The sequence below is a fragment of the Balaenoptera musculus genome, chromosome 20 (assembly GCF_009873245.2).
Source record: "Balaenoptera musculus isolate JJ_BM4_2016_0621 chromosome 20, mBalMus1.pri.v3, whole genome shotgun sequence".
NCBI lineage: Eukaryota > Metazoa > Chordata > Mammalia > Artiodactyla > Balaenopteridae > Balaenoptera > Balaenoptera musculus.
In genome coordinates, this window is record NC_045804.1 from 34,162,642 (window position 1) to 34,278,029 (window position 115,388).

The following is a 115,388-nucleotide window of genomic DNA, read 5'->3' on the forward strand; positions in this document are numbered from 1 at the left end:
GAAATAAAGACAAAAAAGAAGGAAACCCAGAAGATAAAATAATGGACACAAGGTTTTGCAAATATAAGTTAAAAGGCATTTCTGCTCTTTCGGGTTTTAGTGTCTGTAAATGCCACAAAGCCAGAATAAAGTGATCCTGTGCTATAGTTCTGATTTATTGCTGTCTTAAATCTGCTACCCTGGCAAGAACTCTGTCCATTTTATGCATAGTTTTTCTTCAGCCCTTACAAATTTAAATTCAGTAGCTCTTTTCTAAACTGTGCCTGTACCAAGCTTTTAGATTAGGTGATGTCAGAGGTCTGGAATCTGTTATTTTCTTCTCACATCCCTGGGAGGTGAAATATACTATGGATCAGACCTGGGCCTTCAATGTGAGACTGCAAGTCAGTCTATATCATAAATACAAACAAAGGGGGAAAATATATATGCTTAATGAGAATATAGGCAAAAAGAAAACTAATTTTTGGTTAATTACCACACTCATGAACAATAACCCTTCTAGTAACACTTTCTTTAGAAATAATGCAGAAGTTTCTAATATATGTTTCTAAAATTTGAATTTTCAAGTCGACCAGATTATATCTGACTGTGCCCAGACATTTAATTTTGACCTGCTGCCAATAGTCTTTCCAAACTGTACAAATGAACAATGATGTGGATATGGTTAACACTGCACTTGATAATGGTTAAGATTTATGTTACATGCTTATTGTGGTAAAAAGCACATAACAAAATTTAAAACAATTTTTAGTTTGTACAAAAGAATTGTACAAATTGATCACTTGTAAAATGTGGAGAATAATAATTGCATTGTAGGTTTGTTGTAAAGATTAAAGGACATAAAGCCTCTGAAGGCAAAAAGTATGAGTGACCTAGTCACCTTGAGAATTTCATCCCTAAAGAGGGTCTACAGCCCAATTCGAAAAGATACATGTACCCCAATGTTCACAGCAGCACTATTTACAATAGCCAAGACATGAAAGCAACCTAAACATGCATCGACAGATGAATGGATAAAGAACATGTGGTACATATATACAATTGAATATCACTCAGCCATAAAAAGGAATGAGGGACTTCCCTGGTGGTCCAGTGGTTAAGACTCCACGTTCCCAATGCAGGGGGCCTAGGTTCAATCCCTGGTCAGGGATCTAGATCCCACATGTTGCAACTAAGACCTGGCACAGCCAAATAAATAAATATTTTTTAAAAATGAAATAATGCCATTTGCAGCAACATGGATAGACCTAGAGATTATCATACTAAGTGAAGAAAGTCAGAGATAGAAAAATATCATATGATATCACTTATATGTGGAATCTAAAATATGACACAAATGAACTTATTTATGAAACAGAAAGACTCACAGACATCGAAAACAAACTTATGGATACCAAAGGGGAAAGTGGGTGGCGGAGGAATAAATTAGGAGTATGGGATTAACAGAGACATACTACTATGTGTAAAATAGATAAACAACAAGGACCTACTGCATAGCACAGGAACTATATTCAGTATCTTGTAATAAACTATAATGGAAAAGAATCTGAAAAAAATATATATGTATCTGTATATCTGAATCACTTTGTTGTACACTAAAACTAATACAGCATTGTAATTCAGCTATACTTCAGTTTAAAAAAATTAATAAAAAAAATTTTAAAGAGGGTTTATGGGGATAGTTTTGGCATTTTAGGCCTAATAACACCTAGAGCAGAGAGAGAAATTCTAAAGTAAATTCTTAATTTAGCACTTTTTCTTTATTGGTTGGACCTTAAGAACATAATGCAAGTATAGACCTTTTATAGCTCCTTTCCTAAAGAATAGGAGTAGCTCTAATTCTTCTGGAGAGAATTTTTTAAAGTTCTGCTGAGGTTTTACATTTATTTAAAATTATTTATTTATTTATTTGTCTATTTATTGGCTGCATCGGGTCTTAGTTGTGGCATGCGGGATCTTTCTTTGCAGCGTGCAGTCTCTTCGTTGCAGTGCACAGGCTTCTCTCTAGTTGTGGCGCCCGGGCTCCAGAGCGCGTGGGCTCTCTAGTTGTGGTGTGAGCGCTCAGTAGTTGCTGCACGCAGGCTTAGTTTCCTGGCAGCACATGGGATCTTAGTTCCCCGACTAGGGATTGAACCAGCGTCCCCTGCATTGCAAGACGGATTCTTTTTTTTTTTTAATTAAAGATTTGTTTTTAATGAATTTATTTATTTTATTTATTTTTGGCTGCATCGGGTCTTAGTTGCAGCATGCGGGATCTTTGTTGAGGCATGTGGGATCTTCATTGTGGTGCACAGGCTCCCCTCTAGTTGTGGCACGCAGGCTCCAGGGTACATGGGCTCTGTAGTTGTGGCGCTCAGGTTCCAGAGTGCGTAGGCTCTGTAGTTTGGGGCAGGCGGGCTCTAGTTGAGGTGCACGAGCTCAGTAGTTGTGGCACACGGGCTTAGTTGCCCCGCGGCATGTGGGATCTTAGTTCCCTGACCAGGGATCGAACCCATGTCCCCTGCATTACAAGGTGGATTCTTTACCACTGGACCACCAGGGAAGTCCCAGCAAGACGGATTCTTAACCACTAGACCACCAGGGAAGTCCCTGGTTTTACATTTTTATTTTATGTACGCCATGTAAAAGTATAGCATAAAATGTCTAAAATATACATTATTATATATCTGATATATGTAAAAATATCTTTAATGTTAAACTAAACAAAAAGTAACCTACTAATTGACTTTGCCTCACCTATTCCTGCTTGAAACTTGCAAAGGAATTAAGACACACAAACCTAAGACTTAATACAGATACTTAGTTGAAAGGAAAAGAATACAGATGTGGTTGCCCTCTCTTGAGGAAACTCTGAGATCTGAGCATGACGATAATAGGTGTCATGAGTCTGGGTACCTTGAGCTACTTAGGATCAAACCAAACAGCTCTATATAGCTTAATTCACTGACATATTGTGTTTATTTACACAGTATTGACAAGCAAAGTCACCAGAATTAATAAGCAAGAGAAATTATTCTCTGGCTTCAAAGTTTTGGCATTATCCCTCAGGGATTGACAGACCACAACTACCACAGAGATGTCATAAAGATGCCATCACTATGGTAATGAATCGCCCATCTCACTGACACCTACTACCTAACTTTACACGAGACAGATCACACTTCAGGATCTACTTTCACACCTGCATTGACTAAAGTTACTGAAGACCTTGATCCTTTTCCAAAAAACTAGGTTTCTATAAACATGTCCAAGAATTGTCCTTATCCTTAATGGCATTTTAAGGATTCAATCTCTATTCAAGTGTAAATGAAAAAAACTCAGGATATTTTTTAAAAAGTCAGATTCTTTGGAAAACAGAGCACATTTTCTTCTGAACTTCACTATTATGATTAATAGTTATAATGACTGAGGTTTCTATTGATCACCAAACAGTAAAAACAAACAAGACAACAAGTCTAGTTGAAACACTTTATTGTTGACTGACTGAAATTTATCATGCTTAAGGTGCTGAAATACTGAGGCACTAGTCAGGAACCTTGTTAGCATGTGTCAGACCCTACCAACTAATTCACACAAAGATTTTATTTTATCTTTTGCCACTTTGTCCGAGACAGTAATGATAGCTTTAGCTGATAGGTAGCAGGCATGTGAGTATAGCAGTAGGTCCAGCTCCTTGGTCTGTTGTATTCATATATAAAAAAAAGTTTGGAAAGCTGATAAAGGCATTTCATTAATTAAGCCTTAAAACAATTGAAACCAAATCCATGCCAAGGTTCCTGCTTGACACATGTTCCTCAAAAGATATTATCTCTTTCAACATATACAAAGCCAAGAAAGGCATATTTAAGGGAAGGAATATCACCTACATAGTATATCAGCTTTTCAACCTGACAGAGAAAAGGCAAAGTTCCTTCATTTAGAAACTGGGTCTCCTCTTCACATACTCTGCCAAAATACACAGTCTGACCAAAAGATGTAGGAGTCTTGATAATCTGTTCTTCTTTTAAACCTTGCTAATAAAGATGAATAAATGTTCATCACATGGACATCGTCTAGTCTAATCAGATGGACCAAACAGGTCACTTTTCAGAACCTATTTTCATATCTAAACTGAGTCACTGCAGACCAATATAGAGCTCATCCTTTTCCAAAAAACTACTATCTCTGTAATACTTCTGGGGAAGTACATCATTGGGAAGGCACAATGCAATTTAAGAAATGAATTGCTACATCCACCATGGCTTGAATAGTACTTATATCACTAAGGGCCTTTCCTTTTTCACTAGTTTCATATTCCTAGGCTTTCCTTTTGTTTCTGCAGTGCTTATTAGGAAAACTGAGGCAGAATCCAATAAGAAAGTTCTAGTCAATTTAAAAGACTTTAAATCAGAAATTTTCTGCTGTCATTGGATGAGCAAGTGAAGAATCAACCACAGAAAGTGGACATCCAAGATACCTCTCCTAAAAACCAGTCCCATAATCCTACTATTTGAATTTAGGATCCTAAAGAGGGGATAAGATAAAAATATTATAGTCTATCCCACTATCCAAACTTCTCTCAGAAGCTTAAACCATACATAAACTATTAAAAATATCAGAGGTATAGCTTCTGTTAGGTGACTACTAATCAGTTTCTCCCAAACTTTGCACACAGTATCTTTTATAGATGAGAATTTATACTTACTGAATGTAAAAATCTAAAATCAGAAAACACTGTGTTAAATCTCTTAATGGTTTTGTTCACATTGTACATTCCCATTTCAAAATAAAAATATTATATATGCATCCTTTATCCCTCTATCCCTCAATATTAATAAAAATATAAAGCTTTAAAACTTTAAAATCTACCAGCATTTATAAATACAATTATATTCAACAAGCTAAATACTTTTCTTTAGAAGATATATTAAGTAAGTGATATATTAACAAAACCTTCTTACCATTTATGATAATGTATCATTAAAATTAAAGAAAGATATGAAAATAGAAGAATGCTCCCATAAATATAAAAGAATCAGGGGCTGTTAAGTGTGATGGATGGTCCAAGTCCGGATGCCTTGCTTTTGAAACAGAATGCTGGGTTAGGAAGTAAGAGCATTTCCTGGTTAATCACTTAGAAAATTAACTCTTTCCCAGAGTTTCTCCCTGGAATTCCTGACCCATTTAGACCTGTGATCTTGGTTACCTCACATGCCTTTGTTTCTCACACAATTTTCTCTAAAAGGATCACACTGCGACTTGAAACAGATAGACTGAACTCCCCATTGGAGTTGTGCTGACTACTTTTGAGAGTGGCAAGACGACAAATCAGCACACCCACACAGATTATTCTCCGGTACCAAAGATGCAGCTGTTTTTAGATGCTTTTTGACTGTAACAGAAGACCAGGAACTTTCATTCGAAAGGGATCTGGGCAGCAAAAAAAAAAAAAAAGGCTTCTAGATGTTTGGTAGTGTGTCAAGGTAAACAATCTGAACTGAACAGCTGTAGTAAATACCAAATTCCCAATTCTCAATTAACAAAATTCTCAATTAACAAAACAAAAATACTTTTTTTCCTTAAAGAACTGAAAGGGCCCCAACAGTGTGTCATGTGCAAGGCTAGTCTGCCTCCAGCTACAGCCAGTGCACAATGTCACGTTTGTCATCCATTCTCACTCTTTTAATTCTTCCTCCTGTGGAAAGTGCTCCTGCTTGCAGGCCACATCCACCAGCAGATGAAGATCTAGAAAGAAAAAAGATTTGTTTACTCACTCTTAGCTTCTCGAACTGGAGAGTTTGATAGACAAGTCTTTAGACAAGAAGAACAAGTTGCTATGTTTCACCTGTAGAATGGGCTCTAAAATCACATTATCTCATCAGATTCTCAATTTGGGGGGCATTCCCGTACCTCTAAAGCACACAGATGCAGCCCAGTTGTTAACCCAAAGAGACTAACAAAGTTTAAAGTTTCTCTCCTTTTAGTGATGTGGATAAGCCTCTTTTCAACTGACTTTTATTATAAGTGAAAAATTAAGGAAAAGTGTCAAAAAGATCAAAGTGAAATAAACACACACAAATGAAAATTCATTTCTTCGATGCTATAAAAATAGATAGGTGGGTTTTGGGAATATGAAAAAGTAATGCCTTCAGAAATACAATGTTAAAGTAAGTAATCACTACCTTTCCAACGTTGATTGCCTCCAAAAAATTTCCACTTATTGACTAACACAGCTGATCCTCTTATAAAAATGTCTACCTGAATTGTCTGTAAAAAATAAAGTATACGGGGCTTCGCTGGTGGCGCAGTGATTGAGAGTCTGCCTGCCAATGTGGGGGACACGGGTTCGAGCCCTGGTCCCGGAGGATCCCACATGCCGCGGAGCAGCTGGGCCCGTGAGCCACAATTACTGAGCCTGAGCGTCTGGAGCCTGTGCTCCGCAACAGGAGAGGCCGCGATGGTGAGAGGCCCGTGCACTGCGATGAAGAGTGGCCCCCACTTGCCACAACTGGAGAAAGCCCTTGCACAGAAACGAAGACCCAACACAGCCATAAATAAACAAATAAATAAAATTTAAAAGAGATAAGCAAAACATTCTCTCTATAAATTTGATCTTTAAAAAAATAAAATAAAATAAAGTATACCCTTCAAGGAGGTCAAGAAACAAAGAGTGGTCATTAAGAATGGAAAGAAGTAAAAAAGTGAGCTCTCAGCTCAGGCACTAGGTTCTTTAACATAAAAAGCTAAGACCATGTACAGAAATAGAGTTAAGTGTTGTATGAAAGGAGAGAGAAGGTTAGCACTCCCCTTGACAAGGATGGAAAAGGCCTTCAGGCCTGACAACATGCATATGGTTAAGGCATTGCCACCTACTTCATGGCATCTAACCACCGTTTTTAGCAACCGAAGTGTCCATCGACAGACGAATGGGTAAAGAAGATGTGGCACATATATACAACGGACTATTACTCAGCCATAAAAAGAAACGAAATTGAGTTATTTGTAGTGAGGTGGATGGACTTAGAGTCTGTCATACAGAGTGAAGTAAGTCAGAAAGAGAAAAACAAATACCGTATGCTAACACATATATATGGAATCTAAAAAAAAAAAAGTGGTCATGAAGAACCTAGGGGCAAGATGGGAATAAAGACACAGACCTACTAGAGAATGGACTTGAGGATATGGGGAGGGGGAAGGGTAAGCTGGGACAAAGTGAGAGAGTGGCATGGACATATATACATTATCAAATGTAAAATAGATAGCTAGTGGGAAGCAGCTGCATAGCACAGGGAGATCAGCTCGGTGCTTTGTGACCACCTAGAGGGGTGGGATAGGGAGGGTGGGAGGGAGGGAGACGTAAGAGGGAAGAGATATGGGGATATATGTATATGTATAACTGATTCACTTTGTTATAAAGCAGATACTGACACACCATTGTAAAGCAGTTATACTCCAATAAAGATGTTAAAAAAAAAAAGATGTGGTACATATATACAATGGAATATTACTCAGCCATAAAAAGAAACGAAATTGAGTTATTTGTAGTGAGGTGGATGGACCTAGAGTCTGTCATACAGAGTGAAGTAAGTCAGAAAGAGAAAAACAAACACCGTATGCTAACCCATATATATGGAATCTAAAACAAAAAACAAAAAAAAATGGTTCTGAAGAACCTAGGGGCAGGACAGGAATAAAGACCCAGATGTAGAGAATGGACTTGAGGACACAGGGAGGGGGAAAGGTAAGCTGGGACAAAGTGAGAGAGTGGCACTGACATATATACACTACCACATGTAAAATAGATAGCTAGTGGGAAGCAGCTGCATAGCACAGGGAGATCAGCTCGGTGCTTTGTGACCACCTAGAGGGGTGGGATAGGGAGGTTGGGAGGGGAGGAGATATGGGGATATAGGTATATGTATACCTGATTCACTTTGTTATAAAGCAGAAACTAACACACCATTGTAAAGCAATTATACTCCAATAAAGATGTTAAAAAAAAAAAAAGAAATAGAGTTAAATGGCCTATCTGAATAACATAGGCAGAAATGAAGGAATCCTAATGTGGCTTCTAGATTCAGTCTAATTAGTTTACAATTTCTAGAGCAACATGACCAGGGAGCCTTTTTCAGGTTGATTTTTAGGCTTACAATTTTGTCCTAGTAGCATTTTGGAGTTAAACTAAATTATACAGAATGAGTCCTTTATTTCCTACTAGACATAGAGACTTTTGTTACTATATTTGTAGAACACAGCCTCTGTAGGATTGATCAACAGCCTGGGCAAGACAGCTGATACAATAAAATAATTCTACTACCATCTATGAGTAAATCTAGAGGGCATTTGGAACAATATCTACTTTTTGCCATATTTTGTGAAAGGAAGACCAATCACTAGGAGAAGGTACTAGCTCATCTGGTGAACAACACTACAACCTATCCATAAAGAACAAGCAATTTCAGAATTCCCTGGCAGTCCAGTGGTTAGGGCTCCAAGCTTCCACTGCAGGGGGAAGGGGTCAGTCCCTGGTTGGGGAACTAAGATCCTGCATGCTGTGCTGTGAGGCCAAAAAAATTTAAAAAAAAAAAAGAACAAGCGATCTATCCAGATAAGCATCTTGTAGAGGGAGAACAGACATCAGTTTATCACTTAAAACTGGCTTCTTGTACATCCATGATCATGGCAGCATTATTTACAATAGCCAAAAAGTGAAAGCAATCCAAGTATCCATCGATGGATGAATGGAAAAACAAAATGGTAGCTACATATAAGGGAATATTATTTAGCGTTAAAAAGGAAGGAAATTCTGACAAATGCTACAACATGAATGAGCCTTGAAGATATCACGCTAATTGAAATAAGTTAGTCACAAAAGGATAAATACTGTATGATTCTACTCATTCATATGAGGTAGCTAGGGTTATCAAATTCATAGAGACAGAAAGTAGAATGGTGGTTGCCAGGGGCTGCAGGGAAGGATGGAATGGATATGGAGTTTCATTTTGGGAAGATGAGAAAAGTTCTGGAGATGGATGGTGGTGATGGTAGTACATAATGTGAATGTACTTAATGCCACTGAATTGTACACTTAAAAACGGTTAAAAAGGTAAATTTTATGTTATGTATATTTTACCACAAAAATGGCTTCTTTACAGTCTAAAGAACAGTGACAATGATTACAGTAATATCATAATTTATATAACATCTTTTTTTCAAGTAACTAAAATGCATTATTAGAAGGTCATCTAATTAATCCTGAGGAGTGAAGAGATGACTGAAAGAACCTCTACACTATATGACTAATAAGCAAAGCCAATGGTTTCTAAATCTTGCTGCACATTGGAATCACCTGGGGAGCTTTAAAAAAATACTGAGATCGAGGGCTTCTACCCACATACATTCTGATTTAATTGGTATAGAGTACAACCTAGGCATCAGGATTTTTAAAAGCTGACCAAAGGATACAGAATGAGTAATACCTAATTATGATCTTTCTCTAAACACTTCAACTCCATATCAGAATAAGAAGGAGAGGCCATATGGTGATAGAAAATACTAAAATAAGAATTTGGAATATGAATAGACCCAACTGCAACCCTACTTTGAAAGCAGAGTAGGAATTCTTGATAATGACAAAGGTAAAGACTATAAAGCAACTACAGATCTCTTATGGGGAGGCAGACTGAAGAACAACAACAACAAATCCTCTTTTTTTCAGTGAACAAATGTCATTTATTTAATTGAGACTTTATTGTATTGATAGATTCAAATAATGGACAACAGCACATCACAAATAGGCATGTTTAAAGAAACAATAGTCTGTATGGCTCTATAATAGTCTCAGAATGAGTTATGTAGTGTGAGCAACAAACCCTCTTAGCCTTAATGATTGGGCTTTAAAAAAGCATTTGTTGGTACTTCCCTGGTGGTCCAGTGGTTAAGACTCTGCACTCCCAATGCAAGGGGCCCGGGTTCAATCCCTGCTCAGGGAGCTAGACCCCGCAGGCTGCAACAAAGATCCTGTGTGCCACAACTAAGAACCAGTGCAGCCAAATAAATAAACATGTTTTTAAAAAAAGCATTTGGCACACAGCTTCTAATAACAAGCATCTAAACACAATAATTTTATTAAAGTGAGCTTTCTTCATTAACAAAGCTGCCAATCAAGGAATTCAAGTATAGAAACCAATAAAAATGCAAAAAGACAGACTAGCCTGATGTTACTAGAGGTTTATAGGACTTCATTCAGAAGAGAACCATGATCCACCAGAGGGCAGACAGCAGAAGCAAGAAGAACTACAATCCTGCAGCCTGTGGAATGAAAGCCACAACCACAGAAAGATAGACAAAATGAAAAAGCAGAAGACTACATCCCAGATGAAGGAACAAGATAAAATCCCAGAAAAACAACTAAATGAAGTGGAGATAGGCAACTTTCCAGAAAAAGAATTCAGAATAATGATAGTGAAGATGACCCAGGACCTCGGAAAAAGAATGGAAGCAAAGATGGAGAAGATGCAAGAAATGTTTAACAAAGACCTAGAAGAATTAAAGAACAAACACCTAGAAGAATTAAAGAACAAACAAACAGAGATGAACTATACAATAACTGAAATGAAAAATACACTAGAAGGAATCAATAGCAGAATAACTGAGGCAGAAGAACGGTTAAGTGACCTGGAAGACAGAATGGTGGAAATCACTGCTGCAGAACAGAATAAAGAAAAAAGAATGAAAAGAAATGAAGACAGCCTAAGAGACCTCAGGGACAACATTAAACGCACCAACATTCACATTATAGGGGTCCCAGAAGGAGAAGAGAGAGAGAAAGGACACAAGAAAGTATTTGAAGAGATTATAGTTGAAAACTTCCCTAACATGGGAAAGGAAAGAGCCTCCCAAGTCCAGGAAGTGCAGACAGTCCCAGGCAGGATAAACCCAAGGAGAAACACACCGAGACACACAGTAATCAAACAGACAAAAATTAAAGACAAAGAAAAATTATTAGAAGCAACAAGGGAAAAATGACAAATAATATACAAAGGAATCTCCACAAGGTTAACAGCTGATTTCTCAGCAGAAACTCTGCAAGCCAGAAGGGAGTGGCATGATACATTTTAAGTGATGAAAGGGAAGAACCTACAACCAAGAATACTCTACCCCGCAAGGATCTAATTCAGATTCAACGGAGAAATCAAAAGCTTTACAAACAAGCAAAAGCTAAGAGAATTCAGCACCACCAAACCAGCTCTACAACAAATGCTAAAGGAACTCCTCTAAGTGAGAAACACAAGAGAAGAAAAGGACCTACAAAAACAAACCCGTAACAATTAAGAAAATGGTAATAGGAACATACATATCAATAATTACCTTAAACGTGAATGGATTAAATGCTCCAACCAAAAGACACAGGCTCGCTGAATGGATACAAAAACAAGACCCATACATATGCTGTCTACAAGAGACCCACTTCAGACCTAGGGACGCATACAGACTGAAAGTGAGGGGATGGAAAAAGATATTCCATGCAAATGGAAGTCAAAAGAAAGCTGGAGTAGCAATACTCATAACAGATAAAACAGACTTTAAAATAATGTTACAAGAGACAAGGAAGGATACTACATAATGATCAAGGGATCAATCCAAGAAGAAGATATAACAATTTTAAATATATATGCACGCAACATAGGAGCACCTCAATACATAAGGCAAATGCACCCAACATAGGAGCACCTCAATACATAAGGTAAATGCTAACATCTATAAAAGAGGAAATCGACAGTAACACAATAATAGCGAGGGACTTTAACACCCCACTTACAACAATGGACAGATCAGCCAGACAGAAAATTAATAAGGAAACACAAGCTTTAAATGACACAATAGACCAGATAGATTTAATTGATATTTATAGGACATTCCATCCAAAAACAGCAGATTACACTTTCTTCTCAAGTGCTCACGGAACATTCTCCAGGATAGATCACATCTTGGGTCACAAAACAAGCCACAGCAAATTTAAGAAAATTGAAATTGTATCAAGCACCTTTTCTGACCACAATGCTATGAGATTAGAAATAAATTACAGGAAAAAAACGTAAAAAACACAAACACATGGAGGCTAAACAATACACTACTAAATAACCAAGAGATCACTGAAGAAATCAAAGAGGAAATCAAAAAATACCTAGAGACAAATGACAATGAAAACACGATGATCCAAAACGTATGGGATGCAGCAAAAGCAGTTCTAAGAGGGAAGTTTATAGCAATACAATCCTACCTCAAGAAACAAGAAAAATCTCAAACAATCTAACCTTACACCTAAAGGAACTAGAGAAAGAACAAACAAAACCTGAAGTTAGGAGAAGGAAAGAAATCATAAAGATCAGAGCAGAAATAAATGAAATAGAAACAAAGAAAACAATAGCAAAGATCAGTAAAACTGAAAGCTGGTTCTTTGAGAAGATAAACAAAATTGATAAACCATTAGCCAGACTCATCAAGAAAAAGAGGGAGAGGACTCAAATCAATAAAATTAGAAATGAAAAAGGAGAAGTTACAACAGACACCGCAGAAATACAAAGCATCATAAGAGACTACTACAAGCAACTCTATGCCAATAAAATGGACAACCTGGAAGAAATGAACAAATTCTTAGAAAGGTATAACCTTCCAAGACTGAACCAGGAAGAAATAGAAAATATGAACAGACCAATCACAAGTAATGAAATTGGAACTGTGATTAAAAATCTTCCAACAAACAAAAGTCCAGGACCAGATGGCTTCACAGGTGAATTCTACCAAACATTTAGAGAAGAGCTAACAACCATCCTTCTCAAACTCTTCCAAAAAACTGCAGAGGAAGGAACACTCCCAAACTCATTCTATGAGGTCACCATCACCCTGATACCAAAACCAGACAAAGATACTACAAAAAAAGAAAATTACAGACCAATATCACTGATGAATATAGATGCAAAATCCTCAACAAAATACTAGCAAACAGAATCCAACAACACATTAATAGGATCATATACCATGATCAACTGGGATTTATCCCAAGGATGTAAGGATTCTACAGTATATGCAAATCAATCAATGTGATACACCATATTAACAAATTGAAGGATAAAAACCATATGATCATCTCAATAGATGCAGAAAGAGCTTTTGACAAAATTCAACACCCATTTATGATAAAAACTCTCCAGAAAGTAGGCATAGAGGAACCTCCCTCAACATAATAAAGGCCATATACGACAAACCCACAGCAAACATCATTCTCAATGATGAAAGACTGAAAGCATTTCCTCTAAGATAAGGAAAAAGACAAGGATGACCACTCTCACCACTATTATTCAACATAGTTTTGGAAGTCTTAGCCATGGCAATCAGAGAAGAAAAAGAAATAAAAGGAATACAAATTGGAAAAGAAGAAGTAAAACTGTCACTGTTTGCAGATGACATGATACTATACATAGAGAATCCTAAAGATGCTACCAGAAAACTACTAGAGCTATTCAATGAATTTGGTAAAGCTGCAAGATACAAAATTAATGCACAGAAATCTCTTGCATTCCTATACACTAACAATGAATGATCAAAAGAAGAAACTAAGGAAACAGTCCCATTCACCACTGCAACAAAAAGAATAAAATACCTAGGAATAAACCTACCTAAGGAGACAAAAGACCTGTACTCAGAAAACTGTAAGACACTGATGAAAGAAATCAAAGATGACACAAACAGATGGAGAGATATACCATGTTCTTGGATTGGAAGAATCAACATTGTAAAAATGACTATACTACCCAAAGCAATCTACAGATTCAGTGCAATCCCTATCAAACTACCAATGGCATTTTTCACAGAACCAGAACAAAAAATTTCACAATTTGTACAGAGACACAAAAGACCCCAAATAGCCAAAGCAATATTGAGGGAAAAACACGGAGTTGGAGGAATCAGACTCCCTGACTTCAGACTATACTACAAAGCTACAGTAATCAAGACAATATGGTACTGGCACAAAAACAGAAATATAGATCAATGGAACAGGATAGAAAGCCCAGAGATAAACCCACGCACCTGTGGTCAACTAATCTATGACAAAGGAGTCAAGGATATACAATGGAGAAAAGACAGTCTCTTCAATAAGTGGTGCTGGGAAAACTGGACAGCTACATGTAAAAGAATGAAATTAGAACACTCCCTAACACCATACACAAAAATAAACTCAAAATGGATTCGAGACCTAAAGGTAAGACTGAACACTATATAACTCTTAGAGGAAAACATAGGAAGAACACTCTCTGACATAAACCCCAGCAAGATCTTTTTTGACCCACCTCCTAGAGTAATGGATATAAAAACAAAAATAAACAAATGGGACCTAATGAAACTTAAAAGCTTTTGCACAGCAAAGGAAACTATAAACAAAACAAAAAGACAAGTCTCAGAATGGGAGAAAATATTTGCAAACGAAGCAACAGACAAAGGATTAATCTCCAAAATATATAAAGAGCTCATGCAGCTCAATATCAAAAAAACAAACAACCCAATCCAAAAATGGGCAGAAGACCTAAATAGACATTTCTCCAAAGAAGACATACATATGGCCAAGAAGCACATGAAAAGCTGCTCAACGTCACTAATTATTAGAGAAATGCAAATCAAACCTACAATGAGGTATCACCTCACACCAGTTAGAATGGGCATCATCAGAAAATCTACAAACAACAAATGCTGGAGAGGGTGTGGAGAAAAGGGAACCCTCTTGCATTGTTGGTGGGAATGTAAATTGATACAGCCACTATGGAGAACAGTGTGGCGGTTCCTTAAAAACCTAAAAATAGAATTACCATATGACCCAGCAATCCCACTACTGGGCATATACCCAGAGAACACCATAACTCAAAAAGACACATGCACCCCAATGTTCATTGCAGCACTATTTACAATAGCCAGGTCATGGAAGCAACCTAAATGTCCATCGACCGATGAATGGATAAAGCAGATGTGATACATATTCACAATGGAATATTGCTCAGCCATAAAAAGGAATGAAACTGGGTCATTTGTAGAGACGTGGAGGGATCTAGAGACTGTCATACAGAGTGAAGTCAGAAAGAGAAAAACAAATATTGTATATTAACGCATATATGTGGAGTCTAGAAAAATGGTACAGATGAACTGGTTTGCTAGGCAGAAACAAGAGACACAGATGTAAAGAACAAATGTATGGACACCAAGGGGGGGAAGTGGAGGGGGGTAGAATTAGGAGATTGGGGTTGACATAGATACACTAATATGTATAAAATAGATAGCTAATAAGAAGCTGCTGTATAGCACAGGGAACTCCACTTTGCTGTACAGTAGAAACTAACACAACATTGTAAAACAACTACACCCCAATAAAAAAATAAAATAAAATACATAGAGAGAGAAAAAAAAATTAAAAAAAGAAGAGAACCTTGTATACTCATCAGAGAAGACAAGTGTTTGAGAATCAGTGGCTGAGTTGATTTGAGAGCTGAAAGGCCTACAGGGACAGAAGCATTGCATCTACTCATTTGGGATTTTTTTTTTTTTTTGGCCGCACCATGCAGCTTGTGGGATTTTTTTTTTTTCATCAGTTTTATACAAATCAGTGTATACATGTCAATCCCAATTGCCTAATTCAGCACACCACCATCCCCACCCCACCGCAGTTTTACCCCCTTGGTGTCCATATGTCTGTTCTCTACATCTGTGTCTCAACTTCTGCCCTGCAAACCGGCTCATCTGTACCATTTTTCTAGGTTCCACATACATGCGTTAATATACGATATTTGTTTTTCTCTTTCTGACTTACTTCACTCTGTATGACAGTCTCTAGATCCCTCCACGTCTCAACAAATGACTCAATTTCGTTCCTTTTTATGGCTGAGTAATATTCCATTGTATATATGTACCACATCTTCTTTATCCATTCATCCGTTGATGGGCATTTAGGTTGCTTCCATGACCTGGCTATTGTAAATAGTGCTGCAATGAACATTGGGGTGCATGCGTCTTTTTGAATTATGGTTTTCTCTGGGTATATGCCCAGTAGTGGGATTGCTGGGTCATAAGGTAATTCTATTTTTAGTTCTTTAAGGAACCTCCATAATGTTCTCCATAGTGGCTATATCAATTTACATTCCCACCAACAGTGCAAGAGCGTTCCCTTTTCTCCACACCCTCTCCAGCATTTGTTGTTTGTAGATTTTCTGATGATGCCCATTCTAACTGGTGTGAGGTGATACCTCATTGTAGTTTTGATTTGCATTTCTCTAATAATTAGTGATGTTGAGCATCTTTTCATGTGCTTCTTGGTCATCTGTATGTCTTCTTTGGAGAAATGTCTATTTAGGTCTTCTGCCCATTTTTGGATTGGGGTGTTTGTTTCTTTAATATTGAGCTGCATGAGCTGTTTATATATTTTGGAGATTAATCCTTTGTCCGTTGAATCATTTGCAAATATTTTCTCCCATTCTGAGGGTTGTCTTTTTGTCTTGTTTATGGTTTCCTTTGCTGTGCAAAAGCTTTGAAGTTTCATTAGGTCCCATTTGCTTATTTTTGTTTTTATTTCCATTACTCTAGGAGGTGGATCAAAAAAGATCTTGCTGTGATTTATGTCAAAGAGTGTTCTTCCTATGTTTTCCTCTAAGAGTTTTATAGTGTCCGGTCTTACATTTAGGTCTCGAATCCATTTTGAGTTTATTTTTGTGTATGGTGTTAGGGAGTATTCTAATTTCATTCTTTTACATGTAGCTGTCCAGTTTTCCCAGCACCACTTATTGAAGAGACTGTCTTTTCTCCATTGTATATCTTTGCCTCCTTTGTCATAGATTAGTTGACCATAGGTGCGTGGGTTTATCTCTGGGCTTTCTATCTTGTTCCAGCTTGTGGGATTTTAGTTCCCCGCCCACGGATCGAACCCAGGCCCTTGGCAATGAGAGCTCGGAGACCTAACCACTGGATGGCCAGGAAATTCCTTGGGAATGTTAACTCCTACTAAGAGCACTCTCTAGGATTTGGAGGCTATTGCCTTAATGAAATCTCATCCATAATCCAATAGCTACAAAATGAGAAGTCCTTTCTTCAGGAATGGATTGAACTTTGTTCTTAAACATTCAGTTTCCCTTAACTATAAAGTAACCTATCAGAACATAAGAGAGTGTAGCTTGCACAATAAGACTGATATCTGGGTGTTATTAGGGTGATTAATATCTGGCTGATATTACCCTATCTCGGTTTAGGGTAATATCATTGTAGAAATTGGAGCAGCATTATTGAGTCTAATTTTCTGCACCTCTTGATGTTTTTTTATCCAAAAGGTATTTTCTTAAATCAACACATGTTCAAAAGGCCTACACATAGCATGGCAATGACTGATTAACAACCTCCTTCTAACAAAACGCACATCTATTGAAATCAGTACAATCTGGATACCTAACCAACTTGAAGTCTCCTACTTGAAAAAAAATTCAAAGAAAGCTTAAAGTGTAAGAAGATGCCCTAGGGAAGACAAATTTTCAAAATAATTCAGTTACAGAAGGGCACTGATAAGTTCTGGGATACAGGAAACCCCTGTTCAATGGGATATTGAGCAACATAATGACATTCCAACAGTTAACGGTAGAATCATAGTACTTCAGAATTTGGGGCCAAAGGAGTCTTTAGAGGTGATTTCAAGAAATTCTCTTATTTTTACCATAAATAACGTGAGAGTTGGAACTTTATTGAGGGGAGGTACTCCTAATGATAGTGACAGTTGAAATTTAAGTGATACTTTAGAAATTTTACATTTAGTTCCTATCTTTAATACTTTAAACTTGGATTTAGTATACATCAAAATAAAAAATATTTAGTCATCTACAAAAACTAAACTGAATACTAGTTCATTTTGAGTCCTCCCACAAGTATCCACTGACTCTTTTTTTTTTTTTTTTTTTTTAGTGCTGAAACCCGGGAACAAACCAGGGACCCCTCCTGACTCTTAATGGCTTCTCTGGCCATCAATGATCAGGACTGTGAAAAATTAGAAGCTAAGAATGAGTACTTTCTAATACAGGGTGCAACAGACTGAATGTTTATATCTCCTCAAAATTCATGTATTAAAACCGAACCCCCAATGTGATGGTGTTAGAAAGTGGGACTCTGGGGAGGTGATTTAGGTCCTGAGGGTGGAGCTCTTATGAATGAGATTAGTGTCCTTATAATAGAGACCCCAGAGAGCTCCTCTGTCCCTTCTGCCATTTGAGGACACAGCAAGAAGACGGCAGTCTATGAGCCAGGAAACAGGCTCTCACCAGACATTGAATCTGTTGGCACCCTGATCCTGGATTTCCCAGCCTCAAGAACTGTGAGAAAAAAAATTCTGTTATTTATAAGCCACCTAGTCTATGGTATTTTTGTCATAGCAGCAGAATGAAGTAAGACACAGAGTAGGCAAACTTTTTCTGTAAGGAGCCAGATAGCAAATACTTTAGGCTTTATGGGCCAGATGGCCTCTATTGCAACTACTCAACTCTGCTGATGCAGTATGAAACCACAGATAATACGTAAATGTATGGTATGGTCGTGTGTTCCAATTCAACTTTATTTATGGACACTGAAATTTGAATCATTTTCATGTGTCATGAAATCTTCTTCTTTTGATCCCCCCCAACCATTTAAAATGTAAAAAAATTTACTTAGCTTAGCTACATGCTTAGCTTGCAGGCCATATAAAAACAACCAGTGAGTTAGATTTGGCCCATAGGCCATAGTTTACCAACTCCTGCTCTAATAGCACACACCACAGCTTTAACCAAGAGAAACTTAACCAAAATAGGAGAATATTTCATCAAATCGAATATTATTATACAGTTGTCCAAAAAATTATCTTTTCTCCAAAGAAGATCTACAAATGTCCAACAAGCACATGAAAAGATGCTTAACATCATTAGTCATGAGGGAAATGCAATCAAACCCACAATAAGATAGATACCACTTCACACCTACTTAGGATGACTATAGTAATAATAATAAGCGGAAAATAACAAGTGCTAGGGAGGGGGGGAGTCTTGTACATTGCTGGTGGGAATGTAAAACGGTTCAGCCATTATGGAAAATAGCTTGGCAGTTCCTCAGTAGTTAAACATAGAATTACCAAATGATCCAGCAATTCCACTCCTAGGTATATCCCCAAAAGAATTGATATCAGATACTCAAATACATGTACAATGTTTATAGCAGCACTATTCACCATAGCCAAAAGGTAGAAACAGCCCAAATGCCCATCAGCAGATGAGTGGATAAAAAATTGTCATATATACATACAACGTAATACTATTTAGCCATAAGAAGGAATGAAGTTCTGATAAACATGTTACCTTGTGGATGAACTTTGAAAACATCATGCCAAGTGAAATAAACCAGATACAAAAGGTCACACATTGCATGATTTCATTTATACAAAATATCCAGAATAGGTAAATCCATAGAGACGGAACACAGATTGGTGGTTGCCAAGGGCTTGGGGGAGGACAGAACGAACAGCAACTGCTTAATGAATATGGGGTTTTCTTTTGGAGTGATGCAAATGTTTTGGAACTAGATAGAGGTTGCACGAACATTGTGAATGTCCTAAATGCCATGGAACTTTTCACTTTAAAGTGGTTAATTTTCTGTTATGTGAATTTCCCCTAAAAATGTATACTTTCCTATCAGTTTGAAATGATGGGACAAAAAGAAGGGGAAAGTAGAAAATGGCCATAAGAAAATAAAACTCATAACCAAACATATCTCAGTTTTCAATGTCAGAGCATAGTAACGAGACATAGGATGGTTATCTTTAGTAAGACATATGCAATTCTTAGTTCCAGCAGAATAGAACTGTACAGGACACTACTTTTGTATCCCTAGTGTACCTAGCACTGTAGCAACCCCAGAGTAGTTGTTAATAAGCACTCATTAAAAGCAACCTATGGGTTGAATTTGACTCCCCAGATGTTCAAAACTTATCTTTCACTGGCTAATTAAAGATTGTTGATTGAGACAGAAAGTAAAATAGGTTTTCCAGGGTCTGGGGGGAGGAGAGGAATAGGAATTGTTTAGTGAGTACAGAGTTTCAGTTTTGCAAGATGAAAAGAGTTCTGGAGATGGATGGTGGTGATGGTAGCAGAACAATGTTGATGTACTTAATGCCACTGAACTATACACTTAAAAATGGTTAAGATGGTAAACTTTATGTTATGTGTATTTTACTACAATTTTTTTTAAGATTGCTTTTTTCCAAGGATCTTTTTAAAAAAGTATATTAGTAAGATAACAGTGTATAAACATTGAGTGCCACAGGTAATACTCCAGGTGCTGGAGATACAGCAATGAACAAAACAAAATCCTTGCCCTCATGGATCTAACCTTCTAGAGGGGGAGAAAAATAATAAATATAAAATGTCAAGTAGTGATGAACATTATAGAAGAAAACCAAGGAAAAAAGAATAGGGACTGAAGGAGGGCAGGACATGGAGAATAGGGTGCTATTACAGACAGTAGGATCAGGAAGGTTCCTATAATGAGCTGGCATTTGAGTAGAGAACTGAATGAAATGAAGGAGCAAGCCATGTGAATACCTGGGTGAAGAACATTTCGGGCAGAAGGAACAGCAAGTGTGAAGGCAGGACCATGCTTGGTGCGTTCAAACAATAGTGAAGACGCTGCTATGGCTGGAATAGATGAAAGAGATAGAAGGTGGTAGGAGATAAAGTCAGAGCGGTTGCCAGGAGCCAAATCATAGTAACGATTTTTAGATTTTATTCTAAATGTGATGGAAAACCACTGGAAAAATTTAAACAGGGAAATAATTTTAAAGTATCACTCTGATTGCTGTGTGGAGAAAAAACTGTAGGGGCACACAGTGGAAGCAGAAAGATCTAGGCAAGAGATGTAGTGGCTTGGACCATGGTGATAGCATGTAAAGGTGATAAGAAATGGTCAGATTCTGGATCTACACTGAGATAGAGCTGACAGAATTTGCTGATGGGTTGGATGTGGGATGTGAGAGAAGAGAGTCAAGGAAGATTCTAAGACTTTTGGTTGACTAGAGGTGACTAGAAGTATTATTTCCTGAAATAAGTAAAACTGGGGAAAGGGTGGCATTATAATGTATTTGGGACACTACTGGACATCCAAACAAAGAAGTGGCAAGGGAAAAAAGGTATGCACATCTGGAGTTCAGAGAAGACAGAGGCTTAGATATAAATTTAGGAGTCATCACTATGAAGCAATGAGACTTGTTGATATAACCTAGGAATTGAATAGAGAGAGAAGGAAAGGGGTCCAAGAATTGCGCTCTGGGACTCATCAATATTTAGAAGTCAGGGAAGATAAAGAAGATTCAGTAAAAGAAACTACGGAGTGGCCAGTGAGGTTGAAGGAAAACCAGGAAAGGGTGATGTTCCAGAAGCCAAGTGAAGAAAGTATTTCAGGAAGGTTGAGGTAGTCTGTTCAAATGCTGCTGAGGTACAGTCAAGGGGGACTGAGAATGGACCACTGGATTTGGCAACATGGCGGTAATTGGAAACCTTGACAAGAGCAGTTTCAGCTGAGTAGCCAGAATGAAAACCTGATTGGAAAACCTGGTTGAGATAAGGATAGGCTTTCAAAGAGCTTTTCTCTAAGAGGGAGAGAAAAAAGGAGGAGTAGCTGGATGAAAATATGAATGAAGGGAAGGTGAGAGGAATTTCTTTTAACATAGAACCTATGATGGCATGTTTGTATGCTGATGGGAATTATCTAACATAAAAGGTCAGATGTAATTATTGAAGAGTAAGGGGGGATAACTGTTCAGGGCTAAGTCTGTGAGCACACAAAAGGGGACTGTGTACACATATGGGAGGACTGGCTTTCTTCCATTATAATAGGAAGAAAGGCAGAGTGTAGAGTTACACAAGCGGTAGACTGATAAATTTGTTGGTGGAAAGATATGAAAGTTCTCTTCTAGCTGCTTCTATTTTCTCAGTAAGAAACAAGGTCATAGCTGAGAATGAAAAGAGAGGAGTTGTGTTGGAAGTTGGAGCAGAGAGAAGATATGATAAAGTGGCTTTGGAAAATGGGGAGTGTACTGACTAGGGAAATATTATAGAACTGCTGGCAACACTAAGAGCCCACATGAATTTAAAGTGAGACCAGTCATTTGAAAAGCATTTGACAGTAATAAACATCAAAATAGTACATATTATGAAAATAATAATTTTGCTAAAATTCTGTTGCTACCATGTACTTACTATGTGCCAGGCACCATACTAAGCCAGTTACATGTTTTATATAAACATATGTTTTATTATTATCTTCATTTTACAGATGAAGAAACTGAGGCTCAGTGAAGTTAAGTAAGTAGCAGAATCCAGATTTTAATTTAGTTTTTTCTAATACCAGAAGCTTTCTTCCTATTGACTGTGCTGTACAGCCTCTAATAGATAGTATATAAATTTTATACTGGTTAAAATATAACCAGTATATATTTTATATATATTTATATTTATAAAATATAAATTTTGATTAAAATCTTTTAATGCCACAGGACCTTATATGTAGCCATGTTTTCATAGACCAACTGTTTGTTAGGCTAAGTTCTATCAAGGAAGAATAATTTGCAACTTCATGAATTGTACTTCTCCTTACACTTTCATTACAAAAGCTAACTTTTTAGCAAACAGGTTCTAGTTTAAGCATAAGTTATTTGCTCCCTGCCCCTAATAAAATGAAAATGTGATTTGATGTCATAATAATGCCAACATTTCACAACTCCTCTGTTTCACAGCAGGAAGCCAAGGTCAATTAAGACTCACCTGTCAACACCACTGACCAAAGGATTAGGCTTAATTAGCAAAAAAAAAAAAAAAAAAGGAAGAGTTAAAAAAGATAATTAATGTGCTAACTACTTTATCAGTTACACTTACAACCATAAGAGAGGAAATTATTTTAACAGCAGGCACCAGAGTTCCTCTTGGGGAGGTAACTGTCTGTTGAGGAAAATATCTTGACAGGTTGTTTTGGTTGGGCAAGATGAGGTCCCAAGGCCTCATTAGGAAACAGAAGAGATTCCTAACCTTCTCTGCCTAAGACACAAAATACAGGGCCTGGTTAAAGAACATGAAAAAAAAAAAAAAGATATCAGAGAAGAGAAGGTATGGTTCTAGTACAAGGAAAGAGGACAACATGACAGGAGGCCACACTGACTACTGACAAGGAAAGGTGAGAAAGCGGTAAACTGACTGAAGGCCTTTTAAAAAGAACAATAGCTAACATTCCATTTTAAATTATTTGCAATATTTTAAATGCAAACACTTTCTACCTCACCAAATCTTCAGAAAAGTGTGCTACACATACAAATACCTAATGTAAATGCTCAGGGGAGGGGAGAAATCAAAGTAAGGGGGCTGAGCTCTGCATCTGGTCTGGCAAGGAGCAGACAGAACACCTACAGGAGGTGAGAAATGGATGAATCTAGAATTAAGCAAAAGCAGAAACTCCAAAATAAAAGCCACTGTAAGCCCTAGAAATTCTCAGAAATCTTAGAAAAGCATTTTTGGTGTGAGATAAGGTTAGCTTGAGTCAATCATATCTAAATCTCAAAAGTAGGTTAGTATCTGGGATATAAATTTTTTTTCAAAACATTAAATTGCTCATTCCTATTATTTTGAGGCTTTTATATTCATACTATGGAAACTCTTTACAGTATTTAAACTATTTTAAAATTTTTTTCTATTTTAAAAATCTAGAAAAATACAAAAAGGGAGATTTCCCCATAATCCCACCATTGTGTACACTCATACACAAATTTACAAGTAAAAAAAATACCTCTCTACACCTCCAATTCTACTTTCCCGGAGGTGACCACTGTTATATGTATCAGTTTTATTTACTTCCAGACTTTTTCTATAATTTTACAGTATATATATATTTTTTGTTCTAGAAAGGGGGTTGTACTACACAGTATGCTGCAACTTGCTTCATTCACTTAACATATTACGAACACTTTCTATCTTTCCAAGTAACAACATATCAAGCTACTTTATTTTGTTAAATGGTTGCACAGTGTTTCATTACATGAATTTATCATAGTTTGTCTAATACTCCACTGTCAGGCGTTTATGCTTTTTTCCAAATGTTTGCTATTATAAATAACACACTACACTGAACTCTGTAGGAGAGATTCCTGGGAATGGGATTTCTGAGTCAAAGCACAGAAGCATTTTAGTTATTTACAGATCATGCCAAATTGCCCTCCAAATGGCTCTACAAATTTACATTCCAATTACAGTGTATAGAAGGTTCCTTTTTCGCTACGCCTTTATCAACCTGGATATTACCAGTAATTTAAGTTTTGTCAGATTGGCCAAAAAAAATTTTTTTTGGTTGATTTATAACTTGCATTTCTCTGATTACTGATTTATCTGAGTGGTTCAACATCTTTCTATACACTTATTGGTCATGTGTATTTCTTCAGTTGAACTACACATTATTTTATTTCTTTTTCTTGGATTGCTTTATTTCTTAATGATTTGTAGAAGCTTTTATGTATTATGAATACAATGCTTTATATTTTGTGCTGTAAATATTTTCTCTTAGTCCATGTAACAGAGACTGCTAGTTGTCTCCTAATATTTATTCTTCTTTTAAATCATTGTATTGCTTACACAGGCAAATGGACACAGCTACAGACCACATTTCCCAGTTCCCCTGCAGCCTGTTCCCGTGACTAAGTTCTAGTCAAACTGATGTGAGCATAAGCAATGATCATGCTCATAAAAGGAAGGGATATTTATAGCATCCTGCTGGCTGACATGAGGACAGAGTGGTGGGCCATCTTTAACCATGTGACACCTGAGGGCTAGCAGAGAAAAGCGAAGCTGCCACATCAGCTCTGGACTGTGTCATGAGGAAAAAATAAACTTCTAAATTGTTTAAGACACTGGTTTTTTTGTTTTGTTTTTTACAGTAGCCTAACTTATATGTGGACTAATATGGAATTTGGAATCTATAAGTGAGGTGCTGCTGTAATTCAAATTAAAGTATGTTGTACTGGTTTAGCAGTCAGACAACAGGTGGTTAAGACACATCAGGCTAGAACATTGGCGATCTTTGAAATCTATGTCAAAACATTTGGTAAAATCATTGCCTGTGATACCCTGGAAAGCAGACCACATGCCAAGAGAGCATGTAACCATACGAGGAAAGGCTGACAAAATTCACAATGTGTTGGCTGTTTTCTTGACACATTCAGCAAAGCCCTAAAATAAGAGATGAACTCAGGCTAGAGGTAGCCAGTGTGCAAGCAGAGACGGAAGGGAATATTCCTCTGTCTGTGGTTGAAAACCAACTGATTAGCTTTCAGTAATTTGGGGTGTGCATCGAAGTACTTTACTATCCCAACTTGAAACGGTAGTAAGAGGTACCTCTAAAGAGGGCCTCAAGCTTTTCTCAAGTATCTCTGATAGACTATGGCAAAGGTGAGATTAAGGGTGTTATCTTCCCAATCAAACCCTCTTTTTCAGATGATCTCAATATAGGTGCCATTAGGTTGAGAGAAGAGGATGGGCAAAGTTTAACCTGATTTTATATATTTAACTTAATTTTTAAGAAACTGCCAAACTGTTTCCAAAAGTGGTTATGCTATTTTAAATTCCCACTAGCAGTGTATCAGAGTTCCAGTGCCCTATCAACACCTGGTATGGTCATGTTTTTTTTCCTTTTTAAAAAATTTTAGCCATTCTAATTGGTGTGCACTGATATCTCATTGCAGTTTTAACCTGACTTCTCTGATGATTAAACATCTATTCATGTGCTTACTGGCCATTTGTGTATCTTTTGTGAAATGTCTGTTTATATTATACCCCACTTTTGAACTGCACTGTAAGAGTTTTTATATTCTAGATATGTCTTTGTTTTGATATATGTGCTGTCAATATTTTCTCCTAGCCTTTGGCTTGCCTTTTCATTTTCTGAATGATATCTATCAAAGAGCAGAAGTTTTAAATTTTGATGAAATCCAATTTATCATTTTTTTCTTGATTGATCATACTTTTTGTGTTCTAAGAAATCTTTGCCCGAAGTAGCAAAGCTTGTCTCTTATTTTTTTTCAAAAAGTTTTATAGTTTTAGGTTTTATATTTAGGTCTGTGATTCATTTCAGTTAATTTTTTTTCTTTTTTGTAATTCCTTTTTTAGTTAATTTTTATGTATGATGCGAGGTATGGGTCAATTTTTTTTTTAATTTTAGAATTTCATTTATTTTTTTATACAGCAGGTTCTTATTAGTTATCCATTTTATACATATCAGTGTGTACATGTCAATCCCAATTGCCCAGTTCATCCCCCACCCCCCCTTTCCCCCCTTGGTGTCCATATGTTTGTCCTCTACATCTGTGTCTCTATTTCTGCCCTGCAAACCGGTTCATATGTACCATTTTTCTAGGTTCCACATATACGCGTTAATATATGATATTTGTTTTTCTCTTTCTGACTTACTTCACTCAGTATGACAGTCTCTAGATCCATCCACGTCTCTGCAAATGACCCAATTTTGTTCCTTTTTATGGTTGAGTAATAGTCCACTGTATATATTTACACATCTTCTTTATCCATTCGTCTGTGGGTGGGCATTTAGGTTGCTTCCATGACCTGGCTATTGTAAATAGTGCTGCAATGAACATTGGGGTGCATGCGTCTTTTTGAATTATGGTTTTCTATGGGTATATGCCCAGTAGTGGGATTGCTGGGTCATATGGTAATTCTATTTTTAGTTTTTTAAGGAACCTCCATACTGTTCTCCATAGTGGCTATATCAATTTACATTCCCACCAACAATGCAAGAGGGTTCCCTTTTCTTCACACCCTCACCAGCATTTGTTGTTTGTAGATTTTCTGATGATGCCCATTCTAACTGGTGTGAGGTGATAACTCATTGTAGTTTTGATTTGCATTTCTCTAATAATTAGTGATGTTGAGCAGCTTTTCATGTGCTTCTTGGCCATCTGTATGTCTTCTTTGGAGAAATGTCTATTTAGGTCTTCTGCCCATTTTCTGATTGGGTTGTTTGTTTTTTTAATATCGAGCTGCATGAGCTGTTTATATATTTTGGAGATTAATCCTTTGTCCACTGATTTGTTTGCAAATATTTTCTCCCATTCTGAGGGCTGTCTTTTCGTCTTGTTTGTAGTTTCCTTTGTTTTGCAAAAGTTTTTAAGTTTCATTAGGTCCCATTTGTTTATTTTTGTTTTTATATCCATTACTCTAGGAGGTGGATCAAAAAAAGATCTTGCTGGGATTTATGTCAGAGAGTGTTCTTCCTATGTTCTCCTCTAAGAGTTTTATAGTGTCCGGTCTTACATTTAGGTCTCTAATCCATTTTGAGTTTATTTTTGTGTATGGTGTTAGGGAGTGTTCTAATTTCATTCTTTTACATGTAGCTGTTCAGTTTTCCCAGCACCACTTATTGAAGAGACTGTCTTTTCTCCATTGTATATTCTTGACTCTTTTGTCATAGATTAGTTGACCACAGGTATGTGGGTTTATCTCTGGGTTTTCTATCCTGTTCCATTGATCTATATTTCTGTTTTTGTGCCAGTACCAGATTGTCTTGATTACTGTAGCTCTGTAGTATAGTCTGATGTCAGGGAGTCTGATTCCTCCAGCTCCGTTTTTTTCCCTCAAGACTGCTTTGGCTATTTCGGGTCTTTTGTGTCTCCATACAAATTTTAAGATTTTTTGTTCTAGTTCTGTAAAAATGCCATTGGTAGTTTGATAGGGATTGCATTGGATCTGTAGATTGCTTTGGGTAATATAGTCATTTTCACAATGTTGATTCTTCCAATCCAAGAACATGGTATATCTCTCCATCTGTTGGTATCATCTTTAATTGCTTTCAGCAGGGTCTTATAGTTTTCTGCATACAGGTCTTTTATCTCTCTAGGTAGGTTTATTCCTAGGTACTTTATTCATTTTGTTGCAATGGTAAATGGGAGTGTTTCCTTAATTTCTCTTTCAGATTTTTCATCATTAGTGTATACGAATGCAAGAGATTTCTGTGCATTAATTTTGTATCCTGCAACTTTACCAAATTCACTGATTAGCTCTAGTAGTTTTCTGGTGGCATTGTTAGGATTCTCTATGTATAGTATCATGTCATCTGCAAACAGTGACAGTTTTACTTCTTCTTTTCCAATTTGTATTCCTTTTATTTCTTTTTCTTCTCTGATTGCCATGGCTAGGACTTCCAAAACTATGTTGAATAATAGGGGCGAGAGTGGACCTCCTTGTCTTGTTCCTGAACTTAGAGGAAACGCTTTCAGTTTTTCACCATTGAGAATGATGTTTGCTGTGGGTTTGTCGTATATGGCCTTTATTATGTTGAGGTAGGTTCCCTCTGTGCCCACTTTCTGGAGAGTTTTTATCATAAATGGGTGTCGAATTTTGTCAAAAGATCATCATTTCTTTTCATTCTTTTTTCTTTATTCTGTTCTGTGGCAGTGAATTCCACCATTCTGTCTCCCAGGTCACTTATCTGTTCTTCTGCCTCAGTTATTCTGCTATTGATTCCTTCTATTGTATTTTTCATTTCAGTTATTGTATTGTTCATCTCCATTTGTTTGTTCTTTAATTCTTCTAGGTCTTTGTTAAACATTTCTTGCATCTTCTCGATCTTTACCTCCATTCTTCTTCCGAGGTCCTGGATCATCTTCACTATCATTATTCTGAATTCTTTTTCTGGAAGGTTGCCTATCTCCACTTCATTTAGTTGTTCTTCTGGGGTTTTATCTTGTTCCTTCATCTGGCACATAGGCCTCTGTCTTTTCATCTTGTCTATCTTTCTGTGAATGTGGTTTTTGTTCCACAGGCTGCAGGACTGTAGTTCTTCTTGCTTGTGCTGTCTGCCCTCTGGTGGATGAGGCTATCTAAGAGGCTTGTGCAAGTTTCCTGATGGGAGGGACTGGTGGTGGGCAGAGCTCAGTAAAACTTTAATCTGCTTGTCTGCTGATGGGTGGGGCTGGGTTCCCTCCCTGTTGGTTGTTTGGCCTGAGGCGACCCAACACTGGAGCCTACCTGGCTCTTTGGTGGGGCTAATGGCGGACTCCGGTAGGGCTCATGCCAAGGAGTACTTCCCAGAACTTCTGCTGTCAGTGTCCTTGTCCTCACGTTGAGCCACAGCCACCCCCTGCCTCTGCAGGAGACCCTCCAACACTAGCAGGTAGGTCTGGTTCAGTCTCCTATGGCGGTCACTGCTCCTTCCCCTGGGTCCTGATGCACATACTACTTTGTGTGTGCCCTCCAAGAATGGAGTCTCTGTTTCCCCCAGTCCTGTCAAAGTCCTGCAATCAAATCCCTCTAGCCTTCAAAGTCTGATTCTCTAGGAATTCCTCCTCCCGTTGCCAGACCCCCAGGTTGGGAAGCCTGAGGTGGGGCTCAGAACCTTCACTCCAGTGGGTGGACTTCTGTGGTATAAGTGTTCTCCAGTCTGTGAGTCACCCACCCAGCAGTTATGGGATTTGATTTCATTGTGATTGCGCCCCTCCTACCGTCTCACTGTGGCTTCTCCTTTGTCTTTGGATGTGGGGTATCTTTTTTGGTGAGTTCCAGCATCTTCCTGTCGATGACTGTTCAGCAGTTAGTTGTGATTCTAGTGCTCTTGCAAGGGGGAGTGAGCGCATGTCCTTCTACTCCGCCATCTTGCTCCTTCGGGCCGAGGTATGGCTCAATGTTAATTTTTGTTGAAAACACTTTCCTTTCCCCATTGCACCTGTTGAAAATCAATTGACCACATATGTGCGGATCTATTTCTGGACTCTCTATTTTGTTTCATTCATCTATAGGTCCCTCTTTTCACCAATACCAAACTATTTTGATTATTTTAGCTTTATGGTAAGTCTTGAAATCTGGTAAAGTCTCCTCCAATTTTTTATTTTTAAAAATTGCTTTGGTTAATCTCTGTCCTTTGCATTTTCTTTTAAATTTTAGAATCAGCTTGTCATTAAAGAAAAAAAAAAGTCTACTAGAATTTTGATTAGGATTGCATTGAATTTATACATCAACTTGGGGAGAACTGTCACTGTAACAATATTGGGTATTCTTATCCATGAACATGGCACATCTTTCCATTTATTTGTCTTCTTTAATTTCTTTCAGCAAAATTTGTAGTTTTCAGTGTACAGGCCTTAGACATCTTTTGTTCAACTTATTCCTAGGTATCTTATGATTTTGGGCCTACCATAAATGTTTGACTTTTTTTTAAATTTCATTTTCCAATTGTGTGCTTTCCAATCTTTACGCCTTTTACTTCTTTTTCTTGCCTATTGCAATGGCTAGGTCCACCAGTACAATACTGAATACAAGTGGTAAAGTGGGCATCCTTGCCTTGCTCCCAATCTCTGGAGTAAACAGTTTAGTTTTTCACTATTAATCATGATCCTCACTATACATATTTTATAGATACTCTTTATCAGTTTGAGAAATGTTCTACTATTCTTACTTTGCTGAGAGTTTTTATTACGAATAAGTGCTGAAGTTTGTCAAGTGCTCTCCTTGAATCTATGGAAATCATCATAGAGTTTTTTCTCCTTTACTCTGTTAATATGGTGAATAATATTAGCATTTGAAATTCAATCAAGGCTTGCATTCTTGAGACAAACTCTACTTGGTTCGTCTATCATCCTTTTTACATATTGTTGCATTCAATGTACTTATATTTTGTTAATTATTTTTGCATCTATATTCATGAGGATTATTAGTCTGTAGTTTTCTTTCTTCTTTTGAGGAAAATGTTTGATAACCCACTTCTTTAATCTATATAGGGCTATTCATTGGTTCTTCTTGTGTGAATTTTGACAAGGTGTATTTTTTAAGCACTGTGGCTATTCCATTTACATGGTTGTGTTCATTAACATAAGACTGTTCATAGTATTCTCTTACTACCCTTTTACTATTCACAGATTCTGAGGTGTTAATCTCTTTTCATTCTTGGTAGTTATGATTTGTGTTCTCTTTTTCCTGATCAGTGTAGCTAGGAGTTTGTCAATTTTGTTGATCTTTTCAAAAAGCCAGTTTTATATTTGTTAGTCTTCTCAATTGTCTGTTTTCCGTATCACTGATTTCTATTTTTATTTTTATATTTACTTTGGGTTTACTTTCCTCTTCTTTTTCTAGTTTCGTATGGTAAAACCTCAGGTCATTGATTTTAGATCTTACTTCTTTTCTAATATTAGCATTTAAAGCTACACATTTCATTCTAACACTGCTTTAGCTGCATCCCACAAACTGTGATGTTGTATTTTCATTGTCAAAATATTTTCTAATTTTCCTTGTGATTTTGTCTTTGATTCACAAATTATTTAGAAGTATGTCACTTTATTTCCAGATATTTGAGGTTCTCCTAATTACTCTGTTACTGATTTCTAATTTAATCCTGTTATATTCAGAGAGTACACTTTGTATGACTTCAGTTCTTTTAAATGTATTAAGACTTGTTTTATGGCCCAATGAATGACCTATCCTGGTAAATGTACTATATGCACTTGAGAACAATGTATATTCTGCAGTTGTTGGATGCTCAGTGTACTATAAATGCCAATTAGATCAAGGTGTTTATGTTGTTCAGATCTTCTATGTCGTTACTGATATTTTGTCTAGTTATTTTATCAATTGCTTAGACAGAAGTGTTAAAATATCCTAGTACATTGAGGAATTGTGTTTCCCCCTTTAATTTTTGTCAGTTTTTGCTTCATGTATTTTGAAGCTCTATTACTACAAAAAACACATTTACAGTTGGTACACCTCCCTGATGAATTGTTCATCATTATGAAGTGGCCCTCTTTATAACACTCTTTGTCTTAAAGTCTATTTTTTCTGATATTTAAAAATAACCATACCAGCCTTCTCATTCTTCCTGTTTGCATGTTGTATCTTTTTCTATCTACTTACTTTCAACCTACATGTCTCCTGTAGCCAGCCTATAGTAGGAGTTTGCCCTTTTATCTACTCTAGCAATCTCTGTCTTTGAGATTTTAAGACCATTTACATATAATAGTTGTATTGGCTAAATTTGGGTCAACCATTTTTTGTTTTCTCTTTGTCTTCCTTATTTTTAATTCCTTGCTTCCTCCTTTCCTGCCTTTTTTTGGATTATTTCTATACCAATTTTGGTGATTACCCTAGAAGCTACAGTATGTCTCCTTGTTTCCTGCTGCCTGAAGACCACCCTGTAGAATTTCCTTTACTGTTTATCTGCTGTGGCACATGCTCTCTATTTGGTGTTTATCTGAAAATGTCTTCATTTTTGCCATCATTATTGAAGGATCTTTTGGCTGGGTAGAGATTTCCAAGACTGCAGATTTCTTTTAATATATTAAAAATATGATCCTACTCCTTTCTGGCTTCCACTGTTGCTTTTCAGAAATAAACTGTTAGTCTAACTCAGGGGTTGGCAAATTATGACCTTTGGGTCAAATTGAGCCCAGCAACTGTTTTTGTAAATAGTTTTACTGGAGCATAGCCACAACCATTCATTTATGTATTATCTATGACTGCTTTTGTGCTACAATGGCAGAATTGATTGGTTAAACAGAGATCATATGGTACTGGCATAACGACAGAAAAATAGACCAGTGGACTGGAATAGAGACCAGAAATAAACCCTCACATATATGGTCAGATGACTTTCAACAAGGATGCCAAGGCCATTCAATGGCGAAAGGTCTCTTCAACAAATGGTGCTCGGAAAACTGGATGTCCACATGCAAAAGAATAAAGTTGGACCCTTATCTTACACTGTCTACAAATATTAACTCAAAATGGACTAAAGACCTAAAACTATAAAACTCCTGGAAGAAAACATAGTGGAAAAACTTCATGACACTGGACTTGGCAATGCTTTCTTGGATACGACACCAAAAGCACAGGCAACAAAAGGAAAAGTAGACAAATGGGACTACATAAAACTTAAAACTTTTGTGCATCAAAGGACACAGTCAACAGAAGGACTGTGAGTAGAATATTAGCTAAATTAATGTGATCTTGAACAAGTTACTTATCCTCTCCAAGACTGAGTTTCCCGATCTTTAAGACGATAATACCAGTTTCATCAAGTTTGCTGTATGTCATAAAAGTGAGTGTGTAGTAAATATTTGCTACTGTCCTTTTCTAAATTGCCTTCAAAGTCTATGCCATTGCTTTGAACATCTTCAGTGGTAAGAAATCTTAATCTTTGATCGTAGATTGGATCATATACTCAACTAAAAGCAACTGTGCAAGCTAAGTTTAACAAATAAGATGAGTGATCAAGATAGCTTTTAGTCTAAAAGGCATTTTGCAGAAAGAACCCAATGAGTCTAAACAACATCTCGATCATATTACTATTAGTGTACTTTTTGGAGAAATTCTCACAGAAGTTCCCAAGATTTTTCCAATTTTTATAGGTTAAAATGATTGTTTAACCTGATTCATTAATTCACCGAATTGCATGCCTCTGACATGCATATAATTTGAGAATATTCAAGTTGTCCACTGAAGACTTTGATGACTTGGTTTTGGATCATACAAGAAACATGTTTTATTGGATGTCACCATTTTCTTAAAAAAAATGATTCTTTCCAATTTCCCTAGAAAGAGTAGCGGCAACTGTACTAAAACAATCACTCGGGCTCCTACAAACCACAAGAAAAATCCCATTGATACAGAGTCATACTTTAGAGTATCTTTATAATATGCTCAGGATAATGTCTTTAATGTCCATCTAATTTTTTCCTGCCACAATTTAAGCACATTCCCTCTTGTACTATACTCTGCTAATAAGAGAACAAGTACTTCTGTAATTACAAAGTCTTTGGCATCTGAAGCAGTTATTGAATCACCCTTCATCCTTGCATTCTCCAAGTTAAATAATCCAAATTCCTTTGCTTTTACTTACCATGTTCTCTTTTCAAAAGCTCATATTCTTACATGCAATACTGGAATATAACTTTTACATACTTTAAAAGGATGATTAAGAAAAAAATAAAGAGTTAAAATTGCAGTTGTATGAAACAGCAATGTGATTAGTATATTACAATTATGAATAATAAATGAAGACCAGAAAAATTATCACTCATATATTAATTCTACACTATGATTCTACTGCTAGCATTCTAGAGCACAATAATCCTTACCAGGGGACTTTCCTTGCTGTGAGTTGCTTCTTCGCTCTCTGTATCTGGTTGGAGTGGATAAACCTGCGTCTGTACTAGGCTTGCTAGCAGGCCCCATTTCTGAAATAAGGAATCCCATCTGTTCTGAAGGCAAGATATTCTCAGGTGTTTTGATCTGGCATTTTATACTGGCATCCACCTAAAATATTAAACCCACTCATTATTCCAAATTTCCCCCAAATATCTACTAAAAGTTAAGATATTTTATCAGAGGAGTTCTACTATAGAAACATGATCCAACAAATAAGATTGTAAGGCTTTTCATCCTTAAGAATGATACCACCCAATTTTGTTAAGCTAATCTGAATATTCGGTAGTAAGGTGTATATTTCCCCATACACAAACTACTGAAATGTCTATGGAGCTAAAATATTTACTTATGATCAGAGGAAGATTCACCGTGAAGTTTCATTTTTTTTGGTAAAATTCACATCACACAAATTCACAATTGCTTAATACCACTATCTTTTCCCACTCTAACATCCCTTCCATCAGATTGCCTGCCTCTCTTGGTGATACTGGAATGGCCATAGGCATGATCCTGTTGGATGATGTCAGAGGGGTTGTAAACACTTTATTCTATTAATTTTGTATTCTTTGGCTTAATGAGGACCTCAAATTTGTATAAGCTTCACCCCCTATAAAATCTAGATCTGCCCTGCTTATGACATATGAATTTCTCTCTTGGAGTTCCTATGTTTTCTTTGGGATATCAAATCCCTTTGTCAAGCTGACCAACTTCTCAAATACTCTATTTGTTTATGAATTTATTTTAAAATAAAACAATATAATGAAGTAGAGCTAGGAGTTCAAAATATAGCTTTCAAAAGCTGTGATATCCAAATTTTTTTGAAGAAAAAATAACTGTGTGAATGCAGTTTTAAGGTACGAAATCTAATCTTTTGGATGTGACTATGAAGGAATAAAGGCAAATTTCATGTTCTTTTCATAGGCGTATTTGAAACATAATGGGACTATCTTTGGTCTATTGAATTTATAATATTAATACATAGTATACCGGGTCTCAACAGTTGGGCTCAAAAAGGACAATGAGTTGATAAAAACCATAAGATAGGGCTTCCCTGGTGGTGCAGTGGTTAAGAATCCGCCTGCCAATGCAGGGGACCGGGTTCGAGCCCTGGTCCAGGAAGATTCCACATGCCGCGGAGCAACTAAGCCCATGCGCCACAACTACTGAGCCTGCGCTCTAGAGCCCGCGGGCCACAGCTACTGAAGCCCGCGTGCCTAGAGCCGGTGCTCCACAACAAGAGAAGCCACCGCGATGAGAAGCCCGCGCACCGCAGTGAAGAGTATCCCTCACTTGCCGCAACCAGAGAAAGCCCATGCGCAGCAACGAAGACGCAACACAGCCAAAAATAAATTAAATAAATAAATAAACCCAAAAAACCCGTAATACATTTGGATCTAAAGTTAGAGCTAGAAAAGAATGCATTTTAAAAACTGCCAGAAATTCCCTGGTGGTCCTTGGTTAGGACTCTGCGCTCTCACTGCTGAGGGCCTGGGTTTGACCACTGGTCGGGAAACTAAAAATCCCACAAACCATGCGGTGCGGCCAGAACCCGCCCCCCCCACCCCACCCCCCACACACACGCAAACTGCCAAAAAGTTATCTTGGGAATCTCTAACAATGAAGACATTTTCAGTTCCATTAAAGAAAAAAAATCCAAAATGAAATACATATGCATCAGGCTAAGATCAAGAAAAAAAATTAGTAGGAAAAAAAATACTTAATCACAAAAGTGATTTTAATTTGGATGTCCTTTTATTTTTTAGAATCAAAGTTTATTCATTTCCTGGTCATAAGCTAGCAGCAATAAAGGAATTAGTCTCTACCTTCAGAATATATCTCTCAAACTAGAGTCATAATTCTGCTTTAGGAATGAGAATATTAGTAGGGAAATTCAAACACAGTATGCTGTCAAGTCATATTAGAATTCTGTAGGGACTTCCCTGGTGGTCCAGTGGTAAAGAATCCACCTTACAATGCAGGGGATGCGGGTTCAATCCCTGGTCAGGGAACTAAGATCCCACGTGCCATGGGGCAACTAAACCCTCACGCCACAACTACTGAGCCCGCGCGCCTCAATGAAAGAGCCGGCGTGCCACAAACTACAGAGCCCACACGCCTTGGAGCCTGAGCACCACAACTAGAGAGAGGAAACCTGCACGCCACAACGCAAGATACCCCATGCCTCAACGAAAGATCCTGCATGCCTCAACGAAAGATCCCATATGCCTCAACGAAGATCCAGCCTGCTGCAGCTAAGACCCAACACAGCCAAAAATAAATTAAATAAATAAATAAATCTTTTTTAAAAATTTAGAATTCAATGATGCTGTAAGAAAGTATGAAAACATCTCCAACCATCTCCTTACCTCCATGCTACAAATGGCCAGGAAAGTCCTGATATTATATATGAGATAAACCATCCCTTCTGAGGAGTGGAATTTAATCAGCCAAGCACACCTAGTCCATCCAAACTAAGTTAGGAAGCAAAACTCAAGGGATGCTTTTAACATGAAAATAAGTCATACCACAATGCTCATTCAGACTGCCTCTCTAGAGGCTGACTTCAGACCACAATGTAGTGAGAGGATGCCTGAGGGTTAAGGTTACTTCTTTCTGAATCCTTTGTGCAGAACCACTGGGGCACGATCCTTCTGGAGAACATAATGAACTGGTATTAAACCCAAATAAAACCTGGACAAAGTCTCCACTAGAACAGTCTTCAGCAAGAAGCACTAGGTACCTTTGAGCTCTATTAGGATTTTTTCTTTGCCTCTTACCTGGTGTGTGCTGAACGGTAGCCCTTCCTGCACAAATACTACTGAAGACGGAGATGGATTATGACTTAGCTGCTCCTTCAGTTTGACATGAGCTTGCTGGTTGGCTTCAGACTCCTGCATTGTAGTATTTTCAACAGGCTGAGCTGTGTGGATGGCATAGATGTACTCAGGTGACTGTGGTAGAGAGCAAGTAATTGCTTGTTCTGTGCCGACCACAAAAGACGTAATATCTGAGCCTACAGCAGTAAGTGGCTCCAGCTGGCTAGCCTGACTTGTGGAAGATGGATTGCTGTTGTTTGAATTAGCTAGGATATGTTGGCTTCTGTTAGACTGAGATGTTGAACACTGATTCTCAACAGGCTCCACCTTTACCATCTCCAATTTAGGGGAGGAATGCAACTCATCTACTATCTGAAAAACAGCCTCTAGGTTTACTTCTGTCTTTTTATTTTCATCAGTAGCACTGCAAGGCCAATTAGAAGGCAGAAATTCAACTGGATAGGAAGATTGCACTGGAGGATTCTGGGAAAAGAGAAAATAGGACTGTTTGGATAGAAAACCAAATATGAGATTAAGGAGGAAAGCAACAACATTCAGGCTGATGAACGCTAAATATAAACAAATTAAACTTAAAGCTCACTAAGAAAACTTGAATGCCAATCAGCTTTTCAGCAGTGGTAGCTTCGACTCTATTGTTAACACTTACACAGGAACTATTATATGTCAACCACTATATTAAGTTTAATACTGGAATGGACTAATAATTCTCAGGGTTAAAGTACACAAAATCAAAAAAGCCATAGTACCCAAATACCTATTTGTTGATAAAATGTCTATATACCAAATTCTTCCATAAAGGTTGACAGACAAAAACATCACTTGTATCTATAATATACTGTTTTAGGAATGTAGTAAGGAAATGTTAAACACAGGATGCTCACAAGTCCACCAGTGCTTCTATAGATTCAGGGGGGAGGTACTGATATTCTGTTCCAAATGATCTGGGAAAAAATGGATGGAATATCAAATGTCCTTTGGTCCTGAGATTATTTATTTTAATAATAAAACAATAGATTAAAATAGCTGTCACTTTTAGACTGATATCTTCAAGATGTATTCTCTTATACATAGTACTTTGCACAGAGCAGGCATTCAATAAACGTTTGCTGAATATCTCAGGTTATAAACATAAGATATGGAAGCATTACTATTAAATAAAACATGTAGTGAGTCAATATTGCCAAACACATTGACAAAGATCGCGTTAATGATTTGAAGGCCACTAATGCCAAATAATGTAAATCTAAGTGGTTTAAGCATCAAGCTACTTTACTATAGCTGATAGCCCAACTTATCGAGTTCTTACTATGTGCCAAGCACATACAAAGTGCTTTACATACATTATTTCATTTAATCCTCACAAGAGGCCTATGAAATGTGATAATCTCCATTTCCAAAGGACGGAACTGAAGTTCAGAGAAACTTCATAATTTATACAAAGTCACAAAGAAGTAACTGACAGAGTCAGGTTTCAAACCTAGGTGTGCCTGACTCCAGAGTTCTTGCTCTTAACCACTGCAATATACTGACCATTCATGCACACTCTCACCATATCTACAGGCCAACAAAACTAACTGCATTTATTTCCAGAATATCTGAAATACTTCCCTTTTTTCCATTTAAAAATTTTGTGTCTACTTATCTCTATTTTCCTACAGTGGACATGTATTGTCTTTGTACTAATCAAAGGTCTTCAAAGATGTTTTAAATGATTTATTTAAAACATAAATATAATCAAGATATAATACCAACAGAGTATCTCCAGTATGATCCAGGGGAGAGAATGCCTGGATCTACAGACAAGAGCATCTAATTTGTGAGATAGATATGTCCTTCCAGTGAAGATGAAATCGGCTAGACTAACATGCTTGATGACAGCTGCCATTAAAAATGTCCAGCTAAGTCCCCTTGATCTGATTCTATACTCCTCAAAAAAAGAAAAGACAAAAAAGAAGAAAGGAATGTTCTTTTGAGTACTGGAATGCCAATAGTAAGATATTCTCTAAAGAACAGAAGCTATCGTGACTACATGATATCAAAGGAAAACAATTCCAATCTTTAAGCAACTATAGCATAAAAATATAAACATGGGATTTAATCTTATCCTAGAAGTAGTAGTCTACAACATTTAAATCAAAGCAATTGCTTCCTAACAAATATGAGAAAAAAATTGAAGTGCAGTGTTTACAACATGGGGGCTTTCTCGTTTTTGGCATCATTTTCCTTTCTCCTTTAAAAAAAAAGTAATTGTATCATCTTGGAAGGATCTGGCATTTGGTGATTTATATACTTTTAGAGTTTATCTGGCATTCATTTTACCATGGTATTCAATTTTACCACTGCTGACAATTAGTTGAACAACACTGTTCCAACTAACTGTCAGCAATGACGAAAATGTTCTCTATCTGTACTATACAATTTGGTAACCACTAGCCATACGAAACTATTAAGCACCTGAAATGTGGCTAGTGTGACTGAGGAATGATTTTTTTTGTTTTAACATCTTTATTGGAGTATAATTGGTTACAATGGTGTGTTAGTTTCTGCTTCATAACAAAGTGAATCAGCTATACATATACATATATCCCCATACCTCTTCCCTCTTGTGTCTCCCTCCCTCCCACCCTCCCCACTGAGGAATGATTTTTAAATTTTATTTAACTTTAATTCATTTAAATTTAAATAGCTACATGTGGCTAGTGCCTAAGAGTAGGCCAAGAAGACAGTGTAGGCCTAGAAGAATCCTCAGACGTCATTTACATCAACTCTTTTTTTTTTAGAATTGAGAAAAACTAAGGCCATAATCCACAGCTTACCTCTGGCTACTCATTAAGATAAAATTACACTTTGGAATTGTGCAAGGCCAATCGTATTGTACCTGACACAGGGTATGTCCATTGTTCCCAGCATCTTACCTGGAAGTAATTGCAATGTGCATAGGAAGGGGCAGTGGGAGTCACACAACTACTGAGCGCGTCCATGTGGGTAGAAGGAGAGCAGCACTGCAGCACAGCTGGAACAAATCCAAACACAGAAAAGCCGTCAACCCAAATAAACCTCTACAGCATTCAAGGCACTCCTCTCTTTCAACTTGGAACAAAAAATTCCAAAAGTTTTCCTTTATGGGTGCAATAAAATATATTTAGTCCAATTAGGTGCCCTTATTTGTTGAAAACAAATGGTAATAAGGCAATTTTAAAAGTCATTGAAAAGGGTCATGTCTACTTTCATAAATGATTTCTTTAGCACCTAAACATTTTGTTGCCCTTCTAACCAAACATTTATTCTTACTGAAAGTAGTAATTTCCTTTTTTTTTTTTTTTTTAGTAATTTCCTTTTATTGAAAATATCAGAACATATTCAGAATTCTAAAATAATTATTTCAATCATTTTAATAGTAACAAACATTTGGAGGAAGGTTTTTAAGGATAAAATAAGTATAAGTACTCTCCAAACACTCCTACTGTTATACCATGCATCCAGTGAAATCTATGAAAAAAATGTTTTAACCATTTAGACAAGTGGTTAGGAATTCAGATTCTAGAGCCAGACTGCCTGGCTTTGGAGCCCAGCTCCAAAATTGTAATAGCTGTATAAACTTGAGCAACGTTAATCCCTTTGGGCCTCAGTTTCTGCATTCTGTTAGAATAGGGATAATAATAGTACCTACCTAACGTGTTTGTTGTGAGGAGTGAATGAGTTAATATGCACAAAGCACTAAGAACAGTACTGGCATACAGTAAGCAATCAATAAACAAATAGCTAACAATGCTATTATTTTAGCTAAGGAAATACATTTTCCAAACTTTCTCTTTATAGTTAGGATACCATGAAAAGGCTGAACTCTTTCTACTGGTAGAGTCATACTTACAGATGTAGCCTTAATAAGAGGTTGAGTCTCCTCTTTTCCAGAGACAGACCCTCCAGAACGACTGAGAATCAGTTATAACATCACATCTTTGGATTAAACAGAGGATGACATTTGTTGAACACCTACCATATTCCAGGCACAGTCCTAGGTCCTTTACATATATGGCCTCATTTAATCCAAACAACAATTGAATGAGGTATTAACATTACTTTACAGAAATAAGGAAACTAAAGCTCAGGGATGTTAAAAAATGTGCCGAAAGTCACAACGCCGAGAGTGACAGAGGCAAACTCCAAAGTACATGCTCTTTAATATGTCACAATACTTCCCTAATCTTTCCTTCTTCCTAAATGTAATATTTTAATTTTACTAGAACTCCACTTGCTGAATATTTTTAAGGTATCTTTTTTATAAGGTGGCAACTTTCTCTTTTTTAGTCCACATTTTTCATATTTTGAGTGTGCTAATAAAATTACTAAATAATCTTATTTGGTAACCTTTGAAGTAAATTAGCCTAAGGATTGTAAAAATTCATTAAAATGCTTCCCTATTTCTCCATTACTCATTACTGATTTTTTAAATGTCAGAAGTTCATAAAGGTATACAAGAAATAAATATTTTATTTTATCATGTGCATTTTAAGGCATTACATTTTGCACACAGAAGTAAAAAATTAAAATAATGGATAGAATTCTAGTTCAAGTACAAACATAAGGGCTGAGGTTTTCTGAATTACATAATTTTAACAAGTCCAGTGGTTAAAAAAGCCAGCTATTACTAGAATGGCCACATAAAATTCAAGCTGTTGTCATTTCCAATATCCTTGGAGATTATTCAAATACACAATTAAAATGTTTTGGATTTGAATTTGGTTTCCCAGAATATTTAAAGGCACAAATATCCTGGGACATAAGTTAAATCCAAAAAGCAATACAGCAAGGAGGGGTCTGCGGGGTTCGCCAAAACTGAAAAAAACTGGGATCTTTAGTTTTAACAGCTAAGGAAAACTTAGCCCCCTAGTGGCAGTAAAGGACTCAGTCAGGGGCTGCAGGTTTTCACCCATCAGGGCACCATTAAAGTGTTTTGTTACAAATAAATCAGTGAAAGGTATTAGCTTTATTTTTCTGATATTGCTATGATCTGACTCCATTGTTTACACATTTTGAATAGTTGTTAAAGTGTACTTTAAAATAAATTTCTTGGAGAAATAGAATATATAACAGAGAATATATTAATAGATAGTTGATAGCTGATTTGGTATCTAAGGAAACAGCAAAATAGTGAATGTCCTTTAAAGTGTCCAGTTACAAATGGAAAGTAGAAAGGTACCTGCATGAAGAAAGGGAGGACTTGAACAGATAATCCAAAAAGATTCCTCAATGGCTATTTCCTTACCAGTGCAGTGCTACTTCGTATAATCAACAAAATAGAACAAAACAAAGTATTAATAAGTTTACTGAATATGAAAACCTAGCTATAAAAATGCAACTGTGTGCTTAATACATGACAAATTCATCTAGCGTGTATTAAGAAAGCACTGTGAAAGCACTAACATTTATAAAACTGAGTTTATCGCTATGTCCTAAGACACGTTCATCTGCATAAAGATCTTCCAGTATTTTCCTGAAGGCAGTGTTCACTTAAGGCATTAAATTGCATATAGAATAAAAAACTGGAAATAATGAACAATTTCTATTTCATATATAAATATCAGAGGTGATGACATTTAAAAAAACAATTCTAGTAATGAAATAAAGCCAGGATTACTAAAAATTTATCTAAAGGTAAAAATTTTCGCATCCACTATAGGTTAGGAAAACAGGTTCACATACTTTATCCTATGGAGGTAATTCAAATCTATAATTAAAATGTTTTGGACGTGAATCTACTCTCAAACGGTACAGTGTCAACAGTAAGGAAATACCCAATATAAATACTCAAAAGCAAAAACATCCTAATAAATAGTAAATTTAATTTCAAGATAAGTTACTACAGCAACTAGAACCCCAACATCTCCTCATCTACAGTGAGGTAAAGAAATGGCTTTCTAGGGACTTCCCTGGCGGCTCAGTGGTTAAGAATCTGCCTGCCAATGCAGGGGACACGGGTTCGAGTCCTGGTCCGGAAGATCAAACATGCCACGGAGCGACTGAGCCCGTGCGCCACAACTTCTGAGCCTGTGCTCTAGAGCCCGCGAGCCACAACTGCTCAGCCCGCGTGACACAGCTACTGAAGCCCACACGCCTAGAGCCCCGTGCTCCACAACAAGAGAAGCCACCGCAATGAGAAGCCCACGCACTGCAACGAAGAGTAGCCGCTGCTCACCACAACTAGAGAAAGCCCGCGCACCACAACCAAGACCCAACGCAGCCAAATTAATTAATTAATTAATTAAATTAAAAAAGAAATGGTGCTCTAGCCTATACCCAAAAGAAGTGAGAGCAGAACAGATTATTGTACAACCAAGTTCATAGCAGCATTATTCACAGTAGCCAAAAGGTGGAAGCAACCCAGTGTCTATCAACAGGTGAACAGATAAACAAAATGTGGTCCATACCTATGGAAATTTATAGAAAATTATTCAGCATTAAAAAGGAAGGAGGGACTTCCCTGTTGGCACAGTGGTTAAGAATCCACCTGCCAATGCAGGGGACAGGGGTTCGATCCCTGGTCCAGGAAGATCCCACATGCCACACAGCAACTAAGCCCATGAGCCACAACTACTGAGCCTGTGCTCTAGAGCCCGCGTGCCACAACTACTGAAGCCCGCGTGCCTGGAGCCTGTGCTCCGCAACAAGAGAAGCCTCCGCAATGAGAAGCCCACGCACCGCAACGAAGAGTAGCCCCCGCTCACCGCAACTAGAGAAAGCCCACGCACAGCAACGAAGAACCAATGCAGCAGGGAGGGAGATGCAAGAGGGAAGAGATATGGGGACATACGTATAACTGATTTACTTTGTTATAAAGCAGAAACTAACACACCATTGTAAAGCAATTATACTCCAATAAAGATGTTAAAAAAAAGAACCAATGTAGCCAAAAATAAATAAATAAATAAATATATAAAAAATAAAAAAATAAAAAGGAAGGAAATGTTGACTCATGCCACAGTATCAAGGACTCTTGAAATAAGTGAAATAAGCCAATCACAAAAGGACAAATATATGTTTGCTCTTATACGAAGTCCCTAGAGTTATCAAATTCTTCAAGACAGAAAGTAGAATGGTGGTTGCCAAAAGATGGCGAGAGGGGAATGTGAAGTTAGTGTTTAATGGATACAGATTTCAGCTGGGGGAAGACGAAAAAGTTCTGGAAATGGATGGTGGTGATGCTACTACAATAATGTGAACGTATTTAATGCCACAGAGCTATACACTTAAAAATGGTTAAAATGGTAAATTCTATGTTACATATATTTTACCTCAATAAAGAGAAAGGAAAATATAATTGTGCTTTTGCTTAGTTTCTTCTGGCAGCTAAAGAAAACCTCCTGGTGTATCTATGCCAAGTCCCTCTTTCCATAAGAACAAAATCAGCCCTTTTCAGAGAAACTGACAATACAGGCTACCTGAGCATCAGAAAGCTCCTATAACTTGAGATTCCATACTTGTTTATGTACGTTATGTAGGCTTAGAAGCCTAAAGATCAAATCTTTAAAATTAATTAATTAATGTACTTTAAAACAATAATAAGCAAACTTCTTTGCCCAAGAGTCAATTCAGAAAAACTTTTAAATAATGATACAAAATATGTTTTTCAATAAACATATGTACATTCAGGGGAAGGCTATGTTCTTACAAATCACTTTAGTTAGGCTTTAAAGTATTAGTATCTAGGCTCACTTGAAATACAGTTTTTAAAATGTTATCCTGTATATGTAAATAGTGTTTTAAGTTTTATAGTCTATTCACATACATTAATTCATTTAATCCCTGACCCAAAATATTATTGCCACTTTACAGAAAGGGAAATTGAGGCTGAGTGACATGAAATAATCCACAGAATGTCACAATGTCCATCAGATGATTCACTGCAAAGCTGAGACTAGAATTATTTCATTCATTCAATAAATTATTTACTAAGGGCCCATTATGGCCAAGCACTATGCTAGGTGCAGGGGGACACAGAAATGAATTAGACACAGCCCCACTCCTCAGAGGCCCCAAACCGGACCCCCAACTCCAGCAGCTGGAGTGTGTTCTCTCTGCTTGAGCAGGGTGAGTCAATAGCCCAGGGTCAGTCCCGCTGCCACCGGCAGCACAGAAGGGGACGTCCCCCCACCAACCTCTGTCATCTACCCTATCTGGAAGTAACTAACTCTGGGGAAGAGATATACCAGGAAACAGTCTCTCGCAAAAGAAAAACAAAACAAAGGTCCCTCTTTGTATGACAGGCAGGCAGGCAGCAGAGCACAGTGGCCAAAATAATGAACCCTTGAGTCAGTTTGCCCAGATTTGTTCTCCAGCCCTGCCTGTGCCTGGCTGTGCTTCAGTTTCTAATCTATAAAATGAGGATAACTACATTCCCTATCTTATAAGGTTGTTGTGAGGATTAAATGAATTAATATTTGGAAAGTGCTCAGAATAGTACCTGGTCACAGTGATTGTTATACAAGTATTTGTTAATTAAAATATGAGATAAAGGGCAGCTACAAATTGCTAATCACTGCTGTGAGCTTAAAACTTAATGCGGAAAAAAAATCGAAGTTGATTTTGAGTCAATTCAGCATTACAACATGAGTCAAAGGAAAACAGTTCCTCAATACAGGACTCTATATTTAAATATGAATATATTAATATTCTTATGTATGTTCAAATATAGAGAGAATGAGTAAAATAAAAAGGTCTAAAATGAAGTATTTTATAAAAAAGGGACATTATAGTAGCACATTGTGAAAATAGTATTAGAGGAAAAAAACTGAATTCAAGATAGGGTAAGACTAAAAAGAGTCAACTAGCACTGGATCTACAACATTTTGTCTTTGAAGAAGTGATAAGACTGGAAAACACATAAACGAGCTAGGCAAAGAAAACAAATGCTTCGGGACTCCCTTGGTGGTCCAGTGGTAAAGAATCTGCCTTCCAATGCAGGGGACACGGGTTCAATCCCTGGTCGCTAGAACTAAGATCCCACATACCGCAGGGCAATTAAGCCTGCGCGCCACAACTAGAGAGAGAAAACCTGTACGCCACACCTAGACAGAAGCCCGCGCACCACAATGAAGAGCCCACGCCGCAATGAAGACACCGCGTGCCACAACTAAGACCCTACGCAGCCCAAAAAATTAAATAAATAAATAATTGATTAATTAAAAAAGAAAACAGATGCTTCAAGAGAGGAATGACAAATGTAAGAAATAATTCAGGTGAGCCAATTTATGAGTCAGTCTGATAGCAGTTTTTTAGTCTCAATGTTTCGCTTTACTAGAAAAATTAATAATTTATGAAATATTACAAAATTCAAACTTTACTGGGTATACCATTTGAAGACCAGGTCCAAGTTTATTTTCAATATAACTAATTTTTAAATGAAGTTGAGTATTGTTTTTTACTAAAATTTGATCCGAACTTCAAGTCATATAGTTCACTTTGAAAGGATTCAAGTATGACCATTATTCCAAGATTAGTTACTTTATTAGGATTTGGAGAGCTGGATTTGGGAGTGATTATCATCCTGCCTCTGAGAATAGTATTTTACTTAACTCTGGGAAAGTCATTTGTAAAGCCCTTCATAAACAGGTACTCACTAAATAATGGTTAAATTGCTCACTACTTTTTGCTTCTTTCACCTAAAATTTGGAGGAATTAAGTACTTGTACAGTATTTCTCTAGCACTTTCTTTTCCATAGCAGGTCTTTTGCATTTAACAATACAACTTTTTATTTTTTTATTTATATAGTACTTCAGAATGTTCAAAGCAATTTTGCCTACATTGTATCATAGAACTACTCCATATATTCGAAGTCATCATGAAATCATGAGATTTCTCTTTCTCATAACCTCAGAACCTTCATAGTCATTTCAATTATCCATATCAAAGAAGACAAAACAAAAATTCAGATAACCCCAGATTCTATTTCATATGCACTCTACATTATCAAAACATCAGCAGCACTTACTTGTTCTTTTAATGTGTCTCTTTCCTAGTCCTTACCTTGGACCCTTGGAGACAATTTTCAGTGTAATTATCAAATTAATAAATTTATTTATAAATTTAAATCCAAGCTAACATAAAACATTTAAAAATAACATATATCCTTAAATCACAATAATTTAACAAATAGTATTTCCATAATGAGGAATCATATTAACTATTTATAGTGTTTTCTAGTAAATACTATATAACTAGTTCTCATAAAATTTAGAACTAGGAGTTTCCAAGAGGATTGTCTGGAACTTGGAATACATTTTCCCATAGAAACATCATCATATAGGCTAGTCTGGCTCCTAAGCCAGACTATAACCATCTGTACCTTAACAGAAGGACCAACAGTAATATAGAACCTAACCACTATGTCTAATATATCCATAGGAAAATTTCTCCAAAATTCCAAATTAGAAGGCCAAGAACATTTCCACATCTCTCTGTTGCAGTCCTTCTAAATTTCAACTCCCCAGAAGCTTTCTGAGTCTTTAGTAGTGTGAGGAGGGGGGTTTGGAGGGAGGTTCGGGAAAGAAAGAGCAACATTTATTGGTAAAAGGAGGGGAAGTAGGGGTATTGTCCAGTTGACGGGCTACAGAACATAAAGCAAGTGTAAGAAAGGCACAGACTGTCTCTCTGTGTATACATATATATATTCTATGCATATATGGAATGCAGCCAAAATTATAATTTAGATAGAAATGCCTAATTTGTTTATTAAAATATTGGATTAAACTCCTCAATAAAAATCTGATACTATTTGTTGCTATACATAAGATATACAACTTATAACATGAAATTAGTCATCTTCTGTTTTTAAAGATCACCCAGATATTTCTGTTCTTCAAAGAAGTAGCTGCAAATCTGGAAAAAAGAACTAGGCCTCAACTTTTTTTTATATAATAAGGTAAAACAAATTTTTTTTATCTCTAATAGGTAAATGATTAGAAGTGCCATATCATCTTACTCCATATAATTCCTTCCCCTTTTCCTTCTCAACTCCATCCTCCAAAACAGTAGCAGCTCCAAACATCTATACAAGCCAATTTAATTTAAACTCTGGTTTTATTATTTTAATATTACTAAACTTAAGTGCTTTGAGAAGATAAAGCAATCCCTTTTACTGGCCATATTTAGGTAGAACGCAATGAGTCAATAATAAAACAATATGGTTGGATGCTACCAGTTAGAAAATAGTGAGTACTATTACAAATGGAACAGTTCCCAAATTTACAACTTTTAAAAGGCAACAAATTATTTACCCCCTTATCTAATTTACATGCCTTCCACTTATTTTAGCTTTTGATTTCGTCCTGCCTGGGAAAAATGGTCTAACAAAATACCTCTAGAAATTGCTTCCAGATGTACTTAATTAATATGCCTAGAGCCTTAATTCATAGGGCAAAGGATTGCCCCCTTTCTTCTCTTCCGGGTCTTTTCTGAAAGCCTTGACCCTTGACTTGTTTCTATTGCCCCATTTCATCACTCTGTGTAAACACTACATGAAAACACAGATCACCTCTGTGGTGCTTCTGCAAAACAATGAAATTGTTCTGAATTAAATGGTAATGCTATTATTTTGCAAAAATGTACCACCCCCCCAAAAAAAAGACACTCCCTAGCCCCAAGAAGCTAAATAGAGGGTCACTATCTTAAGGATTCCCAATGAGTGGCTTGAGATCTACTAGCAGGCCTTGCATGCCCTCGGCTGAGCTCTGGGTCAGTTGCCATTGTCAGGCTCTTCTCTCTGCTACTCCCAGTTCTTCACTGGCTGGGATTAACACTGCAGGGACTGCACTGCCAAACCACACCATCACATTTTTACTATAAGAATATAATTTAGTCTTAAGAGATGGTGAGTTGCTCTTTTAGTAAACTTCGTTACTGAGATACTAACATGATTTCGTTATGAGGTAGTCTCACCTACATAACTAAAAAATAAACAATGTAATATGTATATAAGCATGTTTTCTAAAAGAAAAGAAACCCACAAAAAACAAAAAACGACTACACCAAGAGCAGGAGTTATACCAAGGTCTGATGTACTAAGTCTTAATTTTATTACTAGGACATATTTTGAGGATATAAAAGTTTCACTAAAAACATACACCTTTATGCACGAACAGAATTTTCACAACCTTTAAGAATCAATGAAATTTTAAATATCGCTAAATCATGTGTACTCATGAGAAATCTTTGACATTTCTTAAGTGCATATTCCTATTTTTGTTTAGGCATACAGAAACACATTAAAAAAATATAAATTCTCATTAAAAGTACCTTAAGAGAAGCCACTGAACTTGAATTTCTCATACCTGTTGGATAGTAGGCTTGGGAGTACTGCGCTGAGGGTGTGTAGTTACTATATTTTTGGGAGGAGCTGACCATTGTTTGAGGACCTTGCTGAACATGTACGGATGTGGCACTGGGCTGCAGGGTATATGTAACCTCAGTTGGAAACCTCTGTAGTACAGGAAATGGAACCCCTTTATCTGAAAAAGTGGGAGACGTTTCCACTTGTCCTGGGTGCATTCCAAGAGAGTTCTGCCAAGTTCTAGGAGGAATCGGGGTCCGATCTAAACCTTTCACAGGGAAAGTACCGTGGTTGTGGGATGAAGCTGATACGTAGGAGTAAGGAGACAAACTATCTCGCTGGAACGACCGGTGGAATTGTCCTACAGTCACTGGTCCTGCATAAAAGAGGAGGAGCACATTTACTAATCTTACACCACCAGACGTAGTAAACCAAAAGTCACAAAATATGCACTACTCTTCACTTGTGGGTATGTTGAGTTCTCAGCCATTTTTAACACAACAGAAATTTATTGGTAAAAACAAGTTGTTCAGAATCCAGAATATGAGATTACACATATAATGCTGAAAAAATAATCAAATAACTTTTGTCTGGTTCTCAATATGACTGTCATAAAGAGACAAAGTAGCCAAACTCTAACATTAAATCAAATGTTAAATGTCATCTTACCTTTCACCTCAAGTGACTGACCCAGATTTTTCCAATCTGTAAACTACTTCCTAGAAGTTTTAGAAATTCTAGTCTTTCAAAGCATGTAGGAACCTTAATAATTGGCACAAAAATAAGCCCTCAACCATATATATAAAAGATATAAGTATGGAAGAAATAAAAATTGTAACACAAACCAAAAACTAATTTAATGTTCTTTGCTCCCTTTCAATTTTTTAAAATTTTAATAACAATCTTTGCAGAAGAGTCAAGCTTGAAAACTCTGACTTGTTCATTCCTTAAGTCAATCAATAATTTTCCATGGTCTTTTTTTCTTCAGAGTATCTCTAGTCGCCCCCCTTCCTAGATATCAATGGCTCTCAAACACTGATTTACATTTGAATCACCTGGAGAGTTTGTTAAAAATCCACACACTCAGGCCAAGAGATTCCAATATTTGCTTTTTCTTATCTAGCAAAGTAGAAAGGAATTAAAAAGTGGAGATGAGGAAGAGAGAAAAAGGCCAATACTATGTAATGAGGAAAAGGAAAATATAAATGTTGCAAGCTGAACTTATTTTAAAGACTGTGGTTCTTGAACATATAGCTAGCCTAATTTATTCTTAGGAAGGGCTTTATGCACTAAATTATGTAGTTCACAAAGTCTTTTCAATTTGTTTTATTAAACTAATCCATAAAACAGAGGGAAATCTAATTTATGTGCTACTCATCTGCTAAAGATGGCACTCAAATACCTACTTTTCCAAATATTTAAACTGTAAAACCATTCTACATGTTACACTTCCTTTGTTCTAGTATTTCTATAGTGTTTAATTTCCTCTAAAGAATAAAGCATTAGGGAGTGCTCTTAACCACTTCTGGTTTGCCGCTGCCTGATTCAAATTGATTTTGGCTCAAATAAACTCTTAAAATAAAATTTAAAAAGAATAAAGCATTAATGCCAAAAATAAACAAATATACGCATACATATATATAAACAATTCTGGAACCTGGAAATCAAGAGCTCTAAATCTAATGGGAAAAAAAAAATATATTAGCTCAGAAGATTAAATGTATTTAAATGATACACCTCTTAAAAACTACTTTTCCTTTTCTCCTTTAAAATACAAAAATAGTTTTTATGCTACTTGACTAGCAATTCCACATGTATACACACTTTGAACTACCACTGAGAATCCTTTGTTTTAAGACCTAAAGAAACATTTTTTTGCTCTTCACAAACAGGTGTTTCTGAGGACCCAAACTACCCACCACCTGATTTTTTCTTGGATGCTAAAACTTCATGTTGCTACAGTGTGCCCTTCTTTACTCTCTTTAGGGTTAAGTTGTTGATGAATTTTCAGACTGTCAATAACTTAAGCAGATAATTAAAGAATGCTCTACCCTGACTTCTCAAATTCTGGTTTAGATCTGAATTAAAATATAATACTGGTTTAGATCTGAATTAAAATATAATTCTACTTATACTACGATAAATTCTGAGTGATGGCCAAATATTTATATTCTTTAGATGCTGCTAACATAAAGACACGGTTAGGATTCGAAGGACATTCCTTTCAATTTGTTTGTTTTTTTAAAATAAAGAACTAAAACATGCTCAGCTCTTATTTATTCTTTTGTTAAGGGTTACTTCATAGGGTTCTATTCTGACCAACTTTATGGAACATCACCTACATGTCTTCAGAACATCTAAGATATATTTGGTAAAGATTAAATCCAGAATCCTGGAACTGTAAGGCAGGCTGAATTTCTGTTCTTAAATTTTCTATTCCGTCTATAAAAGTGAACGTGAGCTAATCAATCCCCAGGAAAGAATTTGCCTCCTTCCCAAAACTTGCCTCTTGAGAGCTTGTTAACCCCAGGCAAAAACAGATTATCGGGCTTCCCTGGTGGCGCAGTGGTTGAGAATCTGCCTGCCAATGCAGGGAACACGGGTTCGAGCCCTGGTCTGGGAAGATCCCACATGCCGCGGAGCGACTAAGCCCGTGAGCCACAATTGCTGAGCCTGCGCGTCTGGAGCCTGTGCTCCGCAACGGGAGAGGCCACGATAGTGAGAGGCCCGCGCACCGCGATGAAGAGTGGCCCCCACTTGCCGCAACTAGAGAAAGCCCTCACACACAAATGAAGACCCAACACAGCCATAAATAAATAAATAAATAAATAAATAAAATTTAAAAAAAAAAAACCAAAAAAACAGATTATCTACTGCTCAGACTTGCTACTTAGTTTAGAAAACTTTAACAAGTAGTGTAAAATAAACTGCCACTAAAAACAAAATAACAATAGTGGGCAAACAAAAAAGGGAAAAACATGTGATCCTCACATTTCTTATCAAGTACATTCTCAAAAGGTGAACAGGACAGCTGGCTCAGTGGATCTAGGTAAGACAACTAGGTCCGGAAACAGAGGATTCTACTGTAAAAGAGAAGTATTTAAACCAGAAGCTGCAGTAGAACACAGAAAACAGAAAGGAAACTGGGAAGGAGCAGTGTAGTCAGGCATATAACCAAGGCAAGAATCAAGCAGAATAAAAATTAGGTGAGGAAAAATAGAAGAGCCAAGGGCTTAGAACATGGAATTAAAGCAAAACAAAGTTGGGCCGGTATTCTTGAACTTAGAATTACATTCCACCCAAACCAGTAACACAGTTGCCTAGTGAACCAAGCCTGTGGTGTAGACAATCCACACCTGACATAGCTTCTGCACACACCAATAGATAGAACGGTAAAAAACAGGAAATGCATGAAAACTACAATAATTTAGGTATATATGGATTGATGTATTATCTATACTGAAAAAGTATTAATTAAATTTATGTTTTTCAACAAATAATCTTTAAAATGCTGACCAACTGAACTGTAAGTGAAGAAAATCAGATCCTATGTAGTCCCTGTTATTTCTTCAACTAAAATGAACTCTATCCTTAGAATACAACTGGGTTTAAGATAGGGCAGAGAAAGAGAAAATCGGAGAAGAAAAAAAAGTGAGCAAGAGTTGGCTTGTATGTATGTATGTTTCCTTCTTTGTTTCTTTCTTTGAAGTGGTTATCCTATTTTTCCCAGGGACACATTTTCAGTCTTTTCTCTTTATGCCCACCAGACACGCAATCTGAAAAACAAATATCCATGTCAGAGATTCTACCAAATGAATGCCAAGGTATTGTCTCCACTGCCTTTCCCCATTTGATTCCCCACAAAACTCAATGACCATTATACGGAAGTAAGCGGCTTAATATTCCTTTAGAGTTCCTTTAGAACATTCCTATGCCACTGCTATTTTTCCAACTGGTTACTAGAACTCTAACCTAATCTCTTATCTTCTAAACTCCACAGATACACAACCTAATCCCTTATCTTCTAAATTCCAAATGAACATTGCTTCATTCATAACCCTGGGCCTAGGTTAAACTGAACATGGTATTACTTTTATTCGTATATCTAAAGTTTTTCCATAACTGAGAAGTAACCCAGACACTTTTGTGGTGTGCTCCAAGGACAAAGAACAAGATAAACTCAAAGGGTCAATACTGCCACAACAAAAAGTTACAGGATTCCTATCACTCTGTCACAATGTGACCACTGCAATGTCCCAGAGCCCTCCCAAGCAGCATGCCCTGTCCCTTTCCCCATCCCATTTAAGGAAAGACATTAGCCCCATTTTTCTCCCGCTCAGCACACTGAAAGCATACGTACTCTGCCCAGTCAGCAGATGACTTGCAGGTTCCCTGGCTATAAAAACAGACAAGCAACCCATGCTCATCGTCGACTTTCCCTGGCTACCATGAAGTCGGCCCACTGTTCTTGCAGCGACCCTTCTCTTTAATAAACTCTACCTTCCTTAACATTCTGCCTTGTGTCTCCAAATTCTTTTCCAACCCGCGCTCGGACCACGACAACTTTTATGTTAAATCCATGTTAACATGATGAAAATGTCTCTATTACTCTTTTAGTTGAAGGTAAAGAATGAATTCTCATTATCATATCCTGTTGCTTTCTTGGTATGCTGCTTCGTGTCACGGACCCTTTAAACAACAAAAGGGAATATTGCCACCCTCACCTTCCTGGAAGAGGGGGAAGGGCATCAGAAACCAAGTTTATAAAATAAATTTCTATCACAGAGAGTTTTGGAACTTTGAGTAAATACAAACTTATACATAGAAAATTTTTCCAAAACTGAAAGACTAAAGGCAACAGTGAAAAATTCAAAGGCTGCAAATGTGAGCTTTCTAAAATCCTGTTTAACTAGAACTTGACAGTTGTAAAGAAAACCATTTTTGCCTTACATTTGTCTAACCATAACACCTAAATAAGCATCAGGTCTAATCAGCTACAATGAAAGAACTGTTTTGCCAATTCATTCTACATAGGAACAGTATCTGGTAAACAACAAAATATATTATTATATTTTTGCTTTTAAGATATATAAACAACGCCTATTGTTCTACACCTTACTCCAGAACCTACAATATGATTATTGTCAGAACACGTCTTCCAAGATTTCTTAGATGTGTCAACGGGTGGAAGATGGCATGTCTCTTCAAGGACAAACTTCCACTCGAGGCACCTTGTTCACTTTCCCTTGGCTGGCAGAAATGTTCTAAGTTCTCTTGTCTGTGACTGTTCCCTCCTACCTCGACCTTTGCCATATCCTCACCCTGTATAGGAACTCTGTTCCGCTTCCCATCAGAACAGAGGAGCCCCTTCTGTGTTTCTTCCAGAACCTGGGCTCCAACAAAGGCCTACTTATTTGAGGTGCTCGCCTTGGAGAGACGGCGTCTCGAGAAGGTAAATGGCTATACAGGTTTGGGGCCCAAAGGGTTCCGGGAGGACTAGAAAGCAAGCCTGACGCAGAGGTCCCTGTGGTCGCTAGTGGACACAGAAGGGCCTCAATGTTTACGGAGGGCTCTGCGCAGAGGCGGTGCCGGCGGGGAGGGGCGCCGGCACGGGTGAGGACGCTGCCGGTGCCGCAGCCTATTCCGGGGAAAAGCACCGCGGGAAGCGGCTCCCGGGCGCATTCCCGACACAGCAAAGGAGAGGATGCGGAAATGCCCTCGGAAGTGGCGGTTGCCCCTGACGGCAGTGCGCCCGGCGCCGCCGGGCGAGGGCCGCGAAGGCGGGGCGTGACTCACCGTGCGGCTCGGGCCGGGACCCCGCGGGAGGCGGCGGCTCCTGGTGTGGCAGCGGGGAGGTGGCGGCGGAGGCCGAGGCAGAGGCGGAGGCCGAGGCGGAGGCCGACGTGATGAGGAGCCTCTGGAAGCGGTTGGGCGGCCGGCAGGGCACCTCCAGGCCGGCCGCCAGTTTGGCCTTGTTGGCGCTGGTGAGCCTCTTGAGGTGCACGAGCAGCTGCGGCTGGTCGCGGCGGAAGTGTGGGCTGTGGAAGTGGTGCAGGGGCCCGTCGCCCGCCGGCCCGCCGCCCCCCGGCCCGGGCCCCGCCGCGCCCGGCCCGCCCAGCACCACCTTGCGGAAGCCGTAGAGGTTGAGCTGGCGGATGAAGCTGGTGAAGTTGGTGGTTTTGAAGAGCTCGGGCTCGGCTCCGGCGCCCCCGACGCCGCCGCTGCAGCCGCCGACCCCCGCCACGGTCGGGCTGAGCAGCTCGGCCTCGAAGAGTGGCTGGTCGATGAGCAGCCCCTCGCCTTGGCCGTCCCAGCGGATCGAGCGGTACCGGGGGCTGTTCACCAGCCGCCACAGTTTGGCGGGGAAGTTGTTGGGGTTGATGGGGGTGGAGAGCAGCGCCTCCTCCATCGCCCCGCCCGGGCCCTGGGCCTCGCCCCGCCGAGCCTGGCTCTCACACCCCGTTCTCGATCCCCCCGGCCTTCGCTTCGCCCTGCCCCCTCCTGCCAGCACCAGGCCTCCGCCGACGACCCGGGGACCGTTGGCGCACGAGCCCCCGCGGCGCCCGCCGGCGCGGCCAATGGGGCCTCGAGTTCCCGCCGCGCGGCGGGACGCGCCGTGAGCCGGATCCGCCCCCTGAGCCCCAGCGGCCCGGCCACGTGCAGTGGCCGGGAAGTCGCGCTCTCTGGGCGTCCTAAACCCGCCGGACGGGCTGGGAACTGCCGCCCGCCAGGTAGTGTTACGTCCTGCAAAGAGATCGGCCCAGTTATCCCCCGTGGAATGCTGAGACCCATATTTCCCCGCGGCCGGCGGACCTGTGGGACTTTAGAATTCAGCAAGTGTGCAGTGGGGCAGTACAAAATCGGACGTTTCTCGACAGCAAAGGGCACAACTCTATAACCTTAGTCCTAACAGTTGACTTGCTTGTCTCTCCAAATAAAAATGGTGATGGTGGTATAGCATCCTGAGTACACAAATCCACCTTTCAGAGAGTAGCATTTTACATGTTTTGAAATACACTGTCTTCAGCCAATATTTTGCCCAAGACCGTTTACCCAAAGTGGAAAGAAAACGGAGGGAGCCTGTGAGGAGGGAAGCAGGAAGCAGGGTTGCCTGATCAACCAGCTGGTGAAATTTTAGACATTAAAGAGAAATAAACCTCACATGAGATGGGATAGAACCCTACAGGATCCGTAAGCATAACTCCCCTATCTGATCAATAACTAAGAATATAGCAGGAGTTGTGCTGATAAAAAGAGAGGGCCATTTTAAAAATGGAAATGGTTGGGAGGAAGGGGTGTACTGTTTCAGTCCTTTCTCATGGTCAAAGAAAAAATGAGTATTAAGTTTTCTTAGAAACTGAAAATGAAGAAAAAGACCCAACAAAGCAGCACTAATATAGAGATTTTATTTAAATTGTATCGAGTTTTTACAGCACATTGCATGTTTGTCACAACGCAACTGCACAGTTTGGATTTTTGGCCACATCGTGTCACTTACACCCACAAGAGCTCTGAAAGGAGTATTTGATGAATACATCTGAGCTGAGAGCCCAGAGTCTCTCTCCAAGGCCATGCAGTATGTTCACTGACGGGACAGCCCCTCAAAACAGCCACACAAAGTAGACAGATACAGTCTTCTCAAACGTTGCCAATCGAAGTGCAGTGAAAGTCAAGTTAATTAAAAAGCCACTCACAACTGGCAATAAATTTTAATGACTGAGAAAATGCTTAGAAGAATTTTATGTATCAAGACAAGGAATAGTTTGTTATTTTTTCAATGATCTCAGGAATTTCCCGGACACAAAATCTCCATTATTCAACTCCATTTAAACGAAAAAAAGTTCCGCTAGACTGACCTAGATACGCCAAAACTTTTTAGGTTACATCCATGGCAAGTATAAAAGCACAGATGCTTCTCAGTAGGGCTGAAGAAAAGGTCAGGACAAATAACAGTTCTTGTTCTAAATGCAGATCCTAGTTATTTTCGAATGAAAATTTTTTTTCTAGGAAGAAACATGAACAAGTAGCAGTTAGACGGCTACCATAATTTTAAAACAGGCTAAGCCTAAGGGTAATTTACCTTTTATACACCAACGAATTAAGGAAAATATATAAGAAAATCCTAGTGGTTTCATTATAGGTCAAGGAGACTGTATCTGTCCCAACCACAGTACATGGCTATATCACTGTATCTTTTGGTTAAGTGCCACTGGTACATATTAAGATGAAAAAACAAAAACAAAAAAAAACCGTTTGGTCCAAATGGACACATTTTCTCTCCCAATTTTGGTATCGAGGCTTAATTCTCTTCTGTTTGGGTTCCATTGTTAAGTGCACAGAAATAGACAGCAGCATTTGTACTGAAACCCTCACATACCAAACAGCGTATTCTAGGAGGTAAAAACCAAACACTAGATTCTACCCTCAAGGTGTCAAGTGTTCAGGATAAGAAGCAGTGTGACCCAGAGGAGGCAGCAGCCAAGGGAAAGAGGACATGTGGGAAGTGGGCAATGGAACAACAACCAAAAAAAAACAGTGTTTTATTTTCATGCCAGGAGAGGATCAAGGTGTAGCTCCCGTGTTAGCACCAGGACAACTAGGAAAAGTCAGGCGCAAAGGGTAGGGCACAATCAGCAAATATTTCACAAGGATAATTTCTGCTTTTCCCTTCTCATTCTTCACAGTGCATACCTCGAGAGCTGCCACTGAGTAACAAAGACTCCTGCCTTCACAGCTCAAAATAACTGATTTCTGCCAGGACTGAACATCAGCAGAGTTTTCCTCTGCTCCCAAAAAGGTCTCACTCCCTAAAACTGTCCCCCTAAACTGAATATTCACTGATGCTGGCTGAGGAGCCAAGTGAAAAATACAGCAAAACCTCCACTTGCTGAACCAGTCTTTAAACCAAACTCCACAGAAAGACAGAACTAATGCAACTAGAGGGAGTGCCTCTAAAGACTGAGCCTTCATGCACAGACACAGAGCACAGAGGTACAGGGTATAGTTCATTTCAAATAGGATAGGAATTCCTATCTTATATACTATAATCTGCCTTTTTCAAGGTGGAGGAGAGATGGATCTGGTTATCATTTGGAGTTTGGTTATACATATGCCTTTCTATTGCTGTTTGGGGCACACACATCACCAGGCAGTATCTATGAAATCATCATCTTGTGACCCCAGGAGAAAGAAACTGGAGCCACCAACTCAACGTTAAGCTTCCAGACTCTGGGTCTGGATCAGGACCATTACCCCAAGGTAAGGGTCTCACCAGTAGAGGACCTCCTGCCAAACTGGAATTCCTCTGCTCCAGTCTCATGGTACCAAGGAGGATTTCTCAAGACTGTATCTTTGAGCTCTGTGATTTCATGAGCCACACCAAGGAACCTTCAAAACTACACCTGAAGCAGATCCTCCCTTCAAACCTGCTAAAACTGTACAGGTCTTCTCCTCTGGCATTCAACTGGAAGCTGTAGCAATGGGTTTCTTCAGATGTTGGCTCATGAGTTCCCTGGCCCGAGATACTTGGATATGTTCGTAACATGAGTTACAGACGAGAACTGGATCATAGAGTTGTTGATCAGGAATGGGCAACTTCAGGTGGCAGCAGCCAGCACAAAATACATTCCCACAATTTCTGCCAAAGCACAAAGAGGGGAGAGTTCATCAGAAATGCCGATATACTGGGAAGGAATGATACTCTAAAAGGCCTTACATGAGTAAAGAAAAAGTTGGGAGAAAACAAAAATAGTTCCTATTAAGATATCTCCATTTTCAGGTTAATTCAGTTTAGTTCATAACTATGTCCCTCAGTAGGTTTTACGAGCCATACTGAATCATAGGCAACATCTTACCTGCAATGGTGTCTGCGTTTGGCCAACCAGAATTCACAGTCACAATTATAGCAATGTGATGCCATATGGTCTGGAACCCAGCGAGTCACCTAACAGAAGGCACAAGGAAAAATCCCAGGTCCTTGTCAACAGAGTGGAAAAGCAACACTGCAACAAGGAAAGCATCCCAGAAGAAAATGACAAGGCCTAGGCAGCTACTACTTCCCTACAGAGAGACTCATCTGGGGAAGAACATGTCACTCATCTCTGAGAAGTATGAGAACTCACTGGCTTGCAGAAGTACCTGCCACATATTTGCCTGGACATACCTCAGTCTCTTTCTTATCAACAGGTTCCCAGCTTGCTTCTGAAAGGCAGTCTTCACTGTGATCAGAACCAAAATCTTCTGTATCACTGCCATCTGACTCCTTCAAACACGTCTAAAGGAAAAGCAAAGGCATCACCACCATCATCTTCATCATCGCTAACATTTATTGTTTACTATGCATCAGGCACTGTTCCTAAGTGCATCACATGCGTGAACTTATTTAATTCCTCACAACAACCTTATGTATGCTATTATTATCCCCATTTTACAAATATGGAAACTAAGCCATAGAGAGAGTTAAGAGCTGATAATAGGTAGTAAACGTGGGATTTGGACCTAGTGTTCTAGCTTCAGACCCGTGCTCTTAACCAATATGCTCCATCACAGCAAGGAAAGAATATTTCTCCTGTTACATTCTAAATCAGGAGTTCGCAAACTACGACCCACAGGCCAATTTGGCCCACTGCCTGTTTTTGTAAGTCAAGTTGGAAGACAGCCACACTCAATTCATTTACACATGGTCATTATGGCTGCTTCTGTGCCACGACAGAAGAGCCTAGTAGCTGCAAAAGAGATTATATGTCTCACAAAGCCTGAAGTATTTACTATCTGGCTCTTTACCAAACAAATTTGCTGACTCCTGTTCTAAACCATCACCCTGAATAGTAAGAAGTTGTTAGCCCTGACCACCCCACCAGCAGAGAAGTGGGCAGCAGGCAAGGGGGAATGTCCTAGAGCTGGCTTCTAGAAGCTCCCTGAGGACTGCTGTGCCAGAACCCAAGGCCTCCCGACCCAGCGAAGCTTAGATGGTCCTCATAATCTCTCACCTGGCTTATTCCAAAACGTCCTAACCAGCCTCCCCACCTGGGTTTCATCCGCTTGACACACTGTTGCTAGGGTAGTAGCACTCTTTTTAGTACTCAATTTTTTTTTTTTGGCCGTGCCATTCGGCATGCAGGATCTTAGTTCCCCGATGAGGGATCGAACCCATGCCCCCTGCGTTGGCAGCGTGGAGTCTAAACCACTGGACCACCAGGGAAGTCCCTCTAGGGTAGTACTCTTAAATGCAAATCTGATCATGTGACTCACTAGCCAAAACTTTTATTGCCTTGAGGGTAGAATCCACACAACACAGGCACTCAAGCTGACCTTTCTCATCCCTTTCCACTTCCCAAGGTCACCTCCCGCCGCACTGCCAACTCCCTCCCTCACAGTCCCAGCACAAGTGTGCACGCATGCACACACACGTGTGCGAACACACACACACCCCTTTATTCAAGCCATACCGTTGGAGTACCTATTGCCTCCATGCTTCTGCAAATGGTATTTCTTTTTCACTCTCTACATGGCTAAAAGCGACACAATCTTCAGCACTCGGCTCAAGCATTAGCTTCTCAGGACAGCCTTCCCCGACCTTTGACTCCACCCAGGCCCCCAACACCTGATGCTTCCCTCAACACTTAAGAACAGCATTCTAACTGTCTCCTTGTCTCTCCCAATAGACTGTGAGCTCCTTGCGAGCAGGGACTACGTCTTTCATCCGACAGCCCAACCCCCTAACTCTGGCACACAGCAAGTACCCAGTGAATGGATATGGAATGGGCGAAAGGCTGGACGGATGGACAGAACGAGTGGCTGGGTGGCAGTAGGTGAGTACTTACAAAATCATCCTCATAGTCCATGGGGGGCTCTGCTGGAGGGGCGCAGCAGTGGCGGATATCCAGCCTCATCTGCAGCTCACGCACCTGTCGACGTAGCTGTTCCACCTCTTGCTTGTACCCTGCTTCAATCTGCCGTAATCTATGCTGGATCACATCCGTGGGAAAGGGGAGTCCATCGTCATCCAGGTAGAGAGGAGGCACTGGAGAAGGGCAGCTCAGGGGAACGGGCTTCATGCTGGAGACCTGCTTTGGGTGACCAGACAACCACATCTGGTTGTTTTTTCCTCCTGGACCAGTACAGTGTCCATTGGAATGACTAGAACAGACCGGTGACCTCACCCCTTCTCTCTGAGCCCACTGTCCCCCAAAGTAGGACCCTGTTGCCCGCATCTGCTTACTGCTCGACCTCTTGCTACAACAGCCATAGGAAAGCAGCCGCCGAGGGGTGGTCTCCCCACTCGGGAATGAAGTCACCATCCCTTGGAAGCTGTCCCAGTTGGACCCTAAGAAAGAGAACTCACTGATCTGGCTCTGAGAAATTGGCTTTCGGGCCAATTCCAATGGCACCTTTCCAAAGCGAGGGTTTTCCAATAACTGCCCATTCCTATTATTCTCTCTTTTGCCCATGTCTTCTTCCCCCTGAATCAGATCTGGCACAGAACTGGGCTGTTCCTGGTGGGAGACACTTGCCACAGACCCTGGCGGGTCTTGGTTGAGAAAGTCAGTGCTTGGGTCTGGAGGAATTTGGCAGGTAGCGCTCAGTGGGTTGCAAAGGGTGCCCAGCCCATGAGCTGGAGCACCTCTGGAGGGCACACCTAGCACAGAGTCTAGCTGGGCCTGCTCGGGGGCACCTGTGAGGGAGTCCTGGGAAGACTCAGGAAAATCACAAGCTCCATCACGCTTGCTGGAAACAACTTTAGAGAGTGCTCGGACAGCTGCTTTTTCAGGACAATGTTCAGGTGGCTCCTCTGTGCCATCTAAAGTCCTACCCAGCTCATCCTGGGCAGGAGGGTCGGGAGCTGGTGCCTTAGTCTCTTCTAGGACTTTGGTCTCAGGATCAGAGGTGCCGCCCTTCGCTTCCTGGGGCACCGCAGCATTAAGCAGTCTGTAACTTGGAGAAGAGCTTCTGTGACTCTTGACAGGTTTATTGCTCAAGTAGTCTTTCTGGCTGCTGGGCAGAGATGGAGGAAGAGCCATTTCTCCTACAGTCTGCTGAAGACCTCCTACCCCAGATTCCACGAAGGTTGTCTCGGATCCCTCAGGATTGCCATGCCAGGGCTCCAGGCCTACTCTGGCCTCCTGACAGTGGTTATTCAGGTTAGGGTCACTGGATGTGCGCGTCAGGGGGCTGCTTGTGTCACAGGCAGAAAGAAGATCATCCATAGATCTCGTTTTAGGTAATCTGGAATGACAACACAGCACCTCCAGGTCAGGAACTGAGCTACCTCCCATATACAGGAATTGGGTCATCAAAGCAATCAAAGCCAGAGTTCACAAGAAATAACAACATTTAAGATTACAGATGACCAAAGTTCACTGCAAAAAGTCTGCTCTGCAAAAAGTGGAGGACATGAACTCCAGAACCCAGGCTCTGTCCTCAGCTTTCATCAGTCTCACCCCACACAGTCTCCCTGGCAATCTCAACCACTCCCGTGGCTTCAACTGCCTTCTAAGCTGATGCCTTCCAAATCTACCCTTCAGGCCAGGACTACACCTCGGCCTCACACCTAATGTCTAACTGCCTCTATCGCACATGGCAAGACAGAAATAAGGTGGGTTCTGGAGCTTGACGATGCTGGCTCTGACACTGATTAGCTATGTGTCTACAAGTAAGCTATTTAACCTCTCAGACACTTGGTTTCTCTCCTCCATAAAATGACAATAAATTACCTTGCAGAGATGCTACAAGGATTCAAAATATAGGCAACCAACCGCAAACTTATTAAGACTACACTCACAGGACTTCCCCAGTGGCCCAGTGGTTAAGACTCTGCGCTTCCATTGCAGGGGCCCAAGTTCGATCTCTGGTTGGGGAACTAAGATCCCACATGCCGCAGGGCGCGGCCAAAATAAATAAATACATAAAGACTACACTCACGACTCCTCATTTTTACAGCTTTCCTTATTATAAATTATCCCTCCATCACAGGAGTAACCAGCACAGCTTTTTACAACCACTTAGTGGCAGCGTGCTCCTCTGAGTCCCAAGTCACCACGGAAACTTCCCCTAGTATACAGCACTCAAAGTTCTAGAGGCATTCTGGTACACCAAATGTGTAACAGACATTTTCAAGAATGACCGCCCTAATTTTTAACACAGTTCTAAAGTCCCTGGAGCAACAAAACTTGAGGGAAATTTGCCAGGAAACAGTGGAGACTTCGCTGGACTCCTATTTTCAGATGCCTCAGTCAGCCCAGCCCACACTGAAAAATCCCTCAAAGGTGGAGTTACAATAGAGCTAGCTGATTTTTTTTAAGTGTTTGGTTTTTGAAACTTATTAATACTTCTTTAAAAGTATTCTTGTGTTTGATTTTGCTTTCGTGATCAATGTGTGTTTGTGTGCTAACAAATTCCAGGAAGGCAATAACGACAGTTACAATTACTGTTTCTCGAGTCCCACAGCCAGAGCTTGAATCTCACAGCTTAGCAACTTGTTAATTTTTTTCTTTTCTTTTTTTTTTTTTTTTTACTTTTTATTATAGAAATTTCAAACATACAAAAGAAGGAGAGAGAAGAGTGTGAAGAAATCCAATGTACTCTTTATCCAGATTCACCAATAGCAACAGCCTGCAGTCCCCCACAGCTGACTCCTATGTACACCAAAGGTCTAATTAATAATGCTGGTAGAGACAATAATGCCTGAGGAGTTTGGAACCATGAGAGAGCTCATCCAGCTAACGTGGTCAGGGAAGGCTACACAGACAGGGTAGGATCTGAGCTGGGGAGAGAAGAATGTGTTGTTGCACTTTAATGGAAGAAGAGGAAAGAGAGCAGGACGTTTCTGATCTAGGGAAAGGTAGAACCGAAGGTGAGTCCGGTCAGCTGTTAGAGAAACCATTTCCTTTAAAACCCTTATACAACTACTCCTCTAAATCCAACCCCATCTCGAGCTGCCTGCAGCACACCTCCTGTGTGCTGTCAAAATATTTCAATCCCAACCTGCCTGTATCTCCTCCTTCTCCCCGAACTGACGCATCTTCTCAACCTTCCAGTGTCTATAGGTGGTACTAATATCCTCCTGGTTTCTAAGCTCAGAGACTTGGGACCTGTCTTTGACTGGCCTCTTTACTCTTCACTTCCACCCTTCAATGTTCAGGCAACTCCACAGACTGCTAATGACTTCTCAACAACATCTGAATTTAATCCTTTCTCTTTTCCAAGGACTCTTCCTTTCATATCTGAATTACAACAGTGCTGGCTGGTCTCTGTGCCTCCAACTACACTGCTCACTGATTAATTCTTGAAAAATCCCATTGTTACCAGGTCACGATGACTTACTATTGACAACTGAATCAAAATAAACTCCTCAGGGGCTTCTCTGGTGGCGCAGTGGTTAAGAGTCCGCCTGCCAACGCAGGGGACACAGGTTCGAGCCCTGGTCCGGGAAGATCCCACATGCCGCGGAGCAACTAAGCCCGTGCGCCACAACTACTGAGCCTGCGCTCTAGAGCCCGTGAGCCACAACTACTGAGCCCATGCGCCACAACTACTGAAGCCCGCGTGCCTAGAGCCCATACTCCTCAACAAGAGAAGCCACCACAGTGAGAAGCCCGCACACCGCAACAAAGAGTAGCCCCCGCTCACAACTAGAGAAAGCCCGCGCGCAGCAACGAAGACCCAACGCAGCCAAAAATAAATTAATTAATTAAATAAATTTATAAAAAACAAAAAAACAAAATAAACTCCTCAGTATAAAAGCCCTCAATGAACTATCCTGTTTATTTCCTTCTATTCCTCAAAATACCTCTTCCCAAACCCTGCCAGCTCCAGAGAGGTGGTTCTTCTTTTTAAAAAAATTAGAAACTCTCTCATGCTTCTAATTCTTTTGGACCCCTCTCCACTAACCTTGTTACCAAGCTCATAACTCCCTTTATTCCATTCGTTTGTTCATTTAAGCATTTACTAAATCACCTGTTATGTGCCAGGCCCTGAGCCAGGCACTAGGGACACTAAAAAGCCATGGTTCCTGCCTGGTCTTCCACGAAAACGTCTCTGAGTAAACAGTCACCCTATGACCCCTTTCTATTTTTTTTTTTATTATTATTTATTTATTTATTTATGGCTGTGTTGTGTCTTCGTTTCTGTGCGAGGGCTCTCTCTAGTTGTGGCAAGCGGGGGCCACTCTTCATCGCGGTGCATGGGCCTCTCACTATCGCGGCCTCTCTTGTTGCGGCGCACAGGCTCCAGACGCACAGGCTCAGTAGTTGTGGCTCACGGGCCCAGTTGCTCCGCAGCATGTGGGATCTTCCCAGACCAGGGCCCGAACCCGTGTCCCCAGCATTGGCAGGCGGATTCCCAACCACTGCGCCACCAGGGAAGCCCTATGACCCCTTTCTTACTTCTCATTTCTCTAGTAGCTTTGAACAAGACACATTCTTATTCGCTTAGATGCTAACTTAGAATTGTTCTCTAATTGTCCTCTGCCTGATCTTACAGCTTTTTAAAGGTATCTTATAGGATCAATATCTTCTATGTCTTTGGTACAGCCCATAAAACCTATTACAGTACTAGGCAACTTGTAGGTATTTAAGAGACATTTATTGGTTTGAAAACTTAGATACTGATTTAAGGCAATGGTTGTTAAATGGGTCACAGAACTTATTGAGAATCTGATAAAAAGTTATGGCCCCTCTCCATAGAAAAGCAAACTTATGAACCTATACCCAAATTCTGCATAGTTTGTGGAAAGAGAAAAATCACAGAATTCCTGAAGCCTATCCATAGGCCTCTGACAATGGACGCAGCTCCAAAGACCCTAAAACCAGTAACTTGGGAGTTGGGGGTTTTTTGTTTTCCTTTATAATATTCAACCAATTATGTAAGTTATATTTTAATTTTAAAAACCTTCCACCAGTAAACAAAGATCAAAATTAGAAATGCACATATGCTTTGAACCCAGCATTTTCATTTCTGAGAATTTATCTGGCAGAAACACTAGCACAAAAGCAAAGGTATACATATACACTAACACTACTGAACTGTATACTTAAAAATGGTTTAGGGGACTTCCCTGGTGGCACAGTGGTTAAGAATTCACCTGCCAATGCGGGGGACACGGGTTCGATCCCTGGTCCAGGAAGATCCCACATGCTGCAGAGCAACAAAGCCCATGCGCCACAACTACTGAGCCCACGCGCCACAACTACTTAAGCCTGCACACCTAGAGCCCCGTGCTCCGCAACAAGAGAAGCCACCGCAATGAGAAGCCCACACACCGCAACGAAGAGTGGCCCCCGCTCGCCGCAACTAGAGAAAGCCCGCATGCAGCAATGAAGACCCAACACAGCCAAAAATAAACAAATTTTTTTTTAAAAAATGGTTTTGATGGTAAATATTGTATGTATTTTACCAAAAAATTTTTTTAATATATACATATAAGGATGTTAACTAAAACACCCCCTATAATGATTAAAAAATGGGATAAACCTAAATGACCAACTGAAAACTGGTTATATAAATTTTGATGCACTCTAATTTTGGACTATTATGCAGCCGCTAAAAACAATAAAGCAGCTTTATGTGTGCTGTCATGGGTGACATCCTGACACACAGTGGGGAAAACAATTTGCAGAACGGTACGCAAAATGATTGTTTTTGTATTTTAAAAATGTTTCTATATGAGATTGTGAGAGTGTGGCTATATCAATGTAGAGATAAACATCTGGAAGTGCACGCACCAAAGTGCCAGCTGTGGACACCTGTGGGGACAGGGATCAGGGAGGCAGGACTGCCATTTTCTACTGTTATATTGCTTGGCTTTTTTTAAAACCAAAGAACAGATATTACTCTTATAACTTAACCAATCTCCATTCTACTTCCCCCCAAATATTCAGCCAGAATATAACTTTAATTTTTATGTCTCCCTTTAAATTCTGAGGGAGTAATGTGAAGGCCGTTCCCCTTCTGGGAACCCATTTCTCTGACAGCCAGATGCTTCTGGAAGCTAATGCTGGACATAGCAAAGGTTATTACTAAGATAGCAAGCTCCCCATGCCTTCTATCAGTGAACATCAATCAAGACCATTCCCACAAGCCTTCCTGAAACAGTCCTTTCTATTCTGTTCTCCCTCCCCTGGGTCTGTCACAAAGGGTGACAGCAGCTTGGAAAAAAGGTAACCACACTTATCTTAAGAAAGGACCTTGGGAACAATACAGAGTGCCCTCCAAGCTAGCTACGAGTCTTGAGCCAAGTTTGGCCTTCAACTGGCTCAAGAGGTTCCTTTAAAATATCTCATCAAAGGAAAAGAACAGCATTTAGGCAAGACACAAAGCAGTTGCTGCCTCCTAGGGGAGAGAGGAGAGAGCAAAAAGGGCTCTTCTTACCTGTCCAGAGAGCGGCCAGAGAACTCCTGGCTCTGAGCCACCGGGGAAAGGTAGAGGTCCATGCTCTCCTCCCCGAGTGTGCATGGAGATGACGCTGGCAAGTAAACAGCTGTCCAGAGGTGCAGCGCCCGGACGTGACACACAGGGTGCAGGACCTAGGGAAGCAGCCCCGTACGTGGGTTCTGTGAGATGTTTCGGGGCCCCCTTCCTTCCTAAGCCTCTGGGCCCGAGTCCTTCCCGCTGACTCGGCCTTTTCTCCCTGTAGGTCCCCAAGACGCACCTACGGGATAAGGGTGCGGACTTACCATTTCTGAGCCTGATGTGTAGAGGAAGTTGTGGAAGTTCTTGTTGCCAGCTCGCAGAAGGGCCCACACGGAGCAGGTCCGCTTGTAGATGTTGCGCTTCTCTCGCTCACAGGGGTTGTTGGCCAGGAACGTGCCGTAGAGACAGGAGTACGTATGCTGCACCAGCTTTACCTAGACGGCCAAGACAGCTTGCACCGGGCCTGGGCCGCCGGCCCCCACCCTAGCCTCAGGCTCATGGACTTACCAGGAACGCTTCGTTAAACTCAAACAGGCAGGGAAACTGCTTGAGCAACTGGTGAACAGAATCGAGCCACTGGAGGAACACAGGGCACTGCTCGTTCTGGTCCTCTGCGTTCTCCTGGTGGCCGCAGCGGTCTCCGAACTTGTGCCCAAAATCCAGCCAGTCAGATTCTACTAACACTTGGAAACCCTGCAACAAAGAGGAGGTTCCAGTGTAGGGCCTCTCTGGGAAGGCTACTGTGCTCCTTCCAGGGATGCCCGAAGCAGGGGGCTGGCAGCTGCAGAGAACACGCCCAAACCTAGAAGAGGACTCAAAGCCACCCGTGTCCTCTACGGAAATATCCCCCAAATGGATCCAGAGGGCCCAGTACCTTCCCCAAATGCCCCTTTCCCTCTGCTCTTTCCCACCCAACCCCTCCGAATACCTCCAACGTCCTGTAATACGGGTCCAGCAGTATTTTGGCCAGGGCTACGATCTGCGGCGTCCGGTCCCAGCCATCTGAGCAGTGCACCAGCACAGGCCGGCCCTCCCGGTCTACTGTATTAGCCACGAGCACAGCTGCCTTCAGCATCACCGACAGGTGCTGCAGCCATCTGGTGCTCTCCAGAGCCGACAACCAGCTACAAGGGAGCAGAGGTCACGTCTGTCACTAAGGGCGCCGAGGCTACAACAGCCTCTCCGCCAGCTACGGCCAGCCACACCTTAACAAAGTCCCCAGTGAGAGCTGAAGCTAAGAGGCCCAGCCCATGGCCTTTCTGCCAAGAGGTGTCTAGCAAGAAGGTAGGGAAAATGGGACCTGAGGTGGACAAGACACTCTTCGTATCAACAGAGGAACTTGGAAGCATCACACGCACATCTAGTAGCCACTTTCTCTCCCCAGTTCTCTGTGTCCTTGAGGACAACTCATCCAAACAAAAGGAACCCAGTGTCCTGTGGCCGTTCCAAAGCATTGGCTGAGAAGTGGAAGAAGTGTTCTTGGAACTGGCCCACTGCACCTAGGCCCTCAGGTTTCCTGTGTCTCACACTCCCCATCTCCCCACCAGACCTTCCAAGCACGAGAAGTACTGGGTAAGGGATGAAACTGGAGGGTGGATGGAATCAGAACAGGGAACACCTACTTGCTGGGATCGGGCATCTGGCTACACACAGCGCGGAGGTACTGGAAGCTGTTCCGGATGGCGTGGATGTTGGCCATTCCCATGAATACGACCTCACAGTTGGGGTAGTACTCTGCACACACAAGAGGAGAGTGGAGCGTAAGAGCACGTCCTGGAAACAGGCATCCAGGACAAGAGCAGTCCAGTGGGCAAAGCTTCCCCGGCAGGGCAGAACACTCCAGGATGGGAACTCAATATACCCTGGAAATCTAAATACCCTTTTACCTCTGGATGCTCAAGTGCCATATACTAATAATGATAACAATAACATTAATGACAATGATGCTCGAGTACTACTAGTAGTGACAATATATAGTAAATCCTCAACAAACAGTAGCTGCTCTGTGCCAGTAACTTTATATATGTAACCTCTACCGTCCAACAACTTTGCAAGGCATGTTTCATCTCCATTTTACAGATGAGAAAGTAAAACTCAGACAGATTAAGCAATTTAAGCATAGTCACAGCCACTGAGTGGCAGAGCCCTGATCCCAGGCCAGGTTTGTTTGGCTCTTTCCGCTACACAAGCTGTCCCCAAAGCCACCAGAGCACAGGCTGGCTGCAGACACTGAGGTAACAGCAATACCTTCACATTCACAACCTCCACCCTTGGCCCGGTTGGCCACCGCCGCCGTGTAGGATCGGGCATCCAGGATCAGCAGCTTCTGGGGGGCAGCTGTGCTCTCCACTCCAGAGCATGCAGTCAGGGAGGAATCTAAACACACGCACAGCAGGGAGAAGACCCTGGGTTGGCCAGCTGCCCAGGCGCACCCCACCCTGGGGCACTCCCTTCGATGAGACCCCTCACACCCCATCACCTTTTCGTCCCCACCAAAAGACAGGGACCCAGACACCCTGTGTGTTGTCGTCTTCTTCCCACCCTCTCACTGGGGACTCCCTGGGAGCCCAGGAGCCCAAGGTGGGAGCCTAGTCCCCAGGGGGCCGACACCACCCACACCTTACCGAAGTCAGTGTCACATGCCTCGGTGGCATCACTATTCCCGGTGCTGACAGAGCCCCCAGTGGTCCTTGTCCCTGGGTCCAGGGCACAGGCTTTAGCAATGGACGTGACTAAGTACTCATCATCGGCATTGCGCCAGCCCCACCAGCTGATCTCGGGCTGGCTGCAGCGGGCGATGGCAGCCCCGTTGCGTAGGTGTCTGACAAAACAGAAGAAACCATCAGGCCCTTGGCATTCACAGTCCCCAGAGGCCTACTGCTGAGACCCCAGGGGGCCAGACCAAGATCTCCAGAGCCAAAAGGGGCCACCAGATCATCCAGGCTATGATAATAGCAACCAAAAGCCCTTAACATCTCGAGATGGCTTTACAGTTTACAAAGCACTGTCACACATATTTCTCAAATGGGCTGTGTATTCCCAAGGTGACCTTGACTCATCAAATCTGCACAGCACCTGCTCCAGGTACAGACACCCAGCAGGAGAACAAGCCTGGGCCCAGAGCATGAACAACTCCAAACCTCATGGCTACTTACTACCTGCCACACAAACGTTTTTTTGTAAAGAACCAGGTAATAAATTTTCAGCTTTGGGAGTCACAGCCAGTCTCTGTTGCACATTCTTCTCTCTGTGTTTTCTTTTTTTAAATAACCTTTTTTTTTTTTTTTTTTTTTTTTTTAATGATTTGGGTCCTAGAATCTGTGACTCTGTTAGCAGGACCCAGAGACCTGCTCTAGCACTTTTTGACTTTGTGGGGGTTTTTTGTCTTGTTTTTTTAATTTTATTTATTTATTTATTTATTTATTTTTGGCTGTGTTGGGTCTTCGTCTCTATGCGAGGGCTTTCTCTAGTTGTGGCAAGCGGAGGCCACTCTTCATCGCGGTGCGCGGGCCTTTCACTATCGCGGCCTCTCTTGTTGCAGAGCACAGGCTCCAGACGTGCAGGCTCAGTAGTTGTGGCTCACGGGCCTAGTTGCTCCGCGGCATGTGGGATCCTCCCAGACCAGGGCTCGAACCCGTGTCCCCTGCGTTGGCAGGCAGATTCTCAACCACTGCGCCACCAGGGAAGCCCTAAATAACCTTTTAAAAATGTAAAAACCAGGACTTCCCTGGTGGCGCAGTGGTTAAGAATCAGCCTGTCAATGCAGGGGACACAGGTTAGAGCCCTGGTCCGGGAAGATCCCACATGCCACAGAGCAACTAAGCCCGTGTGCCACAACTACTGAGCCTGCGCTCTAGAGCCCGTGAGCCACAACTACTGAGCCCACATGCCGCAACTACTGAAGCCCACGCGCCTAGAGCCCGTGCTCTGCCACAAGAGAAGCCACCACAATGAGAAGCCTGTGCACTGCAATGAAGAGTAGCCCCGGCTCGCCGCAACTAGAGAAAGCCCGTGCAGCAATGAAGACCCAACGCAGCCAAAAATAAATAAATTTTTTTAAAAAATGTAAAAACCATTCACAGCTCACAGGCTATACATAGAACAGGATACAGGCCGGATTTGGTTCACAGGCCATGGTTTGCCAACCCCTGTTCTAAAGCAATGTTTCTCACATACACACACACACACACACAGAGGTCCTAAAAAGAAAGAAAGAAAAGAGAGAAAGAGAGAGCGAGAGAGAAAGAAAGAAAGGAAGGAAGGAAGGGAGGAAGGGAGGGAGGGAGGGTGGAAGGAAGGAAGGAAGAAAGAAAAGTGTGTAAACTCCCCAAAAGCCTCGTCCTCAGGAGAAAAAAAACTGAAGCAGTTTTTCTTTTAAAATTATTTCATAGCCACTTCCCTGAAGAGTGTCAATTCCCAGTCAACCACACTGCCGCAGACCTCCACTTCTGACTCTCCTCACTGCATAAAAAGCATCTCCCTACTTCCCCAGCCCCCACCGCCTCACCTATACACAACCACAGGGACCCGCTTCCAGGAGCGGAAGGAAGCTACATTCTGCAGCTCTTTATCTGTGATCCACACGGGAACCAGCAGCTTCTGGGGGTAACTGGGGCACAATCTGAGAAGAGACCAGATGGGGTCATGGAGCTTGATTAAAGGCCTGTGATCACAAGATCCCCAGGGATGGCTCTGTGGGAAGAGGGACCAGGAGCCCTCCTCCCCTCACAGAGCCAGGAGCTGTGCCCACCGTGCTTTATCCACACGGGGAGGAAGTCTGGGTCTGGACAGGTGTTTTGGTTCCCCACCCAAAACCCTCTCACTTGTAGTTGCTGTTGATATGCGAGACTCTCCAGACGTTCTGCAGGTCAAAGCCCATCCTTGCAAGCTCAGCCTCCTGCCGACATCGTATGTGCTCTCCTGCAACACAGCCCCCATGGCTGTCAGCATCCAAGAGCACGAGGTCCAGGGCGGAGGAGGGGTGAGAAGCAAGAGACAAAAAGAAGTCTCCTAAAGAGAGCAGCCTGGCCTCACCTGGCTGACACAGGTGGGTGTGCTGGTCCTCCTCAGTCAGCCCCAGGCACCAGGCATGGTAGGCAAAGGCAAACAGGTCCTCAGGCTTCGCAGGTCTCGCTGTGGCCCGACTTAGCCGCGAGAGCCACTCTTGGCACTGCTTGAAAGTGGAGAAGTGGCACCTGCCAGGCAAGAAGCCACGAAGTGAGGCAAGAGGTGAGTGAGCACTGGGGCCATAAGGGTCAAAGACCCAGCCACAAAAAGGCTATGCGGAGGGGAGACTGCAAAGCAGGAGGTAAGGCATGGGGACCCTGGGGAGGACCAGGGAGACTGGGCAACACCCAAAGGACATTGTCTTTGTGACAATTCTCTTCCCAAGAACTCTTGTCCTTGAGACGTAAGGATCCCCTCTAATGGGGCCCGACCGCACAAACCTTCTGTTTCAGGGAGGAAAGTCCTGCCCATGTCATTCCTGTCTCCTTGTTTTTTCACTTCTGCTTAATAATGTCTCCTCTCAGCCTAGCCATGTCCTACTGATACTCTGAAGAAAGTTGCAGTCCCACCTCTTCCTTGAGGCCTTCCGAGCCTAACCCATTCCACAGACCCCTTCCTCTGTTATTCTTAGTATGCTGGGAGTATTAAACACTAAGTTTTCCCAGAGCATATTACCACAGTTTAAGTCTTCCTTTAGCAACTAGACTTTAATCTCCTTGAAGGGAAGGGCAATGCGGATTCCTGTTCTTAATGCCTACAGTCCCGAGTGCACAGCAGGCTCTAAACTAGGCATCTTTTTTTTTTTTAATTAATTTTTATTGGCGTATAGTTGATTTACAACATTGTGTTAGTTTCAGGTGTACAGCAAAGTGAATCAGTTATGCATATACATATATCCACTTCTTTTTTAGATTCTATTCCCATATAGGTCATTACAGAATATTGAGTAGAGTTCCCTGTGCTATACAGTAGGTTCTTATTAGTCTGGGCATCCTTTCAATAATCCTTGGAGTGATTCCTCTTTCTCTCATATCCAATGTGTCAGCAAATCCTATCATCTCTACCTTCAAAAATCTGACCACTTCTCACCATTTTGATTGCTACCAACCTGGACCAGCCACCATGATTTCTCACCTGGGTAACTGCAATAGCTTCTTAATTAGTCTCCCAGCTTCTGCCCCAGCTTTTGCCCCCATCCCTCTTCCATCTTTTCTCAATACAGCAGCCAGAGTGATTCTACAACAGACCACGTCACTCCTTTGCTCAAAACCCTCCAGTGGTTTTCTCACTTCCCTCAAAGTAAAAGCCAGTCATTATGACAGCGTGACACCCCTCTTACCTCTCAGATCTTGTATCCCACTATCCTGACCCACTTGCCCTCCACTCCAGCCACACTAGCCTCCTTGCCATTATTCCATTGTGCCAGGCTCATACCGACCTCAGGGCCTTTGCATGCACTGTTCCCTGTCTGCCACACTCTTCCCCCAAATACCCACATGGTCACTTTCTTCAAGCCTTGACTCAAATGTCACCTTTTCAGTGCAGCCTTCTCTGATCACTTTGTTTAAACCTACAACCTTCACCCCCATAGCACTCCGTATCCCCTTTCCCTGCTTTATTTTTTAACTTTACATTACCATGATTTAACATATTTTACTTACTTACTATTTACCACTCCTACCTCCCCACTGGAATATAAGCTCCATGAGGGCAGAAAATTTTGTCTGTTTGTTCCCTGCTGTATCCCCAGAGCTTAGAACAGTCTGGCATAGAGTAGAGTGCTCGATAAATACATGTTACATGAATAAATAAATGAACCAACAACAATGTGAGCACTCTGCACCAGATATCACCCTATGTGCTCTCAGATGCATCTTCTCAGTTGATCCTTATGAAAACCCCGTAAGCATTATCCCCATTTCTTTAGGTCAAGACACTGTGGATCAGAAATTGACCCCCCCAACCCAGACAGGGTTTTCTGTTTCTTCCAAATGGGGAAAGGGAGGTAGTATTTTTCCTTTCTTGCTCCAGAGAAACCCTGCAGCAGAGAGGTCTGGACAAGACTAGGGCCAGAGGACCTGAGCGAGGCCCTGTCGTTCTCACCTCACCACTTTGGAGTCCTTGCAGGAGATGTGCAACTGGAACATATCACGGCTCTCCACGCTGTCAATCATCCGGAGGGGGACCTGGAGAGGAGGAGAGGAAAGGCAGACTGGCGCTCAGATCCCCCCGCTCCACATCACTCCTCATCCCCGCCCCTGCCCAGATGATGTATCAATAGAAGAAAGGAAACCGACATTTACTGAGGGCCTCCGAGGCGCCTGGTAACGGTGCTGGGTCCTCTACATATGTGACCCCAATTAATAATCACAAGAAACCACAAGGCAGGTGTTTTCACACCATATTATTAAGGAGGAAATTGCACCTCAGCTGGGTGATTGACCAAGGTCACACAGTTGGTAAGTGGCACTCTTCCAACAAAGCCACTGTGCCCCTAGAAGGGCCAGCAACAGAGTGAGGGAAAGACAGAAGAGGGGAAGGGAAAATTAAGTGAGAGAGACAGAAAGATAGACCAGCCGTTAGAAGAAGGATAATAAGAAAAAGAAGGGAACCCCAACTCTTTGGAAACATGATCAAGTAGAGCATTAGAGCAATCCCACCTTGAATTTCACAGGGATTCTGGCTTGGGTGTGGGAGAACAAGACAGAAACTCACGTTGATGACAGAATCCTTGAACTTGATGTGCAGCCGGTAGTTGGAGATGGCAATGAGGGCATCGGCTGCGCGGCCCAGGAACTCCACTCCCTCACCCTGCAGCACTGTGAAGGGCACCTGCCGAGGGGCAGAGGGGCCCTCAGTCCAGAAGTCAGTCACCCCTCCATCCCCTCTCCAACCCCTGATCTGTAGGATCTCCTCTGGAAAAGCTGGGCCAAGGCAGGACAAAAGTTCTCTTCATGGTAACAGCACCAGACAACAGCTATACAAGAAAGCTGCCTTTCCTTCCCTGGGGCCAAAGGCTCCATAATGCACATACAGACAGGCTCCCCTCCCTCCAGAGACTGAGGAGCAGGAAGCCAGAGCTCCCACACTAGATGCCCTTGGAGATATTTGGGTTGGGGGAGGGAAGGGAGGGTGTTTTTTAACCAGGCAGGGAGCTCTACCCGCCCTGGGCCCCCAACTCTTCCTTACCTGCAGATTCTCCTCCTCTTTCACTAGTTCCTTGGGGGGGAACAGATCCTTGGCTTGGATGTACTCCAGGCTGGGGGGCCCCTCCTCACCCTGTGGGGAAGGCCTCAGCCCTAAGTCACCAGGCTCTGCCTGGCCCATTAGGCCTCATTCTGCTCCCCACCCCTCAATAAACCCACATACACCCCATACACACTTATAAAGGTTCTGGTCACCGGAGAATGGAAGAGAGACCTGGTTTGGTGGGAGGGGTGAAGTGGAGGGAGAACTCAATCCTCTTAAGCCTAAGACAAGAGTAAGGTCCACAGAGTAACTGGGAATCTGCACTCCTCAAAGAGGGAATCTCCTGTAGAGCCAAATTTCCCAAATGAAGGAGAGAAAATGAAGGAAAAGAAAGGCGAATGTACGGGTAAGACAGAAGTGGGAATGGGAAGTGCTGCCCTGAGAAATAGGAACCAGGTGTGCAGTTGGTCGCAGAGACAGGAGGGGACGCAGGCCCCTGAGGCCACCCCACTGAGGCTTCAATCTGGTGGGTGAAGGAGACAAAGAGGAGTGGGTCATGGGATTCAGTCCCATGCCTCTAGAGGGCCTTCACGGATGCTTTCAAAAAGAGGATGTGTTTTGGAGCTGAGCTTCTCTTCCAGTTAGGCCCACACTGCTAACAAGCTCCTGCCACCTGCCAAGCAACCCGCCCTGCCTGCTGATCTGAGGGGAATTCCTCAGGAATACCCACAGCAAGCAGAAGTAACTCCTTTCCCAGCCACCAGGGAGGGAGGGGAGAAGAGGGGATCCACGTGCCTGGGAGGAACCAGGGGACCCAGGACAGCCAGGGGAGAGAGAGGGGGGAGGCCTGGCAGATACTGGGGGGGGAGGCGGGCGGGAAGGGGATAGGTAGGGATATCTGAGAGGACAGATGGGGGAAGCTGGGAAGGAGCATTAAGCCAGAGAGGGAGGAGGGGGGGCCTGGGAATGATGCAGAGGTACGGAGGCCTGCAGAGGCAGAGAGGCAGGGAAGATGGAGAAGAGAGGCTGGCTGGGGGACAGTCAAGGAGAAAAGACTGGCGTGTCAGGTGAGGGATGGAGTGGTGGAAGGGGGAGGGGACTGGAGCCAGGGAGACAGCTCAGACATCCTGTGCTCCCCGACCAGCCCCCTAACGTCCCAGACGGCCTACTAGCCACATCCCACATCCCCAAGCAAGGATGCAGCGGGTGGGCCCAAGATGGAGAGGCGGAGGTAAAGAGATGTACCCCTGCAGGGCGGAGCCTGAAGATCTGCAGTCAAGGGCAGCGGCTTCAGGGCTAAAATGATGGGTAACAGAATTCCAATCCCCGGCCTTCGACAATCCCCGGCACCCGAAGATTAAAGCAAGTCCAAGAAAGAAAAGGGATTATGTCCCTTCCCCTGCCAGGGCCCTTGGTAAGGGGGATGGGCTGAAATTCGGAATCTCAAGGGCCAGCCCTGGGCAGGGCGGCGGGTGCAGCCAGCGTCGGGGTCCCCGGCCCGCCGCAGGCGGGGCCGGCACTTACAAAGCAGCTGAGCATGGAGCAGGAGACGCGGGCGGTCAGGCTCATGGTCGCGGGCGGTCTGGGCCAGCACACATGTCCCCGGAGCCGCTGCGCTGCCCGCCAGTCTCGGGCGTCCGCCGCATCCCGGCTGCGGGGCCGGCCAGGTGCAGCCGCTGCGGCCAGGAGGCGAGCGCGGGCGGCGGTGCTCGGCCCGCGCCTCTCCCCTCCTCTCCACAATGGAGCGAGCCCAGCTCCGCCCAGGCGAGGGGAGCTCCCCGACCTCGCCGCGCCGGGAAGGCGGGGGCGGGGCGGGTCCCCGGGCCCCGCCCACAGCCCCCTACTCCTCCCTCCCCACCACCCCTCCGCGGCGTGGGCGCGCGTCCTCCGCGGACTCCTAGGGGCTCTCAGGAGTCTGGGCTGCGGGACTACCCCGCCCCTGCCACGGCGTGGGAGGGGGTGGCAGGACCGCCTACATCTTTTCATTTCCCATCTTCCCACGTGAGCCACCCCACACCACTCTTGCAGACGTCGGTCCCCACGCCCTCCCCTCCTCTTTGAGTCCCCCCAGTGCCTGCTCGGATTCCCAGGATGAAGCTCACCTCCCTCCACCCGAGGCCCTTTCTAGTTTCTAGGCTTCCTCCTTTCCCTCCAAAACCACCACTCACCATTCCCCGGTCCATCAGTGTCCTCCAATCCCCTGACCTCACTAATCCCACTCCCTTTTTGCCCCTTAGAATGGACACTGGTCTAGTGCCAGTTTGGTCATTACACACTCCTGACAGGGAAATTCTCTGGGTTTTTTATTCCGAGGCCCCCACCCAGCCCTACTTCTTCAGCTCCACCTCTCCCCTTGTTTCACATCCTGTGTCTTCTGGGTAAGAAAGTCCTTCTTGGAGGAGAAAGAATTTCTTAGGCTGGCAAAGAGAAGAGCTAGAACTATGGACCACAGAAGCTATGCAAAAACAAAACTCATGGAGGAGGGAGGGAGTTGGGTAGAGAGCCAAAGAGTAAGGGGCAGTGATAAGAGGCTCAAAATGTCACCAAGAGTCACAGAAGGAACCGTTTGGAACCCCACACTCCCTGTCCCTGGTAACTTTCAGAAACCATTGCTTTTGTTTCGGTTTTGGTCTTGGGGGAAGGGAGGAATAGGAGAAAAACCTGACATTTTATTAAGCGCCTACTATGAGCCGGACATATTTCAAACATTATCTCACTAAAACCATTCAACTCCCAAAGAAATGAGACTTCAGGCTTACAGAGAAAGTATGCAATTCACCTGAAGTATTTAAGTGGTGGTGCTAGAATTCAAAATTAGACCAGGCTGACTCTTTTCAGTGTATCACAGAAGAGAAAAAGGAAAGGGGCTATCAGTTGGTGGGGGTCAGGACCAGCAGGCTTTCTGAGAAGAGACCAGAACAATATCGCACACCCCAAACACCCACGTGTCTGTGGAGGAAAAGAGCGAGTCCTCTCACCAACTGAATGCCTTGACCTGTCCCTAAGCACAGGGGACACATGAAAGAACTAAAGAGATACAGCCAGAGCAAGGACCTGGTCTGGACCCAGGCTTGTAGCTCCCCACTCCCTTCTCATCTCACTGCTTCCTCCTCCGAGCTCTCAGGGGTTAAGGGGTTCCCTGAACTTGGGGTGAAAGAAAGGCAGTTACAGTTAGTGGAAAATTTATGGGATCATTATAACACACACACACACACACATACACACCGCCCCCAGTGATATTCTGGGCATCTTGAGGGTGCTCTCCTGCTATATATTCAGTCAGCTGTTGCCTACAGTAGCTTAACAGACAGCAGGACCTTGGAGCTAGAGGAGCCCCACAGTTCCAGTGGAGTCACTCCTGATACAGCACCCACAATATTCAAGGGGCCCAGTAGGAAGTACAAGGATCTTGATATAAAGGAGCCCTGGCTTTTCAGACCAGAACAGAGAGCTTCATCCAGGGACCAGGAGAAGCAAGAGAAGGGCCATTATGAAGAGCTAAGGGAGCCAGTGGTAGTGTGGGGAAAGCACGGCATAGCACAGGCCACAAAAGACGTCTAGAGGCTTCCCGTCCCAGTGCTGTATATCGGCTGATGTTTTGCAACCTAAAGAAGCCCTAATTTATCTCCAGGGCAGATGAACCTGTTTAGTTGCTGAACAGAGTAGCCTGGAGCTCAAGGTCCAGGAGGGGCGGGCAGCTTCATGGAGAAAGACACAAGGATTACAGAAAACACAGTGGTCTGAGGAAAGAGTACTCACCATTCTACCGTGGTGAGGGTCCTGGCTACCTGCTTCTCACTGTAAAGAGACCGAGAAACATGAGCACAAAGAGCAACATTAACATCACCATAGAAACAACAAAGGCCACACATCTCCTCCTGAACTTCCCCACAATTCTTATCTGCCTTCCTCGCAGGCTGGATTCTCCAGCCTCTCCACAAGTCACCATGCTAGACAGAGGCAATGGGAGCTACATAAGGAGAAGGCAACAAGCGACTCTGCAGGGCATGAAGGCAGCCATCAAGTTCTGGAGCAGGACTCAAGAGTCCTGATTCCCAGTCCCAGAAAGAGAAGTAAAACACTCCAAACCCTGTCCTTTGTGGGAGAGCAAAAGAACTGCAACTCTGAAGAGACAGAGACTGCCCAACCAGGGCTCACTTCTGGCCCTGGTGGGAACATGAATCCACAAGAGCGCTCTGCCAGCCTCTGAGTCTGGGAGTAGCACCCACCTGACCTGTTTGCTGGGGGCAGAGTCCAGAGCAGAGGACAAGAGGGAGGGGACCACAACCTATGATCAGAAGGCAGCAGGGCTGGACATGCCTTGCTGAGTGTACTTGACACCAAGTGGGGTGCAGGTTAGTGGGAGGAGGCCACACAACGGGGACAGAATCAGGCCAGTGCAGGCCTCAGAGTCAGTACCTGTCAAATGGGCCCAAGCAACAGGAATGTCAGGATGGGCCTCCTTGGCCCACTTAGGGAACCACTTAGGGAACCAGGCCCAGGTTTCACTGACATTTTTCTTTATGCCTGCTATCCGAGCTCAGGGGCAGTCCAGCAGTGCCCCGCAGAAGGCTGTGGGGATAAAAGTCTCCATCTGTGGCCCTACCCGCCTCCGTAATCACAGCCCACCCTCCCCATGGGGGAGCCAGCAAGCGGCAAGCCAGAGGTGCTACCTCACCGCCCACTGGCAAGCAGCCTCAGGGAAACGGAGAGAGGGAGAGACAAGGACAGGCCTGGGAGGCCCAGGGTTTCCGGACCCAGGTGGTCTGGCCACGGGGCGGGGGGGGGGGGGGGCGGGTCAGGCTGACAGGGGAGCCCAGGTACCCAGGTTCTAGAGGCGGAGCCTAAAGACTCGGAGGCGGAGCCCCGAATGACAGAAGGCGGGGCTCACGAAAGCCGGTGGGGCCGGGGCGGGGCCGGGCAAGACGCGGTCGTTGTGGCTCCCAAACTAGCAGTGCACGGGGCACGGTGACTCACCCAAGTGGCGTCCGCCCGACCCTCCGAGGCCGCGCTCTCACTACTTCCGTCTCCCGCAGCTGCGGAGGCCGCTCAGCTTCGACCCCACCACGGTGCCCCTCGCCCCAGCCAATCCTATCTCTGGCCTGTGCCCACCCTGGCCAATAGCCACACCAAGTCCCGCCCTGCCCCCCACCACGCAGCCACCGCCCTCACTCTTCACGCCGCTCATTGGTCAAGTGGGGCAGACGCCCTCCCAGCCTTTAGCCTATCGGGTGCCGGAAGACGAAACTGTACCTGGAGGGAGGAGGCGAGGCGCGGGAGAGAAGACGCGACCAATGGGAAATCACAGCGCGTCCCTGCGGTAGCCAATGGGAGAACAGTAAAAGGGGGGCCGCTGGCTAAGGCTCCAGGGGCCGGAAGTGGGGGCGGTCTGTCGCCTACTGGTAGCGCAATTGAAGGCGGGGCCTTGTAGGGACAGAGACCTTACAGCCGCTTCCGGTGACCATCCCGCCCCCGGGTTACTTCTCAAGTAGATCTCCGGTGGCACCTTAGTTCATCCATTTTCCGTTTTGGTTTTGCCGCGGTCATCCGTCCCAAAGCCGGAAGGGAGAGAAAGACCCCGAACGCTAAGAGAGGAGGGAGGGCTGGGCCTGAGGCTCCGTCTGGGTCTTCGACTGGCGCGGGGGGGAGGGTTTCCCTTCTTCCGCACCTTGACGTGTTCCTCCAACCTTCACTTTTCATCCGCGATCCGACCCTGCTCTCCGTGACCTGAATGAACGGTGCCTTCAGTTTTGAGAAGATCTCTCACCTGAGAAATAGGACTGAGACTGCCACGAGCTAGCTGCGACCTTCTGGTCTATAAAGGGTGTGGGGAATAGGACTCTCCCGAGGATCTAGCTCTTCGCTCCTCCCTTCCTCTCTCTCACGGGGAGCCAGAGCAGGCGGCAGGGCGGTGGGTGGCCGCTGGAGGTCGCCGTGGCCCCGAGATACCACCAACCCGACAGAAATGGAGAACAGTTGATTCAGATTCTTAACCGATAGCTTCAGTTCAGGAGTGGGCCTGAATGCTTTAATAGCAGGCCCCAGGGCCATTATGTCCTCACGTGTCTCTTACAGGACACTGGGACTTTTACTACATTTAGTAAATTCCAGGAAAACTGGAACCTTACCTGTGTTCAGTGCTTTAACTCCAAGTTTTAAAACAGTGTTTGTTGGGACGTCCCCGGTGGTGCAGTGGTTAAGAATCTGCCTGCCAATGCAGGGGACACAGTTCGAGCCCTGGTCTGGGAAGATCCCACTTGCCGCAGAGCAACTAAGCCCGTGTGCCACAACTACTGGGCCTGCGCTCTAGAGCCTGCAAGCCACAACCACTGAGCCCATGTGCCCCAACTACTGAAGCCCGCGCGCCTAGAGCCTGTGCTCTGCAACAAGAGAAACCACTTCAATGAGAAGCCCACGCACCGCAATGAAGAGCAGCCCCCTCTCGCTTCAACTAGAGAAAGCCCGCGTGCAGTAACGAAGACCCAACGCAGCCAAAAATAAAATTAAAAAATAAATAAATAAATAATATAAAAATTTAAAAAAATAAAACAGGGGCTTCCCTCGTGGCGCAGTGGTTGAGAATCTGCCTGCCAATGCAGGGCACACGGGTTCGAGCCCTGGTCTGGGAAGATCCCACATGCCGTGGAGCAACCAGGCCCGTGCGCCACAACTACTGAGCCTGCTTTCTAGAGCCCACAAGCCACAACTACTGAGCCCCCGTGCCACAACTACTGAAGCCTGCATGCCCAGAGCCTGTGCTCCGCAACGAGAAGCCACTGCAATGAGAAGCCCGTGCACCACAATGAAGAGTAGCCCCTGCTCACCGCAACTAGAGAAAGCCCGCCCACAGCAACGAAGACCCAACGCAGCCAAAAATAAATAAATAAAATAAATAAATTTATAAAGATACAGACAGTGACACCAGAAGCCACCTACAGATTTGTTAAACTTTATTTCCTCTGAGTCTCTGGGGAGGCAGCAGGGATGTAAGGCGAAGTGGCAGCAGCTGCAGGGGCCTGAGCAGAGCTGGTGCTGGGAGGGGCTGGCATAGGTGGGACAAAGAGGCAGCGTTTAAATATCCAGGGCTGAAAGCCAGCTAATGGGTCTCCTTCATCTGTCTTTGGATTTTGTGCAGCATCTCCTGCATCCGTCGCAGCTGGAACAGGCACATGAATCAAAGTTGGGCCTTTCAGAGAGTCCTATAGATTTAGAGAAGTGCCCCCAACCTCTAATCCCTTCAGCCAGGGCCTTGGTAGCCCTGAGGTGTGATGGAGTCTCTGGGTAGGACCACTAAGCTACCAATCCAGGATCCAGATATGTACCAGGGCCAGGGATATTCCTATTCCCAAACCAAGAGATACTGAGGGTTATGATTAAGCAGGGGTCCTCTCAGGCTGGCAACCCCTACCGTCCCACCCAACTCTCACCTCCTCATCTTTCTCTCGGATCAGCCTCTCGGTTTCTGGATCTGTCCCTAGTGGGACAGCAGGAATGGGGAAGTCGGTACCACTCTCTCGAGTCAGTTTGCTGAGGGGGAGGGGAAAGGGGGGTTGGTAAGGCTAGGGAGACCCCAGCACCTGCTTGGATTGAGCCCAGAGCCTATAGAACAAAGGAAGGGCTTTGTCTCCCAAGGCCGTGCTTGGGACCCCACCCCTGCCAGCTCTGTCCTGGCCTTTGGCCATACTTGCGATTCCGTTCTTTCACCACCAGGCGGGTCATGCTCTGGATGCACTGTGCCCGGTAGTTCTCATAATGTGTCTCCCGTGTCACGTCCTTCAGGTCCTGCATGTGAGTACGCACCAGCATTGTCCGCAGCTTCACAAAGTCGCAGTGCCCTGGGTTTTCCACTGCACAGCAAGGCTAGGGGTCAGCCAGGGGCATGGGTAGAGGAGAACCACTGAGGGCAAGGAGATACCCTGGTCACAAGCTCAGTGCTTTACCTTCCACAATGCCCCAGGGGTAGAGCCGGCCCCGAACTCGCCGCCCTCTGGCCTCTACCACAGTGTTGCTCCCAATTACAGCAAATGGGATGCTTTCCTGGAAGAAGTTAGGGGTGTCTGTCAACACCCCCATTCTCACCTGTTCCTTTCCACCTTTATCTTCATCTTCTCTGGTTCATTCTAGGAAACCAGGGTCCTCTTCCACCCCAATAGCCCACCCTTATATAGAATTCTACTTCCCTTTTCTGCCCAGAAGAAACAAGATGGGAAAGGGATGCCCTGGGGTGGCCCCACCTTTAGGGCTTGGTCCTGTAATTTGAAGTCCTCATCCTCGTCAGAGTCACAGTCTGGGAATTGGTAGACCTTGATTCCAAAGTGCTCAATCTCCTCCCGGATCTGGCAAACACATGAGGGGCCCATAGTTCTGGGGACCCCATCCTTTCCAGAAGCCCACCTGCTCCCCTCCCCCACCAGCTTCCCTCACTTTGCGTTTCTTGCGCTCCACTTCTGGAGGTGTCAGTGTGTCCGCCTTTGCCAAGATAGGCACGATGTTGACCCGCTGATGCAGGGCCTTCATAAATTCAACATCCAATGGCCGGAGCCTGGGGAACAGGAAACTGTGACCACCTGCTAGTGGCAGCCCTGCCCCTGGTGCTCTTGGCCTGTTCCCTTGGCAACACCCGGTGGTGTCAGGAGCCTCAGGCTCAGACCATACCCGTGGCCGAAGGGCGAGATGAAGTACAGGCAGCAGTGCACCCTGTTGTCTTGGATGTTCTTGCGGTTCAGGCCACTCTCATCTCGGAAATACTGCTCAAACTGCTGGTCGATGTATTCTGCCACAGGCTTCCAGCTGGGGCAGGGACAGACAAGCAGAGAAACTGGGATTGAGGGCTGCCTGGTGAGCTCTGGGACTGCAAGGAGCCCACGCCCTGAGCAGTCTTTTCAAGACTTTGCTACTCCCCGACTTGCTTTATTACATCTTCAGGGAGGTACCTGGGTGGGACAGGGGTGCATCTCAAACATCCTGATAGAAAATCAGACTAAGCACACAGACAGAGGTCAATAAATACTAGCTTGATGAACGGAAAAGAGCCCAGGTGACCAAACAAAGCAATAAGACTAGCAAGGTGCTGGCAGGTGAAAACCAACTGGAGGCCAGGGCAGCCCTAAGTCAGGTTCACAGTTCAGCCTCAGAGCCTTTGTTCATGTGGTTCCATCCTCTCCTCCACCTCTCCAAGCCCACTCCATCCTTCAAAGCCATATCCAAGAACCATCTCTTCCATGAAGGCTCCTGTGACTACAGCAATGCACACTGCTCTCCCCTTCCCTTCACCACACACAGAAGTTATATATATATATATATATATATATATATATATATTCAGCAACCTCAATTTTCAAGTCTCTTGCTCTTCTGTTATTGAGTTTCATCCTCACTGATAGGTGCCCTGATGGGTGGACATTATGAGCATCATTATTCTCATTTCATACATGAAGAAGCTAAATCCAGAGCTGCTAAGAGACTTAATCCAGATCACTTTAGCTAGCAAATTCTCTACCCACTCAAGCCCCTGGCCTTCTGACTCCTAGTTCAGTGTGTTTGCCACCACAAAGCCCAACTCATTTACTAACCTAAGTTTTTACCTGATTGACACACGTTAGAGACCTGCTGCCCCCCCCCCCACTCCCCCACTCCCACTGCCACTAGACTGTAAGCCTCCCAGTGACAAGGATTATTCACACTTGTTCTGCATCCCTTAACATGTCCAGCACAGGCTGGACACCTCGTCTGTGCTCAATAAATTCCTGCTGGTTGACTAAATGAGTATATGTGGTGGTACACTGTAAACTGTGAGGTGCCAGGCAAGTGAAATTATTATTATTATGGAAGGCAAGAGGAGGTAAGTAGACTGATTGAAGGAGAGAGTGATACTTGCTAAAGTAGGAAGCAGGTGCCGGTTGGGGCTCGAGTTTCAGGGCGAGCCCAGTTTGCTGAGACGTAGTCCCAGATCCGGAAGGGTGGTGATGACTGGAGACCACCTCAATCCAGCAGGACTACTTACAGAGACCATGCACCATGTACCAGCACAGTGTGTGGCAAGAATGTAAGAAGTGGCCTTCCCCTCAAGGCTTCGATCATGAAGTTGAAGATGAACCAGTGTGCTGAGCCGAAAGTCACATGTTGTAATGATCAAGCACAAATGGAGGGGGTAGTGGTTCAGAGCACAGAAAGGTCCGTAAGGGTCTGATCAGTCTGTGAGGCAATTATACAGGGTCAGCTTCCTGGGCGTGTGACCCGTGCAGTCATACTGGGGCCCTGCACTCAGAGAGGCCCACATTTGGTTTATTCTCTGCTGTGGCCATGCTGAAATTCTTAATCATTTTGAACAGGGGACCCCACACTTTTATGTTTCACTGATCCTGACATTATCATCTTAATATTCATGAGTATAATGTACACAGCCCTGTAAAAACTGTACATCTTTAATGCATATTCACATGCATCTTTCTGGGTTGATTTTCAGATCAACTGGGTGAGGTGGTAAGGCCAGCATTTTCAGTTGAAGAAATGGGAATGTGGTCATTTGCTCAAGATCACGCAGTTCCTAAATGCTGAATCAAGATCTGAACTCTCAGTCTAGGTGTCTCAGCACCGCCCTGCCTAACTCCCTCATCAAAGGCATCACCTTTTCTCCTGTCCTTATCACCCATTCTCCTCATCTACTCAGGTCTGTCTGACTGACCATTATCTAAGCATCCTTCTAGTTCCTGAAAAAAATGTCAGGGATGATTGCGGTGGGGCTGGCAAGCCACCTTTTATTTTGACAGGTGGCCTAGAGGGTCCTGGGAGTTTAAACAAAGTTCCACCCTTTGCCTCTTATTTCTCCCCTCACCCCTCCCTCCACGCACTCTCACGCCTTTAATAACTTGCTTGTAGCAACTAAAATGTTGCTGGTGAAAGGAATGGAAGGAGGGACAGTGACAACTACTGACCACCTACTATATGTCAGGCTCTGTGCTACACGTTTTCACATGTGTTTGCTTTCTTGAGGCTCTTCTTTCCTATCTGTGTCCTCAACCCCATTCTAGAATTGTGGGTCAAGTCAACGGAACATTAGAGATCATCTGTTCCAAGGCCTTCCCTCTCACTTTACAGAGGAGACAGCTGTCCGGTAAAGGGCAGTGGCACGCTCGAGGGCACAAACCCCTTCCTCTTGACAATTGTGGGTGTGTCTGAGCCTATGTGCGCCCCTGTGTGTGTGTACGGAGTTGGTAGGGGTCGGGGCAGGGGCTGTGCTTGGTCAGACATACCACTCTGTGTTGTTGACCGCATCCCCAAAACCCGGTGTGTCCACAATGGTGAGCCGCAGCTTCACACCCTTCTCTTCTATGTCCACTGCATGTTTAGTGATCTCCACTGTTTGCATGATCCGCTCTGGAGAAGGGGGAAACTGAGGCCAGGGCAAGGGCAAGGACCTGCCCAGTCAGGACACACCACCCACCCCAGCCAGTGCTGCCCAGACTGCCTCACCCACACTGCCCCCCTTCCCGCCCCCGGGGGCTGCCTGGGGGCCTGTTCTCTGGGAACCAGCAAGGAGCACATTTCCCAACACAGGAAATGCCGGTGGCTGTTGGCTCTGGCCCCAGCCTTTTCTCTGCTCCCGGCTCTTTTCTCGGATTCCTGGAATCCTTTGGGGGTCAGAGACTCACTCCAAGAGCAGGATTCTGGTCCCTGCCCTGCTTCGGCACCCAAATCTTTAGGGAGCTGGCTGGTGGGCTGCCAGGCTAAATAGGCCTACAGAGAGATGCCGGCAGTCTCTCTAGGAAGCCACGGCTCCCTGCATGCTGGGGAAGGCCCCATCCCTCAGAGCCTGCAGTCAGTTCGATTTCCCAAGTCAGCTCTGCCTGCCTGTCTCCATGCTCCTCTCCTTTCCTCACCTTCAGCACTGAGGAGTTTCCGGTCCCGGTACAGATCAGTGAGGAAGAGGCTATTGACGAGAGTGGATTTCCCCAGACCAGACTCTCCTGACAGGGGAGAGAGGACAGAGGCACCAAATCAGATCTGTAACCAAGAGGCAAGAGCTCGTCCAGCCTTCTCATTTGGATGAGGCCCAGAGAGGATAAGAGATTGCCCAAGGTCACACAGAGAAAGGCAACTACTAGAAAACTGAGGGTTAAATGTTCTTTGTACCTCGTCACCACCCCCTCCCCTGCAACGTATACATACTTTTGGCCACCCATGTCTCCCAGCTATTTTGCAAAAAAGGCACAGCCCCTGGCTTTCTCCTGCCCTACCCATACCCACTCCCCACATATAGACCATCCCCACTTGAAACACCTCTTGCCCAGCCCTGCCCTGCCCCGCCCCTGCTCTACCTGCCACCATGAGGGTAAAGTCAAAACCTTTCTTCACGGACTTTCGGTGGACTTGATTGGGGAGGGTCGCAAAGCCCACATACTCCTTGTCATCCTAGTGGACGAGAAGGCAGAGTGCATCAGGGTGGAGGCAGAAGAACCCCAGGACCCAACGCCAGCCTGAAGGAGCAGTGCCAGGCTCCTTTGAGGCCCCATCTGGGGCTACCAGCTGGGTTCCTGTCCCTGCTGATATTGTCAGTTTCCAGCGTACCTGGGGGGTGACACCACAGAGTTGGGGCCAACACAGGACAGAGAGGGGCTCCAGCTCAGCACGCACATGCGTGCACACACACACACACACACACACACACACACACACGCGTGCACGTCCACACACACTCGGGCTCCCTCTGCTCCCTCCCTGGGTCCTCCTGCACCAGCCCACTGAAAGGCAAGGGCAGGGCTGGAGGCTCTACCTCAGAGGAGTCATAGGGATCGAGCTTGCCCCACGGGCTGCGGGGCCGGGCTGAGGGGCTGAGAGGGTCTGAGGCAGAGATGTACTGCTGGCTGTCAGAGGGCTGGGGCCACGAAGGGGGTCTGAACTCCAGGTCATCCTGGCAGAGGTCCGAGGCCTGGGGCCTCGGCTCCAGGATTTGGGGCCTGGACACCCAGGTCTTGGCCTCTGGTTGGTGGTAGGTCTCGCTTCCTGGGAAATCCTTCACGAACTTGTTCAATTCTGCATCATCCGCGTCCTCCAGAAAGCGCTTAATCTGAGGGTTCGGGGTGGGGGGGGGGGGTAGGCGGGCAGGTGGCAGGAAGGGAAGAATGAAGGAGGAAGACAGGAGAAGGCAAGAGGGAGAAAGGAAAGCACTTATGGTTAGAAAGGAAAGAAACTGCACAGGCGGCCAAGCCAGAGGAAGCGCTCACCATCCCTCCCGCAACTGCTCACACGCCTCCCTGGTCCAAGGGTCCAAGACGTCAGGAAAGGCCCTGGGTCCCGCAGCAGCCCTGGGCAGCCCCCAGAGCCCTTGCAAAGTGCTCTGGGGAACTGAGTAGCTCCAGCCCCAATGCTCCCTCTCAACAGGGTGCTTTTTGAGGCTGCCCTTTCGAGCCAGGACCAGGGACTGCCCCAAAGGCCAGGAAGTCAGGCCGAATGAGGGGCAGCAGACAGAGGCATTAGAGCCGAGAGGAGAATGAGGCTCAGGACTCAAGGAGAGTGCAGACAGCCAGAACGGGGTAGGGGCAGGAAGGAGTGAGGGCGGGGGAGAAGGGAGCTGCCAGCCCCAGGCAAATCAGGAGCCAGCAGGGGTCTCTTCGCCTCCTGTCACTGCAGTCGCTGAGCTCTGGGACTGAGGTGCAGACTCTACTGGAGGTGCTCACTCCCCAGGACTCACTGCCCAGAACTCAGTACAGCTGACCTGACCCCCCTTATTCCAGACACTGAGCCACACAGAGCCTGAGCCTGGGCCCCAGGAGCGAAGGGGAAACCTGCCAGTGGATGCTGGGTGTGGGTGAAGGGGAGCTGGGAGGGACCAGGTGAGGGAGGACAGAAGGACACTTCTGACAGCCCCCAACTGTGAGGGATGTGTAGGGGGAAGCACCCGCAGCTGCCCCTTGCCCCCTGTGCCCAGAGATAGGCTTTAGCCTGCGGTGCAGGAGGGGGTCTGGTCTCAACTGTGAACCACACGGGTGGTAGGCCGGGGGTGGTGGGGGCTGGCTCCTCTGTGGAGACCTGCTCCACTCCATCTCCAGCTGGGAAGACAGGCCACCCCCCCCCCTACTCTGACCCTCAGCTCCAGACCCTAATGCCTCCTCTCTCTCCCTTTGGGGCCAGCCCCCGTTGCGGAGTGCCTGGCGGTGCTGGGCTCAGCTCGGCCTCACAAAACCCACGTGCCTCCCCCAGACAACGGACAAGGGCCAGCTTCACAGTCTGACTCACCCTCTGGGAATCAGCCAAGCCAGCGGGGGCTACCCCAGGCCACTGCGGAGTCCCAGCCAGGGTGAGGGGAGATAACATGGCCGCGGCCTTCCTGCAGGCCCCCGTTTTACAAAGGGAAGAACTGAGGGATGCAGTCACGCTGCCAGGTTTATGCAGAGGGAAGGGACTGGAGGGGGAGGCTAGAGGGGAATGTCCCCTAAGAGCTACTTCCAGGCTGTGGCCTCTCAAGTCCCCATACCTGCTGATAGCCGTAGTCTCCAGGGCTTGCCTAGACAGGAAAAGGGGTCTTTTAGATGGAAACTGGAACCAGCAGGTAGGGGCCAAGTGGCCAGAAGAGACCGTCCTGAGGCAAGCCTGACCCAACAGGCTTTTTCTTACCCACAGTATTTGTGGGGGCCGGTGGGGTGACCATACATCCCAGTTTATGTTTGTTGTTCTGGCATAATTGCCCCTTTTCACTCTGCAAAGTGTCCCAGCTTGGACGATTAATTATATGGCAACAGAGAAGGGATGGGGCTGGGGGTGGCAGGTCTTGTTTACTGGCAGCTGAAGAGTCTGGGGAATTCGGGGAAATCCTGCCCCTCTGCACAACCCCACAGTGACCCAGCAGTCGGTCTGGGGGTCAGGCTGAGGGTGGGAGAGAGAGGACTGCACTCCGCCTGGTTTTCCCCAGGGGCACTGAGCAGCAGGGCAGCAAGGGAGAAGGGAAGGCACTGATGGAGACCCCCAGCCCTTGCAATCTTCAAGTAGCGTCACCAGGAACCCAGCACCACTCTCCATGCCAGGGAGCTGCTCATCAGCACGGAGGGGCCCACAGGGGCTCTAGACAAGGAGTCAGGACACGAGGGGCCTCACCTCCTGTCTGTCCTTCCCTGCCCCCGGCTCCACCAGTGACCAAATCATTTTCTGACTTTGACCCCCAATCCCAGCCAATGCAGGGGGAAGACAGGGCAGGTCCACCCATCTCCCAGAGCAGCACCTTACCCCAGCTTCAGTTCTGTCCTCAGGGACAGAACTGCCTTGCCATCCCAGTGAACGGTCCATGTCCCACGCTTCAGACTCCCTGTCAGCAAGCTCTAGGTCTAATTTTATCTCCCAAGAAAAGTTCCTCACACACAGAAACAGCCTGGTCTTGATGCTCTTGTTGTAATCCAGCGTCCTGACTTGCTCCTTTCCCTTTCTCTCTGACCCCCCTGTCTCTGTCAGGGGCCAAAAAAGCCTGTGGAATGTCCTTCCCCAACCCCTCCTCCTCCCTTCCCTTGGCTCCCACCCTCCACGGACAGCTCAGCTGCAGCAGGATCACTCGTTTTTTCTGCAGTCCCCTCCTCCTCTGATTGGCTGCCCCATGATGCCTGCCCGCTGCCTACCCCGATGGGCACAGCACCAGCCTCCCAAGTCTGTCTGCAACACAGGCTCTTGATCCACTTGGCCTCTCCTGTAACCCCCAAGGACACTGAGGCCTGTCAGAGGGTTGAGACCTGTCCCCAAGGTGAGCTGGTCCATCAGTACATGGGGCAGCTACCCAGGAGACTCCGGTCCCAAAGGATTCCAATCTCTTTCACCTTAACTTCAAGCAGTGCTGAAGTAGTGGGGGGTGTCCTATAATCCCCTGGGTGTATGTTCTCTTAGGAATGGCCCCACTTTTCTTCCCAGTGTCCCTCTGTGTCCTCTCATTGGAGAACCTCACTGCCTTCAGAAATCTGCCCCTAGATTTCCCTGCAGAGAGCCCCAGCCACGGAGAGGCCTTTGCTGCAGGGACTCCTCCCATCCTAGGATACCTGACCTCTGACTCATGGGGACCTGTATCACTTTCATCACCCCATCACTTTCAGAGAGTCAGCAGGGGAGCTGCTAACACTTGGTCTCTGAGGGGCATGAGTTCAGGTCAAGGAGAGACTGGGATCCCAGAGGCTTCAAAGTTGCCGATTAGGTGGGAGACAAATTGAGGGGCCTAACTGGGAGTGTGCAGATGGAGCACTTGACTAGGAGTCAGGAGGCCAGTGTTTCTGGTTTGGCTAGAAATACCCTTTGTGATTTTGAGTAGTGTCTTAATTTCAGGGCCTTAATGTCCAGTTGTGAATGGCCCTTCCTTGCCTCCCAGGAAGGCTGGGGAAAGAAAGCACTCCCAGATGACAGATACCTCAAGCTGCTTTGAACCTGGGGAGAGAAGGTACATCTCAAGTCACAGGATGGTTATTAATGTTAGCCAAGTCATTCTTTCTGCATGCCAATTAAAAACCCCTGGGGCTCCTGGGCTGGGGAGCTCTCCCCACTGATCTCTGAAGCAGCTGGGTGCCTGATCTCCTTTCACAAAGTGACCCTCATAGAGAAGTCTGGCTTGACATGAACCCAGTCAGCTTAAGGACTGGGCTGGCTTGAGGCAGGGGCCTGAGGCTGAGGACTCTGGTGGTGACGGGGTGCCTTTAAATACAGAGGAACAGGGTGGCCTCAGCCAAGTTGAAGCACCAAGACCTCAGCTGAACTGAACTTAGTGTGTGGCAGAAAAAGCCCCTCTCGGCCCCTGCACTAGGGACACTTGGCACTAAGAACAATCAGTGCTCCCCCAGGCTTCCATCCCTGGTACAATCAGTCTGTCCGTCCCCATGTGAGGAGAAGGATGGGGGCAGGGATAAAGGCAGGCACCACTTGGCCTCTCCCAGGAAACCCCACTTTGGGGAAGGTCACAGTGTCACCAAGACTTCCTGGCCAAGACTTGGGCCTCGGCCTGGACACAGCTTGAGAGAGAAGAGCCCAAAAGGTTGGCCTTTCTAGACCTGGAAGCTTCTGATTCCACAGGGCCCAGGGAGTTCCTTTCTGGAGGCTGCCCACAGCCAACATCCTGCCCCACAGGCTGGTCACGGATCTCCTCCTGCTGTAAACAGCCTGTGCTTCCCAATGCAGAGAGCAAAGGCTAGGGGGCTTCCAGACTGGGAGGAGAAGCTGGCATAGGGCCTGGAGGCCCTGACACTCAGCATAATGTGTTTGTGGCAGGCTCTAGCAATGATGGCAGGAAAAGAGCTTGCACCCTCACAGCCAAACATCAAAACTTCCTACCTGGGGGGTCTTCAGGGAGGTTGGCTGGGGTTACTGTTTCTCCTCCCACCACAGGCAGGTGGCAGGAATGAGTTCCCTCCACCCTGCATCACTGCAGAGGAACCTGGTTTCGGGGGAGGGGGTAGGATGCAGCAGGAGGAAGATTCCCCATGGTTCCTGTCTCAGAGGCAGAGGGATATAGCTGATCCCACGGGGTAGGATGGTGGCTGGGCCTCCCTCTCTCCGAGGTCCCTGGGCAGACGGTGTTGTGGGAAGGGAGGGCCCAAGCGTCTCACCATCCCTCCTAGGGAGTCAGGCAGTGTTTGCGGGCCTCCTGTGTGTGTTTTCCAAGGAAGTTGGTGCTGGTCCCTGAGCCCAGGGTAGGTGGGCGAGGAAGAGTCACCCAGGTAACAGCTGACCCAGGCAAGGGTGGGGACCCTCACCTCCACCCCTGCCTGACTCACTCACCCCAGCCCACCAGCGCGTCTCAGCCGGCGCCCCTCCCCACCCAGCACGGACCCACCCCTTCGTCCAAGAATGGGGCAGCACCCCGGTGGCCGGGGCCCACTCCATGTCTGCTCGCATCAGAAGAAGAAACTTGGGAGCAGCGACGCAGCGCCGTCCGCCAGCCTGCCTGTGCCCGCGGCAGGCGACAGCGCCTCCCGCCCCGCACAGCCTGGACTGCGGCGCCGCGGGTCTCGGCGAAGCCGCCCGGGAGCGGCGGGCCCTGCGCGCCCGGCCCCGCCCCGCGCCCGCCAGCCTTACCATGGCTGCAGCCCGGGCCGGGCCGGCTCCGCCTGGACAGCGCCCGAGCGACCCGCGGCCAGAGCTGCGTGCCGACCTCGCCACACCGCCTGCCCCCGCCCGCCGCCCCGAGAGCGGACCGGCCGGGGGCGGGGCGCGGCGGCGGGGGCGGGGCTGGGCTGGGCGGCCCCGGGGCGGGGCCTGCACCTCCGCGGCGCGGGGAGCCGGCGCAGGCTGGGCAAGGGGCGGCTGGGCAAGGGGCGGCCGGCCCGCCCTGGGGCTTTGCAGCTCTCGACCCCCGGAGACAGGGTGCGGAGAGGCGCTCGGGACGGCTTCGCTGGTCACTTGGCTCTTCCTTACTCAGCCCCTAAAGAGTGGCCTGCACAGGCAGCGCAGCACCGTGGGGGCTTGAGCCAGTCCCCAAAGAAAAAGGAAGGGCCCACCTGGTATCCCCAGGAGAAGAAACCTTTGGAAGGAGAGGGGAGTTTGCCTCACAGGTTGGAGAGAACGGATCAGTTACCCCGGAGAGCCCACAAGGTTTGTGGGAGTTGAACCCAGCTGATGTCCAAGTTACCGATTGTCCATACCCTCTGTACACCTCCTAAGGTGGAATGCCAGACAATCTCCACCTCCAGCCAAGCTGTGAAGAAGAGACAGGAGGTTCCCTTCGTGCAGGACCCTAGATTAAAGATTAAAGAGGATTTGCTGCATAAATTATGCTGGGATCATCTGTTGGAAGAATGGAAGGGAGAGGCTGAGTGGCCTTTCCGGGGCAGTGAAGCCTTGCCTGTGGCTGTGGAAGGTGGCGAGGGCCTCAGGGGAGGCCATGCTGGGCAAGCAGGTGAGATGCTGTGGGAACAGATGCCCCAGCAGCTTTAGAGGCATTAGAGGCTCAGAAGGGTCAGCAGCAGCTAGGAGAAGATAGATGCTTAGGGGGTGGGGAGTTGGTGGGGATTTCCTGAGCTAATACAGGTCTGAGCTGGTCAGGCTTCTGCGGAAGTTTCCAGCGGCATGCCCCTCCCTGGCTTCCAAGAGTCCTCTTCCAGGGCAGACTGACTGGCTTGAATACACTTTAGACAAAACTGAGGCCACAGGCATGGCCCCCTCCCTCTATTGGTAGAAGTGCCAGAGGCCTGCCTACACTATTTCAGTCTGATCCGTGACCCAGTGGTCTTGGTTGGGATCCGTCAAAACTCAGCAGAGAGAGGGAGGGGGCCTGGGTACCACAGGTGAGATCAGGTTCAGAAAACATGGGGCTGCTATTGAATATTTGGCAATGGTGGGCTGGAGGATAGAAGGGGTGTCATTGCTTAAAGAAGTGCAGGGAGCCCGGGTTCGATCCCTGGTTGGGGAACTAGATCCCGCATGCATGCTGCAACTAGGAGTTCGCATGCCGCAACAAAGATCCTGCGTGCCGCAACTAAGACCAAGCGCAGCCAAAATAAATAATAAATAAATAAATTTAAAAAAAAAAAAGAATGCCTCTTGGATGCTTCAGTCTGCAAGGCCTGGACTGTGGGTGCTGGGCCCAAGGGAGAAAGCCTATGTCAAGGAAGACAGGCCCTATCACAAAGCCTTGTTTTCCACAATCATAATGTCCCTCCTTCCCCCAGTTCTGGCTGCTGCTCAAGTGTAGACACAAACACATCTCAGCTAGCAGCTCATCCTCAGCTGCAGCTGGAATCCCAGCTCTGCTCTGGCACCTGCTGCCCGGACCCCAGAGAGCCCTGTGTTTCCTAACGCATGTTGGTGCCAGCTTGCTTTGAAGGAAGTGAGGCCCCAAAAGAGGAAGGGACCATGGAACTCATCTCCAAGCCAAGAATCTTGTGGTCTTGATGGTCACAGGCCCAACATGAAGCATGGGCTGGGCAAAATAAAAGCCTAAGGTAGACTCTGGGTCACTCTACCTATACAACCCCGCATGCTAGCCCTGCAGCAATTCAGGGGTCTCCATGAGAACTTGGCCTGGGAGTAAGTCCCCATGCCAGCTCTGGCAATTATCTCACTGCCTGAAAGTCCCTTCCCCTCCCTGTGCTTCTGTTTCCCCCGTTGAAAGAGAGGATTGTTCTACCCTCAACTCCAGCTCTCATGTTGTATATTGGGACAGGTAGAGTCTGACACTTGGTCAGAAGCAGGGCTGAGATATAGCAGCCCTTGTGTGAGTCACTGGTCACTGTGTGCTCTGTGCCACCTCCAGCCAGCAGGTTGTCTGGCCAGCCTTGCCTCAGCTCTTGGAGCTCTGGTTCTCTCTTGAAATTCAACATCCCGGGAGTTCCCTGGTGGCCTAGTGGTTAAGATTCCCGGCTTTCACTGCTGGGGCCTGGGTTCAGTCCCTGGTTGGGGAACTGAGATCCCGCAAGCCATGCAGGCAGAAAAGAAAGGAAGGGAGGAAGGGAGGAAGGAAGGAAGGAAGGAAGAAAGGAAGGAAGAAATTCAACATCCCACCAGTCATTGATGTCCTTGACTAGGGTACAATTTCCGGGGCACTGCTGGGGTGGGGTATTCAAGCCAAGCGTCTGGAGAGTCGACACATACCTTGCACAGAGGGTGATTCTTCTGGGAAACTCATATCAGCAACCACGGCCCCAGTCTGCTGTCCTGGGTTCCCTCTACTTAGATCAGGCTAACATGGTCTTTACGGAAAACCTCCTGGCCCCCGCTCCACTGGATCTTTCCTGCCCACCCATGGGTGAAGGGTATATGGCACAGTGATGGCAAACAAGGATGCTGCACTTGGGCCAAGCCAGGACCCAGGTTCAAAGTCAAGAATAAAGAGTAATTACCACCAGAAATCAGGATTTCAGATCTGCCTGACTAGCAAAGGCCACATTTGCCTCTCGGTAGCAGTTCCCCTTAAGTGGTGCAAGAGCTAATAGTACCTCTGCCCCAGAGGTGTTGAGTCAGTGATGATACAGTCAGAGAGCCCTGGTGGAGCCAAACGTCTATCTATCACTGGCTTGTGTCTTTCAAGGAAACCTTAGCCAGTCTGTCCAGCAAGGTCTGTGCAAAGGCAAGAAACCAAAATATCCTAAGCCTCACTCCTTCCCTTATTGCTCCCCAGTGTCCCATGATTCTGGGGCAGGCATGAGATGTGGGTGGCAAGGTCAGGGAACACAGTTTCCTGGCACCTGCTGAACGGCCGCAGCAAGGGACAGTTCCAGAGCCAGCAGGGTGATAGAAGCCAGCCAGAGGGCCCTTCCAACATCCTCTCTGCGGCAGGGCAGGGCACAGGAGGCTCAGGGATGGAAGGGACTTACACACCTCCTAATACCACTACCCCCTGCATGTCTGACTCCCTTCAAGTCCCCCTCCCTTGACCTTCTAGCTTCTGCTCGAATATCTTCCATGGCCAAAAACTCACTGACTCTAACAGCTGCCCTTCAATCTTTGGGTGGTGAGTTGCCAAGGTCTTCACTATACTGAGCCCAAATCTGTCTGCCCCTGGTGTTTACCCTCCAAGTGCCTCCATGCTGGAAGCTTTGCTGACTCGTTACCCTGGACTTTGTTTGCCCTTTGATATTCACTTCCTTTCAAGTGACCCATCTGTATACTTTTCTCTCCAAATTAACCACAAGCCCCTCAAGGACAGGGAGTATGTTTTCTATTTTAACCTCTACTCACTTCAACTCAGTGAATCTGTCACCCGATGTCTGCCTGGGTGATCAGGCCTCTGCCCCCAAGAGATGTCTGATCAATATGGATTGACCGAGAGGAATCATTGCTTAGTTTCCACTCTGATTTTGGAGTACAGACAAGCCTTGAGGCTATGGGCTTCGCTGACCCATAACCTGCCCTTCATTCTGGCTGTTTACCAGCTCACGCTGACCTCCCAGCCTCTCAGTTCAAACGCAGAGACCCAGATGTTACCCCCACTACAACCTTTCCTCTCACAATTCTTGATATCTAACGGTGCTACTGAAATATCACGAAGTTATCTTCCAGGAATATGTGACTACAGAAAAAGAGTTTATACACCACATACGAACCCCTGGGGCAAGATGCTCCCTAGAGCGCTCCAGGCATTGATGAGCAAGCTCTGGGCCTCGGTGTCTTCATCTGTGAAATAGGGAGAAAAAGTCTACCTCATAGGTTTGCTGTGAAGATTCACTAAGGCAATACACTTAGCGCTGGTATAATCACTAAAATGAATGGCGGCTATTATCTCAGCTAACACCGAAATTATCAACACCAAACTAGCAACTGTCAACTGTGACTATTTCAAATGCCTTCCCTCCAAAGAATGAGCATGTGCACGTGTAATGGGTGTAGAGGGATGGGAGAAAAGCCTTAGTCTAAAGTGACACTGGAATGACCATGCTGCCACCAACTGTGGAGTCAGCTTCTCCAGCTAGACACCACTCTATGTCTAGAAAACAGGTCTTGGTTTCAGACTCACTGAACCCAATTCCCCAAAACAGCCACTGTTGAGACCCCTGGAGCTAGATGACTTTGCCTGTGGTAGGTGTGCCAAGGAAATGACTTTGGCTGATCCAGTCCTTCCATCTACAGTGTCAGAGTCTGAGCTTCCCTCAGGAGCTGCCTTGCATTCTGTCCCCCTCCTCCAGGCCTGCATTCAGCCCCCAAGGTGCAGCTGTCTCTTGCTTCTCCCCTCATGGCAGCTGGGCCAAAGGCAGCTGAGCAGAGGAGGGTGAAGGGACATGATCATTTCTGTCACTCAGGACAGCCTTCTTCTGGCTGAGCAGCTGTCAGATGGCTTCTGTGTTACAGATTGGCTTCCTCATTTGAGTATGCACCTACCCTCTGAAGCCAAGCTCCCTAGTCTACTCAGGCCCACTGTCTCTCTTCTTACCTGAAAAACCCACCATTTTAAACAGCACCAAACTACTCTGATAGAAATGTGTAATGTTGGAGATGGGCTCCAGGCAGGGAACCAAGTAGCTTCTGGAAATACACTAGAAAGTCCAAAATGGACGTGGCTGATTCTTCCCTGTGTGTGCTCATTCTGGGCAGAACAAAAACATGAAGGGATTCTGCCATCAAGCTCGGGAAGAAGGCATAGCATTTTCCTGCCCTCATTGTACGGACAGAGGGAGTAATCTGCCCACGTCTCCCGGTGGAGGTAGGACATTACCCCCCTGCCCTGTGCTTCCAGAGGCTCTTGCTGAGGCATACCACACCATCTGTCCTAGGCTGACCAACGGTCCCGGTTTGCTCAGGACTCAGGGAGTTCCCAGGATGCAAGACTTTCAATGTTAAAGTCAGGAACACCCGGGGCAAACCCTGATGAGTTGGTCAACCTAGCCTGTCCCCAAAATAGCAAGTCTGGGCCAGAGGTCTCCAGCCTCCCATCCTGCTCTGGGCTTGACTGCCCATGATAGCTGCAGTGAACAAGGCACCATCTGACAGGAAAAGCAGCGGGGTAGCGAGGGTCAGGCTGCTATGAAAAGCCTCCCGAGGTGCCCTGCCCCATTTTCAGCAGCTCTGCTCCATCCTTTCAAAAACCCCCTTCCCTTTCAACTATGAGCCTCTGTACAAAGCAAGAGAAAATGAGGGGGTAGGAAAATGATTCTGGGGTTCCCTCCAGACAGCCCATATCCTAGGATTCTGTTAACATCCCCAGGAATGCGGAGTCTCCCTGTGCTGCTCTGAGGCTCTGGGTTCTTCCTTGCCAGGTTAGTCTACCTGAGCAAAACTTCCCTGTGACTCAGGAGCCAAGAGGAGGCTGGCCATCCCATCCCCCGGGGACAAATGACATGTCACCCTTAAGATACTGAAGTCTGCCTTAGGCATCACTGAAACAGCCTCTTCTTGTTCCTGCTGTTTTCCAGAGTTGATTCCGTGCATAATTGATACAGCAGGGAGTAGACCACCTTGTTCCCTGACAGCACATCTAAGGGTGAGTAGGTTAGGTGCCTTGAGGACACAGGATCTTGGGACCAGGGCAGCCCCTCCCAACAAGAGCTGCTTTATTCCAGGGAATTCCCCAGGGTTGTGTGAGAAGACAGCCCCCGCTGACCGCATAGGGCACCCTCAGGACCTTCCTATTGAGCTTCTGCTAGTTCTGATACCAAAAAAAACCCCACCAGGAATGTTTCCCTCAGTCCAGCATAACCTCCTCCGGGAAGACTCCAGTCCCTAATGTCCCAATCCAAGGATGAGAAGCATCCGTCTACCCTGCTCCTTAGACAGAAAGGTCTTGAGGGGCCGCCTGGGAGGAGGCTGAATCACGCTCCGTCCCCAGCTGTGGACCCAGAAGGGCTTGTGAAGCTCAGCGACAAACAGGCTGCCATCCACGAGCCAGGCGCCATGGCTGGGCCACCAGAGAATTCCTGCCGGGAATGGGATCTGCACCAGACTCCACAGCCAACCATTCCTAGATGAGAGGAACCAGAGGCCTTGGACACCAGCACCACAGAGTCTTCATCCTGGGACTGCCTGTGGGCCATGCAGCCTAGGGAACAGTCTGAGGAAGGCCTAGCTCTTGCACACCCTGTGGGGAGAGTACCGGGCCCACCTCCATGCCACCCACTTCCAGAGATCCAGAGAAGACCAGCAGGCCCCGCTGCCTGGGAGTCTTCTCTTCCCAGCTTCTGGGGAGCAGCTCTGCTGCTGAACAGGCTGGAGAGCTGCAATTATCAAGACAGGATAAGAGCTATTTTGAGAAGGAGCCGTCCTGCTGCCAAGGCTTTTGACTTCCTAAACTAAAACAAGATGCATAAAGAAAGAGGGCAAGCTGGAGAAAAACAGGGAGGAACTTGCTCTGTCAAAAGCATCATATCCTGAATGAGGGGAAATACTAATCCCTTCCCAAAGGTATAGGTTTGCATCAAGGGGTGAGCAAGAGGCTGGCTAAGATATCCCCCTGGCTTCAGGAAGCAGCGGGTAACCTGACCGCCTCCCCGCAAATTCCCTGCTGACTCCCTCTCTCCTAAGACCCTCCAAGAGCACTTATTCAGTCTGTTGCATTCATTTGAACATTTGAGCACAGACTATTTCATATTGTTGTTTAAATGTTTCCTGCCCATATGTCTTATCTCCCCATCCAGATGGTAAGTTTCTCCAGGCCAAAGAATGTGTGTGCTGTGAGGCTTGAATGGTTTCCTCAATAGTGCCTAGCAGAGTGCTAAGCATCTGAATAAAAACTGTTTATGGAAGGAAGGGAGAAAAGGAGAAAGGAAGGAAGAGAGAAAGGCAGGAGGGAGAGAAGGATTTACTGTCTTGCATGGAGATAATCTCTAAAAGTAGCTGCTCCCACCCACAGCTGAGCTCAGGGCACAGGGCTAGATAAGCAGCCATGGCAGAGGGGGTGGCAGCCGCATTTCTGGCACATCCCCTGCAGCTGTTCTGTTATCTGAGTTCAGGCTGTTCTCCCCTGCCACGCACACATCTCATTTGTTTTCCATCTGTAGTCAACTGTCCATCCTGGGCTAGTCCATGAATGGGCTAGTCCATTAGAGGCCATGCTGGACTTTGGGTAAGGGAGAGATATGGCAAGAGAAAGAACGAAGGCAAAAGAGCTTGGACTATCTTATCAAACATGGACCAAGAAGAATGAAGGTACTTATAGGAACAACGCACTGTGAAATCAGGACACTCTTTGCCAAATTCAGGACACAGGGCTGCCGAGAGCAGAGTTCACCTTGTGCCTTTCCAAGTTGAGGACTCAAATAGTGTGTAACCCAGAAAAGTGTCCCCTTTCTGGAGCGCCCTAGGCTGGAGAGGGGAGAGCCAAGCGGGGATGGATCCAACCTATCGCTTCCCAGACAGCCTTCCCACAGAGCACTTGGCAGGATTCATCGTTTGCCAAAAGGTCTCTACTCTTTCTCTCCAGCGTTGCAACTAGCTCTGGTACCTTCATGTAAATTCCCCTCTGGGGAGATGCAGCCCCATAGGTGCACAGCTTGGCAAGTGGAACACAGGCTAGATGTCAGCCCCTGCTTCTCTGCCAGGTGCCCTTGTGCAGTGAACAACCTGCCCAACCATAGGGAGCACCTCTGTCTGTCTCCTTTCACATCTGCTTCCATTAAAGGGTGAGAGAGGCACTTGGATAAGGGGGAGCACGGAAAGATGGGAAGTAACTTCCCAGGGGCGTTCTTACCTCCTCATCTGTCATAATGGAGAGAGTAGAAGCCAGGCATTCCCAGGGGGGCAGCAAATGGAATTCAGAGAGTGCCAACAGGAGGGGAAAAAGAGAATTTTACTAAAGATGTCCAGTGGACTTGGGCACAACCTGGCCCAAATTCCTTCCTAGTCCAAAGTGGCCCAAATAACAACGGCTAGCATTTACTGTATGCTCACTGTTGCCAGGCACCATGCTAAGTGCGTTACATGTAATAGCTTGGCGAGTCCTCGCAAGAACCTTAAGAGGAATCCATTGTTCCTAACAACAGATGGGGAAACTAATGATTGGAGAGGTAAAATAACTTACCCAAGGTCACAGTCAGAAAACAGTGGACACAGGGCTCAAACCCAATGATATAACTCCAGAGTCCTTATTCTAAAAACCTCTCCTTTATGGATCTTTGCTCCCCTGAGGGGCAGGGCTGCTGGTGGGGACTGGATTGCATTCCCAGGGCTCTCTCCTCTCTAGGAATGTCCTCATCTAGAGCCCTGGCCTCTTTTGTGCTCACAGGGCTGGAGCATGTTTTGGTCCATAACGCTTGAAGCAGGAATTCCTTGCCACTAAGATGCTCTGTATTAGGACTGGTTCCCACCTTCCCTCCTATCAGAGAGGTCAAGAGCACAAAGTGAGTGGGGTGGGGGGGGGTCAGACCCTGGGGATTCTCAAGTTGGCTGGCTGCAGGACCCACTGATGTCCTCACCTAGACATCCCTGGAGAGCCTGCCAAGGCAGCAGCCAATAAGTACCTCCCAGATCCTGGGATGGGGGCTTGAAGAGGGTTCTGAGGAAGCAGAGGGACACATGGGGAGACCCCCTCAACCTGAATAAGTTTGGAGTTAGCCCTGAGTAAGACCATGAAGTAGGTAGCTTGTGTTAATGGGGCTTTTGATGTTTGCTTTTTATCACATGGTAGGTAAAGACCAGCTAATCTGAAAGGCCATGGGCTTAAATCGTTCTCCATTCCAAAAGTGACTCCTTCCCATTAAAAGGAGACTCTTAAAAATGAAAAAAGTTTCCAAGTCCCAAAGGAATGACTCTAATGGTAGAATTTTAGGCAAGATGAGAAGTTCCTCTGCCCCTTCAAGTCAAAATCCCAGCATGTACCATCCATCCTAACAGATCTAGCTCTGTGGATACAGAGGCCACCCTCCCAACTGTCCTCCTGCCTCCCAGCCCCCCAGAGTGGACCCACAGGAGGGAAAAGCACAGACCTTTTAGCCACCAGATGACACGATTGTACATTTCCTCAGAGACATCTGAAAGTAACAGAGATTGTTGCTTTTTTTTTCTCTCTGTGGGATACACGCCCCCTCCCCTCACTACATAACATCTCCCTTTCTAGCTCCACATTTCTCCACACAAAGGTGCCCTCAGCCCTTGATGTCTCCAAGAAGCTCCTCCAGCCTGAGACTAAATGTCACATTCCCACTCTCCCTCTCCCTTTTTCCCCACCCTCTCTTTGTGCCACTGTTAATGCCTTTCCCCGCTTGGAAGTCTAAGTCCCAGCTCATTTATGCCCCACTTTGTTGCCAGAATATTTACCTGAGGACCTTATTCTCTTTACCAGCCCTCAACCAGCTCAGTTCTTTATCTCCACTCTCGGGAAGTAGCTTCCCACCCTGCAAACCTCTCTCTACTACCCTCCATTGAAAGGCTAAGCAGCCTTGCCTGGAAGAGTCAATGCCTGACGCTGGCCCAAGCATCGTCATCGATGTCATTAGCTTGGAGCTCAGAGAAGCTGGTGGGGAAGGAATGGAGCAATGGGCTCAAGGATGGGTCTAACTTTGGCTCTGGCAGGAGGGCAGCTCTGAGACCCAGAATACAGAGGGGGAACTTCTTGCCCACCCCAGCACCCCACCTCACTAAATCGGGGCTGCACCTGGGTAGTCCGCTTCTTCACATACCCAAGAAGAAAGCACTAAACCTTTGAATGGGTTGTTTGGAGGTGTGCTTGGGGACCTGTGGCACTTCCCTCCGTGGTTCCGGGCTTGGAGACTCCTTTGGTGATGGTGGTGGCGATGGACTTGCCTTCCTTCTCTGGAACATCAGATCCTCACAGAAAGGGCTTGATTCCATTTCAAAAAAGGGCATTGAAGGGTCTACGGGAGAAGGGGACTTAGGCTCGGAATCAAGTGTTATTGGCCGGCTTTGGGGCATTTCAACTTCAGGGTTGAGTAAGGCCCACCATGAGGAGTCTGGCCCATATCTCGGTAAGGACCGAGGGGGTAAGGGCCGAGGGGTCAGTTCCAGTTCTGCATGGACAGAGGGCTTTCCAGAGGGCTCTGGATGCCTAAGTGTGGGTCCTGAGGACACATAAGTACTTTTTGAGGGTCTTGTGGTATGCTGCTTATAGATGGGCTCTGGACTGACAAACGTGGAAGATTTGCGGGGGCTCTCAGACACGGCTCGAGATGTCACACGGGAAGCTGACTGTCCCCCGGGGGAGATGGTGACCCTGCGGCCACCCTCACTGTCTCCTCGGATTGAGGACTTCACATTGGGCTCCACTTCTGATGATATTAAGACCTTTGGGAAGGACTTGGTTTCGGTGTAGACAGAATGCTTGCGGATAGACTCAGGCTCTGGGCGCATAGAAACTTTATGTCCACCATCCAAATCTTTAAGGAAGGAGAGTCTGAGGGTTGATTCCAAGTTCATACTTCTATGCAAGGCCTTAGGTTCTGTGTAAATTGAGTTTTGACAGCCCATTTCAGATTCTTGGCCAGGGATCCTTCTCTGGGTTGGTCGAGAGTCTGTACAGATGCGGCTGTCGCTGCGTTCTGGGCTAGAGGGTCTCCTTGGAGATCTGATATCAGCAGCAGTCAAACTCTTTCGAGTGGGCTCAGTTTGGACTGCTTCATCCTTTGGATAAACCAAAGGCCTATGGGGAACTCTGACCCCTTGTGGGTACTGGACCTTGGAGGGTGGGTCTTCTTCTAAGATTGTGAAGTTGTCTTTCTGGTCGACAAAACTCAACCGGCGAGAGGATTTGGCATCTGGAATTAATGAGTAGCGATTATTGATATCACGCCCTGGTTTGCTCTCACCCCCTCTTCTAGTTGCTTCCTCTCTGGATGTACTAACATTCCGCTGCATCTGGACAGCATGGCGGTATGCTTCAGATTTTGATCGGGTCTCGGTTCGACAGCTGGGTGCTCCAGAGACGCCTGGCCCTGAGTGGGGGGAGCTAGATCGAGGGTACTCTGATGCTAAATGGGGAATGGTGGAATGCCCAGCTTCTGATCTTCGATGGGCTGAAGGGATCATGGAGGCCGTGCCACTCTGCTGGCTTGAGGCAAGATCGTATGCATGTCCTCGCTGAGGGGTTGTGTTAGTAACCTCGGCCCCTTTCTGTGCTGAAACTGCTACCTTGGACCCAACTTTATTTGTCTTGACCATATGATAGATTGTGCCTCTGTGGGTAGAGCCCATATTTTACCGGCTGGCTTGTATTCAGGGTCCTAATGAAGCCTGAATATTTACCCTCAGTTTTAAAACCTGCTGTTCTTGCACTCCCACAGAACTGGCTGTTGTTCTCCAAGTGTCTCAAATAGTCCCCTTAGCTACCTACCTGGTGATGTCATAAAGGAAGGAGCCTCCTATTAAATATTCTGGCATACAGCCACAATTCTTCAGATACTCTTACGCAGTAACTGCAAGGAAACTGGATTTGTCTTTGGAGCTGACACCACCAAAACTTTGACCAAGTTCTCAGCAAAACAAGGATTTCCTGGTGTGTATAATGAAGGCTCTAGATACCCCCTTACTCTCCCCAGATTCTAGAAATTCCCAGAGACTCATCCAGAAAGAAGGAATCAGCCTGAATATGCTACTAAGGCAAGGCTACTCAAATCAATCACACTGTGTTAGCCCCAGTTTTAATAAGGTGCAAGGTACAAAATTGTCCCAATTTGGTTTGGAACTGTACTGTATATAAGTCAAAAGAATAGAACTCCAGCTTTTTACAGGTTTCATGGGTGATTTGGTTGGTCCTGGGGTGAAAATCCAGGTTGCTCAAATCATAAATTCTCACACATTCTTGGCCCAGGAGTGAGTGTAGGACTGTAGAAGGGATTTGGAGTCAGTCATTGGTTTCAATCACAAATGGCTATTTGTGTACCTTGGACAAGTTACTTGACTTGCTTGAGACTTGGTTTCTTCATCTGGAAACCATTGCCTGGTAGGTGCATGTCCCACAATAAATGTTAGTGTCCTTTCTCATGATTCCCTCCTCTCAGCTATCATGATCAGCTGGACTCCAGTTCTTTCTTGATTTGAAGAGTGACTTTCCAACTTGGATGACCATTTTGGATAAGAGAGAGACACTGTCATCTTTCTCTCCCTTTCACACACTGGTTCTCTCTCTCACTCCCTGACACAGACCCTACCGTATCCAGCATTTCACTGTTGACCCTGAAGGGTCATGGCAGTTATGGGATGTTCAGAATCGCTGTTTCTGGATCTTTATATTCAGCCTTGATTAGAGACATAAAGTTAAAATTTTTAAAAATCCACTTTTTTTTTTGGACGCGCTGTGTGGCTTGCGGGATCTTAGTTCCCCGACCAGGGATTGAACCCAGGCACCGGCAGTGAACGTGCCAAGTCCTAATCACTGGACCACCAGGGAATTCCCAGAAAACCCACATTTTTATGTATCAGGAATCTCAATAGATTGAGAAACTATGAGCTACTGACACAGGTCTTAAATATATAAAATACTGGCCCTCAGGCCAGCCAGGTCCCTGGTGGTGGGGACCCAAGGGCCTATTTAGCCTTCTCTCGCTCCCGAGTCCCAGGTCCTTCTCTCACTTCTGCTCCCTGATTCCCACCTGCACCCCAGACTCAGGGAAGAGCAGCAATGTTTTGTAGTACATAGTTTTTGTAGTACATAGTGCAAGTGTTTCACCTTCTTGGTTAATTCCTAAGTATTTTATTCTCTTTGATGCTATTATAAATGGAATTGTTTTTATAATTTCCCTTTCAGATGGTTCATTGTTCATACATGGAAATGCAACATATTTTGGTATGTTGCCTTTGTATCCTGCTACTTAGCTGAATTCATTGATTAGTTCTAATGTTGTTTTCTTTGTGTGGACTCTTTAGGGTTTTCCACATACAAGCTCATATCATCTGCAGAGATAATTTTACTTCTTCCTTTCCAATTTGTATGCCTTTTCTTTTTCTTGCCCAATTGCTCTGGCTAGAACTTCAAGAATTATGTTGAATAGAAGTGGTGAAAGCAAGAATCCTTCTTTTCTTCCTAATCTTTGAGGAAAAGCTTTCAGTCTTTCCATACCATTGAGTATGATGTTTGCCATGGGCTTTCATATATGGCTATTATATTGAGGTAATTTCCTTCTATTCCTAGTTTGTTGAGTGTTTTTATCATGAAGGCTGTTGGATTTTGTCAAATGCTTTTTCTGCATCAATTGAGATGGTCATGTGTTTTTTTCTTTCATTATATTGACACGGCATATTACACTGATTGATTTTTATACATTGAAACATCCTTGCATTCCAGGAATAAGTCCCAGTTGGTCATGGTGTATAATTTTTCAGTATGCTGCTGAATCCTGTCTGCTAGTATTTTGTTGAGGATTTTTCCACCAATGTTCATAAAGGATATTGGTTTGTATTTTTCTTTTCTTGTAGTGTCTTTGTCTGGCTTTGGTATCAGGGTAAAACTGGCCTCAGAATGAGTTAGGAAGTGCTCCCTACTCTTTAATTTTTTAGAAAAGTTTGAGAAGGATTTGGTATTAGTTCTTCTTTAATTTTTTTTTAATATAAATTTATTTATTTGGCTGTGCCGGGTCTTAGGTGCAGCATGCAGGATCTTTGTTGCAGCATGTGGGCTCCTATAGTAGCAGCATGCAGGATCTAGTTCCCCAACCAGAGACCGAACCCAGGCCCTCTGCAATGGGAGTGTGGAGTCTTAGCCACTGGACCACCAGGGAAGTCCCTCTTCTTTAAATTTTTGGTAGGCAGTCCAGTGGTTAAGATTTCACACTCCCAATGCAGGGGGCATGGGTTTGAACCCTCGTTGGGGAACTAAGATCCCGCATGCTGCACAACATGGTCACAAAAAAAAAAATAAAATAAAATACAAAAAAATTTTTTTTGGTAAAATTCACCAATGAAGCCATCAGGCCCAGGACTTTTTTTTTTTTAAGATTTACTTTTTAAAAGAAATTTAAGTTCTTAATTTTTTTGGCTGTGTTTGCTCTTAGTTGCAGCACGTGGAATCTTCGTTGAGGCATGCGGGATCTTTCATTGCGACACATGGGCTTCTCTCTAGTTGTGGTGTGCAGGTTTTCTCTCTCTAGTCATTGCACGCAGGCTCCAGGGCTCATGGGCTCTGTAGTTTGTGGCACGCAGGTTCTCTCGTTGAGGTGCACAAGCTCAGTAGTTGTAGTGCATGGGCTTAGTTGCTCCGTGGCATGTTGGATCTTAGTTCCCCTACCAGGGGTTGAACCGGCATCCTCTGCATTGGAAGGTGAATTCTTTACCACTGGACCACCAGGGAAGTCCCCAGGACTTTTCTTTGTTGAGAGATTTTTCAATACTGATTCAATCTCCTTACTAGCTGTAGGTCTACTCAGATTTTCTGTTTCTTTGTGATCTAGTCTTGGTAGGTTTTCTGTTTCTAGGAATTTGTCCATTCATCTAGGTTGTACAAAATTTTCTTTGTTGCATATAATTGTTCATAGTATTCTCTTATAATCCTTTTTATTTCTGTAGAATCAGTAGTAATATTCTCACCTTAATTTCTGATTTTAGCAATTTGAGACTTTTTTCTCTTAGTCCATCTAGCTAAAGGTTTGTCAATTTTGTTGATGTTTCTGAAGAACCAACTTTTGGTTTCATTGGTGTTCTGTATTGTTTTATATTCTCTATTTCATTTATCTTTGCTCTAATCTTTATTATTTCCTTTCTTCTGCTAGCTTTGGGTTTAGTTTGTTTTTCTTTTTCTAGTTCCTTAAGTTACAAAGTTACATAGTTAACTTGAGATCTTTAGTTTTTAATATAAACATTTATAGCTATAATTTTCCCACTTAGTACAGTTTTTGCTGTGCCCCATAAGTGTTGGTATGTTATTTTTGTTTTAATTCATCTCATAGCATTTTCTAATTTCTTGTGATTTCTTCTTTGATCCATTGGTTGTTTAAAAGTGTGTTAATTTCCATGAGTTTTGAATTTTCCAGTTTCCCTTTTGTTATTGATTTCTAACTTCATCCCAATGTGGTCAAAGAAGACACTTCGTATATCTACCTTTTAAAATTTATTGAGATTTAATTTGTGGCCTAACATATGATCTATCCTGGAAAATGTCCCATGGGTACTTAAGAAGAGTGTGTATTCTGTTATTGTTGTTGGGTAGAGTGTTTTGTATATGTCTATAAATCTACTTGGCTTGTTGTGTTGTTTAAGTCCTCTGTTTCCTTACTAATCTTCCGTCTGGTTGTTCTATCCATAACCGTGAGTGGGTTTTTGAAGTCTCCAATTATTATTATAGAATTGCCTATTTCTCCCTGCAGTTCTGTCAGTTTTTGCTTTATATATTTTGAAAGTATATCATTAGGCACATAAATATTTATCATTATTATGTCTTCTTTCTGCATTGAACCTTTTATTAATATATAATGCCCTTCTTTGTCCCCTGTAAACTTTGGTATAGTCAACTGTCTGATAGTATAGCCACGCCTGCTCTCTTTTGGTTACTATTTGCATGGAATACCGTTTTCCATCCTTTCACTTTCAACCTGTTTGTGTCTTTGGATCTCAAGTGAGTCTCCTGTAGACAACATAGAGTTGGATCACGTGCTTTTTTTTTTTTTAACATCTTTATTGGAGTATAATTGCTTTACAATGGTGTGTTAGTTTCTGCTTTATAACAAAGTGGATCAGTTATACATATACATATGTCCCCATATCGCCTCCCTCTTGCATCTCCCTCCCACCCTCCCTAACCCACCCCTCTAGGTGGTCACAAAGCACCGAGCTGATCTCCCTGTGCTATGCGGCTGCTTCCGAGTAGCTATCGGTTTTACATTTGGTAGTGTATATATGTCCATGCCATTCTCTCACTTTGTCCCAGCTTACCCTTCCCCCTCTCCATGTCCTCAAGTCCATTCTCTAGTAGGTCTGCGTCTTTATTCCTGTCCTGCCCCTAGGTCCTTCATGACCTTTTTTTTTTTTTTAGATTCCATATATATGTGTTAGCATATGGTATTTGTTTTTCTCTTTCTGACTTACTTCACTCTGTATGACAGACTCTAAGTCCATCCACACCTCACTACAAATAACTCAATTTCATTTCTTTTTATGGCTGAGTAATATTCCGTTGTATATATGTGCCACATCTTCTTTATCCATTCATCTGTCGATGGACACTTAGATTGCTTCCGTGTCCTGGCTATTGTAAATAGTGCTGCAATGAACATTGTGGTACATGACTCTTTTTGAATTATGTTTTTCTCAGGGTACACACCCAGTAGTGGGATTGCTGGGTCGTATGGTAGTTCTATTTTTAGTTTTTTAAGGAACCTCCATACTGTTCTCCATAGTGACTGTATTAATTGAAATTCCCACCAACAGTGCAAGAGGGTTCCCTTTTCTCCACACCCTCAGCAGCATTTGTTGTTTGTAGATTTTTTTATGATGGCCGTTCTGACTGGTGTGAGATATCTCATTGTAGTTTTGATTTGCACTTCTCTAATGATTAGTGATGTTGAGCATTCTTTCATGTGTTTGTTGGCAATCTGTATCTCTTCTTTGGAGAAATGTCTATTTAGGTCTTCTGCCCATTTTTGGATTGGGTTGTTTGTTTTTTTGATATTGAGCTGCATGAGCTGCTTGTAAATTTTGGAGATTAATCCTCTGTCAGTTGCTTCATTTGCAAATATTTTCTCCCATTATGAGGGTTGTCTTTTCATCTTGTTTATGGTTTCCTTCGCTGTGCAAAAGCTTTTAAGTTTCATTAGGTCCCATTTGTTTATTTTTGTTTTTATTTCCATTTCTCTAGGAGGTGGGTCAAAAAGGATCTTGCTGTGGTTTATGTCATAGAGTGTTCTGCCTATGTTTTCCTCTAGGATCATGTGTTTTTATCCATTCTGCCAATCTCTGTCTTTTGATTGGAGAGCTTGATTCATTTACATTTGAAATAATTCCTGATAAGGAGGGTCTTATTTCTGTCATTATGCTATTTGTTTTCTGTACACCTTATAGCTTTTTGTCCCAAATTTCCTGCATTACTGTCTTTTGTGTTCAGTTGATTTTCTGTAGTGAAATATTTAAATTCCTTTCTCTTCTCCTTTTGTGTATTTTCTATAGCTATTTTCTTTGTGGTAACCACGGGGATTACATTTAGCACCCTAAAGTTGTAACACTCTAAGTTGAATTTATACCAGTTTAACTTCAATAACATACTAAAACTCTCTTCCTTTACAGCTCCATCCCCACTCCTTTCAGTTGCTGATGACACAAAATTATAAACTAATAATTTATAAAAAAAATTTTTTAAACCAATTTTTAGTTTAAAAACCAAAAAAATAAACTAATAGTTCTTTTAAATGCATTAGTCCCTCAAATTATGTAGAAAACAAGATGTGGAGTTAACAAACCATAGTTACAGTAATACTAGCATTTACACTAATAACTGCTCTTTTTTCCCTTAAACGTATTAGTCTCTTAAATTATGCAGAAAACAAAAAGTGCATTTACAAACCATTGTTACAATAATACTAGCTTTTATAATTACCCATGCATTTACCTTTACAGAGATCTTTATTTCTCCATGTGTCTTTGAGTTACTGTTTAGTATCCTTTCATTTCACCTTGCAGGACTCCCTTAATCATTTCTTACAGGGCAGGTCTGGTGCTTACAAATTCTCAGCTTTTGTTTATCTGGGAATATATTAATCTCTCCCTCACTTTTGAAGGACCGTTTTGTCATATATAGAATTCCTGGTTGACAGTTTTACTATTCTAGCAATTTGAATATACCAACCCACTGTCTTCTGACCTTAAAAATTTCTGATGAGAAATTATCTTCTGATAATCTTATTGAGGATTCCTTTATATGACTCTTTGTCTCTCTCTTACTGCTTTCAAGATTTTCTCTTTGAGAACAAACGTATGGACACCAAAGCGGGGGAAAGCAGCGGGGGTGGGGTGGTGGTGATGTGATGAATTGGGAGATTGGGATTGACATGTATACACTGATGTGTATAAAATTGATGACTAATAAGAACCTGCAGTATAAAAAAACAAACAAACAAAACAACTAATACTAAACTTTCATTGCGTTATTTGTATGGAAATATGTTAATATAAATGTTTCAGACATTACATGAAATTTCTAAAAATCTTATATGTTCTGGTATAATGTTATAAGTCATAATCCTAGTTATTACTTTAAAATGTATATCTCAGAAATAACTAATTTTCTTGTCAACTGCATTATTATGAACTTTCATCAAATCTTTAACCGTGGTCATTTTTAAGTCTTTTGTCATTTACAGACAGTTCTGGGTGTACTCTGATGCTTTTGCAAATATGTTCCTATAAAAGGGTTTCATCTTCAAGAAATTCATGGAAAAGACTCTGACAAGCACAGGTTCCTGGTAACTGACTGTACTGCTGAACTGAATGAATAAGCATTTTCAGAACTCTAATGAAAAACTGATGAACTCATAAAAGTGCTAACAAAAGATCAAGATGAAAAAAAAAACTAATTACATGGGACTGAGTGAACTGATGAGGATGAGTATAATTTTTGTGACTTTCTGTTTGAATTAAAAAAAAAAAAATCCCACAAGGACTCAGAGGCAAAGTATGTACAAATCAATTTTCACTGCAAAGTAAAGGAGCTGTTACAGTGGAGGATTACTGGACTGAATGTCAATATTATGACATAGTATGAGTGTGTTTCATGTTTGGTAATTGCAATCATTGTTGCTTTTGTTGTGGTCATCCATGTACAATGCTTGGTGTCAGTATATTTATCTCTTGTAAAAATAAAATACAGTGTGTGTGTGTGTGTGTGTGTGAGGAAAAAAAAAGAAAAGAAAAGGTAGAGGTGAAAGGAATGTAAAAAAAAATCCCTTTTAAAATCACATCAAAAAAAAAAAATACTTAGGAATAAACCTGACCAAGGAGGTGAAAGATATATATGCTGAGAACTATAAAACATTAATAAAGGAAACTAAAGATGATTCAAAGAGATGGAAAGGTATCCCATGCTCCTGGATTGGAAGAATTAATATTGTTAAAATGGTCATACCACCCAAAGCAATCTATAGCTTTAATGTGATCCCTATCAAATTACCCATGACATGTTTCACAGAAGTAGAACAAATAATCCTAAAATTCATATGGAACCATAAAAGACCCATAATTGCCAAAGCAATCCTGAGGAAAAAGAACAAAGCAGGAGGCATAACCCTCCCAGACATCAGACAATACTACTAAGCTACAGTAATCAAAGCAGACTGGTATTGGCACAAAAACAGACATATGGATCAATGGAACAGAATAGAGAGCCCCAAAACAAACCTGCACACCTATGGTCAATTAATCTTCGACAAAGGAGGCAAGACTATACAATGGGAGAAAAGACAGTCTCTTCAGCAAGTGGTGTTGGGAAAGTTGGACAGCTGCATGTAAATCAATGAAATTAGAACACTCCCTCACACCATACACAAAAATAAATTCAAAATCGCTTACAGACTTAAATATAAGACATGACACCATAAAACTCCTAAAAGAGAACATAGGCAAAACATTCTCTGACAAAAATAAAATCGTACCAATGTTTTCTTATCAGTCTCCCAAGGCAATAGAAATAAAAGCAAAAATAAGCAAATGGGACCTAATCAAACTTACAAGCTTTTGTACAGCAAAGGAAACCATAAACAAAATGAAAAGTCAACTTAAAGACTGGGAGAAAATATTTGTAAATGATGTGACCAACAAGGGCTTAATTTCCAAAATATACAAACAGCTCATACAACTCAATAACAAAAAAAAAAACAACCTAATTGCAAAATGGGCAGAAGACCTAAACAGACATTTCTCCAAAGAAGACATACAGAGTGCCAACAGGCACGTGAAAAGATGCTCAACATTGCTAATTATTAGAGAAATGCAAATCAAAACTACAATGAGGCACCACCTCACATCGGTCAGAATGGCCATCATTAAAAAGTCTACAAATAGCAAATACTGGAGAGGGTGTGGAGAAAAGGAAACCCTCCTACACTGTTGGTGGGAATGTAAATTGGTGCAGCCAGTATGGAGAACAGTATGGAAGTTCCTTAAAAAACTAAAAATAGAGTTGTCATATGATCCAGAAATCCCACTCCTGGGCATATATCTGGACAAAACTGTAATTTAAAAGATACATGCACCCCTATGTTCACAGCAGCACTATTCAGAATAGCCAAAACATGGAAACAACCTAAATGTCTCAACAGATGAATGGATTAAGAAGATGTGGTACATATATACAATGGAATACTACTCAGCCATAAAAAACAAAGAAAGAAAGAATGCCATTTGCAGCAACATGGATGGACCTAGACATTATCATACTAAGTGAAGTCAGACAGAGAAAGACAAATACCATATGATATCACTTACATGTGGAATCTAAAATATGACACAAATGAACTTATCTGCAAAACAGAAACAGACTCACAGGTATTGATAACAGACTTGTGGTTACCAAGAGGGAGGAGGGTGGGGAAGGGATGGATTGGGAGTTTGGGATTAGCAGATACAAACTACTATATATAAAATAGGTAAACAATAAGGTCCTACTGTATAGCACAGGGAATTATGTTCAATATCCTGTGATAAAACATAATGAAAAAGAATAAGAAAAAGGATGTATGTATATGTATAACTGAATCATTTTGCTGTTCAGCAGAAATTAACACAACATTGTAACTCAGCTATACTTTAATAAAATAAATTTTTTTTTTTTTTTAAATTTTATTTATTTATTTATTTATTTTTGGTTGTGTTGGGTCTTCGTTTCTGTGCGAGGGCTTTCTCCAGTTGCGGCAAGTGGGGGCCACTTTTCATCACGGTGCATGGGCCTCTCATCATCGCGGCCTCTCCTGTTGCGGAGCACAGACTCCAGATGCGCAGGCTCAGTAATTGTGGCTCACGGGCCCAGTTGCTCCGTGGCATGTGGGATCTTCCCAGACCAGGGCTCGAACCCATGTCCCCTGCATTGGCAGGCAGACTCTCAACCACTGTGCCAC

The 115,388-nt window shown here is 43.8% G+C and overlaps 3 protein-coding genes and 1 non-coding gene across 17 annotated transcripts; 1 reads left to right on the plus strand and 3 right to left on the minus strand.

The window, feature by feature from the left end:
* Positions 1-5,653: 5,653 nt before the first annotated feature.
* On the minus strand, positions 5,654-55,831 carry HSF5 (heat shock transcription factor 5). The gene is made up of 6 exons (XM_036837728.1): positions 55,219-55,831; positions 49,424-49,798; positions 40,012-40,109; positions 37,037-37,558; positions 34,190-34,367; positions 5,654-5,724 (listed from the first exon to the last, which is right to left on the minus strand). The coding sequence occupies exons 1-6, from the start codon at positions 55,829-55,831 to the stop codon at positions 5,654-5,656; spliced, it is 1,857 nt and encodes a 618-aa protein (XP_036693623.1).
* LOC118887593 lies at positions 6,751-6,878 on the plus strand. The gene has a single exon (XR_005018073.1). It is a non-coding gene; the product is annotated as a U6atac minor spliceosomal RNA (small nuclear RNA).
* Positions 55,832-56,807: 976 nt separating the features above from the next.
* On the minus strand, positions 56,808-81,214 carry MTMR4 (myotubularin related protein 4). Of its 8 annotated transcripts, XM_036837352.1 has the most exons (20): positions 80,116-80,621; positions 79,786-79,824; positions 77,551-79,170; positions 76,027-76,116; positions 75,553-75,669; positions 74,941-75,023; positions 72,865-73,025; positions 72,654-72,750; positions 72,338-72,451; positions 70,455-70,651; positions 70,078-70,206; positions 69,453-69,564; positions 68,759-68,954; positions 68,338-68,523; positions 68,094-68,264; positions 67,789-67,943; positions 61,245-62,646; positions 59,585-59,695; positions 59,277-59,365; positions 58,882-59,059 (listed from the first exon to the last, which is right to left on the minus strand). In XM_036837352.1, the coding sequence occupies exons 3-20, from the start codon at positions 78,010-78,012 to the stop codon at positions 58,882-58,884; spliced, it is 4,050 nt and encodes a 1,349-aa protein (XP_036693247.1). In that variant the 5' UTR covers positions 78,013-79,170; positions 79,786-79,824; positions 80,116-80,621. The 8 variants fall into 8 exon arrangements, with proteins under 8 accessions (XP_036693248.1, XP_036693254.1, XP_036693253.1 ...); XM_036837353.1 differs by having other exon boundaries at positions 56,808-59,059; positions 77,551-79,824; positions 80,116-80,620; XM_036837354.1 differs by lacking the exons at positions 77,551-79,170; positions 80,116-80,621 and adding an exon at positions 81,004-81,116 and having other exon boundaries at positions 56,816-59,059.
* A 1,740-nt stretch (positions 81,215-82,954) lies between these two features.
* On the minus strand, positions 82,955-105,519 carry SEPTIN4 (septin 4). Of its 7 annotated transcripts, XM_036837861.1 has the most exons (14): positions 104,025-105,519; positions 103,332-103,376; positions 102,098-102,105; positions 88,799-89,092; positions 88,344-88,437; positions 87,906-87,992; positions 87,279-87,402; positions 84,682-84,816; positions 84,451-84,568; positions 84,261-84,362; positions 83,967-84,063; positions 83,711-83,873; positions 83,454-83,553; positions 82,955-83,182 (listed from the first exon to the last, which is right to left on the minus strand). In XM_036837861.1, the coding sequence occupies exons 1-14, from the start codon at positions 105,517-105,519 to the stop codon at positions 83,123-83,125; spliced, it is 2,922 nt and encodes a 973-aa protein (XP_036693756.1). In that variant the 3' UTR covers positions 82,955-83,122. The 7 variants fall into 7 exon arrangements, with proteins under 7 accessions (XP_036693756.1, XP_036693759.1, XP_036693761.1 ...); XM_036837864.1 differs by lacking the exons at positions 102,098-102,105; positions 103,332-103,376; positions 104,025-105,519 and adding exons at positions 90,500-90,529; positions 94,060-94,177; XM_036837866.1 differs by lacking the exons at positions 102,098-102,105; positions 103,332-103,376; positions 104,025-105,519 and adding an exon at positions 94,060-94,177.
* Positions 105,520-115,388: the final 9,869 nt, after the last annotated feature.

Excerpts from the sequence above, each read along its gene's own strand:
- MTMR4 (XM_036837353.1), bottom strand. The coding sequence starts at position 78,012 with ATGAAAAGATGTAGGCGGTCCTGCCACCCCCTCCCACGCCGTGGCAGG. Across the intron at positions 67,944-68,093 it reads ACACATCAGGCTCAGAAATG|GTCCTGCACCCTGTGTGTCA; the intron begins GTAAGTCCGCAC and ends CTGCTTCCCTAG. Across the intron at positions 59,366-59,584 it reads TTGATAAGAAAGAGACTGAG|GTGACTCGCTGGGTTCCAGA; the intron begins GTATGTCCAGGC and ends GCCTTCTGTTAG.
- SEPTIN4 (XM_036837861.1), bottom strand. The coding sequence starts at position 105,519 with ATGGTCAAGACAAATAAAGTTGGGTCCAAGGTAGCAGTTTCAGCACAG. Across the intron at positions 88,438-88,798 it reads ATCCCTATGACTCCTCTGAG|GATGACAAGGAGTATGTGGG; the intron begins GTAGAGCCTCCA and ends CTCGTCCACTAG. Across the intron at positions 83,183-83,453 it reads TCCGAGAGAAAGATGAGGAG|CTGCGACGGATGCAGGAGAT; the intron begins GTGAGAGTTGGG and ends TGCCTGTTCCAG.
- HSF5 (XM_036837728.1), bottom strand. The coding sequence starts at position 55,831 with ATGGAGGAGGCGCTGCTCTCCACCCCCATCAACCCCAACAACTTCCCC. Across the intron at positions 49,799-55,218 it reads GTCCCGGCCCGAGCCGCACG|GACCAGTGACTGTAGGACAA; the intron begins GTGAGTCACGCC and ends TCTTTTATGCAG. Across the intron at positions 40,110-49,423 it reads CCAAGCCTACTATCCAACAG|CTGTGCTGCAGTGCTGCTCT; the intron begins GTATGAGAAATT and ends GATTTGTTCCAG.